Genomic DNA, 143726 nt, shown 5'->3' with positions numbered 1-143726 from the left:
CTTCTAACATAATCTCTTTCAACAATTCCTATGAGTGTCTACAATGACAAAAGACCTTTTGTCATTGTCAAAAGTCTGAAATAGTGTCTCCCCAGATTGACTCCACTGGGTTTGTTATCTGACTGATTCCTTCAGTTTTCTCTAGTTCATAGACTCTTGGGGATCTGAAGGTGTATGAAGCTGTTTTTGCCTGCTATAGCCTACAATCAATTCATTCTACATTGCCTAAGTATTTCTAGAGATAATAGGCTGAGCATGTATGCAACACTATGCCTCAGTGCACTTATGCTGTTAAATGAAATAAGGCAATGATTTAAATTAGCCAGTAACAGCAGACAGACAGATACATCTAGAAATACCATCAATGAACTGAAGATAATGAATGGAAAACAGCTCATAAAAATTGCAGTGATAAAAGTTTGGCTCTTTCTCTTTCCTCCCGACATTAGTCCCTGTGCACTCAATGAGGTATTGCTTGGTCAAGGTGGGTGCCTAGTGGCTTTTAGTACACCAATGTCATTACGTCATTACTGTCTCTGATGACCTTTTTCTGAGACAGAGGTAGCTTTTATAATGTCCCAGCTATCTAGTCTATATGGCCCTGTGATGAAACCTCATTGTCATCACCCCTTGCATCTTGCTAGATCAGGGTCCCGGAAGGGAGGCTGATTTTCTTGCAAAGACCAACTTGATAGCAAAGACCCAATGTCTTCTTCTGCTGCTGTTGCACAAAGAAATCTAAATTTTAATTTTACTTTAACAGACCAGAACATTCCTGCCTCCCAGTCACTTGTGACCTAAACCCATGGATGCTGGACAAGGGCTTAGAGTTTTTTCTATGTAAGACGTGGGTATAAAATGCAGCTCTTCTTTCTGATGGTGACATTTTCTCTGTGTCATTAATTGTTGAGGTTCTGCCCCCAAAAAAGACACAAACATGCTGGTTCATGTTACATTTGTACTTCAAGTTTAATTTTGTAGATTTTTTTCTTCCTGTTAATTACATATGTATGGAAATCCTGATAATCTGTTGGAGAGAGTCTAGGGCTGTTTTCCCCATGAAGTAAGTATCTCACAAATGAAGCATTCAGGAGCACTGCAAAGATCAAGATGTATGCATGCTGTGAAGCCCACAGAAGGTCTGCTGTGTGAAATCATTGCCAGTCATAGAAGAGTCATGCACAAAACTGTGATGCCATCAAAGCAATGAAGAGCCTTACCTGTTCAGAGCCTTGTGGAACATGTCAGAACTGTCATATTTTCGCTCTGAAACCTATGTGAATCTATATCCACCCAGATAACTGCATACCGTTTGATCAATCTGAGAATGCCACTGAGGGGCCAATGGAATCCCTGTGGGTGTTTTGTGCATTTGAAACACTGATGTATTTAACAGGTGACTCTGGCTCTGCCATCATTCCACTAAAGTTAAGTTCATACACCTTAGTCATTCAACTGAATGATTTCCTAATGTATTGTGTGTCAGTATCTGAAAAGTAAAATAATCTATATTTCTGCAGTGCTCGTGCAGTGTGAAGAGGCGTTGTCTCCTTGCGTGTTGGTCTGGTTACTTTGCTAAAAACATGAAGGAAATGCTCACCATTAGCCCCTTGGCTGACTGACTGTTTCAGGGACAGTGAAAGAAAGGACAAATATATTTTACATTTCTCATAATTTCCAACTCTCCAGGCCCCAAATAGTGAGACCTCCTCCGCCTTCTCTTTAGTAGTTAACCTTACATATTATGACTGTCTGTGAACACCTGCTGTGTCAGGAAGAAATGGAATCTCTCCATGCTTCCGGGGAAGATTCCCTGCTGCTGACCTTTCTCTCACTTGCGGGCTCACACATTTCTGTCTCACAGAGGCTGAGTTAAAAAAGCTGTCTCAGTCAGTGCAGAGAACTTTAACCTGCAGCACAGTCTGCACACACTTTATCTAAAATTCTCGGGCGGGACACAAGTCTTTTAGATTTTGTAATATTGTGTATAAATAGACACCTTATGTCCTTGGAGATATTCAAAATTATGCAGTGATTATGGGGATGGAACTGAGGAAATCAGGAAAATTATTTCTGTTTCATATATTTGCAATATATAGCCTAAAAGTCATTTCAAGCAATGTTTTTAACACATGCATGAAGGCAAGTTTCAGGTACTGGAATTTTCCAGTTGTAACATCTTGAAGGTGCTGAAAATACAGTAGGCCTGGCTGTCGGGATCAGAGATCATTGTCTTTGTACCGAGTTTGTATGAGGGTTCCTTAGGGGCCCCATATGATTTACTGTCCAGTTTGTTAACTGATACCAGGAGCACACAACCTTTGGAAGAGAATCTGTCCTTTGAATTCACAACACGTTAGTCACTGACAGCTCTTACCATGACTTCACACTATAGGGCCCAGCCATGACAAGCTCAATAGAGGCCTAAGTCTCAGGAGTTTACCCTGAGACAATACCTGGTTCCAAAGACTACAAACTGAGACTACCCAGGCGCCAACCAGGAACAGCCCATCCAACAGAAATTCCTAACATTCCAACCACTGTAGATAGGATCACCAGCAGGCACACACATCACTTTTCACCAGGACACCCCTAGTCAAATGTCAGCCAATCAGGGGTCCTAAACCTTAGAAGTCCCTCAGCCCACCTTTGTTACTATAAAAACCCAACTCTAACTGAGCTCGGGGCTCTCGGATCACTCCAATACATTGGACACATGGAGAGACAGAATTTACAAACCTGTATAAAATAAAGGCTCTTTGCTTTTACATACAGGTCTTGGACTCCTGGTTGGTTTTAGGGGACTCTGTGATCTAGGCCTAACACCACCATCATTGTAAGACAGGAAATCATCTCTCGGAAAAACCAACAACAGATTTGAATCCTGTTCAGAAATTACATTCCTCTTGACCATAGATGTTCCCCTAAGGGTTAAAATTTCACTTCCTTTGTTTTTCTTTTGCTTTTCAAAATCAAAAACACTTTCTAAAAATGAGATTAGCCTTTCTGAGCAGTCTGACTCTAGCTAGCCATTCTCTTGTTCATTCAGAGTTAATAACAGGTACTTATCAGCTTCCTGAACACATTTAGTGTGTTTGTCCATTGTTATCATTACCTTCCTGTTTCAAGTGGCAATACCTTTGGGAAAAGAGGTTTATGAATGACACGGAAGATCAAGTCATTGAGTGATACTTTAAAAAGAATAGTAAGACAGCCATACTCATCTTTTTAAGAAACCGCAAGTAGGCATGTTGACAGTACTTGCTGGAAGACACTTGGCAAGGAACTAACTTATATTTGTTCCATCAGTGTTTCTAAACTTCCCTTTAGACTAGGGGCCCAGGGTATGATTTCATGAGTCACGACAAGCCATGGATTACGGTGGGTATTTCTCTGGGTTATAGAGAAAAGTATAACCTTTGTGCTTACCAGACAAAACTGCCTGGCAAGGAAGCATTTTTCATGATTCAAGATGTTCATGGGAAGTGAAGTGTGGGAGTTGGAGCTGAAGGTCCCCTGGACCACCTCAGTTGGGTGGTGGTGTTCTTGACTTCACACCATTGGCCATCTCTCGCCAGTGCTTCCCATAGTCTGCTCTTCCATGGCTGACGTGGAAGCTATGCCTGAATCCACTTAGCTCGGAGGAAGAATGTTTATTGCTATCTGTGCCACAGCGTGGTGGAGTTTCTTTGTCCCCCAGTACGTCCTCTTCCACCTTCTTGTTAAGGAAAATGACTTGTCTTCCTCTGGGTCGGAGAGCACTGCTAATTCATACTCCATGCCGGTACCCACAGTACCAGACCACACTGAAGGATGGCATTTCAAGAACCCTTCAACACTGAGATGAAACCTTTATGAATAGTCTGACCGGGAAGACACCTGAGCTTTTCATTCATAATCTGTTTAGTACTGCTCAAGGCTAAGGTACTATTGTCTACAGAAAAAGTCATATATTTAGGTACCAAGCAAGGAGTTTCTTTGCAGCCATTAACATGAAGAATTAAGTAATTAATGTTGTGAAGACTATATTCAATAAGTACCATGCTGAATGTTTTGCTTATTTTGTAGTGTTCCTGTATTTATCTTGCACTCAGTGTTTCTAGGCATGCACACATATGTAGACTTGTCAATACACTCGTGTTATTCCTAATCCAGCTTGTCACAGTCGCTTTGCTGCATGTTTATACTGTGTTCCAAATGACTTTAAAAATAGACTATGTAAGCACAGTTTAACTTCGTCTGCGCACTTGAAGGCCCACTTCATCGGAGAGTAGCTGTCGTGGCTTCGTGTTGAGGGAAACAAGGTTTCCAGTCAGTTCTATCAACTATCACAGTGGATTTTGTTCAGTAGCAAATCATAGGAGTGCTTGGTGACCTTCTCTTGATAAAGCCAGAATGAGAGATTAGGAAAATATTTCTCAGTCTTAATGCACATATCTCAGGAGAGGGCAAAAATGGGCCATTGAGGAAACGCTAACTATAACAGTTCATGCCTGAAAGTTTATTTAAATTATTGTGTGTTCACAAGCACTTACCAGTGTGCTATGGAGAAGTATTGCTGTATAATGTGTGTGTGTGTGTGTGTCTTTGGGGCTGGAAAGATGGCTCCAGGTTTAGAGCACATACTGATCTTCCAAAGAAGTTCAGGTCCCAACGTCCATGTCTTGTAGAGGAGCAACAAAGTGTTAGACAGATAACCATCTTAGACCTTCCAGTTCAGTCCAGGGTCAGCTGTGATGACCTCAGCTGAATGAGAGGCCCCAGACAACTCACTTGTATATCTACCTGCTCAATCAAGTCATCCCAAATTCCTGGCAAAGTTACAAAATGTAATAAATTATTGTTGTAAGTCAGCAAAATGTAGTGTTGTTTGTTAAGCAAATTGAAAGTGGTCATTGTGGGGCCAGAGCCCTAGAATTCCTTAAGCTCAGGCTTAAGATGGTTTGATGGGGAGATGGTTGTGCACACATGAGGTCCTCAGTTGAAATCTCAGGATGCACATATCACTGGGTGCAATAATCCCAGTGCTCTTGTGATATGGGAGAAAATGACAGAAAATCACAGAAGCTCATGGGCGATCTAGCCTGGTGCTGTGATGGTGAACACTGAAGAGAACTTGACTCAAGACTGAAGGCAAGGAGAACATGAGGACCGGACACAGGTTCCCTTTGACCACACTTGTATACCCCATGCATACCTGCACTCACACACCCAAACCTTGCATGTGTAAACACCACACACATGCACATACACACACACACACACATATACACACACATCATACATACGCAGATACACAGGAACACATAACACATCGTATGCGTGTGTGTGTGTATACAAAAGCAAGTATGGTCCCACACGTGGTGAGGAGCTGTGCCGTGCTTCAGGGTGTCTGTGTACTTGATTGAGGACTATATCTGAGTCTTGTGACCTTCTTGGCTGTGCAGATCCTTCCCTGTGGTTCCACTAAAGGATTTCTACCTGAATTACATCTAACCATTACCTATTTTGAGTTCACCAGGCTATGAGTTTCATATAGCCACAACCAGAGAGCTTAGGAAGGAACTCTCTATGAGTTAACTACTCACAATCTGGGTCCCCCTCACCTAATTAATCCTAAACTTCTCCAGGTCTGTTTGGAAGGCACATCTTTTGCCTTCCTTGCAATATGGGGCTTGTTGGATTCTGTTTCCACTAATGGGATGCAAGCAAAAGTTATAAATGGCACATCTCAGGGAAAATCTGGTTTCCTTACAGTAAGGGCTACCCTTTTCCCCTTGTGATTCTCCTGCTCATTCACCTAGAAAACAGATGAGAGACTGAGGATGGAGCACCCAATTTGTGTCCCTAAAATTAATGCAAAAAAGGTCATGCATAGAACCCAGGCTAGTCACAAATTACTTATTTTGTAAGGAAAGACAAACTAATTCAGGTAAATACCGCAGTAGTGTTTCTGTTCAGCCCAAAATAATGCCTTGCTTCCCTATCTATTAAATCATTCCACACAATAAGAAAAATGCTACATGTAACTCAATTTCTGAGAAGCACTTCATTTCACCCATTTTAGGAGGAGCTAGAAGTCTGATAGGGAAGCATCTGTGTTTGTGAATTATGACTCATCTACGTTGTAGACTTTCACTTAACTTGTGTTTCTCTCCATATTTATGCTCACTGGTTAAAATCATCCATCCAAAGTCATGGCACAAGTGTGTTTTTTGCTTGCAGAAAGGACCTTTTATGCACAGTGCTATGAGACTCTGAGTCTTTTTAAAGTGTTACTCACTGAAGCAAATGGCCCAGAGCATCACCTTTCCCCTGGATAAAGTACGATAGTACGATCTGCATGGGAAATGATCTTTCAGGGCCTCATTTTATGTGGGCTTGTGGACAGAAAGGCAAAGGAAGAAGTCGGGGCTGGGAAAGCTAGACCTCAGGGTCAGTGGGAATGAGGAGAAAGATGAGGATATTTAGGGGGGCAGCCTATTGTCAGATGAGGTGTTTTTTTTTTTTCCAGGAGAACCTTGAACAGAGCACACACACACACACCACGTAGGACCAGTGTGTTGTAAATGTTGAATATAGTTGCATGTGGAAGACCCTTCTCTCCTAGCTGCCATGGGCACTGCTGTTTATTCCCATACTGATCATGAGAGTGAGAGCAGCCCATTGACAGACAGGCTTTCTTAGCTGCATCAGAGGATTTGACTAAAAAAATGCATTTCACAGTATGAATTAAACAGGCACGTGTTTCCAGGAGCACTGGGAACCACAGAAGAGACTCTTACATTCTTGCTAGGTGTGACAGCAGTGAGGAAGAAGAGTTTCAGGCACCTGGCATCAAAACTCCCTTGTCCTGGTGTCCTGTCAAAGGAAGAGGACACTGGTTTAAAATTCTGCTTTGCTGCTAATAAATATTGGTACATAACAATGGTTCTGTTTCCATAGTAAACAGCTGGGCTGGCAAGGAGTGTCTCAATCAGGCAAAACATAATATTCTCATGTTCAAACTGACCTACTCTAAGAGGGAAGAAGCAGGTCTAATTCAGAAGGGAAATGGAGATTTGGTTGCAGGGAAATTGGCCAGAAGGCAGGCTGAGGCCATGTTTCCCTTAAGCTCATGCATGTCCCCTTTGATGGCATAATGTCTGCGTTTGCCTCATTTTCCACCTGGAGAGTTCAGGGGTGGCAGGTGCCTGCTTTCCTTCAGGACTGCTTTCTGCATGAGTTAATGCATGTGGGATGGTCAGCGGAGCAGCAAGCTTGTCAGCTGTTAGAGGTTAAGCTGGCCTTGATGAATGGCATTCTCTATGATCCTAGCACTCAGGAGAGAGGCAGAGGGCATAGGAACAATTGTCACATGGTCACAGGCTTGAGACCAGCCTGAGCCACACAATGAGACTATCTAGAAATATGTTGGGGATCAATACAAAGATACAGAGTTAGTTTTTGGAAATCACAAAAAGCATGCTAAGTTAAAAATCTCATTCTCACTGTATGGGATTCCCTTCATGTTGTTCAAAAACTACTTTTTCTGGTAGTTATGTAAGTCTTGACTTTCATCATCAGTTATATTGTTTTTACTTCTCCTATCTTAAACTTAGGGATTTGGGTTCATTTCATGTGTCTTCTTTGTAGCTGATTGGTCACTTGGGAAATTATCAAATTAAAGCCTTGTTTTATGGAGCAGAAGTAACAAATACTGGATTTAGAGTCCTTCAGAAATACTTCCTTCTGGCATGAAGGTGGCTTTGGTGCATTGAAGCGAGGTAGTAGTACATGGATATCAATATACATTGTCTGGATGTATGGAACTTCCAAAGAATAAAAAGATACTATTAATAAAAATGAATGTGACAGGGAAGAGGGTAGTGAGCAATTAACCAAAACTAGGAGTTTATGAAAAGCCTTAAGGAAGGCCAATGAATAGTAAGCTAACTTCAAAATAGGACTTGGAAAAAAGGGAGCTATCAGCTGGGCGGTGGTGGCGCACGCCTTCAATCCCAGCACTCAGGAGGCAGAGGCAGGCGGATCTCTGGGAGTTCGAGGCCAGCCTGGTCTACAAGAGCTAGTTCTGGGACAGGCACCAAAGCTACAGACAAGCCCTGTCTCGAAAAACCAAAAAAAAAGGGGGGGGGGAGCTATCCTGCTTGGGTGGATAGTGTCCTTCCTAGAAGAAATGAGTTGTGAAGTTAAAACCACAGTGTAAAGCATGGGATGCCTCCTTTATCAACTATTGTCGTGGTGGCCTCTCTCCAAAACAGTTTAGGATATTGGCACTGCCCTTGGTTCAAAAGCCAAAGTTGAGGTCACAGGATAAATCCTGCTGCTGTTATTTTGCTAAATGATCATACTGTCAACAACAACTTTCTAATATTTAGAACTTAGTTGTAAAAATACTAATCTATGGGTAGAGGCTTAGACCCTTTAACCTCATTTCCTGTCCTCCCAGCAGTGGGGAGAGGAGAACAGGAGAATGGATTGATTTTGTCTCCCTGATAGGTTTCCATGGAATTTTAAAAAAAGCCAACTGGGGAAGTGTCACTCCTGGACTTGGGATATTTCTGAGCCTCGCCCAAATGTACTAAATAACCTACCCTTTCGTCTTGAGGCTTTGTTTTATGTCAAGCTGGTGAACATAGTTGTTTCCCTGTGTTCTGTGAGCTTTGGAGGAAATTAACTAGGCCTGAAGGGGGGCGGGGGAGGTTTGGGATCTTCTAATTTGTAGGAGCACAGTCAGAAGTTCTGCGTGACCTGGAGCCTCCCTGTGTAGAGCTGGTACCTGAGGAGACAGCAATCTTCTGTGAAGGAACTGTCACAAGTAAGGTCTGAATAGCACTGATATGGGTAAAATGGCAGCTTGTTGGTATCTACAGTGGATTGGACAGCTGGCTGTGGAAGAAAGTCTTGCACATTTTCGTTAGATGCAAAGTGATGAGCGGAGCTCTGCCAGAAGAGTACCTTGCTTCATCCCTCATAACCTGGAAGTCAGTGCCTGGCTCTAACCCACCCCTATCCAATCTGCCCGTAGAGTGACAGATACTTTGGAATCTGAAAATCTCTAAAACATTTATGGAAACAATGGAAAACAATGTTATGCAGATATTAATAAGATTTTTTTTTCTGCTTCAATACATGTCTACTGATCACATATGAAGACTCCATGGACCACAGAATATTTCGGGGCTTGTGCCGTTCTCACATCTTGATGTTCTCTGATCATGTGATCATTTGAAGTCTGTTTAAACAGTGTACCAAGAGGTTAAGGATCCACACAAAGGAACAAAGTGTTGATGAACAAGCTATTTCAAGCAGAACACATATTTGGGTAAACTGGACTGCAATTTCAGAATGTGGCGAAATGATGACTTTGACATTCATAAACGAATAGTCAGTATAAGAGAAATCAAAAGGAACAAACAAGAGTGTTTGCAATTAATGATTAAAATTCATTACTTGAGCAATGATTTCAATACGTTTTTCTCATGCCATTCAAAAGTTCATTTTGAACAACATTAATTTAAATAATAAATTAAAACATAATAATTCAAATAATGCAGAAAATTTTATCTATTTGAAATATGTATTTTGATTTTTCTTTTAAATACAGCCTTGAGCTTGCTATGTAGTTGAGGCTGCCTTTACTTCTGATTTTCCTGCTTCTGTCTCCCAAGTGCTAGCATGACAGGTGTACATATTTTGAAATAACTATTTTCTTACATTTGACAGGCACACTGTTAAATGTTCAGTTGAAATTATTTCACAATTATTGTTAATCGAAAAAGCTTGCGCATTTCTGGGTGACAGTTTATCATTTATTTATTTATTTATTTTGTTTTTCGAGACGGTTTCTCTATAGCTTTGGAGCCTGTCCTGGAACTCCCTTTGTAGACCAGGCTGGTCTCGAACTCACAGAGATCCGCCTGCCTCTGCCTCCCGAGTGCTGGGATTAAAGGCGTGCGCCACCACCGCCCGGCTGACAGTTTATCCTTGAAGCACAATGTAAAGCCATTTACCTATTATTTCAAGCAACTAAAGAGAAGGAATTTCTAAATATAGCTGGGAAGGATTAAAGTACAGATTAATATTTTGAATTTTAATGCCAAAATCAGTTTAAGAACATATGAAAGGCAATCACTTACTTTTCAGAGCCAAGGTTTTATCAATGAGATGGATAGCGAAAATAGAAACACAAAAGGCAGAATTGATTTTCCTCTAGATTAAACAGAAGATTTATATAAAAAATAGTTCAAATTTATAGAAAACAAAGTGAAGTAAAAATTGAAGACTATGAAAATTCCATTGGGCTGGAAAGTATCACAAATAAAAGTATCAATATTTTACGTCTTTTATGTTTTATAATGATAGTATCCAATTTTATAACATAGAGGAGAAAATTATTATAAAATTGTTTAAAGGAATTATTGTTCAATACCATCAAGTACCTCAAATTGTTAGTAGAAAGGGAATTAAGAATTAATTAAATATTTCTAAAATTTTTCCAATAAATTGAATTATTCAGGTTCTAATTACAAAAGTTTAAACAATAATTTACAGAACAAAATTAAACAAAATCTATTAAAATTTACATTAAGTCATTATTATATAGATTTCAACAAGAGGCATGAAGAGTTTGGAATGAAGTAAAAATTCATCTGGGGGTGGTGCGGGAAGTCCTCTGTATATGTGTTGCTTTTATTGGTTAATGAATAAAGCTGCTTTGGCCTGTGGCAGGGCAGGCTAGACCTAGGTGGGAAAACTAAACTGAATGCTGGGAGACAAAAGGCAGAGTCAGGGAGATGCCATCGAGATGCCATGTCTAGCATCATCTAAAACTCCATGATTACCAAATAGGTTACACTTTTCAGGTTGACAAAGTTATTAATTTGTAGATCATTCAATCTTCCAGGAGTTGCAATAATGATGTCTACACCTTTTGAAACATCTTGTATTTGTCGATTTCTGTCCCTAACACCATGTACACAAACACTTTTAAGATCACTATATGAATATTTAGAACATTCAGCTTCTACTCAAAGGGCGAATTCCTGGGTAGGTGTAAGGACTAACATTCCTGGTCCATTTCTTTTCTCTCTAGCTAGTGGTTGAGAGTCTAGACGGAGAAATGCAGACATTAAATAGGACAGTGTCTTCCCTGTTCCTGTTTGTGCTACTCCAATAAGATCTATTTTTTTTTTTTTGTAGAAAGATTGGCCTTGCCTGTGACTGAATTGGTATAGGTTTTTGAAAGCCTGCTCTTTTAATGTTTTCCATAACTTCTGGGTAACTTTGAAAAACATCTTCAAATTTACAATTAGGGTTGGCGATAGGACGTTTCTCTCCATCTTTCAAGTCATCACATGTTATATTAAAATTTTCTTTCCTGCCCACTTTTTTTCTTCCCATTTCAAAGCATCTTCTCGAATTTGATTCCAGTCTATCAATGGCTGATCTTCTGTTACACTGTCGCTTGTGCTGGTAACTGTCCAGCAGAAAGTTGGAATGCAATAATATCAACTATGTGTTCTGGAATGTAATTTTGTTGTTTTTTTTTTTTAACAACATTATCATTCCCTGTTTTTGCTTTTATTTGCATGACTTTATTGCCAAAAATTTTGATTTCTGGCTCAGGATTTCATTTTATTACCTGTATTCTAGTGTTTGTTGTGTTTTGGATTTCTCTAATTTTTGACCCACCATGACCTATCACTGTGCCCACCACGTCATTCTTTACCCAGAAGCAGAGCATTGGCCTGCATCACTGTGGGCTCTTTCCAGCTGCTGCCCGGCCCTCTTGCTGCTCCAGGCCCCCTGTTGCTATGGACCCGGCCTCTCAGGTTTGGCTCCTCTGCTGCCATCAGCATCCTCCATGGGACCCCATGGAGCTGCACTGGGGAGCAACGCCAGAGGAGGAAGCCTTGGCTCCTGGCAACTTGATTTTTAACATGCATTTGGAAATTATTAGGGGGGAAATGGTATGTTCATGTGGGGTGTTCTAGTGTGTGAACGGGTTTTGTAGGTGCTTACCCATGTAAACACAGAGCTCTCTGCTGAAGTATACTCACCATGTGTTACACGATAGTGAAATCCAGAACTTAGGTCAGATTACTGAAATCACAATGGATCACTATTCAAGCAGAGTCACCTGTCTTCTAGAGCTCTGGGCAGAGTGCTGCTTTTGATTTCCTGAGGTGCACGGGTACACTAATGTCCTCTTTTTTTTGTTTTTTTTTTTTGTTTTTTTTATTTCTATTCCATATTCAGGTCATTTAAAAGTTTTGTAGTTTTGAAGGAAATTTTTAATGATAACTATTCTTTTCTAAATCAATACAACAAACGCTGCTTCAAAGTTTGGCAGCGTGCCCAGGTTAAAAGTTATCACTGATCTGTCTTATACAGAAACTGTTATTACAGAGTGGCAACTGAGCAGAAAGATTAAAAACATGAGCATTTGCCCTGCTCTTTGCTGGATATAAAGTACTTCAAAGTTAGCGTTGCTTTATGATTTTGCCAGGTAGTAACCAGATAGGATCTCATTATGAATCCCTGATTAGCCTAGAATTTATTATGTAGACCAAGTTGGCCTCAAAGTAGCACAGATTTATCTACCTGTCTCTGCCTTCCAAGTGCTGGGATTGCAAAATCTGGTTTACATGAAAGGTTTTTTGCACAGCACACAAGATTTTGTTTTGACTAAATGGCCTTTAAGATTATAAGAATTATAAAATACAGTCAGGCAGTGGTGGCACAAGCCTTTAATCCCAGCACTTGGGAAGCAGAAGCAGGTGGATCTCTGTGAGTTTAAAGCCAGCCTGGTCTACAGAGCAAGTTCCAGACAGGCTCCAAAGTTACACAGAGAAACTCTGTCAGAAAGAGAGAGAGAGAGAGAGAGAGAGAGAGAGAGAGAGAGAGAATTATAAAATGCAACTTGGTTTTAGAGCCTATAAGAACTAAAAACAATGATGAAAGTAACATTGTTTTTTGATGGGAAGAAATCAGAATAGAAAAAGCAAACAAAGAACTCTCCTACCTCCTACCCATATCACAATATACCTTTGATTAAGAATAGTCATCATTAATGAATCAACTAAAGTATTATTTTTAATTGGTTGGTCAGCAGTTAGTACTGGATTTATTTTTCTCCTTTAAATGTATTTCATTCATATATGAGTCGTATTTTACTAGAAAATGTAATGTTTAAAGTGTTTATCATGCTACAGAAGAAATACACAAAAGAATACTTTCACAGTAAAGACCTGAGCTTGTGATGCTCACAAGTAAGTTTTGACACACAAATGATATGCAAATCCTTTAATAACAATAAAATAAAGCTCTGGATTTATAATTTAATCTTGGCTATTTAGCAAGCAGATTTTCTATTATGTTTTATTAAACATATTTAATAAACTCAGTTTCCTTCCCTGTGTTTATATTTCCTTTAAAAATACTTATTTAATGTGTTGTAGGACTAGCTGTGTAAATATGAGATCTATCTGGTAGTCCTTCAACATGCTCCATTTGGTATTATTTCAAACACAGGAATGAAAAAGTATGGGTTCCGTAGGGTTTAGCTAACAGTGAGAAGGGATGAAGCAAGCTGGGTGACATAGGAGCAATGACACAGAATGAATCATTTCAAGTGTCCTGGCACCGCTGGCTTGCCAGCTTTATGCCACAGAGTTCTCCTCTGTCACAACACATTCCTGTGCTAGTGACACATGCCAGCATGGAAGGCTGTGCTTCCTTGGGGTGTTCGTGCTGTTGAAGCATTATGGATTCCAAACTGCTCAGACACAGTGGACTTCAGCACTTTACAAAATAACTCTCCTTGAATTAGATCAATTACACGATGGGATTGAACCACTTCTCATCAGACAAAACAACATTATGCTGTGTAGATAAAACATTGTTTAAAAAAGTAGAGAATTTGTCCTGTACATTGGCAGGAAAGGGAGAGAGAGAGAGAGAGAGAGAGAGAGAGAGAGAGAGAGAGAGAGAGAGAGAGAGAGAGCAAGCAGCTCCAGAGAGAGGCCTATTCTGGCAGCAGGAACTAACGTCTGGGCTGCATGCTCCCTGGGCCTTACTGCAGTTTCTTTTTAAAGTCTGAGGCAGAGAATCATTATGAAGCCCTGGACAGCCTAGAATTTATGCTATGGTCTAAGCTCACCTCAGACCCTCAGCAATCCTGCCTCTGCTTACCGAGTCTGGGAATTACAAGCATGCCTCAGTGGCACACAGGCAGCACACTTTCCTTTATATATTCAGCAGTTCCATAAGGATTACCCTATCTATAATTGTAATCAAGTATTTACAAAATACACAGCATACGACTTCATAGGTGAATCGGAAGATTCTCGACATTATTAAAAAGTTTAACTGGGACACATTTAATATGAAAGCATAGTGTTCAGCACAAATAAAAGAAATAAATGTTTTATGCTGTAAGAACATTTTTGTGATCAAATAACCAGATAGAACATTCTACTTTCTCCAACCTTTTACTTGGTGGAAATTAAACAAATATGTTTATTATAATCTGACATCTATATATATATTATTATATCTGACATCTAATTAAATAGACATTCAGCAAGGAATCTACCCTTCATGTTTTTGTCTTCAAATTCCCACCGTGGCTCACACACACTGTAGGTAATTATTTTATTTATTGACTACCATTTATTTATAGTACTTTACTAAATTGGATTATTTTAATGAAACCAATGCAGAATAATAGTCTTAACAATTAGATTACACCTATCCCTTTAATGTTTAATTCACAATGTCTTATGAAAATTAATATGTGAAGAACAACTATCACATTTTGAACACAGTAATCAATATATACATCATTATATCTCACTAGATACTAGAATGAGCTGTTTTGGGTTTGTTTTAATCTTTATGATTAAAACAACTAGTTGGCTTCAGTTTGACTGTCTTGAGAATCAATCCTTGCCTTATTAAAATGCATTGATTATCAAGAATGCACATCACCAAACCATATTAACATCCTTTCTTATGCCATATATGGTCCTATGCAAGCTGAAATTCTGGCTAGAATTAAACATGAGAACCATGCCTTGACTATGCATGTGCACTTGATATGTAATTACAGTGAGGCTTGACTTTTAATTCACTTACACAGGGTTTATTCCTTGTCATTGCATGGTATTACACTAGGAATCATTTAAATTTCCAATGTTGTTTTTAAAAACAATTCATCTAAAGATTCGTTTCAAAGCCAAGCTTGTTGAGCCTCTGACTCCACTCAAGGCAGATAGACTGACTTAACTTTCCTGAGGGATCACCAAGGTTTCCTCTGAAGTCCACCCTCGTGGCAGAGTCGCAGTGTGATTCTTCCTAATAGGCGGAAAGAAGTGCCTGATGATGCTGGTGCTGCTTGCACAGTTTTTACTTTCATCGCCCGGCCATTTCCAGGGAAACAGTGCCAGGGTTCATGGATGGGGACATAGCTTTCCCTTCCTAGTAAACCCCCTCAATTGCCAATAAATTTCAAAATATTTTCTTTCCCACTCAGAAATTAGAAGCCACATTTGTATAATTTTACTTAAGGACGTGAGACTAAATATCTAAGTGTACTGAATAGTATTATAAGGGACCTACTATTTACTTAAAACAGGGCAGTAGCAAAAAGATCAGAGAAGAGCCTGGGCACGACAGAGCATGATCACTTTCTCTGCCTGGGCGGCCGTGAACACTAGCTTTACCAGCATGGAAGAGTCCAGTTCTCAGAGCCTTTCAGCAACTTCCGTTTGAACAGTGAAAGTCGGCATTCAAAGCAGTGAAATTATCCCAAGGGAAGCAGAGAACATTAGTTTAAAAGAGGATGTTGTAGGTGCTGCCCACAGCCACTGCCTTTTCCATGTGTTCCAGCACCTATGGGTGGAAAGCTGCTGGGCACTGCAGATGAAGGGGGTGTTTCATGTTCTTGATAGACAACTTCAAGAGAAATTCCCAAAGAACTGTTCAGCATATGCGTATTGAAGGGCATTGATGTGTGTTGGTCCTTTTTGACAATGGTCCTTCTCGACACACTATAGGAGAAATGCTTAAAGAAAGTCAGCGTTCACTTCTGACTCCCTGGGTTGGTCTTTGAGTAGACCAGAGCAAGACTTTCTAAAAGAAAAATAGTCCCCTAAGTGTTACACATATAGACCTTGAGTTGCATGCTGGGCATGGTAACTTACAACTTTAAATCCACACTCAGGAGGCAGAGACAGGTGGATCTCTGTGAGTTCAAGGCCAGCCTGTTGTGCATAGTGAGTTCTAGGACAGCCAGGGATAAATAGTAAGACCCTGTCTCAAAATCAAACAAACAAAGCTAAGCTTGATCACAGGTAGCTCTTAAAGGATAAGACAAGAATTCACCTCAGATCCAGAAAGCTGCAACTGACAGGAAGAGAAAGAAAAAGCGGCCGCAGGTGTAGCTAGAATGTCAGATTTCTGCATTCGGGGACTGATCTTGAAGAAGACAATATGGTCCACAGATAATCTAGACAAAGCAGTAGTTTATGAACATAGTGACTAGGGTTCACTCAAGTTGTGTAGCCTGCAATGTCTCAGAGAAGCCTAAGCCCTGACTAGGGCCAGCAGTGGGAGGTCACAGCAGGTAGCAAAAGCCACAGTTCTCTTCAAAGAACAAAGTGACCCTATAGAAGAGGCCAGGCAGGGAAACCAGTTCATGTAGGAGAAAGCTGTTGAGCTAGCAAATATTAGAAAGTAGCATGTCAGCAGTCAAAATGCTCTGCAGTGCTGGAGCAGAGAGCCAATGAGTTCACAAGCCACACATAGATGTCTACGGGAGATGACACCTTTGTATTTGCAACCAGGATTGACAATTGTGACGATGTGGAGAAGTGCCAGAAGAATGGCCAGGAGACTCCAATTCCCATTGCCACCATGCACATAGAAAACTTCTCGCCCTCCTTGTTGATCTCTCATTAGCGTGAATAAAGTAGACGGTGAGGCCTTGATAAGAACTGAGTGAGGTAACCAGTGCCCTATTGAACTAAAAGAGATGACTAGACCTTAACTATCAAGTTTACTTCCCAGACTATTTCCATCTGCTTCTTCCTCATCCCCTATGCCATTCTCCTCAGATGGTTTGTGAGACAAGACCCTGAACAGGCATTCAATCTCTTTATTCCTGTTCTATACTGCCGCGCTATGGGATAGGGGCATCTGAAGAGGTAGCTACTCACTGGACATGTTTCTTCTGTATTTAATCTTTTTATTCCTGTTCTATACTACCGTGGCACTGGATGGGGAACCTGAAGAAGTAGCTACTCACTGGACATGTTTCTTCTGTATTTGTCTGCAGCCCAGTGTTCCTACTTCTCATTGGCAGAGTTTGGAGCTATTTTGGCTTTCTTTAAGTTCCTAGACTGGTACTTTGAGGTTGCAGGTATTTGAAATGGTGGGGATATTGGAGAAGGTACAGCTTGTTAAGGAATTCATTTTGGATTCTAGCAGTTAGTAAAACTTAAGTTTCTTAGTTTTTATCTTCTTTCTTGATGAGGAATTTTAGTTTCAACCCAGAAGGCAAACAATGAGGCATCTGGTCTCCTGTCCAGAAGTTTATCTGTTGTCTTCATCTACTTGCGTCACTGTGTCAGTTCCTCTCTGCTATGTCTTGTAAAGCCTTCTGGAAAATTAAAGAGGTCATAATCGCCCATAGCTCTTCATGTTTATGACCCATCATTTCAGAGAATATTGCAACTCCCTTCAAAACATGCTCCCTGCCTCCAGGAAGAGCCCCGCCTGCCATCTTTATTGCAGAAGGGAATTCTCTAGTACACTCACACAGAGGATGCTGTGTTCTTGCTCACACGGAATCACATCTTCTTATGATAATATGGTAGACAAAGGCCACAGATGTTTGGGGCTTAGATTTCATCCTGAGTCTCATCCTCAGTTCCACGCTCTCTGTCAACACCATATATGTGCGCCTTTCCCTTTCCTTTGTGCCTCTGCTGGTAACAAGTTGGAGTCGTCTTTCTTCGTGTCTGCATGCTAACCTCAACCATTTCGCACACAATGTTTTACAGGCTATCTCAGCCCACTTGGACTCAGCTAGTCTAAGAGTTTCCTGGGTGTTTTCCACCCTCTCGTTCACAGTGATACCCAGCTGTCAAATCATCTGTCTTTCCTCTCTATCGATCTGTACCTCAGGGAAGAGGTCACTGCTAGAATCCAGCAGGGTGACTGCCCTACTATCTGGAGTTCCTCGCTGCTTGCAGTTGAGAATAAGATGATGCCCAATGTAACACTTTTCAATGTCACCATCATTGTCACAATCACCACCAACACCATTTTGGTTTTCCTGTACTGACACAGATAGCAGAACTGGTGGTGATGCACTAATATAAAGTCTTTAGAAAGCTGGCAGTTTCAGAGAAAAGTGGTGCTTTGATTAACTTTGGGAGTTGAAGTAGATAATTTGCTTCTAGCCATTTTCTTCTCTCTTTTAAGTAGGATATTAAGATCTTAGAAAACGCAGTTAGTTGATATATAGATGGACTGGTGACTATGTAGCCTCATATTAGAACAGTGAGAGATTCTTTAAGCTCTGAGCATATTTAGCTTTGTGTTAGGATAATGGCTGGCAGTTAGCGCGGAACATCACCTTTCGTGGTTTGCATCATCCTGCCATGAACATTGTTCAATAACCAAGGGGACAATATTTACTTTCAAGTCAGAGAACTTCCGAACTGACCTGGGAAGCAACACCCTTCCTTCTAATCCCTTGCCTCTTCCCTCTGTCTGTTTCAAAGCATCAATTTAGAAAAATAAAAATGAAAATTCCTATTCTTTAGAAGTACTTTAAAAATAGAGGCCTGACAACTCTGATTTTTCCTGGGACTACGAGCACCCCGGAAGAGTTATAATATGCGTAATATTTGTGTCAGAAGGTGATCCAATAGTGATGAACACGGTAAGTACAGGAGGCAACCTGTGGAACTTTTCTGCTCTTACCATGTGAAATTCTGGAGGGGTTCTGCCCCACAGAGGAGGAGTAGAGTGCACCTTTGACAACTATGGGGTACGCTGGTGTTAATTCACATACACTTTCCTTTCTGTCTCCCTTCTAAGTCACAGAGGTCTAGGAGGAAGAAAAACTAACGCTCTCTAATGTTCACTGGCCTCAAATCTCTAACTGCCAGCCCAGCTCAGGAATGCTATGATAGAAGGTCACTGGTTGTTTTCCTACTTTAAAAAGTTTAAATTTGTGTTTATCAAATTAAGTCTATATTTTAAAAAATTCCGTCACACTGAGTGTGTTTTTGCATGGCTCAGCAGCTCTAATTGGGATGTATTTGAGTAAGACTTTGCGAAAACAGAACAGCTGTTTAGTAATAGAAATCGAGTTTGGTGAACAGACACTTCAAAAACCAAATTAGGGCAGGAGGATAGCAAAAGTTACCTTCAGTGACAATATACTTTAAGCTTCTGCTGGTCAAAATAACTAATAATAAAAACTCAAAGAAAAATAGCCATCATAGACAATGATGTGCTAAGCTTCATATGGACCCAGCAAGAGAAAAATCATATTTAAATGGGTCTTATTTTAAATAGTGTTTGAAAAGTTGGCTACAGTTGGGGTTGATGAGTAATTTCAAAAGGCAATTAAAAAGTAAGCTACAATGTATTCCTGAAAACTATTTAAAATGCTGCTTCTTATATATTTTACTTACATCTGTCTAAATATGGGCCATGCTGCCAATGTCACACCCGAGAGTTGAGAGCCTGGCTCCGCTTCCTGGAAGGGCTGCAGAGTGGCCCTCCATGGCTGCCCTCTCCACATTTCTCCGAAAGTGCCCTGTCAGTTGAAAGCTTTCACCCAGCTTAAAAATAATGCACTCCCCATTTTGCCAAGAGTCGTAAGAAGGCAAACAAACCTGTGTTTAACAATAAGGTCAGCGTGACACAAGGCAACCAGAGCCAGTAAATCGAAAATGAGGCTGACATTCTGGGACCCATCCAGCAATCCTGCAAAGGTTTTCCAGACTCCCCAGCTGCGTGGAGCTTGGATGAGCCTGGGTGCAGCCTCCAGCCCTGGCCAGAGCTCGGCTTTGGAATGCTGTCCACACTAAGGAGGAGCGGTCCTGTTTTCCTCCCTTTGCAGCAGCCGGGCTGTTACTGCTGTTTAACTCATCATCAGTGCCTCATAAATGCACAAATTCTCCCAGGGAAGGGAAGGATAAATAATGAAAGGAAACCACTCTTTGCTTTTTATTTTAAAAATTGAGACAAAGTCTAACTGTGTGGCCAGGCTGGTCTAGATTGTGCAAGCCTGCCTCAGCCTACACAGTCCTCGGGTTCCAGGAAGGGATCAACACACAGAGCATTTATCGTTAGTTTTGAAGACCTAACATTGGAGATGGGTGGTCCAGGAACCTGGTAGCCTGCAGGACTTCCCCTCTGAGTGTAACCTGAATCTGATGGCTTAGGTCTTGCTCACCTTGGTTCACATCACGTTGTGGACTGTAATTTATGTTGGACTGTGTATTTCATTCTGTGGGTGGACAATTAGCTGCTCTATGGCCCTCTACTCATTTTTACTTCAAAGGCCAGGGTGTGTGAAATGTTATGCTAAAGAAGTGGAAGGCTGAAGGTAGAGGCAGACATAGTGCTTGGTGCCCAACCTCAAATAAAGACAGCAGCAACATTACAGAGCCCTGGCGATCTTTGGCTAATAAAAATTATGCCATGATCTAGTCTAATGCAGGCAAGCCACTTGAGAGTTTACACGTTTTTCTAGAGTATTTGTCTTTGAATTACCTTAGGAATATAAAAGTGAAGATGTTTTCTACATTTGAGAGGTGGATCATAGGACAGAGAAAGCTATGTCTTCCCTGGAGTCTACCCTCTGTCCAGCTCTCTCTATCCTCTGCGGAGGGGTTGCTGAATGACGGAGAAAAAAAAAAAAAAAAAAGAACCCACAGTATCTTTAACTGTGAAAACATATTTTCAAGTCTTGAGTGCTTCTTATATATTAGGCTATGGAGTTTTGGAGATATTTGAAGGATTCATATTTCATCCTGATATCTGATTGATAAGGGCAAACAAATGATGCAATTTACCTATGTGTTCGTAGCAAGAACTGAAGGTGTAGTAGTTATCAAAGGAGTTAAAGTCATCAGCTCATGCAGGCAGGGAGATCCTTAGCATTATCAAATAACAATGGTGTTCGGGGAGTTGATTTTATCATGAGTTTTAGAGGCCATTGTCAAATGTTATAGATGGAATTCAACCCATGGCAAGAGTATAGAGCATATATAGAGCTGTGTTCAAATTAAGCTGTCTGGATTTTATTTATTTATTTTTTTCGCTTTTTTTTTTTTTTTTTTTTTTTTGGTTTTTCGAGACAGGGTTTCTCCGTAGCTTTTTGGTTCCTGTCCTAGAACTAGCTCTTGTAGACCAGGCTGGCCTCGAACTCCCAGAGATCCACCTGCCTCTGCCTCCCAAGTGCTGGGATTAAAGGCGTGCGCCACCACTGCCTGGCCTTTTGCTTTTTTTTTTTGGCTTTTCGAGCTGTCTGGATTTTAAAGAGTTACTATTAGATGTTAGAAGCAAAGGGTGATATTCTCTTTAGATTTCTTATGAAACAGGCTCTAAACTTAAAAGACTATATTTTTTCAGAAAAAAATACATTTCAAATTAAGTGAAATATTTCACAGTAAACAGTGGGAGAAGGAAAACAATTAGATTTTCCAGACCCCTGATTTTGCTATTTTATAGAAAGCATTTGGTTTGACAAAATTATCACCAAAACTCTGGCATGCTGAAGATGGAATTAGAGCAACTGACATTTCTGAACGTGTGGGTGCATGTATGCAGATACATACCCTGTGCCTATTAATTGCAAAGGAGTTGGGTAAGGTCTAATGATATAGCACTAGCTTACACTCATGTAGCTAGCAAATGACCAAGAAGAGGGCATAGCTCTAGGTTAGCCCTTTATATACATCATTAAGTTCATCACTATAAATGGAAATAAGTTAGAAGCTACAAGCTGATGCACCATGGCTACATAAAAAATATTTTATTTCATACCTGTACAGGAGTAAAAGTTAAGGTTCAGTGTCAAAAAGTACAATGAAAAAGTACGGCCTAACTAAGGTGCCATGTTTTTAAACACTTGAAACAAAATAGTTGCACAAAATAATTGATACTGTCCACAATCATCTTTTGAGACACAAATAGTTTTTCTAACCCTTGTAAAGGAAATCTGTCATTAAGTACAAAATCTGCTTCAGTAACATTCAAGTATTTCATGATATAGAGCCTGTGTTCCTCTGCTGTAATTTCCTCTAGAGCAGTCCACAGAACATGACCCGCAGGATGGAGATAAAGGTTACGATGACTAGATAGGAATGGAGTCGTCATACTGAAGTGGTAGAGAAAAGACTCAGCGATGAGGTAACTTCCACTTGGTCATGTCATGTTCTTCTGGGAATGTTTTTCTTTCTAAGCTTAGCCTTAAATAGTAAATCCTGGTGTTTAGACATCTAAACTATGATGGTGATCAAGATCAAAAATATCAAATATTTTTAGGCAGTTGCAAAACAAGGGCCATAATAAAACCCAGTCCTGAAGACAACAGGGCTTAGCTGAAATAAATTATGAAATTCTCAATAGCTTGAATTGAGGCTGTTGCTGTAGACAATGGGAACTATTAGCCAATCAGTGCTTTAATTCAGCAGAAAAAGGACTTGATAAGGACTGCATCCAGGGTTCCAGGGGCTGTTACTTGAGTAAAAGAACTCATGACATTGGCCTTGGCTACATTCATTCACCAATCTCTCACAGTTCATACACCGGCCACAGAAGAAAATTTTACCTAAGTATTCTATATGGCAGATCTTAAAAATATTTTTATTGTGATTATATTTGTGGAAAATGGTATTGAAGACTTTTCCAATAAAGCAATGCATATGCCAATTTAAAGCAAATGAATTTCTGACAGTAGCCTAGATTATATAATTATTAATTAAAAAATACTATCCTTTTCTAGAATTTATCACATTCAAATTATACATAAATAATGGCTTGCCCATATCAAATGTGAAGAATGAAACTCATGTATCCCGTAAGTATCTGATGGCCTTCTATTTAGCATCACTAGATTTACATTACTCCTGGGATGTCCCTTTCTTGAGTTACACATAATTTTCCTCTAGCTCCAGGTTCTATTTAATCTTAACATATTTTCCTACGCTAATAGTAGGGACTCAAAAATATTTGTTCAATAAAATCAGAAATAAGGGGATAATTTTACATTGATATTTGCAATATAAAACAATGGAAGAGTACTTAACTATTTGTAGAATCTTTTATAGGGAAGGAAATATTATTCCATTCATTCTGTTGTAAAGTTTAGAACAGGAAACAGATTATTGTTCTGAATCCATATAAAATATGTTCCCATGTTGTTGTTAAGAAAAGGCAAGCTATCACGGATAGGGAAAACACAGATTAGAAATAAAGAGAAAGAAAGCTGCAGGTAAAGTGAGTGAGAAAGTCATGGGAAGTTTCTTAATGTGATTGGGGAAGTCACAGCAAGGGAACAAATGTAACAGTCCACTCTCTGCCAAGGAACATACGGTCTTTCCACATCACAACCCATAGACCTATGAACCATCTGAGCGGTGCAGCTGGGTATTGCTGTAACTCAGACAACCACAGGGCACTCAATATGAGCACTCAAATCACTATGCGGCTGACTGAGGAAGACTCTACAGAAGCAATACAGGTCTTGAAGGTTGACACGCGCCTGGTTCAAGAGTGAGAGTGGAGAAATTCTGGCCGACAAAGGAACGTAATAGCGGCATATAGTAAGTTGACAAATTAAAGGGCAACTTTTAAGAATGTAGACCAAGATTCAAAAGAATAAAAAAATAAAAGTGTGTGTGTGTGTGTGCGTGTGTGTGTGTGCTTTCAAAGTTCACTTGGAAATTCTGATGTGTAGACAATGGCTGAGCAGAAGTCCCTGAACAGGCATCAGTGAGGAAATAGCAGAATCAGATCCTTTGGCCTGAAAGGTGAAACGAGACTGTGCATACATGTGTGGGGTTATGAAGAACCAGTCAAGATTAGTGTACCTAAGAGACATAGCAGAAGAAGCCATGCAGACCAGTGAGGAAGAGCAGTCTCTTTACTAATGCTGATGGCTGCAGTACCTGGGTAAAGCTTTGGTTGGCCGCTCTGACCAAGGTGCTGTGCAGCCCGTAAGCCAGTATGATTTCCTCATGCACGAAATGAACAAAGTCAAGAGTCCTGATTGATCTTTATTTTAATCTCTCTTCTAAATGTACTAAGGAACTTATTGTTTATGGATGCGCCATAGCCAGTTATTTTTTCTTAATTTAGAGAATTTATTGTTAATTTAGAGAAATTATTGTATATATACATATATGTATATATTAAATATATATATAATATGACTCTAACTGATAGTAATGATTTAATCAAAGCAAACAGTAACTGACTTTTATTGAACTTACCACTTGTGTGAACTTGGCGTGTATACACGTGTGAGCTTTTTTTAAACTAGCAGATCCACAGTAATTAATTTCAGTAAAGAACTATTGTCTGTCTTTCAAATGAATATTTTAAGTACAAATGACAAAGTGAATTGTGTGTTTTATCATCACTGAACCTGGTTGTATTATTTCAAGCAAGTATCTAGGATTTCCTGAAGCAACTCACTCGGAATTGGGGCATAGGCACTCAAAACTTTTCCACCTGAGATTGGGCTATTTCTAAAGCAACTCTTCAGATTCAGAGGGAGGCACTAAAAACATTCCCACCTGAGATTCACTTCCTACATTTCCCTAAAAAAAGGACATTATTCCCAAGAAAGTAAACATATGTACCCCTTCCCTCAGACCTACTTCCTCACATTTTCTCTCCTTGCCTTCAAGGCCTGTTTGATAAAATGTTAATAAGAAGAGATGGGCAAAGGAAGCATTGGAGGAAAGACGCCCTCTTGTTGGCAAGGACACGGACCTACCAAGGGCAACTGACTCTGCAAGGTCGGCCAACACTGGGGATTCCAGTGAGAGAAGAAAGCTCCTGATTCCTGACATTCATAGGGCCGTATTAGAATCTTCTCCCTCAGCAGTACACAGCTGCTGGCTAAGCATTAACTCTGTCGTAGGTCTGCTTCCAACCACAGTTTGCCTAGTTACACAAACATGAACCAGCTCCAGCTCCCTTTCTGTTTTTCTGTTTCATTTTGTTTTTTTTTTCTTTTTCCTTTTTTTGCATTAAAATTTCTTTGAAAATTTGTTTCAGGTTATGAATTTTCTCACAGAAAGGTTACATCCTCGACTACCATTTTAAAGGTTTGGTTTTGGGAGACCACCAACTACCCAGAAGTGTCACCTATGATTTATCGTTAAGGGTGGGGGTGCTTTCCTTTCTATGGGAGATTTGTTAATTGTTAGGTGTAAAAGTTACAAATTCTCACCTGAAAAGTATGAAATAGTACAGATGAGATATAGTTACATATACAATTAATTTTAGTCCTTTTTTTTAACTAAATAAACTCTCAACGAAAATATGGGTACATAAAACACTTTCAAAATTCTACTTAGGCATTACAGAGGAAAATCAGAATCTCCCAGGTTTGCTCATAAACCGACACAGGATTATATGTATACATGGACGGCTTTCAGAAGGACATAAAGGCACAAGACATGACCATCCTACCAAGACAAAACAGACATATCACAAGACTCAATTTTTGTAAAGCAAACAAGGCAAAGACATCACTTTTTATGAAAGAGGAGAGGCTTCACCATGCCCGCCAGGATCTTGGGCAGCTGTGCAGCAATAACCTCGGACATCATTTCCGGAAATTCCACAGCCAGTGCCCGAGACTGGATGAACGTATTCAGGCAGTACAGGTGGAGCTGCTTCACGAGCTGTTGGTTTAGTAAATGGGTAGATATTGTGAGAAAAACAATAAAGGCAGACACTGTTGAAACCCAAGAACTTATTTTTTTTAACACTGGAGAAACCAGTCCAGTTGTTCATTCTTCCCAACATGCAGAAAACTCTCTGCTCTCTAGGATGACATGGGAAATGGTTTATACTCTGATGGAGCGTGCTAATCATAATTTAGAGATTTGTTTTTGTCTTACGTGTGTGAGTATTTATGTGTCTGCACTACTTGCACGCAGTGCTGTGGTAGCCAGAAGGTGGCATCAGGGCACTGGAACTGGAGTTACAGGGGGTTGTGAGCTGCCGTGTGGGTGCTGAGAACTAAACCCAGGTCTTCTACAAAGAGCAAGTGCTATTAACTGCTGACTCACCTCTCCAGCCCCAAATGTATAATGTTTTAAAGCAATGAAAATTAGCTACATTCCAATATTCTAAAGTGAACATTTTGATTTAATTTTCAACATTTTTTCTTTTTATGCATGCTTGTAGACATACACATAGTATTACAAATACGTAAAGGCATACATTTTCAAAACGCAATAATTTCATAAATCCTCTTTGTTAATCACTTTTGAAACCAACAATTTACGGATTCTATTTCAGCAACCAACAAAAATCATAAAACTCAGGGTCTCTGGTGTGTGACCTAAGGACTGTACCACTGAGTAATTCAGCCAGTTTCTCTTTAATATTTCCTTTTTATTTTCTGACAGGCTCTTGCTAAGTGGTCCAGACTACTGAAAACTCTCCCTGTAGCTCAGTGAATTCTGTGAATTTGTGAGCTTCCTGCACTGGCCTGCTAAGCATCACTAAGTACATACAGGCTGTTATACCAACAGTCTCAACTTCTATTTTAATGAACTATGTTATGTACACAATTTTAAAGTCTCATACTACTGCAAGATGGACCACAAACAAAAGAACAGAAGCAAAGTCCAGAAGTTCCCAATAGACATCTTTCTACTGTTACATTCCAATTTTGGCTAAAGCAGTACCCTACATTTTTACTAGGGAGATTAGAATTATTTCCTGATGCATTGAATTTCATTTCTTTCATTGCCCATTTTTATTTTGCAGGATCTGAATGTCTTGTATCTTATTTCTTTTATTTCTCTCTCCATTTGGCACAAAGTCACAATCAACTTCTCTGTCAGGATTATGAACACCACCTCAACATGATTGTGCATAGTAGCAATCCCCTACCCCCATTTTCACCCTGGAGCTGGTGTTCTAGGTCTAGTGCTGTCTTGCTGGTCACAGTACGAATGGAGCAATAAGCAGAGGCTTCTTATTGTTCCTCTCAGTTATTATGCTGGGGCATGACCATACATACCTCCTGGCTTGAATCTCCTTTGCCTACAGCTTTTGTTCAAAAGGAAGGGATCCTAATGTAGTTCTCAGGAAAGGTTCTATCTGAGATGTCCTCTGAAAGACTCTGTGCATGGCAGGCTTTGATGGTGGTGTTGCAATTGTTTGGTTGTTTGACTGGTGGTTTTCCTTTCACCATGACTCTGAAGACACTGCTCAGGCACTGCCATAGATAGTGTTATTCAGAATGCTGGCAGTGTGCATGTGAGTTATTTCTTTTCTGATTGGTATGCTTAGGATATTCTTCTCACTCTTGGTTTGAGCTATTGTAGTGTACCATGGATGAACTGTGCAGTGCCCATGTTCTTCTTCCTTAAATTTAGATAATTCACATCTTTAGCAAAGAGAAGGGACACAAGGCTGGATGACTGCTACCCGCTGAAGGTCCGTATGGGCTACATAGCAAATCCCTGCCTCAAAACTAAGAAAGAAAAGTAAGAAAAAGAGAACTCATAGCCTTCTATTTGAGAAACTTTTATGTTAATTTCCCTGCCTTTATTTTCCTATATTCTTTGTTCTATAAATTCCTATTGATTTGAATTTGGGAATGAAATCTGATTTATCATGTCTTAGGTTTTAAATTATTTTCTACTGAGAATGTCCTTCGTGTTTCATGACTTTTTGAATTTTAATGTCTTTGATTTTGCACTTAATTGCCCCAAAGTTTCGTTTATTCATTTATTTAATTAATTAATTGATTTTTTCTGATAAATGTTCCTTTTTGAAGGCTTTCATTTTTTTCTTTTGCAAAGTACCATAGTATTTCTTTGAGGTTCTGTGAATTTTTCTCCTATATTCTGTACTGATGCTTTATCCTTCAAGTTTCTTCTTTTTTTAAAGCTTTTTATTCTCTGATTTTTACTGTAAAAATTTAATTCAAGTAGCTCATCAACTTCATAAAGTATTCATAATTCAGACACACAAGCTGATCTGGTGAGTAGGTAGTTTTTCTAGGTCTTTGACTGCCAATTTTATGTGGTTTCTTATACAATAGCAATAAAACTGGTTTCTAATATGATATATATGTCAAGTTTTATTAATCTAGCTCCAGTGTTGAACATTTCTGGGCTGCTTATCACAGTAAAGAATAGGAAGAGTAACCCAGAAGGAATGTAAATAATTGAATTTATGATTTCTTTATGCCTTTGAATGGAATCGTGGAAAGCAGGAAGCTCTTCCCTGATTGCCATCAGCAAACATATTTACAAATAAACTCAGAATGGCAACAGTGTTACTTTCTATACTAATGCTTTGAAGCAAAAACACACTTTATAACTTATTCTGAAAAAACATGATAATTTGTCTTGTCCATTAAATTATCCCAAAATGATATACACACTAGTAAAAAGGATATTTGAGAGGTCAACATTGATTACAACGACATGATATTTATAGTCTTTTAAAGCCCAACTGCGAAAAATTTGGAGAAACCACACTGTGACAGCTAAAATTGGCCATCAACTTGACAAGATCTAGAATCATCCAGAAGACAAGTTTTTGGGCACACCTAAGAGGAATTATCTAGATTATATTAGTTTCCATGAATGCTTTGAGAGGTTGTGTTGACAGCACAATACCCTAGGCTGGGGTCCTAGACTGTCTAAAAAGAAAAACGCTATGTAAGACCCAGAATTTATCATTTAATTATTTAAGAGATTAAAGAAATTCACAAAATTCTCAATAAATCATCTGAAAAACAAATACTTACATCATGCAAGCTGTCAAGAAGTTTTGTAAGTTGATAGAAGCGCTGTGAACTGGGGACCACCCCTTTCTGCCTTAAGCCTATCGCCTTGATCAGTTCCCGGATATAGCTTGACCTCATCTCCTCAAACTGGCTTTGGCTCCTCAATCCCTCCAGAGGAACTGCATAGAAATAACAAAAAGTGGCAGTTATGTTAAAAAGATGACACTAACAAACCAGGTAGTGGAGAGGCACACCTTTAGTTTCAGTACCGGGGAAGCAGAGACACTCCGACCTCCAAGTTCAAGGTCAGCAAGTTCCATAAGAGCCAGGGCTACACAGTGAAGCCCTGTATCAAGAAAAACCAGGTACTAGCAATGTATGAATTTCTGAGCTAGATAACTAGCATATCATTTATATAATTTCTATAATATATAATTATATATATAATTGTATAACACATATACAAACAATTTTTTTTAATATTTATTTATTTGTTATGCATACAATATTCTGTCTGTGTGTATGAGGGCACCAGACCTCATTATAGATGGTTGTGAGCCACCATGTGGTTGCTGGGAATTGAACTCAGGACCTTTGGAAGAGCAGGCAATGCTCTTAACCGCTGAGCCATCTCTCCAGCCCCATATACAAACAATTTTAAACAGAAAAATTTAAATAGGTAAAGAATAGTGAAATTAGTAAAATCAGGACGTAAAAATCTTTTAATAGTGGAATGATATATGAACAACTTGTGTTTTAGACTTGTATCTATGAACTATGCATTTAATGTAGCATTTGTTCAAAAGAGCCCTTGGGGGAAAAAAAAAGAGCCCTTGGCATTATTTTATAGTCTTACTTCAGATATCTGTTTTACTTGACTTATGGCCCCATTCTCGGTTTTATTTTACTTTTTCTCTTAAACAACTGTTTGAATTTCTTTATATAGTTTTGTCTTCATGTAAATCTCAAGTATTTCTTATTAAGATTGATCTTGAAAACTACCTTTTTTGTAACTTTAACATTGCTTCATGACATTTTCTATTGCTTTCCTGCTGATGTGAAGAAAGCTGGTCATATTTCAATATTTACTTTATATTCATTGACTTAACTATTCATTGTAGCATGAGTAGTAAAAACACAGAGACAGATATTGGGGTTAAATCTGAAGGTCAGAAAAGCAAAACAGCCAGTCACTGGCTCTTACCTCTACCTCAGTCTGAAATGACGATCCTGCCTTGAGGAATCTCAGAATGAGACTGTCTGTGAGCTGTCTCCTCCCATCTTATATTACACTCTAGGGCTGGGATTAAGGGTGTGCACCTCTACCGTCTGGTTTCTATGGCAAACTAGTGAGGTTACTAGAATCAAAGGTGTGTGTCAACACTGCCTGTTCTGTAAGGCTGACCAGGGTGGCTGCTTTACTCTCTGATCTTCAGGCAAGCTGAATACAAGTGAAGTATCACTACAATTCATTTTCTATTCATTGACTCAGTCACTTTGTTTTCTTGGTATATTTCCAAAGGTTTTTCCAGTCTCCTCTTTCCTTTATCCATGACTGTTAGCTGGCTCCCTTTTCCTTCCTTCCTGACTGGATCTTATGTAACCCAGACTGGATGCAAACTCATTATGCAGCTTCAAATAACCTTGAATTCTTGATACTCCTTTCTTTTTTTTTTTTTTTTAGTAATTAATTAATTTAATTATTAAAGATTTCTGCCTCTTCCCCGCCACCACCTCCCATTCCCTCCCCCTCCCCCAATCAAGTCTTCCTTCCTCCTCAGCCCAAAGAGCAAGCAGGTTTCTCTGCCCTGTGGGAGGTCTAAGGACCACCCACCTCCATCCAGGTCTATTAAGGTGAGCATCCAAACTACCTGGGCTCCCACAAAGCCATTACATGCAATAGGATCAAGAACCCATTGCCATTGTTCTTCTTGATACTCCTTTCTTTACTTCCCAAGTGAAAGGTTTATAACATGAGCCAACAGCTCTTCTAGCTATCATTTATCATCAATTAATTGCGGTGTTCAATACTTTCCAAACAATAGTAACACATAATAGTGAACGTAGGAATTCATGTTTTATTATTTCTTTAAAGATAATTAACTTCTTCCCATATGTTTGCTAATAATTTAGGTATTTTCCTCTGGTCTGTATTTGTGTGCTGACACTGAGCTGAGCATCATCTATGTTTACTAAGAATTTAGGCATTTTTGTTGGGCAGTGTTGGTGCACGCCTTTAATCCCAGCACTTGGGAGGCAGAGGCAGGTGGATCTCTGTGAGTTCGAGGCCATCCTGGCCTAAAAGAGCTAGTCCCAGACAGGCTCCAAAGTTACAGAAAAACCCTGTCTTTAAAAACAAAACAAACAAACAAAAAATAATTTCGGCATTTTCCTCAGGACTGACTTTGTGTGTTTGTGTGCCCAGACCAACCTCCTTTCCCTACAAATTCTCCATGGATCTTAACCACAATTGCTAGTTCTCATATCTTCAGTCCACTTCCCACCCTCTATCCTCACTGCTCCCAGAGCTCACAGTTTTCTGCCTTCACTGCTTCTTTCATTGCACTTCTGTACATGAACCTTCAGCCTCAGGCGAGCTTTATCTGCAGCCACGTATGATTGTCAAGCGGAAAATACAAAACCTCCTCAATTTATGACACTACCCATTGGTGACTTTTTTATTTGTTTTTTGTTTTTCGAGACAGGGTTTCTCTTTGTCGCTTGTTGCCTGCCCTGGAACTAGCTCTTGTAGACCAGGCTGTCCTCGAACTCCACCTGCCTCTGCCTCCCGAGTGCTGGGATTAAAGGCGTGCGCCACCACTGCCAGTCAACATTTGTAATTTTTACTCTGCATTATTTCTGTAAAGTGAATTCAAATTAAAGAGAACTGCACACAGCTACCAAAGGTCTTTAAAATCCGCCAGTTCTCCCACTCCTCAGTGTTGACTGTTTCCTTCTTCTTTTGGATAAAGATACAAACCAAAGAGAGAACAAATCAATAACTCTTTGGTTTTCAATTTTCAGCTGCTCAGATCCTGAATACATGGGGATTCTCATGAGCAATTTTTACAATATTCAATGAATATTTGATTCTTGTGTTACAACCATACAGATATGTGACATGCATGCCTATGATCACTACAATCTCTTCTTTTCATTTACTCCAGAATGTAGTTATTTCAAAATCATGTACCTCTCTTTAAATTTCCAAACAAATCCCTCTAGCTAATTCACACTGACATGTGAATATGAAACTGTTTTTCCAGGTAAACCCCTTTACTAGAAAATTCTTTAAAGCTTGTGTGCAATCTGTTACCTATTACTGGAGTTTTGCTATAATTTTTGTGGCAAATAGGAAATTAAGTTGATAATAATCAAACTTTCCCTTGCAACTTCCCTATTTCATTTATTTGAATTTGTTTTTATTTACCTGCATGTGTGTGTGAAGGTATATACCTGTGTGTATCTGAAGGCATATACACACTGTGTGTGAGTGCTTGTATACACCAGAAGAGGGCATTGGATTCCCTGTACCTGGAGATACAGGTGGCTGTGAGCCACCTACAGCAATGCTGTGAATGAAGCTACGGTCCTTTGCAAGAGCACTAGCCCTCTTCACTGCCAGGCCGTATGTCTAGACTTGCAATTTTTGTTTTACAAAGGTATTTCCTATTTGAGGTTTGAAAAGTTTGTACTTCTTCATTTGTTTCTAAGCAATTTTAACATTTACATTTAACTGAATTGTCTGGATATCTAGAGATATATATCTATATTTTTGAGCAAAATAAACTAATGTTTTTTCTAAATATGAAGCCATTTCTCTTAACACTGTTGCTATTTATTAACTTATATGTTCACTATAGAGTTTAAATAGCTGTTTGACACTTGAATGCATCCATCCACCTCTTAGCACATGGCATTCTAATTCCCCTCATATCTTTGTAATGCTTACCTATTTATCCCATTATATTTAAAGATGTTTTTCCAAACTCTTTGTGCAGTTCTCCCCACTGGCCTAAATGTTATTCAAATTTTCATTAAGATGCATAGGACATGTTAGTACTTTTGTGGGGATTCCATGAGAGTACTCTCTAGTCTAAGGAACTGCCTCTTCTTTCTCATCCCAACCCCCTTCCTCAGTTGTCTGAGATTTGGGCTGCTAGCAGAAGTCCCTGTGATGCTGAGAAAGATACTCGCTTCAGCTCATCCTGCGGTCTTTCTTGCAAATCAAAGCATCAGTTATCTTTCTGCAGGCTGAACCTGCTGTGTGTGGGAAAGGTACAGAGAGGCTTAGTGCATACCACTTGCTAACAGATTCTGTCCTCATTTGTTCCCTTCTGCCATGGCTGTCCTCAACTTTCAAGTCTTGCACCCAAACTTCCACCCATGCCTTATGTGTTCATTTGTAGTCGGATGCAACTAAGGACTCCAGTTATATAATACAGTATGGCCACTATGTGGGAGAAACCTGAGTTTTTCTTGTACACCACCCTCCCCTGCCCTGGAACTGTCTGAGTAACACACACACACACACACACACACACACACACTGCAGATGCACCAAGTCAGTGATCCTTGTGGCCATTTGCTGTAACAGTCAAACCATCCCCACACCGAGAATAGTTCCAAACAAGTGTCTATGTGCTGCACAGTGAATATTTCTGTGTGTGCGTGGTAGGTTTAATAATGGGAAGCATATCTTGTGTTCATGTCATATTAGTTAGCTTGTTAAACTGAATTAGGTAAATAAGTTTGTAATTATATTTCATGTAAAACAAAGAAATCAGCTAGGCTATTTTAGTCTTGTACGACTGGCCAAGAAAAATGAAAAAAAAAAAACAACAACAAAGGTCAAAACTCTTAAGATCAATGACAACATATTAGAGATTACTCCTTCAGAGTTATGATCTATACTTTATACCTGGTATATATGACTATATTTTTGACAGTTACCCTGTGAGTTCAAAAGTAAGGTAATAAGTGTCTTCACGCTTGTGTACTCACTTGTGTTAAGAAGTAGCAAGACTTTCATGCAGAGGAACTCCTCATGGGTCACTTGGAGCTTGACAAATTCCTGTGGGATCTGCCACATGGTAAGGCACAGCGAGTAGAACGATGACTCTTTCATCCTCTGCCTTGCATCACACATGGCACAGAAAAGAAAACCAACACAAAATTTACAAAAAAGCAACAAAAAGCAAACCAGAGCCTATCAGCCAGGTTGTTCTATAATTTGTCAGTAGACAAGATTTTGGCAATTTTCTTTCCTATTGTTGAATTTACTGATATATTTAATAAGAAAACTTAATATTTGATATTTTAAATGCTTCTAAACATTTACTAAATTTTTAAGGGAAAAAATTTAGACATAAAATGACATTAAATACACATTGATCAAAGTTAATATTGTCTTGATTTTATTATCATGTTTTAAATACCTAAATCGACTAAGTGCACTGTTGCAGGAATTGAGCATTTGGAGTCAGAAAATGCTTCATTTACTGAATAACATGTGTATTTGTATGTGTAAATATAATTTTGTGTTCTTGTTAATGAATTGCTTCAGTTCATGAAAATTTACAGCACTGACATTTTTAGGGGATATATGTGGTGTCACATAAAAACAGACAGAAGAATGGTAGTAAACATTAGATAATCGGAACAGTTAAGGTAAGTTCTGAAGATGGAGACATCTTATCTGAGGCATTCTCTCATGAATGTGCTATTTTGTGATGTCAGCATTGGTCAGTGCAGCTAGAGGAACAGTGGGATGAAGACAGGATACCCACACAGAAGGATTAAAGCTAAGCCTGGCCCCCCAGGTCTGTGGCAGGTTATCCAGTTCTCCCGAACCCCAGTTTCTGAATTCTTAAGGAAGGATGCTGAGTTCTTGCCTATATCAATGGACTATAAGTTAAAGAGGAATGAATAAAGCATGAAGATTGTCAACTGTGAAGACATCAGACAAGTGTCAGTTATCAACATAGATGCTTGCAACTTGACTTTCACTATCAGAACAGTGTACACAACGTCATGGGCAAATTCTTACCACCTGAAGACACATGCAGAAAACTCTTTAGATATAACAAATCAAATTGAAATATTTGTAGAAGATTTTATGCTTATTTTTTAAATGTAAATAAGCAATGTCAGGCAAAAATATTTCTGATAAATGTCATTGTTTCCACAAGTATAAAAGTCTGAAAGCTTAATTTGATATGACAAATATTTAATTTTATATTGAAACGTGCATCTCAGTAAGTTTTTGAAAAAATTAAAAATATTAATTTGAGATAAAAATATATTTCCAGACAGGAAGAAAGTACTCTAGTTAATGGCACAAATAATTTAACTTAAACTTTCAAATAAATAAACATAGATTAAAGCCTTTCTGAAAAGGACTCCAAACTCTCAGGAAATAATGCCATGCATTGGCAAACTCGATTTAATAAAATTAACTTACATCTGTACAGCAAGGGGAAAACTGAGTAAAGAGAAAGCCAAAAGAATAGGAGAAATTCTTTGTAAACCACACATTTGACATCAGATTAATATCTAGAATATGCAAAGATCATAATCTAAAAATCAAGAAATCAAATAACCTAATCAATAACAAGCTAATGAAATGAGCAGATAGTTCCCAAAAGTCAGAGTACAAATGGCCAATCAACATATGAATAATGTTCATCCTTATGAGTCATCAAGGAAAAGTTAATTAAGGCTATGTTGAGATTTCATCTTCCCATTTTACCGCAGTCAGAACGGCAGTTAGAATAACAACCCGTTCTGACTCAGTGTGGGCAGAAGGAAACCCTCTACACTGCTGCTGGGAATCTCAACCAGTCCTTCACTAAGGAGATCAGTATAGAGGCTCCTTAGAAGGTAGAAATAGTTCTACCATTGCCTAACCTAAACACTCCTGAAGGCCTCCAAATCAACACATCATAGAGACCCTCACATCAATTCATCAATAGTTATTGCTGCATGATTCACAGTAACCAGGCTATAGGTGGATAAAGAAACTCTGTGTGTGTGCACAGGTATGTGTATACATGTGTGTTTTGTATATACTTCATATCTATAATGGAGCTTTATTTAGATATGAAGGACAAAACTACATTTTTATATAAATGGATATGTTGTTTTTAGATAAATGGATATAACTAGGTATCATGTAAAGTAAATTAAATTGAACTTTGTAAAACATACATTTTCTCTCATTTGTGGATCTAGATTACACACACACATATGTATATATTGTGTCATGTATGGATATATGGCAAATGACACAAAGGTAGAAGAAAACTGTCCAGAGAAATGAAGAGGACTGGCAGGGGCAGGTAGAGATGGAGGACAGTGTTAAAATGCATATACTTATTGAAAATGTCTTTATGAATCCCTGCACTATGTACAGTGGATATAGATGGATAAACCCTGGTGAGATGGCTCAGTTAATGACAGCCTCTGCTGCCAAGGAAAGCGACCTGAATTCAATCCCCAGGATTTCCACAGGTTGTCTTCTGATCTCCATACTGTGCTGTATGTGTGACCACACACTCACAATACACAAAATAAATAAACAAATAAATACATAAAGTATATATACATATATACATGAATAAAGAAAGGTGACTTTATCAAACAAAGCAATTCTCAGAAACTATTTCAGGAAATTTTTGTTTTTTTAGGACACTAAACACAGGATCTTCTATTGCAATGTAGTTTTACAAATCATATCATGATATAATAACAAAAGCACCAAAAATCACAACTTACTCATTTAGGATTAAATCAGGTGCAAAATATAGCATCTGCCCACTGACATGCTTGTAGGACCTCCAGCCCAGGCCGAACACCATCAGACTCATCCAGGAGTACTGAATCAGGGTTATCTGGTCATCAATATGCAAGTTCCGGAAACCTACAAACATTGTGAGAGAAGGCAATCACAGAAATCACGTGAGCAATGTTAAAAATCTGTAGGAAATTGAAACAAGATACTGACATGTTTCCCTAAAAGTCACGAAAAACTCATAAATGACACAGCCTAGAAAGAGACAAGGGGGGAGCTACTTCATATGTCATGAACATCAGTCACTGACTTCGTGCAGGTGGGGATGGTTAACTGAATTAATCATCTGGATTCATGTGTGGTACTGAGACCAATGTTCATGCTGTACACAATGTTAAAATGATGGAAATCAATGCTAGTATCCACACATGGATGAGAACGTGTGGCATTTTTCAGTGCCTTCTTGAGATGATATCCTGTCCTCATAAACCCAGAGTAGCTATGGTGCCTGCATAATCCCTGTATAGGACCTGTACAAGTTCAAACCTGTAGGCATTCTGCATGGAGAAGGGGCACTCAGAAGCCCCAGCCCTTCCCAAGGACCTATAGACAATTGATGGCTTCTCAAGGAGGGAAAGTCAGTTTTCTTTAAGGATGTGGTCCCTGGTAGGTCAACCAGACTCGCATGAATGGCCCCATACGGTGAGTATATGGGCAGCACAAATTTGACCCAGTCAGTTATTAATGGAAAAGAAAAGAAAAAGAAAGTAAAAGAGGACAGGATGTTGGGGAGAGAGAGGGAGGAGTTAGGGAGAAAAGTGGGGGTGAGTTTGCATCAGTTGCATCAGGGAAACACTTGAAGAAGAAAATGCAAGATACTTGTTTTGCATATGAGAGCAAGAAGGATTTAAACATTTCTTTCAGTAGCTTTCCACAAATCTGAAATAAAAGCAAAGAAGCAATATAGGGTAAAAGTGACAAACTTTGGACATATTTGGGAGACCTCAAGAATATTGGTTGCAGTTGAGTATATGAGCTTGAAGCCTGGGAACACATCAGGGAAAGAATATGAATGTGAATGTCACTGTAACTTACAACAGCTGAATAATGACATTAGATTTAATATTTTAAGATTAAATAAAAATAAATGTTTGATGTGAGCGTCAAACTCTTTCCATGAAGCTCTTTGAAAACCACTTATTTTCCTTAAAACTCCACCGTTACCCATTCACAAATGACCTGACTCAGAAATCAAATCAGAGCAACACTTTATCCACTAGCTATTGAGGGAGAAGGCATTTCTTCCTCTGCTGGACATTCAGGTTCTCTGCACATGCTCCCGGTGGCCCCGTTACCATGGGGATAGATGAGGTAGACATTTAGGTCCTCTGCGCATGCTCCCAATGGCCCCATCACCATGGGGACAGTTGAGGAATGGCACTTGTCTTAGTATTCCTTAGCCATCCCTGGAGATGAAAACTCGAGTGTGTCCTCTAACCAGTGGTATCCCAGCAACCTTCTGCTTTTTTGAGGCACATCCTTCAAGGTCTAAATATTCTCCTTCTCATTACTCCTGTCTGTCTCTGCTTGACTACTGAGTCCCTCCGTTTGGAGTTTGGTAACAGTCAATGCTGCTAACAGGGAAAGCGGATCAACGCCCTGCTGCCCTCTGCATCTTGCTTGGTGTGATTTGTGAAGCACACACTGCTAGGATTTTGAATCTGAACCAGCAACGACAAGGGGTGGTTATTTACTGAGTGTGGTAGAGGGTACTGATGGGCCCAAGGGATGTTTGTGTCTGTGAGCACCAGCTCCTTGTCTCATGGGATGTCTCACTTTGTGCCACATTCCAAACCTGTCCTTCACCTCAGCTGAATGGATCCCTGGCGCCCTCTAGAGGTGTTTCCCCTCATTTCTGGTGTGAGATTCAAGGATTTTCCCTCCCTCCCTTCCTCCCTCTCTCCCTTCCTTCTTTTTCCTTTTCTTTTTTTTATGATTAGAATAGTTTGTTTTCCTTTGTTTTGATGGTGTTGACGTCCACAAATCTAACTTACTTTGACTCCCTCAAGCCAAAAACAACTGTGGCATACTAATTTTAGAATTCCTTATTTTCATAAGACTCAACTATTTCTTCAAGTGTGTATGTATATATCTGTGGTATGTCATTTCAGAAAAGTGTGAATTTTAGCACATAGTGTAAATGGTAACGTGTATTATAGTATACTTTATTAAAATATAAGTACAGTATATATTTAACACATAAAGCACAAGTATTGCTTGTCATTAACTATTCAGCATTCTTTGATAAGATCCAGAATCAATTCATAAGAGATATAATTTTTTTTTTACTTTTTAAAATTTTTAACGTGTAGATTCCCCACAGGAGGCACATTTAGAGCTGTGTATTGGTGGTGTGATTCAAAGACTCTGCAGGAAGGCCTGAACTGCACTGCTGACTCTAGCACTGACTTTACACTACATTGAACAAGTTAGGCCATAGGATAAAGATACCAATTCAACAAGTTGCTAAAGATTCAGGATAACTGTTCATTTTTGTTGAGGAATATGCAAATAATTTTTAACCCATCAATGGATACTGCAGCAGACTTCTCATTTGATTAATGACTATAGAAAAGAAACTAATCAAATTGAGAAGCAATCCCCAATTTAAAATAAATGAACTGTGCATGGTACTGTGCTCTTATGACCTCAGCACTGAGAAGCTGTAGGCAGGAGCATCAAGAGTTCAAGTTTATTCTTGGCTACAGAGTAAGTTCTAGGCCAGCTCTGGCTATGGGAAAACCAGTGTCAAAATAACAATGTGTATTAAAAATAAAAGGAAAGAAAAAAAGAAAAATTGCCCCAAACAAAATAAGAGCAAAATTATAAGCCAGAAAGCATTTCCTGTATGTTATGGAAAACATAAATATAATTAAAATATAAAGGCTGTGAATGCAATAAATTCAGAAGACAAATTAGGCATCACTGGCCTGAAAAGATAGCTCAGTCAGCAAAACACTCATCACACAACCACGAGGACCCAAGTTTTCATTCCCAGCATTCCTATAAAAAAAGCCAGGCTTCCTGTATCTCATAATCCCAGAGCTGTGGGGAAGCAGAGACAACTGAGTCCTTAGAGCTGCTGCCAGCCATTCCAGACAAAAGAGTGAGCCCCAGGTTCAGTAAGAGAACCTGTCTTAAAAATTATGGTAAAGAGGAGACGAGACTCAGTGTCAACCTCTGGCGTCCACACATGCACACTCTACTTGTGTGCATATCTGCGTGAATAGGTGCATACAAGTTATATATACATATATGTATATGTATATATATATGTATATATATGCAATTAAGCATTCTTGGTGAAATAATGTATTTGAAATATTTTCAGAATATGGATTCTGTATATATTATTTATCAGAATGTGTCATATGCATATATGAATTTCATTATATATAAAATTACAGACTACTAGAAAGTGAGGCTGAATGAATAGTAACAGAATGCTTACTACGATCTCTACTGATTCACTCATTATATTCTATAACATTCACATTCACTTCGAACCCTCCTAATGTATTATAAAGTTTCAAAGTATTTGATGCAACTATGCTAGAGATTTCATCTTAAGCCTTTGTTTTATACTAATTTCTTACTGGTTTAAAAATTTTTACGAAGTTAAACATATATGACTCTTTTTCTTTTTTGGAAATACCATTCTGCTTGTGTTTCTAGCACTTTATTCTTGTTCTTACATGCTTTTTGTTTCCCTCTTGCATTCCATGCTCATCAATGTCTTGAAATAAAGGAGAACTTTACTTTCTTGTAGTATAAAAGACAACTTTTATTGAAATATTTCAAAACCGACTCAGTTACTAACATTCACAGCAGAACATACGTTTCCATCTGACAGAATAGAACTCAGAAAATAACCTACTCCCTCCCCCTTTTGGAGGTGTGTCTGTGGAAAAGGTCCAATGTTAAATTGACTTGAACATGGCTGACTCAGAAGTCCAAAGTTTCCCCCCATTAACTGCGATACCATTCCAACATTTTATACTAAAACAAAGCCAGGAACACATAGATCAAATTCCTGTGGCGATAATGATTAGAGAGATTTAGTGCATTTGAGATGATAATCAAACTGGAAAAGGGTACTTGTAGGGAAGTGGTGGATGATGGCTCATTGTGCTTAACAAGTAGAGTGAAAAAGGTCCCTTTCTTTAAGTGTCTTGACCTAATAATCCTTGAAAAAAATGACCGTGAATTGTCCAATTCTCAATACTTTAGGATAAAAAAGGCTAAGTAAAAGATAGCAGATGACATGTGAGACTTGCTGTGACTTCCAAAGTTCTATTAAAAATGTACAAGTTGTACTTCTGTTAAAAACTGTCATGAGTTGAAACAGTGGACTTCAACCAAGGCACAGCATGACACATCTCAGGACCTTGGGGCACAACCTGCAACTGTCGCCATGTTTGTGCATTTCACCAACACATTCAATGACCTGTTGTGATCAAGATGTTACTTGTCTCAGAGGCCAGTCTTGAACCTAAGACCCTTCCCTGTCTCTACCTCTTCCCGAGTGTTGGGATTCAGTCTAGGAAGATACAGGAAAAATTAGAGTGTGAACGCTTAAGGGTGGTAAGAAGCCAACAGAATATGTGAGTGAAGGAATGGGCCTCTGGGTAGAGAAAACCCAGGATGAGCAAGAGAGGAACTGAGCAAAGACTCCCAGCAAATGTACCTTAGATTTTGTGGGATGAAGGGATGTTTAAGAGGAGTGCTGTCACTTCCAGAACTGGGCTACAGGAGGGCCATGGGGTTTAAATACAGAATTTAGACTTTATTCTGAAATGGAAAATGGAAAACATGATTGGTTACAATTATTTTAGAAAGATGATTCCTGGGTTAGAGTATTGTTTGAGAGCTGAAGTGTAGGTAAAGACATAAAAGTTGATGACCAAACTAAGCTGCATCACGAGCCATGGAAGTAGCAGTATAAAGAGTCATGTATTGATGTAGGAGTGTCTTCTATCTATCTGTTGCTTTTATTGGTTAATTAATAAAGAAAACTGCTTGGCCTGATAGGTCAGAACATAGGTGGGTGGAGTAGACAGAACAGAATTCTGGTAGGAAGAAAGCAGAGTCAGTCAGATGCCATAGCTCTCCTCTCCGAGATGGATGTAGGCTAGAATCTTTCCCAGTAAGCCAACACATCGTGGTGCTACACACATTAATAGAAATGGGTTAATCAAGATATGAGAGTTAGCCAAGAATAGCATAGATATAATGGGCCAGGCAGTGTTTAAAAGAATACAGTTTCAGTGTAATTATTTCGGGTAAATACACCACAATGTATTGAATAAGAAGTGTTGATACAGCTGACAACCAGCCAGATAGGGGATGAAGGAAAAGAGAGGCAAAGATGGTTCTGAAGGCCTAGCTGGGGTGTCATTTCAGAATACAGAAAAGTGACATATGAACTGTAAAGACATGTTGAGTTGGGAGGGTCATCTTGGTGGAGATGTGTTATGAGCTTTTGGACTATATGGCTGAAAGGGTTAGGCTGGTGCCATTATTCAATTGTCATTGGAGTGGAGGGGGAAAATCAAGGCTACGAATGTGTTCATTTAAAATGTGCAGCCTGAGAAGCCAGTAGAATAGAGGACAGAACTCCAGACAGGGAAAATATATGGTGTGGGTGGAAGAACAAATATGCAATGACTAAAAGTTTGTGGGAGAAACCAAGTACCTGGAAGGAAAGCCATGAACAACAAAGGATGAGATTCACCAGCAAGTAGTTACTCTACCAATAGCCCCCAGGCATCGAAGTCTGTCATGGGCTGAGAACAGTCATTCAACTTTGAACATTTTTCAAAAGTCAACATTGGTGATGGCAATTTCTTTTTTTTTTTTTTTTTTTTTTTTTTTGGTTTTTCGAGACAGGGTTTCTCTGTGGTTTTGGAGCCTGTCCTGGAACTAGCTCTGTAGACCAGGCTGGTCTCGAACTCACAGAGATCCACCTGCCTCTGCCTCCCAAGTGCTGGGATTAAAGGCGTGCGCCACCACCGCCCGGCTTGGTGATGGCAATTTCAATGAAATAAAGTTAAGGAATAAATTTTGAAAATCTTCATAAAAGCCTTGGTCAGGTCAAACTTAACTTCTGGAAGGCTACTTTTATACCTCTCTCATCACTTTTTGAAGACAATACTTTGAAATATTCGTTTGTTCATGGGAAAAAAGAAAAATCTTTGTCACACTGCCACTGACTCATGTTTGAAAGCTAGAATAAGATGAAAATATTGTTCCTGTCTTCAGGTCCTTATGTCAAGCGGTTCATTGAAACCAAGAAGGGATGTACTCAAATGGGCAACCATTAGAGTGCTGAAGCACAGCCTTGAGTAGATATCTCACCAAGTACAAAGAAAATACAGGAAAATGTTTTCCCTGTACTCTTCAATTGTTTTAATTCTTCTACAATTTACTGATAGAGAAGCTGAATTTGCATTTTGAATAAGTACATACTAATTTAATTTTTGTCTTCTCTACCTTTCAAGATCCTACTCAATCTGCCAGTGATTTATGTGAGCAATTATTCTTCACCACTAGTACCCAAATCAATTTCTTGCCATTGGTTTTTGAGTAATTTCGTGATGAAATCATCAGAAGGTCAGCACTTACAGCAGCAGTAGTCAAGAGTTCATTTACATGGATATATTTTCTCAGTAACTACTAAAATGTTTCATTACTCTCCTGTGGGGTAACTGAAAAAAATCAACTTTTGATGTTAAGAATCCCTATATTTGAAAGATGGAGGATCACTGTCACCTGTTTTCATTACTATCAAATCTTATTCACAATTTTCCTTTCCTGTAACCCCCCAGGCACACAGATTCTTCTAACCAAAGAGTTTTCTCTTTCCACAATTAATTTGTCTCCTTTCTCATTCCTTTAGAACCAGTGTTGAAGGTATTCATCTGTCCCTATTCCATTTATTTCTGTGTCTTATGCTATTGTTAGGTGTCCTACATCTCTTTCTGTGTTGAAAGCTTTTTAATAGAGGAAATGTATATTGTTAAGTTTTAAAATTTTGTAGATAACATCACTTCATGTTTTAACTAGGAATACAATGCTCAGATACATTCCCACATAAAGTCATCCACAAGCAGATGCTAAGCAACAAATGGAGTATATTCTATGAGGTGGCTTATAAATTTATGAATACAGCAATTACGGTGGCATATCAACAACAGTGAGAGATGATACAAAGAGGAGAAGAGGAAACCCTGTCTGGGTAACAAAGAACCCACGACACCTGCAGAGTCACACCCAAAGCTGTCATTGAATCACTCTAAACTAATGCTTTTAATTTGATTTTGACATCTTCTTCGCTGAGCTTTTCTGTCAACAGGTTTTTCAACAGTGGATGTGCATGAACAAATGCAGCTATATTGTCATTGTGAATATGTAAATTCACAACCTGGCTTATGGTTTAGGCTTCTTTAACAAAGGTCCATTTTTCACACAACTAATGATATCATTGCAAATGAGTAACTGAATAAAATAAATTTCTCTTCTGTGCTAACCGGTGCCCACATGGAAGGTGTGCTTTTTCTAATTCATTCACGCCATGAACCTGCCGTCTGGCTTTTCTTCCCAGCAGCACTATTTATTGTTAGAATCTGCACTCAGCATGCATGTGGGTAGGCACTGATTGAGTCACTGAGCAAGAACCTGGTGTGACTAATTGTGTGTGGAGTCAGCTAACGTCAGTTCAGAGTCTCTAATAACAGCGGGCCATGGTGATCATTACTCTTGACTGCTAACTTGCCTGGGTTTAGAACCAGCTAGGAGCCCAAACCCTGGCCTGTCTGTGAGGAGAGAGATGATCCACCACCCATGCCTGGGATTCACACTGGATACAAAGGTGAAGCAACACTGAACATCAGCATTCATCTTTCTCCCTGCTGACTGTGGGCATAACAGGACCAGCTGCCTTCCTCTCTGAGCACAATACCTTCCCGCTCTGATAGACTGTGTCCTCTTATGAGACAAAATAAACCTCCACCCCCTTAAGCTACTAGTTAGCAATTTACAGCAATGAGAAAGGCAACAATAATAACATTGAATTCATGTCCCTTTCAGTTCTTCTCAGAGGAAAACTGGTTACCAGTTCCTCAAGCATCTCTACAGCCATTCTGCAGTATCCCTTTAAATGCACTGTTCGCAAGTGAGGCTTAAAGAGTGCAGTCCACACAAACTTGGCTCACCTCAGTGTTGCCCTTGTGTGTCATTAAGAGAATCAGAGGGACTCATCAAGGTGTGACCATTGTTTGGATTTGCCACATATGAATTATATTCTGCAGCATTTGAAAAGTTGCCACCAAATTCAGTACAGAAATTTCTTCTCATTATTTTTCAGGTTAGTGTGGAGGTAAAAATATCTTGATATATAAACATTTTAACATAAAAACAGCTTTTATCTAAAATTAATAAATGTTCTTTTTAATTGCTTTCTTTCCACTGACAGTAAATCTTCTTAAACAATGAAGTCTCCAAAAATGCAGACAAAAGAAACAGTGGCCCACAGTAATAGCAGCCAGGGGGTCACCATCTTCTATTAATGAAAAAATAGAAAATTAAAACCACAGCTGAACACCCACTTAAAAACAGTTATTTTTATCAATGTCAGTACAACATTTGCTTAGAAAAGATCTATCACTTCGCGGTAAGTCTTAAATATTCAAAACTTTCTTTAATGGAAAAAGTTGCCGTCCAAGGTCTGTCAGCTGCAATAAAGCGGATGAAAATCTGGGCATTTTGACCCATCTACAGAATTACTTCATCTCCATTAGAATACCAAGTTTTATTGACTTTTCTCAATACGGCTCTTTCTGAAAGTCTAACAAACAAGAATCTGTTTTCAGTCTCAGAAAACCTTGGATGTTCAATAACAATTCATCTATTATATTTCAACCCTTTCAGCTAGAATAATAGCCAAGAAATGTAGTCAGGCAAATTGGGAAGGAATTCTAAAAAAAAAAAAACAAAAAAAATTAATTGAATTTCTTCTAGGACAAAAAGGACATAATGTGTTTAATTCTTGACCATATGTCGAAAAATGAACAGTTCAAGGATGTTATTGGTGTGATGAGCATGTGATTTTTGAAAGAATTATTTTGCTTCTAATCATGAGGTTAAGGCCTCACTAATAGTTCTATTTTTTGCTTGAATCTGCTATCTAAGGTTCAACCAGGTGAGAAATTTATCCTTATATTTCTACCAGCCACTTGGCTGCTCAAGAGCTGTGCTGAGGGACAAACTGTGCCAATAAAGAAGGGGAAATCCTTCCATGAAAAGACAAGGTCTCACTACAGCGGGGCCATGCCTCTCCTGTGAGTGTGATGGGAGATAACAGTGACTGAAGTTCATTTCTCTCCAGGTACCTTGCTGACTTCGGGAATTTTGTTTTCTTCACTAGTTCTAAAAACTACAGTTGTTCTGAATACTGTTTTGATTTGTTACATGAGTATGGACATTTGATTTTTATCTTGAACAGATTGATAATTTCAGTTAGGTTTTATTTTTATTTATTTTTTATTGAACTATATATTTTTCTCCTCTCCCCTCCCTTCCTCTCCTGTCCTCTTCTACCCTCTCCCTTGATCCCCATGCTCTTAATTTACTCAGGAGATTTTGTCTTTTTCTACTTCCCATGTAGATTATATCTATGTATGTCTCTCTCTGGGTCCTCTTTGTTGTCTAGGTTCTCTGAGACTGTGAATTGTAGGCTGGTTTTTCTTTGTTTTATGAGAGAAAAAATTAATAAATGGGACCTCCTGAAACTGAGAAGCTTCTGTAAAGCAAAGGGCATGGTCAACAGGACAAAACAGCAGCCTAAAGAATGGAAAAAGATGTTCACCAACCCCACATCAGACAGAGGGCTGATCTCCAAAATATACAAAGAACTCAAGAAACTGGTCATTAAAAGAACAAATAATCCAATAAAAAATGGAAGGCCGGGCGGTGGTGGCGCACGCCTTTTATCCCAGCACTCGGGAGGCAGAGGCAGGCGGATCTCTGTGAGTTCGAGACCAGCCTGGTCTACAAGAGCTAGTTCCAGGACAGGCTCCAAAACCACAGAAAAACCCTGTCTCGGAAAAACCACGCCCCCCCCCAAAAAAAACAATAAAAAATGGAATACAGAGCTAAACAGAGAACTCTTAACAGAGGAATCTAAAATGGCTGAAAGACACTTAAGGAAATGCTCAACATCCTTAGTCGTCAGAGAAATACAAATCAAAACAACTCTGAGATTCCATCTTACACCTGTAAGAATGACCAAGACAAAAAAACACTGATGACAACTTATGCTGGAAAAGTTGTGGGTTAAAAGAAACACTTCTGCATTGCTGGTGGGAGTGCAAGCTGGTACAGCCCCTTTGGATGTCAGTGTGGCAATTTCTCAGAAAATTAGGAAACAACCTCCCTCAAGACCCAGTAATACCACTTTTGGGTATATACCCAAAGGATGCGCACTCATTCCACAAGGACATGTGCTCAACTATGTTCATAGCAGCATTATTTATCATAGCCAGAACCTGGAAACAACCTAAATGCCCCTCCATCAAAGAATGGATTAGGAAAATGTGGTACATTTACACCATGGAGTACTACACAGTGGAAAAAAAATAACGACATTTTGAAATTTGTGGGCAAATGGATGGAGCTATACAACATCATATTGAGTGAGATAACCCAGACCCAGAAAGACAAGGATAATATGAACTCACTCATAAGACATAAAGCAAAAAGAAACCAGTTAGGTTTTAGAATGAACTCAACATTGTAAGGAGATGGCTAACATGTTTTTATCTGAATTACTGTATTTGTTGTTTAATGATACACTTATGCTGTTTCTTAACTGTTTCATGCAGATAATTATCAGCCACCCTCAGCATGTTCTCTACTTCTTTTGTATTTCATAGTTGGTGTGAATCTTATGTGTGAGCGGGTATGTTGGGAATCCCAGGGTGTATGCATGCTAACCTAGTGCTCTGCCAACTGAACCAAACACACATGTGAGACTTAAACAAGAAGTTTGGATGGCTAAACATACGGAACTGTTTACATGATGAATGGCCTACTGTACAGACTATTTCAACATTCAGTTAGTGTCACAAACACAACACCTTTTAATGCATGTTACTGCGTACAAATTACCTGGCAATGACTTAGACCATTTGACTACTGAAAGCAGTTGCCTCTCGCCTAGTTGATTGAGACTGGTCAGCAAAGAGCTGGAGGTGTCAGGTTTTGTGTTGTCGTGTCCGGCATAGACCACGTCAGGCTCGATGCTCATGAGCAGGTTGATCAGTGTGGGGACCAGCTGTATTTCTTGATTTGGAGAAAAGTTGATTCTCTGGCCTAGGGTCTGGCTCTCACTGGGAAGGGCCACTGACTGAGGGAGAGCAACACCATCGAGGGCTCTCATAACTCGGACTTTATTGAACTTCTTAAACTTCCGACCTATGGAGAAGACAAAAGGGAAAGAATTTTGTGAGACACACAGGAATTCATTATACTAGTAGCGTTTCACCTTCTTTAAGCCTTTTATCCATTGTGCTGTAGATTTTATCACCAATTTGAAAGTGGAAGAAAGCCGGGCAGGCATGGCGACACATAACTGTGATCCCAGCTCTTGAGAGGGAAAAGCAGGAGGACCTCAAAGCATTGTTTCTGAACCACACAGGAAGTTCAAAACCAGCCTAGACTATGTAAGACCTTGTCTCAAAGAAAGAGGGGGAAGGGGAAATCTTAGACATCAGATTTGAGTTAAATAACAATTGGACTCTCTGAGTTAGGAGGAGGAGGACAAGGAGAAGGAAGACAAGAATGAGGTGGACAAAGAGAAAGAGGACGAGGAGGAGGGCCAGCAGGAGGAGGAAAAAGAGAAGAGAAGGCAGAAGAAGGAAAGCATTAGGTAACTGGGCATAGTAGTACATGATTACTTCTTGAGTACTTGGGAAGTCAATGAAGGAAAACTATAAAGGCATGGACATCCTGGACTACAGAGTGATTTCAAGGCCAACTTTGGTAAGCAAAATAAAACATCTCAGAATATAAACTTTAAAGGTATTTTGGATGTAACTCAGTGGGAGAACTCTTGTTTGGCATCTATGAAGACCTAGATTTTCTTTCTGCTACCTAATATGCAGGAAGACAGACAAACAGATAGGGACACACACACACACACGAGTACATGTGTGCATGTGCACATGCACATGGGAAAAAGGAAAGAAAGAAAAGAAGAGAAAGAAAGAAAGAAAAAGATGAAGAAGAGAGAGAGGAGGGAAGAAAAGAAGGAAGGAAAATAAAATGGACAAGAAAATAGAATAATATGGGAGTCACCCCGTGATCACATTTTTTTATTGATTTTTTATTGAGCTCTACATTTTTCTCTGCTCCTCTCCCACCGCTCATTCTACATCCATGCCTCTCCCCTCCCCCCTTCAACCCTCCCCCAAGGTCCCCATGCTCCCAATTTATTCAGGAGATCTTGTCTTTTTCTACTTCCCATGTAGATTAGATCTATGTAAGTCTCTCTTAGTGTCCTCATTGTTAAGTTCTCAGGGATTGTGATCACATTTCTTCTCTAAAAATCTTCATCATACAACCCTCTTGTTTTTCTTTTAAAGCATTTTATTATGCTTTAAAAACAATAACACAATGTAGGGCAAAACATCACAGAAAACTCCTTAAACCTTAGTTTCCTCACTGGTACAGCCGCCCCGTTTCCCATGGCAATTCTCAACACTTTACGTTTTACTGTAGTGCGCTTTACCCTCTTTCTCATTTTTCACACACCCCCTTTCTGGTTTCATCAGTATATGATTACACTGTGAAATATTAGTGTCATTTTGAGAACCACAGCAAACATTTTACACACTGACTAGATTACAAAAGAAAAATATCCCCCAATAAAAGCCTCAAATTCCTGCCATGTCCTTTCTATATTGATTCCAGTTATATTGTATATAATCAACATGGTTCAATCTTTTCATGAGTCAAAGAGTGACCAAATGTTGACCTGGGTCACTCAGATGTCCTAATTAATAGATCAAGTTTTTGAATAAATATTAGTATTTGCATTTTAGACACGAGGTTCATGGAAGTCTAGTGATTTGCAAAGTTTATGAGGTTAATATAGACACAATGTTTCAATCAAAAGCTATGTTCACTTATTCTGATTTTCTTCTAGTGAAATGTTTAACAGTGCCACCTGCTAGGTCCTGGTCCAGAGTATAACAGTGTAATGTAGATCCTGATCACCGTATAACATACAACCTACTTTGAAGGGTCTTTTATTTCAAAGGTGAAAGACAGAGAGGATCCTTAAATAGACAGAAAACTCATGCTAAACAGTGGAAATACTACAAATGAAATAGATGTAGCACAGTGCCCAGTGAGTTGAGGGAATATGGCAACTGTAGCTAATACAGTCAGGAGAAGATTTTGACTTGACTGCACTGAGGGCCTTCTAATTGCCTTTATTTTGAAATCTTCAGACTCACCAGACTCTTTAGGAAAAAAATTAAGCAATGTATCTAAAGGAGGACTTTGAATACCAGGAGAATTACTTTTAAGATTTAAAAAAAATTATAGTATATTAAGAGATATTTACCTGAAGAACAAAATTGTTAGACTCTATGATCTACCTACCACTATGACTGTCGGTCTGTTCTAAAAGTGCTTAGAAAAGACATAGTAACCCTTCCCTCATCCTAGTTCTGGTATTATACCATAGTAAAAAACGAACTTTGGGTTGGCCATATCTGTATATGAATCCTGCCATTTTATAAAAGTTTTATTACTAGGGTCAATTATTTTACCTATCTGATACTAAGATATTCATTTTAAAATTAGTGTATGCATTTGACATGGTTAAGGTAAAATTTGTATATTAGATAGCTCATAAGCAATGATGGTCACTTTAATTACTTCTTCTGTTAATCCCTTGTGTGTGTATGCATGCAGGTATGTATGTATGTATACAGGTATGTGTATGGGCCCAAGTGTGTGTGTATATATGTTGTTTGTGTGTGTGTATATGCATGTGTATGTACAGGCATGTACATATGTGTGTATATGTGTTTGTACATGTGTTTTTAGTGTGTGTATAGGCGCATGGAAGTCAGAGGTCAAGAAATAGAAGTGAGAATCTCAAGTGCTAAAGATACAATAAGGAAATAGACTCATCGGTCAAAGAAAACATTAAATCTAACAAAAGCTTAACATAAAATATCCATGTAATATGAGATACCATGAAAAGGCCAAACCTAAGAATAATAGGGATAGAAGAAGGAGAAGACACCCAACTCAAAAGCACAGAAAATATATTCAACAGAATCATAAAAGAAAACTCTCCCAAACTAAAGAAAGATATGCCTATGAAGATACAAGAAGCTTACAGAACACCAAATAGACTGGATCAAAAACAAAAGTCCCCTTGCCACATAACAATCAAAGCACTAAACATACAGAATAAAGAAAGAATATTAAGAGCTGCAAAAGAAAAAGGCTAAGTAACATATAAAGTCAGACCTATCAGAATTGCAATGTAAACAACAAAAGCCAGAAGGTCCTGATTAAGGATTATGCTGACATTAAGAGACCATGGATGTCAGCCCAGACTACTATACATAGCAAAACTTTCAATCACTGTAGACAGACAAAACAAGATATTCCATGACAGAACCATATTTAACCAATACATAGCCACAATCCCAGACCTACACAAAGTATTAGAAGGAAAACTCCAACCCAAGGTAGTTGGCTACATCCACAAAAACACAGACAATAGATGATCTCACACCAACAAATCCCAAAGAAGGAAAAAACATACACAACAACATCACCAACAACATAAACTAAAATAATAGGAAATAGCAATCACTGGTCATTAATATCACTTAATATAAATGGACTCAACTCACCTATAAAAAGAAACAGGGTAACAGATTGGATAAGAAAACAGAATCCACCTTTCTGTTGCATACAAGAAACACATCTCAATTGCAAATACAGACATTGCCTCAGAGTAAAGGAAAAAATTCCAATCAAATAAACCTAAAAAACAAGCTGATGTTGCTATCCTAACATCTATCAAAATAGACTTCAAATGAAAATCAATCAAAAGAGACGAAGAAGGATTATTTCACATTACTCACAGGAAAAATCCATCAAGAGTAAATCTCAATACTGAACATCTATTCCCCAAATACAAGGGTACCCTCATATAAAAGAAACACTACTAAAGCTTAACTCACACATTAAACCCCACACACTAATAGTGGGAGACTTCAACACCCCACTCTCACCACTGGACAGGTTTGCCAGATAGAAAATTAACAGAGAAATAAGGGAACTAACAGATGTTATGAATCAAAAAGAATTAACAGACATCTATAGAACATTACATCCAAACATAAAAGAATATACCTTGTACTTAGCACCTCATGGAGCCCTCTCAAAAACTGATCGCATACTAGGTAATAAAAAAAAAATTCAACAGAAACAAAAAATCGGAATAACTCCATGTATCTTGTTGGATCACCATGGCTTAAAAGTAGAAATCAACGGCAGCACTTATTTCAGAAAGCCCACAAACACATGGAAATTAAACAATGCTCACCTGAATCACCAATGAGTCAAGGAAGAAATTGAAGACTTCCTAAAATTTAATGAAAATGATCACACAACATACCCAAATTTATAGTACACAATGAAAGCAGTGTTAAGAGGAAATTCCTTTCTTTTTTTTTTTTTTGTTTTTTTGTTTTTTTGTTTTTTTGTAGACCAGGCTGGTCTCGAACTCACAGAGATCCCCCTGCCTCAAGAGAAAATTTCATAGCTCTAAATGCTTATATAAAGAAGCTGGAAACTCCACACTTGTGAGTTAACAGCACACCTGAAAATTCTAGAACAAAAAGAAGAAAACTCACTCAGGAAGACTAGACTGTAGGAAATAATCAAATTGAAAGCTGAAATCAACAAAATATAAACAAAGAAAGCAATACTAAGAATCATTGAGATAAAGAGTTGGTTCTTAGAGAAAATCAACAAAACAGACAAATGTTTATCCAAACTAACCCAAAGGCAGAGAGAGAATATCCAAATTAACAAAATTAGAAGTGAAAAGGGGGACATAACAACAGACATGAACGAAATCTAGAGAATCATCAGGTTATATTTCGCAAACCTGTACTTCACAAAATTGGAAACCTGAAAGCAAATGAACAATTTTCTAGATAAATATCAGTTACCAAAATTAAATCAACACCAGATAAGCAAATTAAATAGACCTATAACTGCTAAAGAAATGGAAGCAGTCACCTAAAGTCTCCCAACCAAAAATAATGCCTGGACCAGATGGTTTTATTGCAGAATTCTACAAAATTTTTTAAGAAAAATTAATATCAATACTCTTTAAATTGTTCCACACAATAGAAACAGAAGTAAAATTGTCACATTCTTTTTATGAGGCTAAAATTACCCTGATACCCAAAACATATAAAGACATTCTAAGAAAAAGAAGTACAGACCAATCTCACTAATAAACATTGATGCAAAAATATTCAATAAAATACTAGCAAACTGGATTGAAGAACACATCAGAAAAATAATCCATCATGATCAAGTCGTCTTTATCCCAGAGATGCAGGAATAGTTTAACATATGAAAATCTGTCAGTATAATCCGTCATATAAACAAACAAACAAACAAAAACACATGATCATCTCATTAGATGCTGAAAAAAACCTTCGACAAAATGCAACATCCCTTCATGATAAATGTCTTGGAGCAAGCAGGGATACAATTTGCATACCTAAACATAATAAAGGCTATATACAGTAAGCCAACAACCAACATCAAACTAAATGGAGAGAAACTCAAAGCAATCCCACTGAAATCAGGAACAAGACAAGGTTGTCCACTCTCTTTATATCTATGCAACATAGTTCATGAGGTTCTAGCTAGAGTAATAAGACAACAAAAGGAGATCAAGGGGACAGAAATCAAAAAAGAAGAAGTCAAACTCACTATTTGCTGATGATATGACAGTTTACACATGTGACCCCCCAAAAATCTACCAAGGGACTTTGATAACTCATAAGCACCTTCAGTAATGTAGAAGGATACAGATTAACTTTAAAAAATCAGTAGCCCACCTGTACACAGAGGAAAAATGGATTGAGAAATAAATCTGAGAAACATCATGGTTCACAATAGCCTCAAATAATATAAAATATCTTTTATTAACTCTAACCAAACAAGTGGAAGATCTGTATGACAAGAACTTTAAATCTTTGAAAAAAGAAATTGAAGAAGACACCAGAAAATGGAAAGCTCTTCCATGCTCTTGGGTAGGTGGAATTAACATAGTAAAAGTGACAATCTTACAAAAAGCCATCTATAAATTCAATGCAATGCCCATCAAAATCTGAGTAAAATTCTTCACAGACCTTGAAAGAACAATACTCAACTTCATATGGAAAAGCAAAAAACCCAGATAGTCAAAACAATCCTGTGCAACAAAGAAAATTCTGGAATCATGACATTCCCTGACTTCAAACTCTACTACAGAGCTACAGTACTAAATACAGCCTGGTATTTGCATAAAGACAGACAGGAGGACCAATGGAACTGAATTGAAGACGCAGACACCACTCTACACACCTACAAATATCTGACTTTTGACAAAGAAGCTAAAAATATAAAATGGGAAAAAAAGGATATTCAGTAAATGTTGCTAGCATAACATTAGATATCAACATATAGAAGAATGCCAATAGATCCATATCTATAACCATGTACAAAACTCAAGTCCAAATAGATCAAAGGCCTCAACATAATACCAACTACACTGAACCTCATAGAAGACAAAGTGAGAAGTACACTTGAGTGCATTGGTACAGAAGACTTTCGAAATATAACCCCAGCAGCACAGACACTGAGAGCAACAATTGATAAATGGGACCTTGTGAAACTGAGAAGCTTCTGTAAAGAAAAGGATACAGTCAACAGGACAAAACAACAGCCTACAAAATGGGAAGGATCTTCACCAACCTCACATAAGGCAGAGGGCTGATCTCCAAAATATACAAAGAACTCAAGAAATTGGTCATCAAAAGAATAAATAATCCAATAAAAAATGGGGTACAGAGAACTCTTAATAGACAAATCTCATAGGGTTCTGATAGACACTAGAAGCAGTTCTAGTCAGCAGTAGTAAAGTAGCTCTGAAATGAAAAGAGTGTTAAGCACAAAGGTGAGACTGAAATGCTAAGGGTGGTTTCTGGGTCACATGTGGGGTGGGGGTGTAGCAAGCACACCTAGATAGTGATCTGAAGACAACACAAAGCTGCAGAATTCAGGGCAGTGGATGGGGAGCAAGATCAGGGCTCTGGGCTCCTGAAATGTGAGCTGAAAGCCTAGAAAAAGGGGCTGTCTATGAGGGGAAAACTGGGTGAAGGTCAGAGAAAAAGGACGTAGCCACTATCACAATGATCATGCATGAAGAGGGGTATGACTTCAGTTTTTATTATAATAATTGAACGTCAAAACAGTCCTCTCAGCTTCTGAGCTGAATTCAGATAGGTAGGATTCTCAAGGAAAAGTGTAGTGGTGAAGCATTGGGGAAAATGCCAACGAAATAATAAAACTTTTACTATACAACGCATGGTCCTCAGCCAGGGCATCGTTTCTCTACAGGAAGAGAAGTGTGGTTGACCTCTGTGTGAAGGAGTGGGCCAGAAACTGTTTCCTCACACAACTTAAAAAAACTGAGTGTATGACTCCCTAAAAAAGCAAAATAACAACACGTGTAGCTACAAAAACTTTCTAGCAAGCATTACTTATTCATTTAATTAGTAACATATTTAATTATTCCTCCATGTAAAGATTTCCTTATCTTTGAAAGAGCATTTTTCCATAAATGTAAATGAACTGTATTCCTTTCTGAGTGTGTGTGTGTTTGTGTGTGTGTGTGTGTGTGTGTGAGAGAGAGAGAGAGAGAGAGAGAGAAAGAGAGGTGGGGGGAGAGAGAGTCATGAGTCATTATACAGAAATGCATTCTAAAGGCAAGAAGTCAGACATACGAAACCCTACTGAGAAGTTATATCACCATCCTTAGGGGTGGAACTATCTTCCTACTTAGTGATGCACAGCAATGTACTAAATGTAAAAGTTCACTGTGACCTGTGAAAAGCCAGGGAAGTGATTCATAACATCAAGAATCCCAGGCACTGGAAAGACCAAAGAACTTTAACATCATTCTTAGGATGAGAACAGTCACTGGAGCAGATAGGAACAAACAGTCTATTAACAGAACCTCTGTCTTGACATGTCAAAACCATATTTCTTCTGACATTCCCCATAGGATTTTATTGAATCTTGAACAAGAATTGCCTCTGATATTTCACCTTTATTCCAAAGGTTTGTATATGAAACGAGAAATCTTAGGAAGAAGGGACAAATGTAACTGAAGAAAGAGAGGGAGGGAAAAGGGGAGGAGAGGAAGGAAGAAACGAAAGAAGGCTGGAAGGAAAGAGGAGGGTACCAGGTCCTTCTTCAGCAGTGTGTAAGAAGTAATTACTTCCATAGTATTCTCCTCTTAATGTGGAGGAAGCCAGCTCTGAACTACCCTGATGTCAGTCAGAAGTGGGCACATCATCTTCAACTCACAAGTGCAGCCTCCTCTACTTGGGAAACTTGAGTTGAATTTAAACTGTGATGACAATGAATCTAGTCCTTTGCATGAATGACCTTCTTCCTGGGTGACATGAGCTGGATTATTTGTTCTGCAGATTCCTGTCAATTACTCTCAGAAAGGTTCACTTATATTTGAATCCCATGATCCTGAAGTGTACTGACCACTTCTTTCTGATAATTCTGTATACATCCACTTACGATGTAATTAGGGAGGCTATTGTTGTATTTTTGTTCTTAGTAGTGTTCTTAGGCCACCACTAGATTTCAATGATTTTTTTAAATATACAGTCCTGAAATATACTGAGTTTTTTAATCCCAAAATTTCTTCTCTAAAAATATTTTATGCCTGCTACTGGAAACCTAGATAACTACTCAGTACTAGTAAAATTCTGGTTATTGAAAGAGATTCTACAACCACCAAATTATTATACCAGTGTAATCCCTAACAGCAATCTGTAAACATTTATCTTTATGGCCACGGTTAGGTGTAGTCTTTGCCCATCACCAAGAAAACTTCTCTCTGCAACAGACAAAGAACATTTCAGAAGACCTCAGCCAACCAAAGTGCAGAGTCGTGGAGCCCAGCCTCAGTGGGAACACCTACAAAACACTCCCACACTTAAGGCTCAAGGAGCATTGCAGAAGAAAGAACAGAAAGATTGAGAGTCGGAGGATCAGGGAGTTTGCTGTAAGACTGTGTCTCCTAGTGACGTCAGATGCTACACCCATAAAGTCCCATCAACATGACTGCCCAAATGTGAATTGAACAAAGGTGACAATAACGAACTTGACAATTGAATGTGGAATATCTCACAAGGCCTCAACTATATGCAAAGAACTTTAGACAACTGAAGGAAGCTGGGAGTGGGGAGAGGTGGTCTTTCACTGGGAAGAGCACACTGATTGGTCTGGTATCAAATGGTCATCCCTTAAAACATACAGACAAGTAACACTATTTGGACTCAACAGATTATACTTGGAAAGATATATGTATATACAAATACGTATATGGATGCAATAACAGTTACTGAAAAAAAGGAGACCCATGAATTTGAAGGAAAGTATGGAGGAGACTTTAAGGGAGGACAGGGAAAAGAGAAACATTATAATTAAAACACAAACTCAAAAACAAACAACAAACCAAAAAATGCTGCATTAGGTTAGTCTACATTATGAGATTGAATTATTTTGAAGACAATATATTGTTTTGAAAGATAAACTAAGTTGAAACAATTTCAATCAGTAGTGGTTTGGAATATTGTTGAAAATATCTTTTTTTTAAAAGAGGAAAGATAGTATATAGTTAATTATTTCTGGGGTAAGGACAGAGTAAGCAGTGGAGACTCCTAAGGAAAACATACTTTAAATACCACCTTAAAGGATTAATCCCTGTCTTTAATCTACATAAACTTATTGAGTTTCTGCATTAGATACTACACAACAAAGCTCTTACTCTTTCATCAACATCCCAAAAAGACTATATGTTTGTTTTCGCCACTTTGCATCTTTATATTAAGAAAATGGAGAACCAACCTGCATGCCAGCTAGCTCATAAAGTTCTCATTTATGTTTATTGTCACATTTTAAATATCAATAGCTTCCCTTCATTCTCAAAGACCATTACACATAAAAGTAGTTTAGTGATGGAGGTACACTCTGCAAAGGGATTAACTTCTCTAATATTTCAGAAGGTCTGGGACACAGTGTGGAGTCAGTGACAGGCAAACAGAAGTACTGACAAGGAAGCTTGTCTACCAAGCTCCTAGCTCAGGATGCTTCTCTAATGCTTGAGGCTGCAGCCATAGAACAAGTTTTACCCACAAACAGGAGATATATAAAGAAATCTGAAGCAACTGCAGCAGGTTTTCCCCAAGTTGACCATGCCGCTATCTATGGTCTGGAGCTATTTTCGTATGCAACCATGGCACAGAATCCTTCCTTTCCCCATGCTGAAATGAAGATAAAATATAAGTCAGAGTTCATAAGCTGTGAAGAGGAAGAAGGCAGGCAGAAGCAAATCACACGCAGACACAGATGAAGGTGACCCAGAGCACAGGGGTGATGGAGACAACTGAGGAGAGAGAAAGAATTTCAAGGAGGGAAGATTCAACTGAGTGCGAAAAGGGGGTTTATTCACAGGCAGACCAAGGATAATTTGTTTGAAAAGATCACTTCTATATTGTCTTTTGAATGGAAAGATTCTTGGTGCTCCAAGATGGCTCCTACGCTTCATTTCTTCCCATTCCACTGACTTATGTTCTAGAAATATCCTCGCCAAGATGTGTAGCATTGTCCTTTTTCAGATATACACTATTTCCTTTATACACACCATCCCCCTTTGCTCTTTCAAAGTGTTCACACTCTGGGGCTCTTCTTCAATACTTGGGCCATATCTTTCAGACTTCACTCTTTCCTTATCCTTCTTAGCATAACACAGTGTGGCACAGGGGTTGAGCATGCTGCCTTCCTGTAGAGGTAGGACAACTGGGAGTAGAGAAAGCTACATGAAGCCCAGCATGTAATGGAAACCCATTTGTAGAGGAAGACCACATTTACCTGGCCTCACTGACTAGAGGAGTTCTGAAAGATGCCAGGCACTCCAGCAAGTGGTTCACAGAATGCCCAGGAGGATTTTACTTCCCTTCTCTCCCCACTTTAAGATCTCTTGAAACCAGATCACACGAAGGATGTGGTATACTCCTGGCTTCTCTGCATCGTCCCCTGGTGGACTCTGCCCCATGCTCTCCAGACTCAGACCTGCACATTTTCCATTCCATTTTCTTGGTAGAGATTAGACAGTTCTGAAAGCAGGATCAGCAAGGACAACTCTAAGCAGGGTGTTTAACACACTCCACAAACCATATTGGTCTGATCCATTCATTCTCCGGAGGAGTCAAAACCACTTCTGCTACAGAAGCTGTTTGGGGCAGTACCTTGAATGTATGTTTAAGCTGTTAGGAATGTATTCACTCTGTTTTAGGAAAGCTACCACCATCAAACTCATTGTTTCAGAAAGAGCTAAGTCAGATAAAGATGTAGACTGGAGCAAGGCTCAAGGACAAGCTGTCTTCCTGATATGCATGCATCTATCCACCTGTTCAACGTTGTTCACGGACTCTTTGTCCTCTGGTATGTGTCGCTTACCCCACTGCAGAGTACAAGTCCCAAGAGGACTGAAGTTTGTGAGACAGTGCCTGTTCGAGCCCCAGAGAGTGCCAAGGGGGCTTGCCTGGCATCACACCCCAGTGCCATGTTCATCTTCACCGCCCAAGCACACTGCCCTGTCTCTCTAAAAAGATGAGTTCTGGATATCAAACTCAAAAGTTCTCCCGCTTGCAAGACAAGCATTGTACACAGTGAGAAATCTTATTTTCTACTGCTATCAAAAAAGAGGGAGAAAGGGGAGTGAAGGAAGAAAGACACCACAAGATGGAAGGATCTAAGGTAAAACAGTGATAACATAAAATTGTGAAATTAGAGTGCTTATTATGGACGTGTTAGGGTATGGCTTGAATAATGGAAAACTAACAAGATGTTTGTATAGAGAGGACACGAAAAGATTATACAAGCTTGGATGGCAGGGCAGAGGCTGGAACATTGAGATAGCATGAGACTCTCTAGGTTAGACCCCACAGCATCACACATACTCTGAAGATTCTGCCCAGAATGCCATTTCTAATCTGTGGCCAAAGGCAAGAATATTTCAAAGGCATTTAAGAGAGAATTCCAGGTTAAAGTTCCTGATAGATGGGACCAGTGGATGCCCCTATACCCATTAGTATGTGGGCAGTACAAACTGGTCTCAGTGAATTATTTTAAAGGAGAGAGAGAGAGAGAGAGAGAGAGAGAGAGAGAGAAAGAGAGAGAGAGAGAGAGAGAAAGAGAGAGAGAGAGAGAGAGAGAGAGAGAGAGAGAACACAATGTTGGGTGAGGAGAGGGGTAGATCTAGGAAGTATTGGGGGAGGAGTAGGAGTTAAATAGGAACAAAATCCACTATGAACTTCTCAAAGAATTGATTGATGAAAATGTTATAATTCTGATGAAAGAAGATCATTACATCAGAGATCCTACTATTTTTAAGACAACCATGCCATAGAAAAAGCAGTGATAGAGCCAGGAAGGGAACACAGCATCTCCAAGCCCTTTTTGTAGCAAGATGAGTGACTTGTCCAAAAATGTGGGAGGTCTCAAAGACTTGTGAGGAAAAAGTTGGAAAGGGAATAGGAGGAACTTGAGGCTCAGGGCTTGAGAAGTACTGAGTGAGTGTACTGATGTAGTCATGGGCTCTGAGTACTTCCCCAGCCAGGCATTGTATGGATACACTTGAGACTTGGGCGTTGACCTGGAGAAAATAGTCTCTAATCACAAAACCATAAAATACTAGGAATGCGGCAACTCAGTGAATTATTGCAGCACAGCAAAGTGGCCAGTATGTTGAACGGGTGTTAATTTTGCCCAAGAACACTGGTAAATTTTTTAGGGAGGAAATAACACTTGGGTGAGGTTTGAATTTGAAGAATATTTGTCTAAAAATAACATATCCCATAGGAAGAAATGGGGAACATTGAGGGAACACAAGCAAGCTTGCTTTAGGCAGCTCCAGGAAGAAGGAAACTTTTTTTTTTCAACCTCCTTAGTGATAAGGGAAATGCAAATTAAAACAACTTTGAGATACCATCTTACACCTGTCAGAATGGCTAAAATCAAAAACACCAATGATAGCCTTTGCTGGAGAGGTTGTGGAGAAAGGGGCGCACTCATTCATTGCTGGTGGGAATGCAAACTTGTGCAACCACTTTGGAAATCAGTGTGGCGATTTCTCAGGAAATGTGGGATCAACCTACCCCAAGATCCAGTAATACCACTATTGGGAATATACCCAAGAGATGCCCCATCAAATGACAAAAGTATCTGTTCAACTATGTTCATAGCAGCATTGTTTGTAATAGCCAAAACCTGGAAGCATCCTAGGTGTCCTTCAATGGAGGAATGGATGAAGAAAGTGTGGAATATATACATATTAGAGTACTACTCAGCGGTAAAAAACAATGACTTCTCGAATTTTGTGTGCAGAAGGAAACTTTTTAATCTCAAGGTGTAATGCATGCTTCATTGTGCTCTTGACAGGTTTTAGCTATATACAAAACTGATTCGTGGACATTCTTGTGAAAGCCATGACTATTCCCCTCCCTGTGGAATGACACTGGGTCTATCAGTTACATTCCATGGTAGGCCCTGAGCTCAGGAAAAGTCAGCCAACACAAACTGGATCCCACAGGATTTTATTCTTAAAGAGAGAAAGGGGTAGAAGTTGTGTGGGTAAGAGGTGAGGGTAAGTCTAGGAAGTGTAGTGGAGGGATGGATATGATCAAAGCACATGAAATTTTTAAAGGATAAGCTCATTATTATTTTAAAGACTGACACTAAAATGTTTGTGTGTGCACGTGTGAGAGCAAGAGTATGTGAAAGAGTGTTCATGCATTCGTGTGCGTGTGCTTGTGGGGGCCAGAGAACAGCCATGGGTGTCATCCCTCTGTCTTTTCTTTTAAGAAACTGTCTGATAACAGTTGTGGAACTTGCTAAGTAGGCTGGACTGGCTAGCCACCGAGGCTCAGTGACATCTTGGTCTTTATCTCTCTAGAACTTGGGTCAAAAGTCTGTTACCATATCCAGCCTTTTAAAAAAGGTGGATTCTGGAGATCAAACTCAAGTACTTAAACTTACAAGTGTTTTACTGTCTCTCCAATCCATGACTTTAACACAGTTCTCTCTCTCTCTCTCTCTCTCTCTCTCTCTCTCTCTCTCTCTCTCTCTCTCTCTCTCTCTGTGTGTGTGTGTGTGTGTGTGTGTGTGTGTGTGTGTATGACACGCTGCCCATATGGAGAACAGACTATAACTTTGGGAAGTTGGTTTTCCCCTCCCACCACATGGACATTTGAACTTGAGTCATTTGGCTTAGCTACTCGCCATCTAACAGGCCCAACTCTACTGTATTTACTGCTATATTATTACAAGCCAGAGGCAGTCTAATAACAAAATCACAGACAGGGAGTGACTACTGTATGTCCTTGAAATGGATTCTTAGTCAATGGTGGCAACCTGATTTATTTTGTTATTTCTTAATCTGCATCTTACAAACTTTCAGAATCAAGTTCTGAATTTAAAGAGATCTCTGATTTCCTATTCTACAGTTTAGGAGACTAATACCCACAAAATGTTGGTGAATTATTTAAAATCACTTGCAGATCCTAGACTCCAACCCATACTACCTAAAGACAGGTCCAGACACTGGTTTTTTTTTTTTCCCAACAGAATTTAGCATGCTGTAAGTCTACAGAGTTAGCAGGATTGTATTATTGGTTGTTTCAAACTGGACTATGAATGATCACCATCAATAAACAAGAAAAGAAAACAAGAATAAAGATGAATGAAAAGTTGGGATTCTTCTGACTCAATGTTATAATAGAAATATAAGCTATTATACTATTAAGGACAACATCAACATTACCTCCAAGGACCATGCCAGCCTGACAGCACTTTCTCAGGCGACAAGCTGGGCAGTTTTTTCTGCGGATTTTATCAACAATGCAGTCATTTCTTCCAGCACATAAATAGTTATGCTGCCCTAAAAAATGAAAAAGTACAGGTTATTCACAAGTTCTAATGACTTCACATCAAAGGGTAGACATAGGACATCAAGTTAACGGCCCCCACTTCTTGCTGGCCACCCCTACATCCTGGAAATGAGACATACCTCACCTGTGACTTCAGGTCCTAAACAAGGTGATGGTAAGTGTTACAAATATTTAAACAACTCTTTACACCTAAAGAAGGAAGCTGGGACTATCGAATTGAAATCAATATTTATATCAAGAAAGGCAAAGATCTGGGTAATCCAGCACTTATCAAGTGGGACAGAGCATTTCTGATAGTTGAGCACAATGGCATAAAGTCACAATTTTAAGGGGTTGACATAACTCACATCACCTGTCTTGTGTCACTCCAGTGGACACCCATAGAAGACTGGGATGGATGCACAAATGGTCTGAATGATTTTGTAATATCTGGAAGCTCATTCTAAATTATGATCATCTTTGGAATCAAATGCTGGGCCATCCAAATCATAAAGCAGACACAGTATGACTGAATGTAGCTACAGGTTAATCTCTATGAGTTTGTTTTGCTAAAGAAATATAGCAACCATGCAGTCCCAAGAGTCCCCTTAGAGTGATGCATGCATGGAGTCCGGACACTGCTTCTGTAGCACAATGCTTGCTCAGAACTCCCAGCCATTAAGAATGTAAGGGACTTCATTACAGCTGCCATTCCTTTAGGTACATGTTTAGGTTTAAAAAGAATAAAAGAACTGGCTTTGTACCAACTTTATTGTGGAAATCTATACAGTCTTGAACTTTGAGGTGACAGCCTAGTATTTAACATGTCTGTTGCTTCTACTTTTCTACCAACAATATTTCCCAGCTTATTATTTGTTTTTAAGAGTGCATCATGCTCAGACATATTTGATTTTTCCTTATTTTGATGGCTTCTGTGTACATCATTGCTTCCCATCAGTCCAATATAACATGGCCATTCTGCAAGTCCATAGCAGAGCAGTCTACTAAACTACTCACATACGTGCAACAGGAATTAACTGGATGCATGTCACAATGATACCCCAATAGAAGATACTGTTTAGCTCCCAATTAATGATTACAGTATCTGCCTCTGCTGAAACCTAGGGAAGAAGTGTATAACACAACATGCTGATAGTTCTTTCTCCTGGGGAAATCTATCATCTACTTCTGAATGAGATAAGATGGGAGGAAGTAGAAACATATAATATACCTTTTCTTTGTATGCATTTTGTGTGTATGGGTGGATGTGAGTGTGTGTCTTTGTGTGTGTATGTGTGTGTGTTTGTGTGCGCGTGTGTGTGCTCCCACATATGTGCACAGGGTATGACTATGCGGGTCTGCATGTATGTGTGCAGGTGTGTAGATGTGGAGGCTAGAAGTCAACCTCTAGTGTTATTCCACAGGAGCTGTCCACCTCGTTTTAGAGAAATGATTTCTTACTTGGATCTGGGCTTACCAATTAGGCTATGTGGTAATGATTCATTCAAAAATATGACAAAATAAAATATAATAACATAAAAAAAGCTATCACACCGAAGTTGGATAGGAAAAACCAACAGAAGGAGAAGATCACAAGAGAAGGCACTAGAATCAGAGACACAGAGAATCTTTGCACACATAGCAAGTGGGAGGGAATAAGGGGAGAGACAACTAAAATCAAGGGAATTTGAAGGATAGTACAAACACCTAATACAGAAGAAACTTCCTAAAGTATATACATATATAAAAGTGATCTAAATAAAATTGACAGATAATGGGGGAGACAGAATCCCCACTGGCTACCTCTTGTCATCCAATGAAGCTTCCAGTACTGGGATTGAGTTATATCTAATTAAATTGTTGGCCGAAGGGGCCCATGGGAATCTCCAAACAATCCAGGCTGTTGCCAAGACCATAGGGTTCTTCTTCACAAATTGGCAGCAAGGCCCCATTGCTGAAGACAACACCTGTATTGATGTTCAGTTGGTGCCTACATAGAGCTCCACCCCTATGTCCCAGCTGCTTTGTTACTGGAAGGTATTCTGCATGCTATCAAAAGAATAACATAAACACTAAAACAACCACAAACCCTTTTTGTATGGGGATGTATATGCTAAGGCAATGGTGGCACAAATCTTGTAGGAGTAACCAACCAATAACTGATTGAATAAAGGCACACTTTATCAGATGTAGTCCATACCCAACACTGATTGGGTGGCCAAGGACCTGGAAGTGGATAGCTCAGGAACTTAGGGGAAAACCAAATAATACTGATCTAGAAAAAGAAAAATTAAATGTGGTGATAAAATGGTTCCTAATGACATTCTGCCATCCTCATAGAACAGTGCCTGTTTACCCATCACCACAGGAAAGCCTCCTCCTGCAGCAGATGAAGTAAATGTAGACACCCACAGTCAGGCATTACATGAAGAAGGAGAGACCTTTGGACACTCAGCCCTAAATGGGATGTCTCCATCAATTACCACCCTCAGAGCTCATGGAAGAGGAGGCAGTAAGAGTGTAAGAGTCAGAAGGAAAGAAGGGCCCCAGGGGAATAACAGAGAGTGAAGCAGTGTGCATGGCCTGCACCAGGTCCTCTGCATGCATGCTGTAACCTTCCATTCTTTATTCAAGATGGATTTTCTGACTGGCCTAGAACTTTTGCAAGTAGAAGTGTCTGGCCAATGACTATCTCCCATTCCCTCCTACCTAGCATTGGGACACATTGGCCACTCTGACCAAAGCTTTATGTGTGCCCTGGGGATTGTACTCAGGACTTCCTGATTGCTAGGCAAGGGCTTGGCTGACAGAGTCCAACAATCCCTATACTGCTACCACCTGCAGAAAGACAGATTTTCATCATTCCCAAGGAACTGTGTTTGATGTTCCACAGGTACTGCTGAGTAATTATATTTACATATGGTTTCTAACTGCTCTCCATATTTAACTTCCTGTTATCTAATATTTAAAAATATTTAATTTTAAAGTTCTTATTATGAAAAAATTGCAAGGTTAAAATGTGACAGGGTAACTTCATTGCCTAGTGACTTGTAATATTTTAATCATGCTACATGGTTCCATTTGAACAGAAATGAAACTTCTCCATTATAAACTAGAAAAAGTTTTCAATAAATTAAGAAATATGTATCGTGTCATCTATTTTTTTCAGGAGTTTTATTTTTTAATTGGGAACATAGAGTATGAAGGGAGGGATGGCCACAGAGTATAAGCGCCTGATCATGGGTCAGATCCCCTAAAGCTGGAGTTATAGGCAGTTGTGGGTTACCTGGCAAGGGTGCTGGCATCTGTCCTTTGTAAGCACAGTGCATGGTCTTAACCACTGAGCTGTATCTCCAGCCTTTGTGTTGCCTTTAAGAACATAATTGAACAGTAGCATTTGTGTGAGAGAGAAATGCGCTATGTCATTCTTTGTTGGAAGTAAGAGGAAAATATAAATGTGGCGCATCTCAGGACCTATGACCTGGAATTGGAGGCTGAAGCAGTGTGAACTGTGCACATGGAGATACGCCTTCATCCACAGAGACACAGTAGTCCCAGATGAAACACTACCGAGACACGTAGCTTCACTATAGTCTCAACTACTTTTAAAATGAGTCAAATTCTGTAACCCAGAAGTGAAGAAAGAAAAGAGACAGAGAGACAATCTCAAGTAGCACAAATGGAGCTAAGAACTTGGGTTTAAGACCCATGGGTAAGTGTCCCTGGTACGTCAACCTTACTCCAAGTCTAGGAGCAGAGCATCTGGTCACCACAAAACAAACTCCATGGTTTTCCATGGGATTTTACTTCAGTTTGGGTTTTTTATTTGTTTGTTTTTGGTCTTAGTATATTTTTTTTTGCTTGGTTGTTTTGGTCTTGTGTGTGTGTGTGTGTGTGTGTGTGTTTGAAAATTCAAGAGAAAACAAGAGAGAGAGAGAGGACGGAGGAAGGGAGGGAGAGAGAGGAGAACATAAAGTTAAAAAGGTAAACATAAAGTTGAATGGGTAGGGAGAAGAGAATCTAAGAAAAGTTGGGGGAGGAAAAAGTATGATTAAATATGTATTGTATGAGTAAATTCTTTAAAGGAAAAACAAAAAAACAACTTGGATGATCTGGGCAGGCTTGAAGGAAGTAACAAAAACTGAACTCTGTTTAAAGAGGTTTGCTACTTTAGCCATAAAAAAGGTCTAGAAAATGCACCAGAACAAAGACAATGAATTCACAGACATGTCCAAACTTTGAATGAGGAGGTAAATTGTCTAGGACAAAAACCAAGACAAACAAAATAGAACTTTGGTTACAATGGGAAGTGAAGCTATAGGGAACAGGTAAAAAGTGCACCTCTGAAGATTGTGCTTAATTTCCCCGGCCCTTTCCTTTTTGTTTCTGTGAGGTGAAGGGCTTACTCCTCTATGTGTTCCTGCTTCCATGATTCTGTTCCCAAATTGGGTCAAATTTCCACCTGTTGAGCCCTCCAAGGCTGTGAGCCAAAGCAAGCCATTTCTCCCCTAAGTCATTCAGCAATTATTTGGTCACAAATGTGCAAACCAGAAACAATACAGTGTTTATTTTAATGTTACTAGAAATATAAATATTTACCAATATTTTTTAGTTAAAGGATATTTTGTAGAATTTAAAAGTAATGCAATATTAAGAGAAACCTGAGAAGCTTTAGGATAGCATTGTGAAATCATGGTACACATTCTTGGCCCTCTCATTTTCTCAAAACATATTTTCTAGTCTGCCCAGTGTTGGTTGCAATAGACACCAGGAACCAGAGGATTCAAGACTAATATTTTCATCCAAAATAACCTGTAACCCTTTGAGAAATTGCTGATGAAGTAGTGGACAAGATGACCTCTAGTGGCAGAGAATTTGACTTTATGGAAGGCTGAGAAGAGTGTACCAAAGTCACAATGCACTAGAGGTGGTTTGTTCCTTCAAACACTCGTGCTAATGTTTAATACCATTAAGAGACAGTAATGAGGTGGGAACAGGGAGGGTGTGTGATTCATAAGAGTGAGTTAACCTGTGAGTGTCATTGATGGTTTAGGAGAATAGTGATTTCATGGGTTATCTCAGGAGAGGGTCTGCTGTAACACCTAGTTTCCAGGCCTCAGGTTAGCACCTTTTCTCAACATGTGCCCTTTATCATCTCAGGACTCAGAAACCAAGAAGGAACTGGGAGCATCCCCTCAACTTGGACCAGAACCATGGGCTAGAAATAGATCCCTTTCCTCTGTAACTCATCCAGCCTGTGTATTATGTTGTTAGCAACTGAAAGTGAACTATGGCACTGACACAAATTCAAGGGATTAAAACACACTGAATGTATAAACATCATAATAATGTAAGAAGGAAAGACACAAAACTCACTGGAAAGCTCTAGGAGTTTCTGGGACACACAATCTGGAGGCCATGAAAATTGATAACTAAATTTAAAAAATTGCCCAGCTCAATATTTCAATTATAACTTGTATTTTAAAAATAGAAAGTTTCCTTTTGGAAGAAAGAAATATGAGATGTTTTGTAGGAGATAAAAATCAGAAAAGATAATAAAAGTAGAAAACTATCTGGGTTCAGTCTCAAAGGAAATAACTTCCACTAAAAAGACTACCCAAACACCATCCATCTTTCAGCTGTGTGTCCTTGTGCGATCGCTCCTTCACAGGCTTCAGCCAAACAGCAGACTGAACGTGGATGCAGACAAGACTCCAGCTGTCTTCAAAAGGCCAATATTAAAACTACTTAAAAACTTATTAAACAATGCCATTCTTCTTTTGGTTTATGAGTATATATCAATTTCATTTAAAAATAACAAGTAGGATTTGCTGTGAATGTATCCTGTCAGAGACTCATAAAACTTGAAAAAAATATAGTAATAATCAGAGACACCTATGATGACAATTTTATTTGCTATTCTCATCACTGAATTTTTGGCTCAGAAAATTAATAACTGATAGATTATTCTTCAATGTTATAAAATATATATCATCACAAGACTGGAGGGATGGCTCAGTGGTTAGGAGTGACTTCTGCTCTTTGGGAGTGGCTCACATTGTAAGTTCACTTTCGGGAAGTCAATGCCCTCCTCTGACCCTCACAGGCACTGCACACTTCTGGCCTACATTGTAGTAGTTACACACACACACACACACACACACACACACACACGTATTTGTGAGTTGCCAGAGCACGAGGGTGCCAGAATCTAAACTCCTGTCCTATGATTGAATAGCAGGTGCTTTTATGCACTGAGCTATCTCTCCAACCCCTGTAATATCAGTTTTAGTTTCTAATGTTGTCAATATTTGGCATAATGCTTATATACACACAATCTTTGGGGTCTCAGTAATTTTAAAGTTCCTAGGACACACCAAGTCCCATTGTTCTTTTAAATATTATTTTTACGTTGTTCTTAAACTTATTTCTGCTATCTAAATTCCAATTTCTCCCACCTATTATACCCGTGGCCTTGAATAACTCATTTAATCTCCTATGCTTTCAGTTTTTTTTTATCTAGAAAACAGTAGTTCAATGCACAATGATGCAAATAAAATCTGCAACACCTCAACAAACATGGTCCAGATGTTCATTAGTTAGTAATTCTGACGGTTCAATAAGCAAATATTTATTTACTATCTACTATTTGCCTGTATAATCCTATTTGAAAATATGCCAGAAGTTTGTTTTCTATAACTAATGAATGCTTTTACTGGATTTGGTTTTTATCTTCTTCAGAGACCTATTATTTAATGAGTTAAATATTGACTTTCTGTTCACCAGGCTTGTTATCAAACTACAAAGTGAAAATATCACATTCATTTGCAGTCAAATAAATTTCCAAAGTCAGTTCAATCAGTATCCACCCCATAAAAAAATGATCCATTTAGTCTGTTTTCCATATGCAATGGAGCGATGAAGATGAATGTTATATGTAGCCTCTGTATTGAGGAAAGGAACTAAATGAGAGGGAGACTTTCACAATGACTGACATGTAGCATTAGCAATAAATTATGGCATAATTTCCAGAGGCTTGCTCTTTTCGCACCAGTTTGAAATAACACCTCACTATGAGATCTGCTCTTTCTGGCTCCCAGTAGAGATTTTAATTTCATCACTGAGGTTTGGACCTTACTGTTGTATTTCTCTTATCTAAGTTCATCTTTGAACCTCATTCAGTTCTTTTCTTCTGACATTAATTCTTGTTTCTCAGACGCTGTTCTCATTTATAGCAATCTGAAGGTTTTCCTTCCATTTCTTCCACTTAATGCATTTAAAGTATGCTGTTCTAAGATCTAATGTGCTGATGACTGAAACAAGTTTTAAAATACACAATCTGCTAGTATGGCACAGAAATGAACATGGAATAAAATTGGAGATCACCAACACTTGACATGTTTCAGTTCTTGCATCTGAACTGGTACCCAGAATGTGCTGGGTGAGAAGAAAATGCTAGAAAGAGAAACTAGAGAAGGAAGAGTGAGATCACTGTGGAGAAGCGGAGACACACCCAAGGTTGTTCAAGGAAGCCTGTGAAGACAACAGCAGAACATGAAAATGAGACTATCTGAGGACCTGGAGGCCACTGTCTATCGGCAGAAGCAGAGCGCAGGGGCATGGGATGGGGCTGTGGAGAGGAATGATGTTTCAATAGCATCACTTTGGCATCTAAGATGGGAGCAGAACCTGGAAGCAAGGACAGAGACGAGACCATTTGAAGTGTTGCATCACAATGACTAAGTGTGGTCATGGGGGATTGTAACAAAGTGGTCAGTTGGGTGGTTAGAACAAATGAAGCTTGAGACACTTGATGAGGAGGGTGGAGTCAAGTCTTTTACAGAAATCTACTTGGTAACACATGCCAGCATTTTTCATTTTGTTTATCAGTTAGCCTTCTCTGTGGGAAAAGAGAGGGGAGCAGAGGGGAAGGAAAGGAAGGGAGTCTCCCAGACAACATGGAGAACGAAAGGACTCCTTACAGGGAAAGATCCTTAGTTAAGATATTAATATCTCCTCCTATTTAGGGGATTTTCCTTCTGAATATTCAGTTATCCAACCTGCACCTTCCTTGATGTCAATGAGTTTTCATTACAAATGCTGATGAACACTAGACACTCTCAGATGGATGGCATGTGACATAACAGGAGAGAAGATTCTGGCTCCTGTCTCAGCTCTGCTGCTGCTTCCTCAGTGTTTGCCTGGGAAACTTCCTGGCATGAAGGAAATATTGAATAAATGTCACTATTGTTAAACTTGCTCATGAACTAACTGTTGAGATTCTTAGGCAGATTAGCAATCTAGAATGTCTGTTTACAAGTGTTCAAGCATGTAACCATGGGCACTTGGTCTTTACAGTTTCTCTGCCTAGGGGACTCACGCCCAGGTACTTTTGCTTTTCCAAACCTTCTCTATACAACAAAGATGCCTCCCAATGCGGAGATACTTTCTTTTTCCTAACAAGAATATTATGTTTGTCTGCAAGTCATATTGTGTCTGCGGTCTGTCCAGTATCTGCCATTCTATGGAGAAAGTTGTCAGCATAGAAAAGGCTGGCATCGTAGATATCCTGTCTTTAAGTTGAAATGCCAGTTTCAGGTACTGTGCAAAGGAGATATGACTGTGTGTGCTGAGAGTGTCTTCAGTAGCTCACACTTCTCAACATCCTACTGCTTCTCTTCACCTTTTGCTTAAAATCAACCTCAGTGGCTCCTGTAAGGCCTCGAGCTGCCTGCCACAACAGGTAACTTCTCTGAAGGAGGAAGTCAGTGCACTTCCATGTCACGTGACCTATAACCTCAACTTGAAATCTCTTTTGGATCACACGAGCATCTCACTTCTGATTTTGCAGTCATTCCCTAAGATATTCCTTACAACGCAGGAAGCAAATACTATTGAAAGTATACCTTGTCCGGGCAGATCAGTTTTATTAATTCATCAACTATTTCCATAGATTTCCTTATTGAAACAGGCAACTTACAGTTGGAAAACGTGGGTCCAATGAGCAGGAGCCCAAATGCACCTGGTCCCAGCTGCACACACCATGCCTAAACATCAGTGGAGACTTTCCTTGACTCCTGAACAGTTGGTCTCTGTTTTGCTGCTCAGCAGAGAAGATTGGTAGATTGATTTACCTGGGGTTCCCTGGTTTTTCTCTGCTCAGTTTTACTTTGTTCTTCATTTTCAAGATAGGAGCTAGCTCAACCCATTGATGATGATATTTTCTCTGAGTTAACAATAGCAGAAGATGCACTGGAAAATGACTTTAATGGTTTTTAAGTTCTACTTCAATAAAGAGATACATGGATGTGCAGGGAGGGAAGCCCTAACAGCCCATCTTTTGTTCTGTGAGATGAGGTGAGTGCTCTCATCCAGTGCTCTGTCTTATTTGGGGAACTTGGTTAACATGAGTTCTGAGGCCTGGCCTACTTCCCTCTGAAGTGGGAATGGTAAATTCTGTTGAAACATTGTTGTGGGGGATAGAAGACATAATTTAAAATATTTAGCATGGTTTCTACCATATAAAAACAGTAACGTTAGCCATCTGGGCTTTTTGGCCAATTCACTGACTGTCATTCCACCAAACTGCAGGGCCACTTGTTAATCGGCCACTCCCCTATGCACTTGAATCTCTTCAGCACCAAGAACTCTGTCTTCTTCTACTGGATAGACAGTATCTGACAGACACAGAGGGTGAGGCCTTCTGGAGGGAACAGCTCTGTTGTTCCTTAAAGTCATCGCTACATGGAGAAAAAGAGCTGCCTCACAGTCTACTATAGTGGCTAACCATGCGTTAGTAAATCAAATGAGCTCAGGAGAGTCCCTTCATTTAAAAATTAGTTATAACCATTCTATAGTTTTGTTTATGCTATCTACATAATCCTGTATGTTGTTCCTTGATCATGGAAAATAACAAAAATGGAAAGTCTATGCATGTGTTCCTAAAGACAATATGATTATATTGTATAATGTGCCTCCAAAAAAATGGTTAGTAAGGAAAAAAAGTCAAGAAAAGAGCAAATGTAGCAGCAATTAAGATGAAATGAATTTAAAACTGACCTAATAGTAAAGTTTGCGAGCATGAAATTTTTCTTCTTTAGTCTATAGAAATTAAAATGAAAGAAAGAAAGAAAGGAAGGAAGGAAGGAAGAAAGAAAGAAAGAAAGAAAGAAAGAAAGAAAGAAAGAAAGAAAGAAAGAAAGAAAAGATGGGGTTTATAGGAATCATCATATTATAAAATAACATAGCATAGTTCATTGAAAAGAAAAACTTCCCAAAGAGAAATTAAGTGGAACATGCATCCAATGTTTAATTGTGTGAACTTATGCAGCAACAGTGGATATTGTATTTATTCCCCTTCTGTAAGTTGTTAGGTAGATATTGAACAAGTATGGAATATATGAATTACTTCTTTTAGAAAATGTGGTATTGTTTTGTAGATTTGGATGACTTTAAACACATAGATTTTCTGCTTTAGTCTCCTTAAGGCTGGGATTGCAGAGATACACCACCACCTTCCTATGTGACTTTCAAATGCTTTAAATGATGACAAGTTTTAAAAATCAAGAGAAGTGACCCATATTTCCATTTTTAAAGTTTGTCTTAATTAAGATCAATGGAGACACTATTTTGCTAACAAGAGACAGGTATCTGTCTCAGGAATGGTTTTCAGGTGTTGGTGTGTGTGTTCAACTAGACTATGGGAGAGTTCTCATGCTAAATCTTGACCAAACAGTGTTCTCTTATCTATTCACAAATGTCAAAGATGTCCTCACAAAGTAAGGACCTGCCCAGGATTTGCTCTGGCAGCATTAAACACTTGACTAAGGACTTTAGGATTTCCTGTTACAGAAGTGTGTGTGTTGGCTTAGAATCATTTGTTTAAATAAAGTTTGGAATAGAAGCATAAATCAAATAAACAGCACAATGCAGAACTGCTGTGAGCAGAAAAAGGATTAGCACTGAGTTAAGGAACACAACTCTAAACCCAGTCTCCTGGGGAAGAGCATGTTTACTTCTGAAATGTAATTAGTATTTGTTCAAATGCAAAATAGGCAAAGAACTGGAGTTAAAAGACAGAGACAGACATTAGAATCAGACTTAATGGAAAATGGCAATTCTTTGTGTATTTCTTGAAAAAAAAAACAGATATAATATAGTACTTCAAACTTCACTGAGTTCATAAAGAAGTTATATGTGTTAGACTGGTGCCCAGGCAGGGTCTGTTAGAAGAGTGAGCCCTCGTGTAACATCAAATGATGCAGTGGGATATCCTGCATTCCCTGGACTCCTCCGACAACTCCAGGATATTACATTCCAGAACATTTTCACATTCCTTCCATATAATAATGTGTGTGTGCGTGCATGCGTGTACACATGCACATGTGTACAATGTGTGCACATGTATGTGGGTGTACGAATGTGTGTGTATATGCTGCATATGTGGACGTATGTGCATGCTACTGTGTAAATATGTGTGTACATGTGTGTGTCTGTGCGGAAGTGGAGGTTCATGTGCATTTGCATATATGTGTATGTGTTTGTGTTTATGCATGTGTATGTATGCTTGTGTGCATTCACTCATGCATGCATGGCATGCGTGTGCACATTTGGGAAACTAGATTTGGTTGCTGCATTTGAGTTTCCCCTTCCTACATTTGTGGTGGTTGAAGGCAGGGATTACATATGTATTCATCTCTGTAGTCCCAGCCTAATCCATCTTTAAATGTAGCAAAAGCAGATAACTTTGAAATGACTAAATGAGTGAACGAAATAGTGCTGGCAGTAGGATTTAGTGTGTTAGATGTTTCCCTAAAATAATTTAAATCCTGGAGAATGGAATAGAAATTTACAAAGTACAAGAAATGCTTACTTCAGCAACGCTTGGAGAGAAGGAATTTCATTCTACAAAACATTATAGAGAACTTAAAAGACCAATTTAGAACTATATGCATATGCTCACACATACACCCCTACATTCATGTACACACACATACAGCAACCTAAGCATAAACACATATGCATGTATATGCACATATACATACACTTCAACCCATACACATGTATGAATGCACACAGGAACACACACCAGCATGCATCACCCATTCACATATATGCACACACAAGTACCCACTTATGTAGCCATGTGTACACAAATCCCATGCATATATGAATAAAAGCACACATGCATGCACATATGGAGGCAAGGGTGGCTTGAGTATGAATGGCCCCAATAGGCTCATATGTTTGAATGCCTAGCTATCAGTGAGTGCCACTACTTGAGAGGAATTAGGAGTGTGACCTTGTTGGAGTAGGTGTGGCTTTCTTGGAATAAGTGTGTCACTGGGAGTGGGCTTTGGGGTTTCAAATGCTCAAGCCATACCCATTGCCTCCTCTTCCTGCTGCCTTTGCATTCAAATATGGAAATCTCAGCTATCATGTCTGCCTGTTTACCACCATGCTCCCCATGATGAGGATGATATACTGCAAGCAAGACCAAATTAAATGCTTTCCTCTATAAGAGTTGCCATGGTCATTATGTCTCTTTACAGCAATAGAACAAGACTAAGATACACATGCATACATACACATGCAGAAACACAAGGGCATACACATATATGTATATACACATGAATATCCACTCCCATACAGGCATAAACATGCACACACACATTTATACAGAAACTTGCATATATATAATATACATACATCCACTAACATACATACATATACACATGCAAATGCATATACACACACATCATTATATGAAAAAGTGCGGTACTATTTATGCTTTAAAATACTATACACTGAGTTAGAGACACAGAAGAATCATAGCGATGGGAGAAAATTAACAGTGTTGATCACGAAGACTTAAACTTTCTCAATATTGTTTTAATTTTTTAAAGTACAATGCACTGTCATGTTCCTTGGGCAGTGAGAAGAAATTTAGGACTCAGAAGTTCCAGCAGGAGCATAGCTGCCATGGTTAGTATGGATGACCTCTGTACATTGCTGTCAGTGAGATACAGGTGCCAAAGGGTCATTAAGAATGGTCAAAGATATAACACTCAATGCTATATTTCCATCTTCTCCTTACTTCACTGCGTCATAGCTCTCACCATGTTTATTCATCATCAGAGCTCGACAGAATGACCTCCACTTGGGAAGAAGTTGGCAGTTGGGTTTGGAAATGAAGTCCAGTGAATTACTACACATTTATTTTTAGGGTAATGGGAAAACTGCCAAAGGGTGACCTCTTTCTGAGAGCACATTAAAGCAAATACAACTGGTGAATTATCTTCTCAAGAGCCCAAGTGCTGGTTACATAAATTACAGTGTAGGAGGCTGTTGGATACTTTTGTGGACTGCAGAAGATAAAGTGTTCCGAACTTAAAGGCCGAGGAAATGCAGCTCATGCAGGTGGTGGTGGACACACTTCTACCAGTCCTCTTGGTTAAATTGTACCGAGGAGGAAATTGATGCTAAGTCAGTCGTATTTTAAAAGATCAATTCTTTTCACCAGTTGAAGCATTTTCTTAATAAACACAATACACCTATGTCCTGTTTTCACTGTGGCCTACCCATGACAGTTCTTTGCTAATTCAGCAATTTCTAAATGCCCTTATTTCTGATAAGGGGCCAGTGTTTCAAGGAGTCAACCACTACATATGGAATTAGTTATGGGCGGGTATTGATGCAATGTCGTTTTCTGAATATCACTGCTCAAGCAGTGCTCAGTTATATGTACATTGCTTTATTAATCTCACACCAGTACCTATCAAAGGGCCTTGGCACCTTACAGGTACTCAGTAAGGAACTAATTTACAACAGGTAATTAATTCATGAATAATTAATACCTAAACTAAAATGTTATAATATAACAAGACAATTACAAATACATCCATGCTATGTAGACTTGAGTCTTATAAAGAATACATTTTAATTATGTTATAGTATTTGCTCAATCATATCACACTGAATATCTATACTGGCAATCTTGTCACATAGTCAAACATTCAAATAATGAGAGTGCAGCAATAATTACTTATGATGACCAGTTCATACAGCAAAATATTTGTTTACGGAATGCCTAGTATTTTTCTTGTCATTGTGTACACAGAGAAAGCCAGTAAGAAACGCTTGCTTCTCCCACAAGACCAGTTACTGGAAGGTGTTTTTCTTTTTCGTCTCTTTGCTAGACCTTGTGTGATTCCTGCCCATTTCCTCGTTTCACCCTCCCCACACTGGGGATGCCTTTTCCTCTGGACTCCTCATCAAATGTGAGCGTGGTGCACATCTTTCTACCACACATTTCTACTTGCCCCAGCTTGACATCCTCTTAATATTCTTGTGTAGCATTCTAGATGTTTCCTCACTTGACAAACAATGTCTGAAAGGAAGCCCTGTGGTTGAGGGTTGAGACCTGGATTTGTAACCTGACTTGACCACTTCCTAACTGTCGCACAGGCAGCTTGATTCCCTCCTGAATAAGGAGGGAGGAACACAGGCAGCTTGATTCCCTCCTGAATAAGGAGGGAGGAACAGCTTGCCTCTGTGTGGGGATGAGGTGAGTCCAGCAGAGTCTACAATACTTAGCGAGTGGGAAGGAGGAGGTACTTTGTGATGCCAGAGCCGCCATTCATGTAAGCTCAGTTAACTGCCTTGCTGTACTTCTGGCCCTGCTGGCTTGTACACAGACCTCTGCCTTTAATTAACTCACAGTCCAGCTCTATTGTAATTTCACCAAACCACTGAAGTTCTTCTTGTTATCTCTAATTTCTAGAAACTTCTAGCTTCTATCCCCTCACTTGCATTTGCTCATTGATTCCCAATTCACTCAAACCCCAACTCTCTGTCTTCCCTGAGTGTGTATACTTCACAGCTCTCCTCCGTGCTTAGAAACCTCTTTACCCTTTAGCCGACTGATGGGCGTATATGTTCCCCGAAGTTCCCCTTATTATTCTAGAACCTACAAATCCCAGCTCACAGGCCAGAAAGACAGCTCAGTAAGTAGTTAAAGAGCTTGATGTGCAAGCCTGACAGTGGGAGTTGATCTTCAGAATCTATGCAAAAGTGGAAGCAGAGAACTGATTCCACAAATGGTCCTCTGACACACGCACACACGCATGCACGTACGCACGCATGCACACATGCACACACACGCGCGCACACAGACACACGCATACACACACACACATTTGAAAAAGAAAGTCCTCAAGCCCTCCCCTCTGCTCCCACAGGAAACCTTATAATCTCCTAAGCTTTATGAGTATTTATCTGGGTGCTTAATGAGAATCTTTATTGAAATGTTTTATTTTTGTATATGGTAACCCTTCAGCTATATTACCCTCATTTTGTGTTCAAGACAGAGGGAAATGAAGTCATAGAAGAGAACATTTAGCATGAATCAACATACAGTAAGCACATAATAATTGCTACACACATACCCATGGAGTATTACAACCTTGCTCTAACTTCATGAAGGATTTATAAAAGGATTTCTAAATATCTATTTTTAGTTGTTTCTTGTAAGTATGGCTGAATAAGGTGCTTTATTTCTGCTCTGTTTTAAAACAGTGCCTTACAATCTCTTTGAGAGTAAATTGAGATGCTGCTGCAATGGCAATGAGTTAGATGATCTTCATTCTATGCATGTATTTGGTGGTGTAACTTCTGCAAAGCAAAAGCACATTTAACTCAAAGCATTACAGTTAAGAGCATTAATATACATCCACTGAGAATCAGCCAATAATTAGCCAGATTTGTGTCTTTGAGACTGGCTTATCTGTAAAACAGAAATAGGCTAGAATAATTGGCCTTTGGAGGATCTAAAAGAAGATGCTCAATTATGAATTTATACTAGTCTAGGGATGCTATAGAATACAGGGAACCCTAACATGGAAGGAGTACTCAAGACTCCACTAACAAGTCTGAAGAGTTAAGGTGTTCCTGCTTGCCCCAGACTTGCTGCTGAAGGGTGCCTCAGTGAACTTGGGGACCCTTGAAGCGAAGTGCATTCAATACCACTTCCATTATTTTGAAGAAATACCTTCTAAACATGAACAAAAGACACGTATTTCTATGCAGAGCCCCGCTGGCAGCCCTTAAAGTATTAGGGCTCCAGTTTCTCCACAGCCACTCATAAGTGGACAGGGCCTGTTAAAACTCAGACCCCTGGGAAAGAGGAGACCAGACAGCTGACGTGTGTGGTTATGTCATCTCAGCCTTGGCCCACATGTGACCTCAGCATTTTGTGTCAGCTTCTTAGAAAATACATCTATTTCCTGCATCAAATTGTGACACGATCTTTAGCTGTATTCTTATCTTCAAAGGTAAACATGTTTGACTTGAAGTTTACTGAGATGGAAGAAATTTCAAAATGTTTCTATGGAAGGTAACTAAAATGTTCTTTTAGAATGTGCATGCTTTAGCCAGGCGGTGGTGGAGCACGCTTTTAATCCCAGCACTTGGGAGGCAGAGGCCAGCCTGGTCTATGAGAGCTAGACCAGGACAGGCACCAAAGCTACAGAGAAACCTTGTCTCGAAAAACCAAAGAGAAAAAAAAAGTGCATGTTTTACTTAAAGCAAGATAGTCCTAGGGAAATTGTGTTACTGTGATATTCAGGTTGTCCAGTTATTATAAGCAATTGCTCCTGTCCTCTTGTACACATAAGACTATGTTAAACAAAAAACTAGACTTTTGTTTAGAATTATATATAATATATATCCCTATGTATTTATAGAAAATACAAACAGAATTTGCAATTGTATCAGATGTTCTCCAATGTGTATAAATATGCCATGTATTTATAGCCACATTCTGAACATGTAAAAAAAACTTAATTACATAATTTTTCTTTTGCCATAAAACCCAGTGTTTGATTTATGCAGTAGCTACAAATGTCTGCACTAGAATAAAACTGCATAGTGAGAGGAGGAGAATCACTGAACGGCAGCACGGTCCCCAGTGTCAGAACTAAAATGGACTGTTGAAAGTGTGTCACACATCACCAAGTTATAATAGCCAACCACAGCGACTCTTGGGCACTGTAGGCCACACATACTGTTAAAATAACATCACAGTTTAAGGTATAAAGAGATGTCACCGTTTCTGAGAAACAAGGGATAATTGAAATGTAAAAGTATTCGGTTATCTCCATGACACAGAAATGGAGATGAAAGCTGAGGACCAGTCTGCTTACCTTCCATTGCCCTTTTAAAGAAGACCTTGCAGCTCCCACAGGTGAGCACTCCATAGTGACAGCCAGATGCTTCGTCCCCACAGATTAGACAGATCTTCTGAGGTAAGGAATCAAAGCCATATTGTGGGTTCTGGCTGGTTTCCGAGTCTGGCCTTGAAATGCAAAACAGGCTCCCCTTAGTTTTAGGTTCATTGCTATCTGATAAAGAAAGCTTTCTTAAACTGGCATTGATGACACCAAAGCCTTTTTTAGACAGAAACATATTATTTAGTCATATTTTTGGTTTGTGTTTTAGTTTTTTGATAAAGGTCTCATAAAGCCAGGTTGGCTTTAAACTTCCTACATACCAGACACAGGCCTTGAACTCATGAACTTTCAGTCTCCAGGCTCCAAGTGCTAGGAATAGAGGATTTTCCCCCCATACCCAGTTTATGAGGTGCTGGGGACAGAAATCTGGGCTTAGTGTATGATAGGTAAGCAGGAACCTTTCTAGGAACTGAGCCTCATCCCCAGCTCCCAGGACCACACACACACACACACACACACACACACACACACACACATTTCAAAGTCAGGTGAAGTGAACTTGCTACTTCATAAACTGCCTGTAATGGATTCATTGAACCTGCAGTTTATTAGCCATTCTTTAACAATCATAAAAGATGGGCCAGAACATCCTTTCATGTTCACAAAGCTAGAATCTCCCGTTTAAAAAGAGATCTTTACTCATGTTCTCCCTCCTGCTGCTCATTTGGACCTTGGGAGCTCAGTCCGGTGCTCCAATGTGGGTCTCTGTCTCTATCTCCATCCATCGCTAGATGAAGGTTCTATGGTGATATGCACGATATTCATCAGTATGGCTATAGGATAGGGCCATTTCCGGCTCCCTCTCCTCAGTTGCCCAAAGAACTAGCTGGGGACATCTCCCTGGACACCTGGGAGCCCCTCTAGAGTCAAGTCTCTTGCCAACCCTAAGATGACTCCCTTAATTAGGATATATACTTCCCTGCTCCCATATCCACCCTTCCTTTATCCCAACCATCCCATTCCCCCAAGCTCAGGAAGTCAGGTCCGCGAGGGGTGCACCCACCCACTGAGACAGTGGGGCTGATCTATTGGGAGCTCACCAAGGCCAGCTGGACTGGGACTAAAAAGGCATGGGATGAAACCGGACTCTCTGAACGCAGTGGACAATGAGGAGTGCTGAGAAGCCAAGGACAATGGCACTGTGTTTTTGATCCTACTGCATGAACTGGCTTTGTGGGAGCCTAGCCTGTTTGGATGCTCACCTTCCTAGACCTGGATGGAGGGGGGAGGACCTTGGACTGCCCACAGGGCAGGGAACCCTGACTGCTCTTTGGACTGGAGAGGGAGGGGGAGGGGAGTGAGGGGAGGGGGAGAGGAGTGGGGGTGGGGGATAGGAGTGGGGAAAGGGGGGAGGAGTGGGGATGGGGGAGAGGAGTGGGGGAGGGGGAGAGAAGTAGGGGGAGGAGGAAGGAAAAGGGAGGGGGGGGAGGAGGCGGAAATTTTTTCAATAAAGAGATCTTTATACGGAAGGGATTTTGTGTTTGGAGGATGAAATGTGACATCCTTCCTGATTGCCGGATCACAGCAAACACGGCTGAGTTTTGGGAGTTTAAGTGAACTTAGCAGTGGTTCCGTTTTGAAAACACCAACCTGTAATGACTGATTGCTCTAACACATAAACATAGGTGTTATTTTAAGGTATCGTTAACACACTGACTTTAGTTCGCCTGGTCACAACAGAGAAGACTACAGATCCGAGCGTTTTTCTTTTTTCTTTTTTTTTTTTCTGGCTGAACTGTACTTGAGTATAAACCCACCTTCCAAATTCTTCCCTTCTGCAGTTTACTTCACTCTTGAGATTCCTAGGAAAAACTGGGCCAGATCCCTGAGGTGTTTCTGCTTTCAGTTCTGAAGCCACATGTAGGCCCCACCCCTATCAGAGGACCTGCGCCTTAGTGCCTCAGTCTCTCCGACACACACACAGGGTCAATGTCCTTCTCAGGAAGTATTCAATGAATCTAAGGAAGCACTCAACCCACTAGAAGGCATCACAACACCCCGGTTCTCAGGACAATCTCTGCAGATTTTGGAACAGGGTAGTTCCACTTCTGAAAGTTTTCAGTGTTTGGGGGAGGGTGCAACAAAACTATCTGCACCTCTTTTAAGCCCCGAGAAAACATAAAAAGAAGGGAGGCACAGGCAAGAGGGTGTTGGGTCTGCAAGGCCTAGGCCTCCCGCGGAGACCCTGCTACCTTGAGCTGCTGGAGGGTGGGGCAGAGCGGGCCCGGGGCAGGTGCTCACCTCAAGTAGTTGAGATATGGCGTGTAGACCTGGGGCAGGCTGTCCTTGAGCACGGCGGCCTGGTAGCCCAGCTGCGGGAGCCCGTTGAGACCTAGCGGCGGGTAGATGGCGGGGGCTGCCGAGGCAGCCGGAGTGGCGGGCAAGCTGTCCCTCGGGAGCAGGCAAGAGCCGGTGGTCGGGGGCTTGCAGGGCAGCGGCGGGAACGAGCCCTGCGTGGGCTGCGCGCCCTCAGCTTTGTACAGGATGCACTCCAGCGCGGATCCCGAAGAGGACGCGGGGGACACCGCAGAACTGCCAGGGCCGCTGACCACCGCGGCCTCTCCGGGCCTGGAGGAGGGAGCTCGAGGCGGCGCCGGCGCCAGCGGGAAATCTGGAAAGGGGGCAGCGCTGGCTCCAGCCACCAGGTAGGGGCGCGGTGAGCGCGCAGATGCCTCGGCTCCCTCCTCCTCCTCCTTGATCTTCAGGCTTGGCGGCTGGAAATCGCCATAGAGAGGGAACGCGTCCTCTTTGGGGTCGCCGTCCTGCGGGTAGGTGCAGTCTGGGAAGTCGCCGCAGGGCACCGGCGGTGAAGGCGCGGAGGGCGAGCCTCGAAGAGGGGCAATGGAGCCCTGGGCTGAGGCTCCGCCGTCGTTGTTGTCCCCCTCCAGCAGCTGCCGGGTGCGGGCGGCCAGGAGCGCGTGGTTGAGAGGCAGAATGGGCACGTGGATGAAATCCACCAGTGTGGTGGCCAGTGGGGAGCGCCCGGGCGTCAGGGGAGCGTCTTGCTCCAAGGAGACCCTGGGAGCAGAAAATCGGGAATCTTCCTTGGGAACCAGGGTGACGCCTCCTGGGGCCGCTGTGGGCGCGCTGGCTACAACTCCTCCTCCGCTGTTCGTGCCTTCCAGTGCGAGAGGTTTGCTCTTTAGAAGCGGACCCGCGGAGCCCTCAGTCTCTAGACCACAGTCCTCCTCCTCTTCTTCCTCCTCCACTGCAGATGGCTTCGGAGAAGGCTTCACTCCTGCCCCGGGCCAATGAGCACTCCCTGAGGTCGGGAGCAACAGCTGCCGGGGTGGTGACAGCCCCTTGGGCAGCACTTTCTGCCCCGCTCCGGTCCCGGAGCTGTCGCCAGCCTTGCTCTCTGCCTGGCTCATGAGCGGGGACAACTCCTTGGTAGCAGGGACACTGCGGGGTTCTTCTGGAAGCTCCGATCCAAAGAGACACCAAGATGTGATGTCCTCGCAGGCTGGAGGACTGGTGTGGCTCTGCTCAGTCCCCGAGGGCGCTAGTAGCGTGTCTAAGACACTGTCTAAGAGTCTGCTGTCCTTCTCCCGGGCTCTGGGACTGCTCCCTCCTGCCCCACGAGAGGCGCCGACTCCAGAGAACGCTCCTTTCACTTCGGACAGCGACCGCTCGTTCTGTGCTTTTCCGCCTGGGAACTCCGGACCCTGGCAGGACCGAGGGAAGAACAGCCTCTCGTCCAGGGAAATGGGTATAGGAGAGACTACAGACGCTGTGTCCGACGGTTGGCTCCTCTGAAAGATGCAGGGATCCAAGCGTCCAAGCGAGGGGGACCCGACGTGGGTGGGGGAGGGCGCGGCTGTCGACGCGTGGGGTGCCCGCGGATCCTTTGCCGGCAGCTCAGTCATGACGACCCGAGCTCCCCTTTTCTCCTCCCCTGTCTCCAGGGAGGAGGGAAAAGAGAAGGAGGAGGGGGTGCCGGTGATATAGGGGCAGAGGGAGGGGGAAGTGGGTGTTGAAGCGCAGGGCCCTTGGGATCTCCACCTCCTGGCCGGGAGGGGCGGTGCTGGTCAGCTCCTGTCCTTACCCTCCACCCAGAGGCAGAGGAAGGGTGGCAGTCGCGCTGTCCCAGCGGTGGGGTGAGGGCAGGAAAAGGTAGATAGAGCAAGCTGATCTCTGAACTGTAAGAGTTCTTCAAAAGACTTTTTCTGCGTCTGTCTGGGTGCTCATGCGTCCCGCGCTGAAGTGATTGGTGCTGCGAAAAGGGCTTCTGCTATCTGCGGACTTGTTCCCTTGGTAGAAACCCGGACATCTAGGAAGTCTGCACCACAGTCCAAACTAAAATCCTGGGGCAATCCGTTCTTAGTCATCCTACTGCGGCAACAGCTTCTAAAGCTCCCTGGGTTCTTTCCAGTCTGAGCAGTCTCTGGTTTCAGGCTCCTCAGGGAAACCCCAAGGGAAGCAAGTTCTCTTTGGGCTTGCAGAATCATCACACTCGCAAATACTACAAAGCATAACTGATAGTGACAGTCTAGACTGACTCCATAGCTTTCTAACAAGCCTTGCACTCTAGGAAGGCCCGCCCAAAGCCCCTCCTTAGCCAATCACCGGCTAGATCCAAAACTCTGGAGCTGGCATTCCTGCCACCACTAGTCTGAGTTCCACTTGGAATATCAAATGCTCTGGGAAGAAACCTCCTACGCATATCAGATTTTATACTATCAATTAAGTATACCAGGCACAGAAGGGAGAAAAATATATCCTATCAAAAGCTAAACTGTATGGATTTGAAATTTGTAAATATCCTACATAGAGAATGGCATTTAATGATATTATCTCTTAAAATAAATATATAGAAAATGACCTCAAATATTTAAATTTTTATTACATGTGTATGTTTCTGTAAGAGCATGCCACATTGTGCTCAGAGGCCAGAAGAGAGGGTGGGGGCCATTAGAGGTGGAGTTACAGGTGGTTGTGAGGGCTGACTGGAGCCCTCTGAAAGAACAGCAAGTGTGTGTGTGTGTGTGTGTGTGTGTGTATTACTGGCTGCCTGTCTAACCCGTTCCTAAATGGAGGAGACACATTCAAACTATTCTTGTGACAAGGGGGTCACACTCTTTTTGAGGGCCACCGATGTGACTTAGCAGTTTAGAGTGGAAGGCAGCTGGTAACATCTCTACCTGTGTAAGAAGTTCGAATGCTGAGTGTCATATTTGGCTTGTCCTAATGTATCTCTATATATTCATACGGTTCCCTTCAGTCCTAAGTAAATACCCTGTGTCCCATCTGAAAAGCTCCAGGGGAGGAAGGCTAAGCAGTGATTTCTCCTCTCAATGTTTCTCTACTCTTAGAATAATTCTCATTGACCTATAACAATAAATCGCCGTTAAATTAATGAGAACACTGTGGAGCGACATGAGTAATTGAAATATTTCATACACAGCTATAAATCATATACATACATAATTGTTTCCATGCTTACCCCAAGATTGGTGGGTATCATGACACTGTCTTAAATATGCCTTATTCAAAACTGAGCTAGCCATTTAGAAAAATTCTTTTGAGTGTGTCCAGATCTATTTGGCTAATGCCTTGCAGTTATTCTCACCCAGGTCTAGAAGAAACATTCAAGGCTCCGACGCTCCAGGGCAGGTGGGGCTGCTAGAGGCAGGGACCCTGAATGCCTGAGTCACCAGGGAGGCACTACATATGAGAAGTAAATCTCTGTTGCATTGGACCACTGGGTTTGGGCGTTGACTATCCAAGCAATGAGTTACCGCTGACTAATTTAGATGTGAGAGAATTAGGGAGGTAGAAGAGAATTCAAGGAAGCAGTTATTTTATGTCCTTAAGGCATCAAGTGTTAAAATAGAGTGTGGGAACAGCAGGGAGCATTAGGGACAGAGCACAGAGTGAGTATGGGCAGGAAAGAAATGAGGCTAGCAGTGGCCTCCTAAACACATCCTTCTATAATGCATGTATGTATATATGTATGTATGCATGTATGTATATATGTATGTGTGCATGTATATATGTATGTATGTATATGTGTATGTATAATGTATATGAAGAGCATTGACCACAGACTAATTGAGATGCAGACTTTATGTCTTCAAAAGTGCACTTGTGCTCTTTAAAATCTTTTTTTACTGTCCTTTCTCATTGCTTCCTTGCAATTTTACTACCCACTCCAGTCGCCAGTGATCTGCCTCTGTCATTGTATATTAGGGCTCTAGAGTCCTGCCTGGTTTGGTTCACTAAGTGTTATGCTAAATTCGCTATGCATTGATGTAGGATTCCCCTCTGTATGCTATGAATACAATTGGTTAATAAAGGAACTGCTTTGGGCCTATAGCAGATGGATATAGGAACAGAGCTAAGCAGGGAAAACTAGATGGAATGCTGGGAGAAAGAAGGAAGAGGTAGAGAGAAACCATGTAGCCACAATGGAGACAGACGCTGGGAACCTTACCTTGTAAGCCACAGCCATGCGGTGATGCACAGATTACTAGAAATGAGTTAAATTAATATGTAAGAGATAGGCAATAAAAAGCTAGGGCTAATGAACCAAACAGTGATTTAAATAACGTGGATTCTATGTTATTATTTTGGGGCTGAGCAGTCAGGAAACAAACAAGCAGCCCTCTTTCAACAAATTGACACCCACCTAGTTAACTAAATCCACATAAAACCTGAGAAAGCTTAAAAGGGAATTCTAGCCACAAATGAACAGAGTTAAGCATGGTTTGGTACCAGCATTTTCTTGGGTGGGCTCTGTTTGCTAGAAGCAAGCAGAGGCATGGCCCCTTTAAGAGAGGTTTTTGTTGGGGCTGGAGAGATGGCTCAGTGGTTAAGAGCATTGCCTGCTCTTCCAAAGGTCCTGAGTTCAATTCCCAGCAACCACATGGTGGCTCACAACCATCTGGCCTTCGGGCATACACACAGACCGAATATTGTATTCATAATAAATAAATAAATAAATAAATATTAAAAAAAGAGAGAGGTTTTTGTGATTCAGTAGTAGTAGAAAATAAAAGCTGCCATGTTGAAATGCTTGCTCTCTGGGCCATGCTGCCAGTGTGACCTCTGGCTCTTTCAGGAAACCAAGCATTTGAATGGAGTTTGTGAGCAATGTGCTATGGCATGCTTGGTGGCAACATAGACCAGTGGTGTTCCTAGAGACGGGGCATTGTGCCTGGCTCTCAGAGCTCTGCCATGTCAGACTGGGCAGAGCAAGCAGGCACTGCTGCATTTCCCCTAGCAATGGTGTGGCTTAAGTTTTAAGAAGTGTTTAGCATTTAAAAGGTGCTCCTGGACAGTAAAGAATTACAGATAGACAATAAGAAAATTCAGACATAAAAGACTTCTAAATGAGTCACAGTGTTGGATAAATGTGTGTAGGCTTGGGAGAGAGAAGAAAAAGAATATGAAAAGTTAAGTAAATAGCTTACAAAAATAAAATAAAACAAAGTCTTTAAAGAGACAGAGTACAGCCAGGCGGTGGTGGCGCACGCCTTTAATCCCAGCACTCAAGAGGCAGAGGCAGGCAGTTCTCTGGGAGTTCGAGGCCAGCCTGGCCTACAAGAGCTAGTTCCGGGACAGGCACCAAAGCTATAGAGAAACCCTGTCTCGAAAAAAACCAAATAATAATAATAATAATAATAATAATAATAATAATAATAATAAAATAAATAAATAAATAAAAGAGACAGAGTACAGACAGTCATAGATTAAAGGAGTAAAGATAATAAAATATTAAAAAGTAATAGAATAAAAACAATAAGACACATAAAGATGGAATATACAAAGAGAATCTGGATTATGTAATTATTGTGTTGTCTTTGAATTTTTTGACTATGAAGGAGCTAAGTAATCAACATATATACTTTAAAGGTGTTTTGTCTTCAAAATTTGAGTCTAAGTATGTGTTGCTTCAGAAACGAGGTTCTTCTTTTGTTTCCACAGAGGATGAGAACCTGTGGATTCCTCCCAAACTAATATGGTTTGATGAACCAAGTATCCTCTGGAAGGTCGCTGTGAACACCCCCCAAAAAATTACTTTGCCCAACTGCTGACTGATGAATCTAGCACACAGGATACACCATGAAAGACCTGACTAACAGCACCTCCAAACAGCAGGAAGTAGTCTAGAAAACAACTCCCAAATTCCCAAATATTGTTTATAAATATGTTTGTTTACCTTTAAAGGGGGATATGCTATAGAAATTTGCATTGGTATGGATCTTGGTTTATTGGTACAAATTTAAGGTCAATTTCATTATTCTGTGTATATGTATTTCTGATCTTGATTAAGGTATTGTGTTTGTGCAGCTCATTTAGAAATGTAATATATAATTAAGAAATACAGGTTAATAGAAAATCATCTATAATAGTCAAGTTTGTAGTCATGTTAGTTAGATTTTCTAGATGTAAAGAGATATATTTCAAGTGGATAAATATAGTAACTAAAATTCTTGCTTGATATGTAATTTTACTATGTTAAAGTAAAAAACCTTTTTATTTAAACAGAAAAGGGGAGATGATGTGGGATTCCTCTCTGTGTGTTGTGAATACAATTGGTTAATAAAGGAACTGCTTTGGGCCTATAGCAGATATATTTGGTAATAAAGCTAGGTGGGGAAAACTAAACAGAATGCTGGGAGAAAGAAAGAGGAGTTAGGGAGAAGCCATGTAGCCCTGATGGAGACAGACATTGGGAACTTTACCCTGTAAATCACATTCTCATGGTGACACACAGATTACAAGAAATGGGTTAAATTAATATGTAAGAGTTAGCCAATAAGAAACTAGGGCTAATGATCCAGGAAGTGATTTAAATAACATGGTTTCTGTGTGATTATTTTGGGGCAGAGCAGTCGGGAAACAAACAAGCAGCCCTCCTCCAACAATGCATTAGATATAAGTGTTTCTAAGATTTTACTAATAGGCCTCACTTTTCAAAATATTTGTAGATTCAGAGCAAAATCTAGCAGAGAATAAAGAATAAGTGAGTGTCTGCTTCCTGCACATGATACAGACTGCATCGCACCATTAGAGAATACAGGCTGCTTGCTGTGTGGCTTTTAGCTAGTACCTAGAGCACATACAGTTTTTCTTTCACAAGGACTTACCAAGGACACCGTGTTTCACTATTGTAATGTTCTCCCAGGCTCCTCTAGGCTGCGATGGTTTCTCTTGTTTTCCATCACGTTGGTAGTCCTGAGGACTCTTGTAGGATGGCATTCTCTAAGTAGGCAAGGCTCATGGATTTGGGAAAGAAAGTCAGTGTTGACAAGCACTGTACCTTGGATTAGAAGTTCACTGTGAACAGAACATATAGTAGGATGTTGGCCTAGAGTACCTGTGTAAAGCAGTGTGTCTCAGAGTTCCTCATATACTTATTGTTTCCACACTTTGGAAGGAGGTAACTATGAGCCATTTGTGGAAATGTGTGGACGTGGGAAGTTGTGTTCTCTTTCCATTAAGATGGAGTAACTAACTGGAAGCTTTGTTTCTAATTCTGCATGGGAGCACACCTTATTACTATTTTATCCCATCTTTCTATGTATCACTATGGACACATTTTGTTCCTCAAGTTTTTTCAGCTTTGAGTTTGGGAGATCCTTCAGTTGTCCTTTGTGTCAGTTGGCATATTTCACTATGCTGTGTAGTCAAGATGAGTGTGTGTGGAGTGAAATATGTCAACTAACACAAAGGATGACTGAACTTTGAGCACTTTTCAGCTTTCTGGTATTGCAAGCTTTTTCAGATACGTTTTGCATACTACCTGTACCCTCCTAAAATAAGCCATTTCAATGGAAGTTCGCTCCATTATCTGAAAAAAATGGTATTATAAACAAAGATTTCTATTCCAGTTTATATAATGTGCTCTATATTAGATTTTATTTTTCCTTAGATTATTTTTGTATAATATGTTGGATTTCAACTCTATTATAGCATATATCATAGTTTCCTCTCTGTTGCTGGGTAGAAATCCAATGAATACTATGGTGTCTTTGCATATGCACCTGCTGATAAACAGTTGTATGATTTATAAGTTTTGCTAGACATTTACAATTAAATATGTATACACATCTTTGTATAAATATGCTTTAATTTTCCTTGTATAAATGTTTACAAATGAAATGGCTAAATTTGTTTATCTGTTCTGAGGTCTGTTTATGCTCTCCATGGAATTTATACATAGACTCTGTATTGCCATCGTGATGGTCCTTTGAGGTGTGGCTGTTGGGAGAGCCATGTGCTGCTAATTGCCTTTTGCCCCATGGAGACACAGTGAGAAGTTCTGTTAGTGAACTGGAGAGAAAATTATCACCAGAAATTGGACCTTCTACTTTACTGATGCCCTGATTAGTGCAAGATAAATTTCTGTTGCATCTAAGCTACCCAATGAGTGTGTGACATTTTGTGATAGTAGCCTCAAGGACCAAAGCAATAGGTGTATAAAGAACTGTCAAACCATTTCCCACAGCGGCTGCACCATTTTTTATTCTTCTTAGGGTGTTAGAGTTCTAATTATGCCATAACCTATAAAACAGTTGGTGAATATTGTAATTTCAGAAAATTTAAGATGTGTGTGATGGAATCTCAGTGGGGTTCTGTTTTTTCTTTTTCTGTTTGTTATCCAAATATCTTCTTCCACATATCTCTGGGTCTGATCACATGGTTTATTGTCTTTTTAAAGATTACCTGCTTAAAATGCTGAGAATAAGAGACAGATTTCCAGCATGGAAAGGAGAGGGTCTCATAAGACCCAATTCCTAGCTAGGGGCTGTTAGCAGTTGGCAGTTGCTGAGAAAAGGTTGGTCATTTGGGGTGGGTGTATGGCCATTGATAGGTTACTCATGATCTAGTGGGCGGTCCCACACACATGTACACCTGGGCAGAACCAACTGAACTCACTGCATACAAGACAAAAGAAGAAAGCATGAAGGTTGGCGGGGGGGAGTTTGTTGGAGGTAGCCAGAGAGAAAAAGGGAGTTGAGAGGAAACCTGGGATGTGTATATCCGGATACGATCAAGTATATTGTATAAATGTGTAAACTTGTCAAATGACAAATAATATATTATTAAAAACACTTGCTAATATAATATAGTTCTTTGATGTGCATGAATTCAGCAAATGCTACCTCCAAACATGTTCATCTTTAAGTTCTCGTAATAGTGTCTATTGGGCATTTTCTTGATTTCTAATTGTTGTAGGAGGACCCAGCCCACTCTAGGAAGTACTATACGTAGGCAGGTGAGCCTGGCCTGTGTAAGAAATGTAGCTGAGCACAAGCCCAGCTCAAGTCAACGAGCAGCAGTAATCTGTGGTTTCTGACTCAGTTCCAGCCTTGGTTAGCCTCAATGATGGAGTAACAAGCCCTTTACTCCACAGAGTTGCTTTGGGTTAGTGTTTTATGACGGCAACAGAGAAGCAGACTAGGACAAGCACTATCTTTCAGAGTTGGGTCTTCTTGTAGGAATTTTTATGTGTCTTGTGACTTGAGGTCATTCCATGACTCTGTTGTTTGCTATGAACTCCTAACACACCAGGTTTTCTGCAAGACTTTGCTACCAGTTTTGCTTCCAACATTTGTGCAAACTTTGTATCTTGGAGGTTGTTTCTCTGTCATCTGCATATCTTGAAAATTAATTTTCATTGTTATTTCATCCTTAATTTTCTTCCAAATAATCTTTTGAATTAGTGGCATATTTCATAGCTAATCTGAAACCAATATCTTGATGGGAGTTATAACATCATGTATAGCCTTTTTTTTTTCCTTATTGTACCCAGTCACAATCTCTCTCTCTCTCTCTCTCTCTCTCTCTCTCTCTCTCACACACACACACACACACACACGCACAGATATGGATAGCAAGGAAGAGAGGGAGTGAGGGAAGGAGAAGGGAAGGATGGAGGGAGGGGCAGAAAAGAGAGGGGGGAGGGAGAGAGAACTGAGAAATATACACTGAGAAGGTTGTTATATGCAATCCCGGAAGTGAAACCTCCTAAAAATCCAGGCCTAGTACCATGAGTCTGGCCATTTATCCTTTAAAACCTGTGAGAGACACCAGAATTGTGGGTAAATCATCTGGTCAGGTATTTTGTCAAAATAACCCACACAGTGCTCACTCTTGATTATAATCTGCTAATAATAACGAAATTGACAATGATCCAAGAAGTACATGTCATCCTGAAAGAGAAGTAGAAGGCTTCATTTTGAGTTGATTGGGAGTTTCCAGAATGGAAAATTTAAGCCTCCTCTTCAACTGCACTCTTACATCCTTGTATTGAATTGATTTACAAATATCTGTTTTCTTACAGGAATGAAACAGCTCATCACAGGTAAGCATTTGTAGCTAATTTCCATGGTCAGAAATCCTGTACACCCCATAAATCCTGGTTCCTGATATAATATATGGGACAGGGACTCTGAATTTCTCTTTTAACAGCATGATTGGATTTAGAAGAGGATGGTCACTATCCAACTCCAAAGCCAGCTTTATTTTTTTTTATTTTTTTTATTTTTTTAGTTTTTTGAGACAGGGTTTCTCTGTGGCTTTGGAGCCTATCCTGGAACTAGCTCTGTAGACCAGGCTGGTCTCGAACTCACAGAGATCCACCTACCTCTGCCTCCCGAGTGCTGGGATTAAAGGCGTGCGCCACCATCGCCCGGCGCCAGCTTTAATTTTTAAGTAGAGATGTATACATGTTCAGGCAATGAAATTTTATCCTGCAGGTGATATATCATCATAAGTCAGATTTCTCTTTGCTTGGTGATCCTTTCTGGATAGTTATCTTTTCTACTTTAGGCATCTAGATGTTCAAAGTCTCTCATTTTTTTTGAAGATGAGTATTTTCCTGCAAAGACAAAAAAAGAACCCTGCCAAAACCCTTATGAGGTTTCCTTATGACCTGTATGATTGTCACCTTTGTGGATGAGCTGTCATTTCTCTTTCTCAGGAGCTTAGTCCTTTTCAAACTGAATCTTTGTTAATTTTGATGGTATTCATAGCTTTTCTTCTCCCATGGAAACAAGAGCGAAACCCCTTTCACAATATAGCACATCTCCAGGTTTCCATTCTAAGGTCAACACATCCTTGGACATACTGGCTGATTTAATTCAGAAGTTTTTTCTATTATCCAATGTTTCTCTACTGCCATTGTTTCTTTCTCATTAGTATTAAGAAAATTCACGGTTAATAAAGCATTATGCAATCTACTTCTGGAGTTATTTTCCATTCCTTTCTGTTTGTTTAGCATATCCTTTATACTTTGATTTGATCTATCTATAACTGCCTGAGCTGTAGGATTGTTTGGTATGCCTGTAATATGCTTTATATTATAATAAACAAAAAACTGTTTCATTCTTTTAGAGACATGCTGGATCATTATCTTTTTTTATTTGTGAAAGTATAACAATGATGGCCATAACTTCTAATAAAAGCATGATTAATGAATCAGCCTTTTATGAGCTCAATGCAGTTACCCATTGAAAACCTGAGTAAGTGTCAATGGTATGTAGTACATATTTCAATTTTCCAAATTCTATAAAGTGGAACACATCCATCTGCCAGATTTCATTCACTTGAGTACCCTTTGGGTTACTCCCTGCAAGTAGCAGTGTTTGTTTATAGAAAAAGCAAGTAGGACATCTCTTTATAATCTCCTTACCTTGTTGCCAAGTAATAGGAAACTCTTTTGTTAAACCTTTGCTATTGACATGATGTTTTAATGAAATTCTGAGGCCTTCAGCATATTTCCAATCAATAATCAATCAATTTCTGCATTACCTTGTGCTTGAGGACTTAGCTTGATCCCATTACCTTGTGCTTGATCCCTATGGGATCAGGTGTGTGTTATGTATATGGGACAAAGCCTATTCCTGATTATTTCTTTAACCTGTATGAATAATGAAATCAATTCAGTATCATCTTGGATAAATTCACTGGTTTCAATAAGCAAAACAACTCTTTCTACATATTGTGAATCAGTACCTATATTGAGAAGTTCTTTAAAATTCCATAATACCATAAAAATAGCATATAATTTTGCCTTTTGGACAGAATTACAAGAGCTTTGTTCCACTTTACTTAAATCTTCTAATTTGTAACCTGTCTTTCCTCATTTATTTGCATCAGTATAGGATATACAGGATCCAGTTATTAGTGTGTCGCATATAGTGTGGGGAAGGATCCAAGTAGTTCTCTTTATGAGGTTTATTCTTTCACTGTTGGGATAATTGCTATTAATTTCTCCTCAAAAAATAGCACAAGTTGTTTGCCAGGGTTCACTGTTTCACTCTTTTAGAGACATATGCTGGACCATTACCTTTTTTTATTTGTGAAGGTATAACCATAATGGCCATAACTTCTAATAAAAGCATGGTTAATGAATCAGCATTTTATCTTCCCATAATTTTTAATTTCATCAGTCATAAAAGATACTATAATCTCTGCTGGGTCTGTTCCTGCTATTTGACTAAGTCTCAACTTTCTTTTATAATTCAGAGACTTTTTCCACATAAGTTTTTAATTTTGTACTCAGTTTATGTGATAAAAAGATCCATTCTAAGATAATATCTTTTTCCTGCATTAAAATTTCTGTAGGGGAAATTCTGGAGGGCAATATGACTAGAATGCAGTTAAGATTTGGATTCACCTGATCCATATGTGCCTTCTGTAATATCTCTTCAATCAAAGTAAATTCTTTCTCAGTTTCAGTCGCTCTTTTTCTTTTATAAAGTAAGTACGTATATATGCATGTATGTGTCCCTTGTTGCTGACTGACTTCAGAGCCTGTGCACACTATATAAGTATGGAGGCACTGATTCAGATCCTTAACAAATACTGTATTCTAACTTGATGGCTGATTTTCCAATGGATTAATTGATCTGGCCTCCAGAGGCCTTTATGTATTTCTACTTTAAATTTCCAAAAAACACCAAAATCTTTACAACAGTTTTAACTTTATGCAAAATACATATAAGAGAGGAAATCTGACTTATGTTGATAACTAAATTCAGAACTAATTAAAGATTTTAGTATAAAAAGAAGATATCTTTTCCTTACTGATGTCATATCTCTTTTATTAAGCACAGTCCATGATGATCTGGTTTTTCTTTTATTTCTTCCATTTCCCCAAAAATCCAATTTCTTTTTCAACCAAAGACTCTAGAGATTTTGAGATGAAAATGAGAAATATGTTCAGAGTGAGAAGCCAAATTGTTCATTGCATGACTGACAGAGTAGAAGACTTGCAGCCACAAAATGCAGAACCCACCAAGAAGCAGTTGTCAGAAGCAAGATAGGAGAAGTGGATGGATGTCTGTGGATTCTGGAGCAAGTGTGCCTTTAAGGGGTTTGAGCCTTTTCTTCTGTGACTTACTTCTGCTAATAGAAGTTGGCATCTGTAGAGAGTCATTTGAAATGAGAAATGTGATTACATGTGCATAAGAAAACGGGCACGTTTTCATGGATCAAGCCTGTGAATAGGGCTTACTTTATTTTAATTCTTCCTGTCTGTAAGGCTAACTGCTTTAGCTAAATCAGATTTTTATAATTATGGGTATTGGGAGGCAATAATGACTCATTCCAAAACAGATTCCCATTTTTAAAAGTTAGCAAGTTTTCACAATAAAACTAGTAAATAATACATTCAAAATATCTTTGTAAATAATGAATTTTGCATTGAAGTTGAAAGAGTGCACAGTCAGTCTAAACTGTAACACTGTGGTTATACATCTATACCTTATTTGCCACTGATATGAGCACATTTTTTGCCTTCACTCAGATAATGGGAAGCACATGTACATTTATGTGCATGGAGAATTAGTAGAGGCAGGTTTTGCAAAAAATTCTGCCCAGTGCAGAAAAATCTGGTAATAACTGACTAGGCACCCATTTGAAAGTGGTCGTGACCCAGAGTTAGATGAAATGTAGACAGTACAGTCTACACAGGACTTCAGTACTAACGTCCTCATTGTCACTCTTGGTCCTCATCTCAGAAAAATGTCCCTCTAAAAATGAATTTTGTCAATTTGTTCACTATTGTCTTTGCTTAATGCATTTCAATAGGCACCTTCACTCACCTTTAATCAGTTTCAACAGATTCATTTTACTTAAAGACTCTTCCCCTGACTATTTCAAACTAACTTAAACATGACTCATTCTTGCATTACAGATGTGCTTTACTTGTCTTTTTCCCAATTTGTTCTCGCACTTAAGTTCCTTTATTATACATGTGACCTCCATACCATCAGGAAAAATGTTTTTGCTAGAAAGAAGTCACCAAATTCTAGGGGTTCTCCACTAAACTTGACTCTCACTAGAACTCTATTAATGATGGACAGTATCCCTCACGGGATTTCTATACAGAGTCTCCTTATACCTTGGGACTCACCCCATCCTCCAGAGCCCACATCCTCTGGATGAGAAAAATAAGCACTTTTGTGTAGATTAAGCTTATCTTTTACTCTTACCTTATATCATTCAGGGTTTAGTTTCTTGGCCATACCAAATTTTAGTGCAGGCTGGGACAAGTGGTCTAGTTAAGTCTCCAAGAAAATTAGGTTGTAAGTTTGGTGGACATCTTGTCAATGCCCATTACACATTGCTTTCCTTTTCTTCTTTTAGGAATGGTTTCTTTGAATTTAGCACTGTATTAAATCAACAGATACTTAATGAACATACACTGCATGCTATGCCCACACCTGTGGGCATACTGTGAAGCACGGGTGAGTATTTCTTATCTGAAGTCTATCTAACATCATGTTGCTGTGTTCCCTGTGGCCTTTGCTGCTGAATGTGCACCACAGACAAACTTTCTTCTCCACAAACATCCCAAGGTACCAAGTACCCTTAAACGGCACTCTCTATAAAACACCTCAGAGTCTGATTGTCAGAGAGTCCCACCCCCCACAACTGTGGTCTGTGAAGCCAGATTTCTGGAAAGATGGGTTTGGAGTGAGATCACTTGATATCTGAACAGGAAGTCACCCCATCACTGAAGGGTGTGCGGTAGCGATCAACTACTTAAAATTCCTGCTCATGGGAAGTTGGACTTGCAAATTGTAGAAGGGAAAAAGAAGCCCTTTCTGCATACCAAGCATCTGTAAAAAAGAAAAGAGGAGTTACAAGGGCATTAAAATGCAACAACTCTTGCCAAGTTCCTACAGCGTGCTGGTTCTCTGACAAAATGAGAGAAGACTACAATGACTCCCAGCAGTTGACACCCATCTTGGTAGCAGGAAGAGGTTGTTGTTGCTAGAAGAGGCTTGTCAGAGGTCATTGAGTTAGAAGTAGAACGTAACCTTGTCCTGCATTTGGAAGAAGGTACTTCAAAGACTGATACAGAAGAATATGCCATATATGATGTGAAGACATGAATTATGACCATAGAAAGTTTCAGTTCCCGAAGCTTCCATGAACCTCCAAGCCCACAGAACTGGGGTCGAGGGGAGGTCTGGTGCCCTCTCCTGCCTCTATGTGCCATGATGCATTTACATAAAATGCTGATGTGCAGAGCTGCCCTTTCTCAGAGAGCTATTGCCCGCTCACCACACCCAAAGCCGACTACGGCATGAAGAAGGTTTATAGAGACAACATCACTTGTGCCCAACTGCAGCTAAATCAGCACATTGTACCAAAGTGTCTTTCTTCTTTTTTAAAAATTATTTATTTACTTATTTTTATTTTTTAACATGAGAATTTGATATTTATTATGATGTTTATACATACAGTAATGCCAAAATGATGCTCAGTAAGTTACATAGATTTTTTTGAATACTGTAAAATGCATAAGAGTAGGAATAATATCATGAATTTATTATTGATACTTGAAAATAATCATCTATCTTTTAAACACATTTGAATTGATGATTTCTACATGAACAAAAACGTTCTAAATACAAAAACCACTTTTCCAATAATGCAATGGATGTTATCTAATAGCTTGATTTTATTACACTTATTTGATCTAGATTTATTTGATCAGATGTCATGCAGAAAAATAAGCTGAGTATAAACTTCATAAAAGTAGACAAGATGTTATTTTGTGCTACAAAAATTCAATGTGTGGTGACATTTCACAGCTAAATCATCAGGAAATTTTATTCAACTATTGCATAAAATCACTAATTAATCAGTACCTTATCCCCCATTAGCCCCAATTCTCCCCTCGTTTTTTCATCCTTAAAATGGTAAAATTTTGATAATGTGCTAATTATGTGAATGTAACATAAATAAATATACATCTATATTTAAGAAATGTTTAATGTTTCAAAAATTATATGATGATCACCTATTTAAGTGGTCAGGGAAGTGATTGTTATTATCAGCTCAGAGTAATATATCAACAGAGCTAAATTACTGTATTTTTATTTTTTATGTGCATTGGCACTTTTGTTTGCATGTGTGTCTGTGTGTGGGAGTCAGATCCCCTGAGACCTGAGTTACAGACAGCCGTGACCTGCTTTAACAGTCAGTTGAAACCAGGTCCCATGGAGGAGGAACCAGTGCTCTTAACTGCTGTGCCATCTCTCCAGCTCCCACCAAAGTGTCTTTCTAAGGCATGTAGTAGTCTTTAATACAAAAGCCATGCTATAAGGTTGGTGGAAACACTGATCTTGATGTGTAGATGTTCCCAAAGGATTGTAAGAAGTATGAAAACAAAAAAACAAGGAAAGTTGATGCCTCCAAGGAGCACCATTGCTCAGATCCAAAGTGGAGGAAAGTGGAGGAACTAACTATGCATAAAAATCGAAACAATGTTTCCAAGGAAGCCCAGTGAGCTGTATGAGAAGATGGCCATTTCAAATAAATCATGGAGGTAATTCACAATACAAATAAGAAACTTGGCTGTGAGATAGAGAGCATGGAAAACAGCCAAACAGAAGTCCTGGAATTGATAATAAGATTCAAAAACCAAACCCTGGATCTTAAATTCAGAGCAGAAGTAGGAGAAGTCTTGAACATGAAAGCAATCTGTTATAATAGTCAGCTGCATACACAAAAAAGTAACAATGAAGAAAGCTTCAATCCTAGGTGATGCATTAAACAAATATTGATGCTGGGTAGTCCAGAACGGGGGAATAATATTAGTTAATGAAATATCCCCAAATTTCCCATCCTATGAGGAAGACATGGACCTCCAGATCTACCAAGCTCAGGAGCTCAGGAGATTTGACATAGAATACAAATAGAGCCTGTGTAGGCCAAAAGGTGCTTCAAACTGTCCAAAGTCTAAGACAGAACGAGTTCTAAGCACAGGAAAAATGCTGTCACACTTACAAAAATCCCTGCTGAAGCCAAAGCATAATTTTCTGGAGAAAAAAGGATGGGATGGTCAGAGCCCCGAAAAGCAAGAAGGGGAAAAATTTTGGCAACAAAGGGAGTTGATTTCGGTAAAGCACTCCTTCAGAAATGAAACAGATGTACAGTGTTCTCAAGATGAGCAGATCGAAGAATTCGTTCTTGTTGGACCAGACTCATGATGTTTGAGGGAGCCCTGTATTCAGAAACAAGAAGACATCACCTGGCACTAATGTACACAATGCCCCCAGAAATGGAGATGCAGAAGAAAAAAGGAGGCAAACATTAGCCCATCATGCCACTAAACCACAGAGATAAGCAAGAGAAGAATGAAGAACACATGAGCAGAACACACAGAAATTAACTGATTATAGGATATAAAAAAAATAACCTTGAATGTAAACAGAATGTCCTAATCAAAAGTGTAGATTGACTGAATAGATGACATAAGCCTTTCACTCTCCTCTCTCACCGTAAGCAGAAATCAACTTAAAATGGGCCAAAGGCCTACATATAAGATAGGAAATAATGAAGTTACTGGAAGAAATCATGTGCTCTAAGACCAATGGAAAACAATTTTTAGAAGAGATTCAAAAAGTATATATGCTATGTACAAAATACATGGTACTATATCAGCCCATGAAGTTGCTGTATAATTTAAGAAGAAACCAATTAACAGTGTCAAGAGGCAACTAACAAAATGGGGAAAGATGTGTACCAATTATGACACTTGACAAGGGATTAATATTTTCATGTAGGAATTTCTTTTTTTTTTTTTTTTTGGTTTTTTCGAGAAAGGGTTTCTCTGTGGTTTTGGAGCCTGTCCTGGAACTAGCTCTTGTAGACCAGGCTGGTCTCGAACTCACAGAGATCCGCCTGCCTCTGCCTCCCGAGTGCTGGGATTAAAGGCGTGCGCCACCACCGCCCGGCAATGTAGGAATTTCTTGATGATGATTTTCTGACGTAACCGCAGACACCCAACAACGTCATTCTATGTGCTGTCGGTAGCCACTGCAAAATATTTGTCCATCTCACGTCTTCAATTTTAGTTACATAGATCATCTGAAGAAAGTATCCATATTATACTTTGAAAACTCAGTGGGATCTCTAAAATTGTCCACACCAGGCAAATATTTTCTTGACAAGACATATAATTTATATGATCATATTAACTATTTCAGAAATTATTTTTAAACGATTTTCTTTTCTTCCCATCTGTTACATACACTATAAACTTGGCTGGCGCAGAACCCATCTTTGTTGAGTTTAATAGAACTGTGTCATTTCTGCCTTTTCTGTGTTTTAACAACACAACTCATGTCCATGTGGCTTAATTTGCTCTTGTTCCAAAAGCACTCACTGTAGTTTGTCTACATTGTTTCTGTGTTATTAATAAAATGTGACTTTTTTTAAGTTTGTAAACTTTTGTTTGAGAATTTCAAACGTAAGTACATCATTTCCACCTTCCCTCTCCCCCTGCAACTCTTCCTGTCAAGTTCATGCCTCTTTAATTACTGTTACACACATGCATGCACACACACACACATACACACACTCAAATGCACCTTATTACTTCTATTTAGCAATGCTTGTGTGTGTATTTGTTAAGGATGACTACTTATGATGTTGATATTTATATAAAGAAAAACATTTTCTAACTAGAGAGTTCAAACACCAATCACCACAATTATATTTAAGTTAAAAGTAAACACTTTTCTAAAATGTCATCTGTCAGATCCCTACATCCCCCTCAACCAGCATAATGTGATTAAATGAGAACCTTGGCTTAACTTAATCTCACAAGCGTCAGAGACTTGACATTTGACCATGAAACAATGTTATCATTTCTAGGTCATGTTTTGTGTTTGTTTTTAAATTCCCATTTCCTCTGTTAGTAATCTGGAAAACCTAGTTTCTTGATGCAATAAATAGTTCTGTATTGATCATGCAGTCAGAGCATTCTGATGACTGCACTACACTTTAGCTAATATGGTAACATTTATCCTGACCTTATAGAGTTTTTCACATGCTTACAGAATGTTAAGAACTGAGTTTTATCACTTTTCCTTCTGCCAGTGTGCTGCTTCACAGAGCTCAGATCTGAGACAGTTCATAACAATTTCAGCATCCTGAGCTTTTGCTGTAGAGTCTGTGTGGATAAGAAGTTCTCAAGAGTGGCATCTTCCCCCTAGTCCTATGGGAGCTCTATAGCACTGCCTTACGGAATGCTTTACTTCAGTCCTACCTCAGGCTCTCCCCTTCTCCCTGCTTCACTGCCTGATCGTTATTGCCAGAGCCTGAATCCTAGCATCAGCATCCTCACCTATCTTATCCCTACAGATTCCCTTCTCTGCACAAATGTCATGACAGCATCTTCACACATGGTATTTAGGCCACTCCTTTATCAACTGCATAGAAATGCCTTGTTTAAATACAATCTTTACAATGTGATGTGATGTGTTTGTGTGTTTGTGTGATGGCCTGTACATCAAATTAAGAAGACAAATCTTTGGAGTCACAGAGATTGAACTCATGTAGTCAATCTTGGTAAGAAGTGCCTTTACCTACTGAGTCATCTTGCAGCCCAAGATACATCTCCTTTCATATTGAATAAAATTTTCCAGTCTATATCTTAGAGCACTTAATCTGCCTCAAGTCATCCTGTTTCGTCATTCCTTATGGATCTACTTGACTTCTTGGTTCTCAACCAGTCCATTTGTCCTTTCCTTTCTGAACTTTGTTCTCTTTCCATAGCTTAGTCCTTCTAGGACTTTCCATTTTAATCACTCCCCAGGCTACTCATCAACAACTGCACTTAGCGCTTGTTCGAGCGGAGCTGAATTTATACAGATACCTATGTCTCTCAAAAATTAACAAGGAAGATTCCCTGCAGGGAACTCAGAATTTGAAATGTCCCCAATAGAAACTACCCTCTGAAAAATCAAAGACACCGTTGAAAGACTGACATCTTTAAAGGGCTTTTCTCAATGAATTTGAATCTTCTGTCTGAGTTTCCACCTGTGACTAAGAATTGCATTGTCATAAAAATTATCCTTAAAGGATGCTTTATCTTAAACATTCACTTCAAGAAATTAATTTTATTGCTGCCATTTTATTTCATATTGTTTAGGTGTTACCAGGAGCTGTGATGTGACTATTAGTGTTCCCTGAAATTCGAGCATTGAAACCTCTGTAATAGTAAGTGGTGGGGCGTCGGATGTAATTATACAATGAGTGTAGGAGTCCCCAGTGATGGGGAAAGGAACCTTCTCAAAAAAGCGATGGAGAGTGTCTTGTTTCTTCTGCGCAATGAGGAGATGCCGAGAGTATGACCCAAAGACATCAGATCCATCGGTGTGGAACTCATTCAGAGCAGTTAGTGGGATGGGATGGTTTGAGCGGCAGTGGTAATGTGCTCTGAAATATAGACTGAGGAATTCTGCTTCAGTTTAATATGAAAGGAGGCATTGTTTGGGCCAGTGGTAGGATGGATCAGTGGGTAAGGGCACTTGATGCCTTGCCCGATGATGAGTTTGATCCCCAGGACCAACGTGACACAAGCTCTTGAGTTTCCAACCTCCAGATCAGTAAGAACCATATTTATTTTGATCTGGCTCAGGTTTTGCAATCCTTTGAAAGAGAAAATCTCAAATTCTTATCTTGTCTGGCTGTTGGCTTATTCATTTTGTACCTCTGCTAACAATTGTGCTATGCATTCAGTGATCTACAGCAGATATCTAGACATCCTTAAAGGCATCATTTTTACCTAACTCAGCCTTACTCTTTTCTACTACACTGTGCCTCCCTTGAGGTTAAGGTTAAAATACAAGCTCACCATTGCATACTACTGAGCACAGCACTAAACACATGTATGCTAACCAATACTTAAATTAATTAAAATCCTCAGTTTTGATGGTTGTCTTTGATTGTCAACTTAATGCAACTTACAGTCATCTGGGAAGCAAACTTTGATGAAAGGTGGCCTACATTTGTTTGGCCTATGAATCAGTTCTGTAGGGAAATTATCTTATGAAGTTGGTTGATGTGGGAAGACTCAACCCATTGTGGGCAGCGCCATTCTCTAGACAAGAACTTCTGAACTATTTGCGTAGAGAAACCAACCTGAGTCAAACACACAAGGAAGAAAGCATGAATGCACCTATTCCTCTCTGCTCTTGACTGCGGATGCCATGTGACCAGCTAGCTCCTAATCTGGTATTTCCACAATGATGAACTATAACTTGAAATTGTAAACCAAATAAACTTTTTCCCCCACAAATTGTTTTTACCAGGATACTTTATCACAGCAACATAAACAAAATCAGAACACAGAGTTGGCAACAAGTGACTTTTCCTGCTGTGCCATCTCATCAGCTCATGTGTTTCCTATAAAATAGTAAAATATGTGCATAAGCATTTGACAGATTTCCTTAGTTAGGTCAGGGTTTCTGGGAAGTACCAGGGAAATTTAGTCATTCTGTACTCTTGCCATAGTTTGGGCATGTTGTCAAAGTATGGTCTTGAATAAAGCTATGTAAGAAGAATTTTTGTGAACTTGTAAGAAAATTCCGAAGAAATGAGACAAAAATCTTATAACCTCTGTTCCTCCATAACATGGGTGGTTCTTGGAATGCACTTTTGTGCCCCTCCCAGGTGCCATAGTAGGAGAGTGTTTACTTCAGATTAGCCATCATCTTACCCACTAGTGTTTAGATGGTGTTCCCAAGCATGGTTGTCTTTGTTACCTGTTGCCACATACATCTTAAACTCATGTGACCTTATCCTTGTGACTGTATAGAACTTGAACTTTGCTCACATGTCCTTGCCTAACTCTCCTAATGCCCTCAGAATAGAAATGGCCTGATGCCCTGAATAAAGTTGGCTCTTGCACAAGCCTTTAGTCCACCTCATTTTATGACCTATTCTCCCAGGTTGAAGCGTGTTACCCGAGTTTTCCTGTGCTTGAAGTTCCAAGCTTCAGGATAAAGCGTAGGCCCATGGGCTCACAAATTTCAAAAATTAAAACTTGCAACCTTGCATATTGACTGTATTCTAATAATGTGCTTGATGTATCTACTATCTCCAGAAGCTGGTTACCCCAGCTCCCTTTGCGGTTTCTTTCACTTCCACTGTATTTTCTAAAAAGAATTGGAAACACTTATATCACGGTTGGGTTTATAACACAGTGGTAGAATACTAGCATGTGAGATTGTAGGTTTACTTTGTATAACTACCAATAACAAACTAACCAACCAATTAACCAATTAAGTTCAAACCTCCCTTCCCAAGGTGTTTGACTATTTGATATTTTAGTACAAAAAATGTTGGGAAAATAAACTACTAATGCCTTTGGAAACAGTGATTTGTGTTTATTTGCCTGTTTTATTATATCCTTTCATTTAAATTAGCCATTATTTCCAAGAAACATTTACCATGTACATGAATTTTTAAAAATAAAGACTTAAAACCAGAGTAGGATGCAGGATTTTAAAGCAATGCTTGGAATTGCTCATGGGACCCAACGTTTATGACTACACATGAGTTTGTAAGGACCCAAGGAAGTGGGGTGAGGACAGAGGGAGTAGAATATGTCAGAGGAAACTTTGCATTGCCCAAATCACCACGTGGATGTTTAGAAACACAGGCAGCATCATTTTGGTTTATTTGTTTGCTTCGAAAGGCTTGTTCTTACTCTCAACTCTTCTGGCTTCAGCCTTGGGAAAACAGTATGGTACTAGTTTTGAATAAAGAAGGCTATAAGAATAATGTTGAGCCTACTTGAAATTAGTACATTGAGGACCACGACAATATTACAAATGTAGTCTTTTATGTTTCTACTAAGTGTAAATTTGGGGCAGTGGACATGATCCAAGCAGTTTTGAGCTCACCAAGGTTATGTGGACTCGAAGATCACTGGTGTGGAGGAGGGAGAGTTTTCTGAGGGTACAGAGTGTTGAATGATACAGAATACTTGAAGAATATTCTCCTTAGCAGTCCAAAAGCTGGAGTTTGAGTCAGCACGGAGCATCATCCTGATAATGACAGTGTGTGTAACAATTTTCCACGTAAAGCTGATGCCAAGATAAGCAGCCGCTGCCCATCTGAGACACATCAGAAAAGCCCGGGCTTCCACACAATACAGGAACCGTGCCTCAAGTGCTGTGTGCTTCATGGTTGTTTTGTTCTCTTTTACAAACAAGGTCAGTGTGAGTGTAATTAGATTAACTCATCCAGTATCCTTATCTTGTGGCAGCACAAAACACAGATCTAAGAAGAACAGCTACTCTTATTTACTAAACATCAAACCCCTTTGTGTAAACGGTATTTATGTCTCCCAAATAATAGGCATGACTTAAGAAATTTAACTCTTATCAAATACACAGTAAATGTCAGATAACATAAACGTTCCAGTTTATTATGGCATAATTTCCAAAATTCCCTATATTTCTTATTTTATAATTCATTACAACTTCACATAAATAATGAAGAGCCTATTTTTCCCAAAATACAAATATATGATTACTTATTAAGAAATAATGACTTCTTTTCTTAGTACAAATAATAACCACATTAACCATTATGTGGTGAGTTAAATAATTTAAGATATGAGAACACTAATAAGAATATACTTGTAATTAGAATTGAAGGCTGAATACTTTTATTTATTTATTTATTTTGGTTTTTTGAGACAGGGTTTCTCTGTGGCTTTGGAGCCTGTCCTGGAACTAGCTCTGTAGACCAGGCTGGTCTAGAACTCACAGAGATCCGCCTGCCTCTGCCTCCCGAGTGCTGGTATTAAAGGCGTGCGCCACCATCGCCCGGCGGCTGAATACTTTTAAAAGGAAAATTTGGAAGCTTTCCTATGCCACTTTTATTTTTTTTGAAAATGTGACTTAAGTGTAGAGTTGAAGAAATATTGATTTTAGTAAATGAGTCAGTATGTGATGGGTAAATATTATTGAACATATTGCCAACACGTATGTTGCAGAAAGTTATTCTCAGTAGTAGGAGCAAAGACTTAGTGTGTTAACACTTAGCAAAGCTTGTATATATAATAAAAATCTGCTTTGATACAGAGTTTTCAGAATGTCTTGGTGTCCATCTGGAGCTTGAGATGTCTCCTAATCTAACCTTGAGTTAACTGTCTCTGTGCATAGGCAGGAGCCTCGTTTGGGTCATGAGTATGAATCAATAGCTTTAAGACACGCCAGCACATTTGGCCTTGCCATAACGGCTAACCTTAGATCTTGATTATTGCATTCTTTGTTGAACGTGCTAATTTTGTTTGGAGATAACATAACTGTCTTAGTCTTTAGAAACACAAATGAATAACGAATTACAGCAAAACAAACATCTGAATCATCTTTTATATTTTAATGACCTTAAGGGTGGATTAAGTTGAGATAACATAAACAAATTACACTGAAATTAGGAAAAAATTTATGGCGCAGATTTAACCACATTCTGTTACACTCTGTTCCTGAGGAGTTTTATTGTTCTGTTTTCCAGGAGGAAACTAGGAATTGCATCACGGATACCGAGACTTGAGAGGCTGAGGAATCTCAAATCACAGTTATGATACCGAGACTTAAGAGGCTGAGGAATCTCAAATCACAGTTATGATCCAGCTCCACAACACTGATCAGATACACAAAAAAGGACTCCGAGCAAGAACTATGTCTTATGTTAGTGGGACTTAACATGAACCGTACATACGAAAATGAAAACGTCTCTCAAAGAGCCAAAGCCATCCCTGTGTGAGTATAAAATAAAGGAATTAACTTGAAAAGACTGAGGAAACTAGCAGTTCTCCCAGACTGTGATACAGTTCAGCTCCTTCTCCTGTTGGAGTCAGTTCTGAGTGTCTGGGCAGGACTGGAAAACCAGGACGACTTTGCGGGGAGGCAGGTAGGAATACAGGAGGTCAGAACAGCCACCAGGAAGCAGACAGACTGAGTTCACCACTGTCCCTGCCCTCAGAACAGTCCCTTCTGAGATCTAGGCAGTTGGAAGGTTCATTTCAGAAAACCTGTGCTTCAGACCTCACATTAAGCAGGATGACATAGATCATGTGCCACCCCGAAAGGCCCTAGTTATTTGTACACACATATATATCATCACACTACATATTGACTCGTTTGAACAGGCAAATTAGATTCGTTATGGAAAAATGTCAACCACAGTTGAATACACTTTGAAAGGAACTAAAAGAAAAATAGAAGAGGAAACTAGACCAGGGCTTAATTATTGCATTTAAATAAATGTTCTTATTTTTAAATTTTTTAATAGAAATGTTTAAGTGAGTTATTCTTTTTTAAATTGATTTTATTGAGCTCTACATTTTTCTCTGCTCCCCTCCCTGAATCTCCCGTTCCCCCTTTAACCCTCTCTCATGGTCTCCATGTTCTCCAATTTACTCAGGAGATCTTGTCTTTTTCTACTTCCCATATATATTAGATTCATGTATGTCTCTCTTAGAGTCCTCATTGTTGTCTAGGTTCTCTGTGATTGTAAATTGTAGTCTGGTTTTATTTGCTTTGTGAAATTTGCAGGCAAATGGATGGATCTAGAAAACATCATATTGAGTGAGGTAACCCAGACCCAGAAAGACAAATATCATATGTACTCACTCATTAGTGGCTCTTAGACATAAAGTGAGTTATTCTTAAAAAAACAACAAAAACAACAAAATACCAAAAACTCACTTCAGACATGTAGATTACAGCCCTGCTTCCCTCTGCCTGGTTTACGTGGGACTGGGCATGAGAGCAAGGTTTGCACATCTGAAAGAAGCTCTCCATCGACCGACCCATATCCCCAGATCCACAAAACTATGTCCTTTTCCTTCAGTACTTGTTTCCCTTATACTGTGCATTTTAAATAACAAAAATTTGATCTTTTTCCTTTTCAAACTTAGGCATTATGAAGTTGAAAGCCCATTTAAGTGTAACATGACTAATAGAAGCTAACAGCTGCAATCCAAAGACCCTAATCTGCTAACTGAAGCTGCACGCAGGTACATTGGATAGGGATTCAAGTCATTGCCTGGGCTGGCAGCTTTGTAGATAACCATACTGGAAGATTTCTCCCACTTCTAGCAATCCATTTTACTGGATGGGTCCCAAACTACATTTTGATTTTCATGTTCTGCTAAGGTATCAGAAAGAAGCATTATGGATAAATTATGAGAAAAATAATACAGGATACCCAAACACCCACCCTGAGAGATAGAAGAGATAAAGTACATTGTGGAGAGAAGGGAAAGAGAAGCAGAGTGGTCCCTGCACTGTGGAGAGAAGTGGGACTGGAGATATGATGCTATGAGAAACAGGCCCCTATGATGAGTGTGCTGCCACCTGAAGACATGCTGACATCTGGGGGTGTGCTGCTGCCCAGGGCCATATTCATCTGAGTGGTTTATACTGCCACCTGAAGACATGATGACGTCTGGGGGAGTGCTGCTGCCCAGGGCCATATTCATCTGAGTGGTCTGTGCTGACACCTGAACCCATGTTGATGTTTGAGGACCATGTTGCTCCTTGGGGCCATGCTGACCTGAGCAGCCTGTACTGCCCCCTGAGGCCATCATGACACCCAATCCTCTGCTGCTACCTAGGGTCAAGTCTGAGTTCGTGGCCCTACTATGACTGGGATCTGTGTTGAGTACCTTCACTGTAACCATGTTGCCAATGAGGGCCATTTGGATGTCTGTGGTCTAGGCTACCATCTGAGGCCAGGAGGATGCCCAAGAGAGAGTTGGCCCTGACCCTTGATGGCAGCCACAGATAAGAGAGCTAGATCTTCCCTTTACCTCGACAGTATAGGAACATTGTTCCGGAATGTGTGAGAGGGGGTGAAATGCCGCCGCCCCTTGCTGACTTCAGCACTTGGAAGAGAGGGACCGTACATCACCTGGGCAGCCAACACAATAGATCTTGGCCTGTGGGAAAGCTGGCCATAGCCCTTGCCTGCTTGCTGAGATTGGGTGATGGAGAGATGGCCTTTCCCTTCACCTCAGCAGGTACCATCCAGGCTCAGGTAGAGGGTTTTGAGTTGGTTTACCCCAACATCTACTCTATCCAAGAACTGCTGGAGCACGTGAAGGGACCAGACCTGCAGAAGCAAAGCTGCAGGGTCTCCAGGACACAAGACAGCAGGACTCTGAGAGGAGTGCTGGGGAGGGTTCAGTACTGATAGCACAGCAGAAGGCAGAGGCCTCGAACCAGTTCAGTGACTCATGGAAATGAACACCCACAAGTAAAGCTATGTGATAACACACTGCAGCTTCTACTGCAAGAGCTTTTTAGTTGTTGTTTTGTTTTGTTTTTAGTTTGTTTGCTTTCTTTTGGGGGGAGATTGCAAGGACTGAGAAGAGATATGAAGGGATGGGGAGATGAATGGGATTGGGGTGCATTTTGAGAAATTCACAAAATAATCAATAAAAAGTTTTTTTAAAAGAAAAATATAATATATAGCATATGTAATTATAAGGACTATATATTTATTATATATGTTTAACAAGCAAAGAAAACATAGATCTGTCAGTTTTGTCACTTCTAAACATTCTTGTTAGTATTGAAAAGTAGACTTCTTTTAGCATCTACTTAAAACTGTAAGCACAGGGACATTTGGGCAACGTTGAAACATCAACAAAAAAATTACTGTGCAATCTCCCTTCAATTTACTCCCCTTAAAAATACAGCACTAAGAGGAAAAACCTGCTATCTGACTTGAACCCTGATGGCTGGGATTAGGTAGAGCATTGAACAGCAAGCAAAGTACTGCTCTACAATAGAATTGACTTTGTCCCCAACCGCACACATTTACAGCAAAGGATTATGGGTTCCTGGGTAATCTGGCCTCTTAGAACACAGAGAAGGGCCCTATGCTGACACACACTTCATGCCAGACTTTTATCTCAGCAGGAGCTTATAGAGTTGTGTATGTATTTGCTCATTTAAAATGTGTTATCAAGTAAAAACTTAAATTCATTCTAAGAATCAAGTTTAAAAGGAACTCAAGACACACTCTAACACTGCAGAGCTAAAGATATCACTTTCCTTATCATCAGAATGTGAATTCAAAGTAGCCTGTAGCCATTCATTATAGAAGAATTGTTTTCTTCATTTTTAAAAATTTTATTATCTCATGTATAGGGGATTTTGGCTTGCATGAACACCTGTAAGTCAGAGGAGGAGTAGGATACCCTTGAACTAGAGCTACAAATGATTGTGAACTGCCTATATGGGTGCTGAGAGAAGAAACAGGGTTCTCTGGAAGAGCAGCCAGTGTTCTTGAACACCGAACCATCTCTGCAGTCCTCAAAGAAGTGTTTAAATAGATGTTTCTCAAAGTACTATCAAGTTAATTGTTTATCTTACAGAATGGCCTGTATGTGTGTGTGGAGAGAGGAAGAGAAGGAAAAGAAGTAGATGACAATCTATTTCTTTAGATAGACTAACAAGAAGACCAAAAGAACCATGTTAATACAGGTATATGCATATACATGTGTGCCCACAATGTATATGCTATAGAAAGCAGTTCGTACACATCCTGTAACGTGCATATTAATACAGCTTTATGAGAAAAACTCAAATACAATAAAAACAAATAGTTCATAAAGATGAAAAATTCACAGAATCTGGATTATGTATATTATTGTGTTTTCTTTGATTTATGAAGATGTATTAAAGTAAGACGTAAGAGTTAGCCACTAAGAAGCTAGAGCTAATGGGCCAAGCAATGATTTAATTAACTCAGTTTCTGTGTGGTTATTTTTGGGAGTCTGGGTGGCAGGGAACAAAACAAATGGCCTCCTCCTTGCAACAGTAGCTCTATTTTCATTCAGATTTCCAGGAGACAATCTGTCACTGTGAAGAAACTGAGGCATTCTTTCAGAGTTCCAGGAGACAGTCCATCACTGTGAAGAAGCTGCATCTTTCATTTAGAGTTCCAGGAGATAGCCCATCACTGTGGAGAAGCCGAGACAGCGGGAACTGTGAAGACAGTGATATAATCACATTACCCCCTTAGAAAAGAAGAGCAAGATGCATGGGTGGCAGTGCAGAGCTCAGTGTCCCCAAACTCAAAGGACCTGGGTTTCTCTGCATCAGCACAGTCAGGACAAACCTACATCAGTTAACACGATCTAGAGACTCCCACAGAGACTCTCTCCCAGGTTGATTTAAAAAAAAAAATGTCTGTATGTCTGAGTATAGCCACCAATGTTTAGGTGTCCCAGAGACTAGAGGAGGGTGATTTTTTTTCTTAGATTTTGGGTTACATGGGGCTGCGATTTACTTATGCCTTCTAGAACAGAATGTACTGTGAACTACTAAGGCATCTCTCCAGACCCAAGTGATTCTAAATTGTGCCAAGTTGACAATTAAAGCTACTAATAAAACCAGGTGGTGGTACACACCTTTAATCCCAGCACTCAAGGAGACAGAGGCAAGTGGATCTCTGTGAGTTTGAGGCCAGTCTGGTCTAGGAAAGCCAGAGACACACAGAGAAACCCTGTCTTGAAAAACCAAACAAAAACCTACTAATAAATTCTATTTTATCATTCACTATTTTCTTATTTGCAACTGCACAGACACGACCAAAGGGTCTCAGGCTGTCCCAGCCCTCAGCAGTTTGAGTCTTTGTGGCTTCAACCACCAGGAACATGAATGAATATAAATTTCCAGGTGTTTCTGTCTTCCAGCTTTTGAGCTTTTGAGTGGAGTAGAAATCATCTGACCAGGGCATTAGTTCTATTAATCACATAAATTGGTTTTTTATCATTTTCCTATTTCTAATATAGCAATGTATTTGTCCTTCTTGGGAGATGGGTTTTGAGTGATTACTAACATGAAGAGATCACCTTGGCATTTCCTGTTTAACATTTCTGGATTATTACAAGTAGTACTCAATGTTGTAACCTTTTATCTCTATGGCTAGAGCATAACAAACCAAGGAAACCACGGGTACAATGTGACTCTTTTAGAAGATGTCAGTTGTAGGTGGAGGCTTGTCTTTTGCTTACTGGTTGCCCAGACCTGAAATAATCACACAGAAACTGTATTGCACAACACTGCTTGGCCTATTAACTCATGCTTCATATTGGCTAGCTCTTATATATTAACCCATTTCTATTCATCTCTGTATCGCCACATTGTTGTGGCTTACCATTAAGGTTCCATCTGGTATCCAACATCTGTCTTCTACTGCGGCTACATGGCCTCTCTCTGACTCTGCCTAGTTTATCCCAGCATTCAGTTTAGTTTTCCCACCTAGCTCTCTTATGCCCTGCCATAGGCCAAAGCAGCTTTTTTATTAACCAATGATAAGAAAACATATCACAGCATACACAGGGAAGTCCCACATCAGTCAATAAATGTGCTTCCAGTCTTCTACAGTTCATGCTACCCCAGGTCATTAGCTGTACCATCAGAGTAGGCTCTTTCAATCATGGCTACTGAGAGAATTTCCTCAGTTTGCTCTTTTAACTTGGAGCTTAGTAAATAACCACAGTGATATACAGCCGTGAGTATCACATTTAGTGCAATAGTTACATAATTAGAAATTTTATTCCAGAAAGACGCAGTGCTGAATGAAATGCAACAATTACTTAACAGTGAGTCTGACCTTACCTTCCTTAAAGTGTACACCATAGCTCCAACTAAAATTAGGCTGAGCTGAAACTGTGCTCTGTCTCTCAGGAGGAAAATACAAATGGTTTTGAAAGAGTATCTGTTTTGGTAATTTAACTAGTACACTGAGACATTCTGAAAAAGGTATTAAATGCACTAAAAGCAATACAAAAAGCAATATAAAGTAAACAAAAGATAATACCATCACATAAAAAAGAATGATATCATTCCAATCAAAGACTGGTTTGTTACCCTGATAACAATCTTCCACTGCTGTGCCAATGGGCATATTTTGCCTGAAAGCTCTGTTCACACTTTGCTAATTACTGAGAATGCAAAGATTAGAATCTGGAAAGCTGTATGACCATGAGCTTTGTGTTTCTGTCTCAATATGTTGAAGAATTGACCATTATAAGACACAGGCTAAGGAAACCTCTGGAGTGTGAGCTCAGAGGCTCTTCCTCTACCCCAAACAACTGAAGTAAAGCCTGTCCCATCCAGTTCAAATAAACTAAATCTAAAATAAAGCATTTGTCTGTAATTTTCCATAATTTTCTTTTATATTGTTGAGCTTAAGTGCAACACAGACCCAATAGGAGCTGAAGAAAGTGTTAGAAAAATCAGCAGAAAGATCATGGAAAAAAGGTAACAGCTGATAAATAATTAAATATGAATCCACACAAAGGGAATCTAGGAAAACACCAAGAAGCTGTGGAATAACCCCTTTATACACTGTGACGATGTGTCACTGTGATTGGCTTAATAAACAGGTTGACTGGTCAATAGCTGAACAGAATAGAGTTAGGTGGGAAAGCCAAACTGAGAATGCTGGGAAGAAGAAGCGTGGGGTATGGAGTTGCCAGTCAGATGCTGAGGGAGCAAGAAGTGAATGTGCCATGTTAATAAAGGTACTACCTTGTGGCAGAGCATAAATAAGGAACATTTATGTTATAAGAGCATAACATGGGATAGCTGGAAATGTAAGTTAGTAATAAGCCCGAGTTATTTGCCAAGCATTTATAATTAATATAAGCCTTAGTGTGTTTATTGGAGAGTTGCTGTGGGACAAGAAAAATCTGCCTACAAGCAGCATCAGTGAGAAGAGAAAATTCTACACTTTCCATTTAGACATGAAACAACATAAAAGCAGAGAAGCTTTTGCAAGCAGTGGGAGGCTGGGTGGGTCATCCCCAAAGATGACATTATAAGCCAGGTAGTAAAAGATCAATGCAGGAAAGACAGATGATCATAGACAAGGTTATATAATTGAAGAATGTCAGGCTATGATGGCAAGAGTTCAAGTTAACACTGCCACTGTGGAATAAAAAGTGAACATTGTCTGATTTATAGAGTAAGGGGTAAAACCAAAACAGCCATGTTACCTGAGAGGAGGCTGGTTTGAAGTATTTTGAAGTAGTATCGAATGCACATTTACTTGGAGACAGTTTTAAATGAGAGGATTCTAATTTAGTGGGTAGCATGTTTACTTTGAAAACTTGGGATAGCTGCACATTCTTTGAGGTTTGTCCATGGGAGGTTGTTGATGCTCCAGTGAATGGCCCTCACTCATGCACATATGAACAGCACTAATTAAATTAGTAAATTATTTTATTTTAAAAAAACTATAAAGTTGAGAGGGAATGTATTAGGGTGGATCTAGGAAAAGTTGGGGAAGAAATGGGGGTGAATATGGTCATATTTCTTTGTACCCATATATTCTTTGAAATCCTCAAGGAATAAATTGAAGATTGAAAAAGTAGAACAAACCTCAATCAAATGTAGTTCATATGTCAATATAGATGGCAGTCACAGTGTTTCTCTCCCTTTCCTCTATGTCTCTCTCATTTCCTTCTTTCTCATTCTCTGTCTTTCTCTGTATATATCTGTCTGTCTCTGTCTCTCCTGCATACACACACACACACACACACACACACACAGAGAGAGAGAGAGAGAGAAACACATGATAGACAAAATTATTGTAATAATTATTTAGACTTCCCAAGAAAAGCAGAGGAGCTCTCAGACCTTCTACAGATGGCTTAAGAGTACCAAAAAAAAAAAAAAAAAAAAAGGAAAAAAAAGAAAGAAAGAAAGAAAGAAAGAAAGAAAGAAAGAAAGAAAGAAAGAAAGAAAGAAAAGAAACTTACTTGGGGTTTTATGATGAGACTAGCCTGGAGTTTCTCTATGTGGTTATAAATCCCCCTTCTACGGGTATTGAAGCAGAAAGCATGTTCCTTGTAGTGGGTCACACTCTGGGTGACTCCGAGGTGAAAGGCCAACACGAGGAACTGGAAGGCTTCACTTCTTCTGAAGTTTTCCTCTTTGGTGTGCCGAGGGCTGTATTCTCATGGGTCTTCATGTAGTCTCTCTCCCTGTATTGTCTGTGTCCCCGGATCTTCATCAGGTAGACACTAGTCATGTCATGTCATGCATAAGTCTTCAGTTGATCTCATTTACGTCTTTAAAGACTTTCTCTGAAAATTTAGTTGCGTTCTGGGTACCAGTAACAGGATTTCATTGTATGAATGCTGGGGTACAAAACCTGACTTTACAAATGTGTTCACTATCTTAAAGATGAAGATAATGTTAATGAAAGATTGTTGAAATAGACTCAAACATCACCCAAGTTTAAATATCAGAATATAGGCTTGAAAGATGGCTGTGGAGAGAAGTGTTTTCCTGAGTTTGAAGACCTGACTAGGTAAAAGTTGGACAAATAATGTGAGCATTTGTAATCCCTGAGCTATGCTGAGGGGAAGGGAGAGTGACCCTGGGACTCCTTGGAAGCTCACGAGCCAGGCCACCACAACAGGAAAAAGCATATCCTGTCTCAAAGAAGGTGGAAGTCCAGAACTGACAGCAGACGTTGTCCTGTCACCTGAACATGTACACAAATTCACATAAATGCATGTCCATGAGCATGTGCTCGAACACACACATCACACACAGCAACAGATAAACACATAGAATACCAAAACACTTCTAAGTTGCCAACTGAATGGAGCCAAAAGCTCAAACATTTTGGGCATAAGTACATTAGCAGATGGCTAATATACCATTGAAAGTCTATAAGGCAATGTTAATTTTTCCAACTTTATAAACAAGCCAGAAGTAATGAGGGTCATCACTCCTTTTTTAATTAGCTCTAACAGATTCTAGTTAAGTTCTTCAGTTCATAACTAAGAAAGGATGTCCCATAGGTCCTATTTAATATTCACACTTTAGATGCTAACATTTTAGTTTTAATTTGCTTTGTGTAGAATTAAAAGGTCTACAATCACAATGGATTGTTGTAATGCAGTGGACTTCCTATGAGAAATTTTGGCACAGTAACTATCCCAACAACTCAGGTTGGAGTATCCCCTAGATTGTGTTTTATTACTCCCTAAAAGGACAGTGTGCATTTAATGTCTGCATTCAATGAAATCTCCAGACAGAACTGCAATGTAAACTGTGTTGTGGATAGAGACCATAGGGTTTTATCAGTTTATGCATTTTATCGAATATTAAAGTTTTGGGCCTTATTTGGAAGAGGCTCAAGAACTGATAAGCATCTGGCCATTTTCTTGGAGTTAAAACTGGGTTTTTAACTGGTTCCAAATGTAGACCTGTTTTTAGGGCTGTGGCTTTTGTTTGAGTTTGTGTTGTTGACTAGTTTTATTGTATCACGTGTTTTCTTTCCTTTCCTTTTTCTCTTTCTTTCTATTCTCCCCTCCCTCCCTTTCTCCTCCCTCCATTTCTTTCTTCTTCCAAATGTTTGCTGGATTACTTTGGTGCCCTGAAGCTGTCTCCACCCTGCCCTTGTGATTCTCTTCTTCAAAGGATCATCAAATGGGAACCATCCAGAGCCCTAGCCTTTCTCATGGTAGTGAATGTGCGAACCTTTGGCTATTGCAGGTGTTCTCCAGGTATTTCCCACACATTCTAGAGGGTCTGGACTGGCTTCTGTGGCCAAGGCATAGACTCAGGATCACTGGTGCCATTTTATAAAATCATAATGAGTCATCTACATTTAGGAGTGTGGTTTCTGCATGCCACATAGTAACTGCTCTTCCACACCAGTGGCTACCCAATGGGGCATTGTATCTCACAGGGCATCAGTGTTTCTCCTGAGTGCTTCCAAGAGTGGAGTTAACACTGATGGACACACTCAATTAGCAAATAAGAGTATTCTTAGATCTTAGCACCAGGCATGGTTTATGCTGGACTCAAGATACATAACTTAATCCTTAACACAAATAGGTATGGAATAAAACATAAAACTCAGGGTCAATTTAGTGAGGTCTATAATACTATACTGTACTATACTATACTATACTATACTATACTATACTATACTATAAATCACAGTTTTAACTTTTGACTTAGGTCTTTTAATTTACACAAAGTCTCAGTAGAACTAAAAAAATGCATCACTGGACAATATGATTCAAAGCTAAAGCAGGCCAGCAGAGAACAAATTCTGCTAATAGAGCAAAGCTGAAAACAGAAACATCCTGATGACAGAACTGTGGGATAGACATTGTATTCACTGTCCCAGTGGCTGGACCCTTCCTTCCTTGCCCTGGTAATAGCTCCAAGTCAACTCTCTGGCCTATGGGATATACACTCTAGTCTCTTTAGTGTGACTCTAAGCATTTTAGACCATAATTAGTATGTGAAATTATCTGACTTGGCATGAAAACCATATTTTTGATGTGGTCCATCACTGGATGGGCAGAGTCCATCCTACAGTCCTTTCTAGCTATAACAGTACCCATCAGGCATCCTTTCCCCAAGGTGCTCTACACACAATAGAAATATAGGGCATTGTGTCACACAGAAACTCAGAGAGCCATAAGAAAGTGACATACATGAGGAAGGTTGTAAAGAATTTGAAATTTGAAAGTGAAATAAGACTGTGCTTCTACATGGCAAAGGACACCATCAACAAGACCAAACAGCAGCCTATAGAGTAGGAAAAGATTGCTACCAACTCCACATCCAATAGAGGACTAATATCCAAAATACATAAAGAACTCAGGAAGTTAGACATTAAGAACCACATAATCCAATGTAAAAATGGGGTACAGATCTAAACAGAGAATTCTCAGCAGACGAATTGCAAACAAGTGAAAGACACTTAAAGAAACGTTCAACACCTTAGCCATCAGGGAAATGGAAATCAAAATAGCTCTGAGATTCTATCTTAACCCAGTGAGAAGTGACAACATGGAAAGGATCTGGAGCAAGGGGAGCATACCTCCACTTCTGGAGGGAGTGAGTGCAAATGTGTACAGCCACCATGAAAATTGATATGGTAGTTTTTTAGAAAAGTGGGAATAGATCTACCTCAAGACCCAGCATATCACTCTTGGGCATCTACCCAAAGTACACTCCATCCTACATCAAGGACATTTGCTCAACTTTATTCATAGTGGCTTTATTCATAATAGCAGAAGCCAAAACATTCTAGATGCCCATCAACCAAAGAATAGATGAAGAAAATGTGGCACATTTACACAATGGAGTATCACTCAGCTGTTTAAAAAATGACATTATGAAATTTTCAGGCAAATGAATGCAGCTACCAAAAGAATTATCCTGAGTGAGGTAATTCAGACAAATAGAAAGACAAATACTACATATATTAAAGTGCACATTATCTGTTAAGAAAGTGGTAATCAAGTTATAATCCACAGATACAAAGATATTAGGTAAAGAGAAGATCTAGGGGCTACGCATGGATCTCCCTGGAAAGAGGAAATAGAATGAATTTTGTGGGTAAACTGGTATCAGGTGGGGATGGGAGCAGGAAGGGTCAGATGAGGGTATGGATGCAGAGAGTGCAGGGAGAGACAGCTGGAACTGTGGGTATTTGGGGGATGGTGTGGAAACTCAGTGCAGTGGAAACTTCCTGGAACCTGTGAGGGGGATCCTGTGAAGACTCCTAGTAATGGAAGATATGGAATCTAATCCGGCCATGTTTTATAGCCAGTCCAGGCTTCCAGTGGTGGAACTGGGTTACATTCAGTAGAGTTGTTGGCCGAGGAGGTTTAGGTTTAGATCTCTAAACAACCCAGGTTGATGCCAGGACAGGCAGTCACTTTCTAAAAACTGACAGTTGACCCATTGTCTATAACAACTTCCACACAGCTCATTGAACACAGAGAGGTGGAACTGGTGTGGGCATGCAACCTTCACCTCTATGTTCCAGTCCCATTGGCACAAGAAGCTATTCTACAGTATACGGGAAGAGAAACCTGGCACCAACCCAGCCATGAAATCCTAGACTGTTGAAGGAGCTGTGGGTTGTGTTCCTATCACCTGGCTCCCGGCCGCCTGGCTAGCTTATGCCCCAAAATAACTACATGGAAACTGCATTCTTTTAAACACTGCTTGGCCCATTAGTTCTAGCCTCTTAATGGCTAATTCTCACATCTTGATTACCCATTTCTCTTAATGTGTGTAGCACCCCAAGGTATGCTTACTGGGAAGATTCTAGCCTACATCCATCCTGGGTCAGAGCTTCATCAAGTCTGCCCAGGAGAGCAGTGCTCTGGCATCTTACCTCACTTCCTCTGCCTCCCAGCATTCTGTTCTGTTTACTCCACCCACCTATGTTCTAACTTATGAGGCCAAGAAGTTTCTTTATTAATTAACCAATGACCTTCTTCCATCATTTTCCCTTTTTCTGTTTGAACAAAAAGGAAAGGCTTTCACTTTAACATAGCAAAATTACATATAACAAAACAGTTATCAAGTAAGAATTACAGTTACAATATTTACATCTATTTTATCTTTTATCATAACAAAGGAAAACAACTATAACTATCTATTCTTCAACTCCATCAAAGACTCAAGAAGGATATAATATTACCTAAGTAAATGAGAAGTAAGCAACTTACAAAACTCCAGAAATCACAGAGACATCTCGCTGCCTGGACAGTCACCCAAAGTTCCTCTGTACCATTGGGGCATCCATCTTCGGCCTACAGGTCCATAGTATCCAGAGACATTTCCATGAAACAGGAAATTTCAAAGGCAGTTCAGTCACTATCTGCTGTGTCCTGCAGAATGTCTCGCAGACTCCTTCATGAATCAGGAACCGCGAAAGATCATCTCACCTTTAGGCAAGTTCAGTAGTCCTCTCTCTCTGCAGGTTCTCTGTGTCCAGTTTATACAATAGTCCAGGCAAGAGCAGTTTCTTGCCCAAATGACTATCAAACTCCATAAGGTGCCTCTTTGATACCCATCTTCTTTCTTCTTGAAGTAGATTGGTGCTGCCAGGAGCAGACGTGTCTCATTGCATGGAAAACCCTAAGTTATTAAAACATTTAAAATGCCATATTCTCTAGCCTTTGAAAGATATGATGAATGCCTATCTGAAATATATCCATGCACATCTAGAAAATCTAACTAACATGACTACAAACTTGACTATTATAGATGATTATCTATTAACAACCTATATACATTGCATTTTTACATGAACTACACAATCACAATACCTTAATCAAGATCAGAAATACATATACATATAACAAAATTGACCTTAAATTTATATCAATAAAGTCAAATCCATACCGATGCAAATTATTCATATCTATATCATATCCTCCTTTAAATGTAAAAGAACACTTATAAACAATATTTGGGAACATGGGCGCAGTTTTTTTCTCTCCAAACTGCTTCCTGCTGAATGGGGGCACTGTTTTTCAGATCTTTTATGGGATAACCTGTCTGCTAGGTTCATCTCAGTCGGCAGTTGAGCAAAGTCATTTTTTGAGGGTGTTCACAGCAACCTTTCTGGAGGGCGTGGTCTACCATACCATATTGGGATAGAAGTAATCCACAGGGTCTCATTGTCTGTGAAAACAAAAGAAGAAACTCCTTTCTAAAGCATCATGTCCTTAGATCCAAATTTTAAAGTCAAGGTATTTTCAAAATATCTATGTTGGATTAGTTCAGCAGCATTTATAAACAAATATCTTTTAGCATCTGTTGCTCTTTCCTCAGCATTCAAACAATTCAAAGACAGCATAATAGCATACAGTATCAAAATTCTCTGTGTATTTTCCATCTTTGTGCGGCTTTATTTTAACCTCTATTTCATTTATTTTTACTTTTATTTTATATTCTCTGTATATCTTTGTCCTGGAATAACTCTGTAGACCAGACTATCCTTGAACTCTCAGAGATCCTTCTGTCTCTGCCTCCCAGGCATTGGGATTAAAGGCGTGTGCTACCACACCTTGAAGTCACAGAGGTTAATCTCCCTCTGCCCCCCAAGTGTTGGGATTAAAGGTGTGTACTACCACACTCAACTACTCTCTTTCTTCCTTTTTTTTTTGTTTTTTACTTTAAGAACTTTAACTTTTAGCCTGAATATATGTTTAACACACTGTAAACCATTTAGAAATTTTCTTTGTCTTTGGATCTCTCTTTACTGTATCTCTCTCTTTTTCTGACCACATGAGTCTTTAATTTACCAAGCAATATCAGTAGGACTAAAGCTGTGACTTTGATGATCCAGCCCATTCTTTAGCTTTCAGCCTCATGGTAGAGGTACCAGCTGTAGCCATGTTTATTGCCACAAGTCTATGGCATTTCAAGGTCCCTGCCAGCAAGTAAGCTGCAGCATTCTGCTCATAGACCACACTCAGTCGGACCAGACCGTCTGCCTGAAAGAGTCAGAGTTTGCCCTGGCAGGACAGCCCAGAAAGCCAGCATTTTAAAACAGCACAACTTTTTTCCTGCTACTGCTGAAAACAAACAAGCATTCAGTCAGCTTTTATCAACACCATTTAAGTGTTTCATGGCAGGACCTCTTAAGAGAACTGCAGGGTTTTGCAGCTAAAGCTGAGTCAGGAAGCCTCTCTTAGATGAGAGCACTTGCTTGCCTCTAGCAAGCAGAGCAAACCCAAGAAACTGCTGCTACCAAGAAAACATGCTTTACTCTATTCCTTCCCAAGCCTTCTCAGGCTTTCTGTGGACTAAGTTATCCACACATTGGGCGCCATTCTGTTGAAGGAGCTGCGGGCTGTGTTCCTGTCACCCAGCTCCTGGCTGCCTGGCTAGCTTATGCCCCAAAATAACTACATGGAAACTGTATTCTTTTAAACACTGCTTGGCCCATTAATTCTAGCCTCTTAATGGCTAATTCTCACATCTTGATTACCCATTTCTCTTAATGTGTGTAGCACCCCAAAGTATGCTTACTGGGAAGATTCTAGCCTACATCCATCCTGGGTTGGAGCTTCATTGAGTCTGCCCTGGAGAGTAGTGGCCTGGCATCTTATCTAACTTCCTCTGCCTCCCAGCATTCTGTTCTGTTTACTCCACCCACCTATGTTCTAACTTATGAGGCCAAGCAGTTTCTGTATTAATTAACCAACGAACTTCCTCCATCACTAGACCTACAAGATGTCCTGCCTGCAAGTTGTGGCTGGGACAACAGTGGTGCAGAATTTGTGGGAGTGGACATATCATGAGAGGAAACCCACACCCTATGCTGCTTGGATGGCCAGGAACCAGAGACTGGATAGTCCAAGGACTTAGGGTAGAAATAAACATGACTGGCAAAAAATTTAAATGATTCCTAATGATTCCGCTATACTCATAGATTGGTGCCTTGTCCAGTCAGTCATCAGAGAAGCTTCCTTCAGTAGCAGATGGGAGTGAGCCCAGAGATCCACACCAGACATTATGCTGAGAAAGAGTCTAAATTAGAGAGCTCTCCATCTAGTTTTTATGGGTTCACCTTCTTATTTAGCTTCTCTAGGATTGCGACTTATAGGCTCAATGTCCTATATTTATGGCTAAAATCCAATTATGAGTGAGTACATCCCATGTTCATCTTTTTGGGTCTGGGTTACCTCACTCAGGATAGTGTTTTCTATTTCCATCCATTTGTATGCAAAATTCAAAAAGTCATTGTTTTTTTACCACTGAGTAGTACTCTAATGTGTATATATTCCACACTTTCTTCATCCATTCTTCCATGGAAGAGCATCTAGGTTGTTTCCAGGTTCTGGCTATTACAAATAATGCTGCTATGAACATAGTTGAACAAATACTTTTGTAGTATGATAGGGCATCTCTTGGGTATATTCCCAAGAGTGGTATTGCTGGGTCCTGGGGTAGGTTGATCTCAAATTTCCTGAGAAACCACCACACTGGTTTCCATAGTGGTTGCAAAAGATTGGGGAACCCCATGGGAGAGGGGACAGAAAGATTGTAGGAGACAACGGAGAGGGAGGACACTAGGAAAATATAGTTCACCAAATCAATTATGCAGGTCTCACATGGTCTCACAGAGACTGAAACAACAAGCACAGGGCCTGCATGGGGCTGCACCAGTTCCTCTGTGTGTATGTTAAACTGTTGTGTACTCCTAACAGTGGAAATGGATGCATCTCTGACTCTTTAGCCTGCTCTTGGGACTCTTCCTCTTATTGGGTTCTCTTGTCCGGCCTTGATATGAGGGCTTCCGCCTTGTCTTATTGTATCTTGTTTTTTCCTGTTTGCCTGTCATCTCTTGGACAGCGGCTCTTTTCTGAAGAGAAAATGGACTGTGAGTGGATCTCAAGGAGAGAGTAGGTGTGGGGGAGTTGGGAGGAGTGGAGGGTGGAGAAACTGTGGTCAGGGTGTATTGTATGAGATACGAATCTATGTACTATTATTGACATGTGGATTTAAGCATTGAACTGCCTTACTACAACTGGACTCTGCTTCTCTGCATTTCAACAGCTGTGGTTATTTTGTCTCTGCCTACTGAAAGAAAAACTCTTTATGCGAGTGAGAATGCTGCTTATAAGGGAAAACATTTAGAATATAGGTATAAATTATATTGATTTGGGAAGGAGGCAGTAGTATATTTTCTGTTAGAGTCCGTGACCTCAGCAGCCATGAAGAGCTTACAGTATGAGGCATGAATCGCATCCTATTTCAGGAACCCTAAGCTCAATTATATTTCTGTTGCTCATCCCAGGATATCAGTGTCAGCACTACACCTTTCAGGCTGTTGGTCGAGGTTTATAGGCCACAGTGAGTAGGACTGAGGAGCGCTTTTCTACCTCAGAAGCCTGCAGCACATCTTTGGAAACAATATCTAGTCTTCAGATTGGAGGCTTCTAGCTCTGTCCAGCTCTATTCCTCCACATTCCATGTCCACAGTGTGTGGCATCTATCCCTAACATGACAAAAAGCTTGTTGCGTGCTTTTTAAGAAATTGTGGGTGTGGACATAACTCTTTTTTTCTGCCATGTAAACTGAAAGAAATATGAAGCTAATTGTATCCGTTTTTTATTTTAATTTTCTGCAATATCTCATGCATCTCAGGCCAGCATAAAATGTGCTGTGAATCCAAAGATGGTCTTGAATGTCAGACCTCCCTCCTCCTCCGCCTAAGTGCTGGGAGCACAGGTGTTCGCACCATGCCTGGGTTATTTATTACACTGCTGGGGATGAAGCCCAGTGTAAGTAATCCACCAATGCTGTCACATCCTGGCCCCAGCCGCGTCCTTTCTCAGTCTGACATCAAGAGTTTCAGTCACTAGGGAGTTTGATGACCTGGAACAAGCAGTTCAACTGGTCAAAGACTCAGAGAACTGAAATTGAAGAGAAATCAGGAAAGAGTCCTTCATCCTGGGGTGTGTGGTAAATGCACCATTTTTAACTATTAGTTAAGATTCCTGTGATTTTGGCTCATGATATCCAAATAAGCATTCTCCCAACCTTCCTAATAGATTTTACAAGCTTCATTTTCCCTGTTACTTACTTCTGTGAAGTTGTGGTAGAGAATCAGTGATTTCAAACTTGTCTGGTGATTTTTTAAAAATATAAATTGCCTAAGATATTTCTGTCCTTCTATGCCCCAGGTCATGCTGTTCTGTTGAGTTAGTATGGGTACTAAAGCAGAGATACAAAGCGTTTACTTTCCTCTTTTCAGACCCAGATTTTAGCAGAAACTTTTCAGTATTTAGTCACAATATACAGCCTATGTTTCAAGCTTCAGACTAATGCTAAAGATTATTTACCTAAAGAACCTGGAAATTTGGGTAAAATGTGTGAAATGCATAAAAAGAATAAAAGAATATAGTAAATTAATAAGCCTAAATAATATACCTTATTGTTTTTAAGATTTGATTTCTCTCTCTCTCTCTCTCTCTCTCTCTCTCTCTCTCTCTCTCTCTCTGGTGTGTGTGTGTGTAACTTTTACAAACTATAGTTTTCAATCTGTCTGACAGGTATCCTATATTTAGGATACTTCTCAATTTGTATTCTAACATATTCAAATTCTCAGTAGCATCCATGCACAACTAGTAGCCCACATGAACAATACGAGTCTACCCAAGTTCATGAGCGACAGGAGTGCCTCTTCTCTGCAGCAGTGGCATGCACATACAATAGTTTTATTTTTCCCATTTTGAAGTTCTTTGACTTTGTACATGTATACAATAAATTTTAGTCATTTTCTCCTCCAGTTCCCCTTCCTCATTCCCTTCCTCTCCACTAAGCTCTTTTGTCTTCTCAAGTCCTGTTATTTTGTTGCATTCTTTTGTCTATATTTTTATTTTACTGTTTTGTTCAAATTCCACTGAGTCTTTTCTACCCTGGGCGCTTATTCCCAAAACTTTCTCATTGTCTTTCCCACTAATCATGGGGCCTTGCACTACCTGAAGAAAGTAAGGCCAGACTAAACCTCTCTGCTGCATATTCTGTGATGGTCATGCCGTGTTTGTTATAAACTCATTAGCTGCAAGCCCTCTCGTTCTAGCTTCTGCATCAACTCAGAGTGTGTTCAGACTGTATTTTATTAGTAGTAGGCAGTTCGCTTTGATCAGTTTGCCCTACCCTCTTGTGTGACATTAGTCAGTTAGAAATGGCCTTCTCCTGCGTATTCCACATAGTTCTCCTTGACAGTAGAGACATCTACTTCCCACTCGATCATCATTCTATATTCTACCTAAGTGGTTTCTTTTTTTGATGGGAAAGTTACTAACATTGGATTTGGAGCAGAAAAACAATTGCCTGTCATTTTGGAAGACTATAGATGTTTGTAGCACCACAGGGTGCTTCCAGGCAGCATGCAACATCTTCCCTGGGACAATTTTTGCTATGTTTTATGTGGTATAGCATAGATCAATGTTTTCAAGATTTCTCCATTACTGTGATTACTAAAGATGTTATGGACAGAAGTGCCGATTTGGGCTTACAATTTCAGAAGGAGAGTCCCTCTTGGAAGGAAGGCAGGACAATAGTCAGAGAAGGCAAGAAAACCATCAGGAAAGGCAGGACAACAGTCAGGGAAGGAGGAGGACAGCCAGGGAAGGGAGGAGGACAGTCAGGGAAGGGAGGAGGATAACCAGGGAAGGGAGGAGGACAGTCAGGAAAGGCAGGACAACAGTCAGGGAAGACAGGAGGACAGTCAGGGAAGGAGGAGGACAGTCAGGGAAGGGAGGAGGACAGTCAGGGAAGGGAGGAGGACAGCCAGGGAAGGGAGGAGGATAACCAGGGAAGGGAGGAGGACAGTCAGGGAAGGGAGGAGGACAGTCAGAGAAGACAGGAGGATAGCCAGGGAAGGGAGGAGGACAGTCAGGGAAGGGAGGAGAACAGTCAGGGAAGGAGGAGAACAGTCAGGGAAGGGAGGAGGACAGTCAGGGAAGGAGGAGGACAGTCAGGGAAGGGAGGAGGACAGTCAGGGAAGGGAGGAGGACAGTCAGAGAAGACAGGAGGATAACCAGGGAAGGGAGGAGGACAGTCAGGGAAGGGAGGAGGACAGTCAGGGAAGGAGGAGGACAGTCAGGGAAGGGAGGAGAACAGTCAGAGAAGACAGGAGGATAACCAGGGAAGGGAGGAGGACAGTCAGGGAAGGGAGGAGGACAGTCAGGGAAGGGAGGAGGACAGTCAGGGAAGGGAGGAGGACAGTCAGGAAAGGGAGGAGGACAGCCAGGGAAGGGAGGAGGACAGTCAGGGAAGGGAGGAGGACAGCCAGGGAAGGGAGGAGGACAGTCAGGGAAGGGAGGAGGACAGTCAGGGAAGGGAGGAGGACAGTCAGAGAAGACAGGAGGATAACCAGGGAAGGGAGGAGGACAGTCAGGGAAGGGAGGAGGACAGTCAGGGAAGGGAGGAGGACAGTTAGGGAAGGGAGGACAACAGTCAGGGAAGACAGGAGGATAGCCAGGGAAGGGAGGAGGACAGTCAGGGAAGGGAGGAGGACAGTCAGGGAAGGGAGGAGGACAGTCAGGGAAGGGAGGAGGACAGTCAGGAAAGGGAGGAACTTGTCTGATCACACTGCATTTACTCTAATGAAGCAGAGAAAGAACAGGAAGTCAGGCAAAGATGTAAAACCTCAAAGCCCATCCCACGTGACACTCTTCTTCAGCAAGACCCCACCTCCTGAAGGCTGTGTAATCTTCCCAAACAGCATCTCCTACTTGAAACCATGAGTTAAAAGATTGTGTAATCTTCCCAAACAGAGCCCCCTACTTGAGACCAAGTCTTAAAACTCCCGAGCCTTGGGGCATATTACAAATTATAATCACAGCAGCCAAATTTTCAGATTTACTGTTTAAAATTAACCGTTACATGGCATAAACTATTTTATGTTTTAATTTTAGACAGATTTTACAGAGAGAAATTTCGCTAGATTTTTTAAAGTTTTCCAGTGAAGAAAAGGGATTAAAGTGGCCAAGGAAAGAGAGGGACCTGTGTAAGAGTCTTGGCGTATGGAGACGGCACACACCTTCAAAGCTTAGAAAACAAAACAAACGCCGGTTGTGGTGGCGCACGCCAGTAGGATTTGCTGAAGGAGGCAGAGGCAGGAGGATCACGAGTTCGAGGCCAGCCTGGGCTACACATTTTAGGCCGGGCGATGGTGGTGCACGCCTTTAATCCCAGCACTCAGGAGGCAGAGGCAGGCGGATCTCTGTGAGTTCGAGACCAGCCTGGTCTACAGAGCTAGTTCCAGGACAGGCTCCAAAGCCACAGAGAAACCCTGTCTCGAAAAACCAAAAAAAAAAAGTAGATGCAATATTTTATTTGAGTCTTTTGCACACAGGAGGGGACTAATTAATATAACATTACCTTGACAAGCTAACCACAATGCCTACTTTGGAAACAGCAAATGTATTTATCTTCATTTCAGAATACTCATTCTTTTTATTTTAATTACCTAACAGTTCTAGATCCCAAATGTTGACTTTAAAACACTTTATACTTCTTAGTGCGTCTCCTCCCATATATTGTGAAGTAGCTCTTTTGTATATTTCCCACTCTCATACAGTCTCTACAGCTTCAATTCCCTGGGTTAGTACCCAGGTCTCAGTGGTTCACTGAGAAACTGTTGGGCATTTATTATCAAGATCTCTACTTTGGTCAGATGTTTTTTTTTTTTTTTTTTTTTGGGTTATGAGAAAAATTAGCACAACTGCAGGTTCTAAACAATCTGAAAAAAATGTTTCTGGATATATCAGAAATATCTGCTTTCTTAGTCTCCGGATATCAAGAAAGAATTCAATCTTTTGTAAATCTCAAACTTACCCTGCATTTGAAAATAAAGTTAAAAATAAAACCACAAGAGCAGCTTTGAAAAAAAAAATAACTTCAGCTACAATAGAGAGAGGATAAGAATCAGCGAAAATGTGGACGATGGATGAAGTTTGGTTTTTGTTTTAGTGTAAGAGCAGTCATGGGTCATAGAATAAGAAGAATACTCTTTGTTTCTTGGGCATTGTGTTGCCCAAGCCACTGTAATTATATGGATTAAATAAATAAATTGCTTTCTTTCATTCTTGCCTTCTTCCTGTAGACCCTACTTACTCCCTTCCAGTTTTATTTTAATCATCAAGGCACGTGTTTAATAAGCAATTAAATTTTTTCTAACAATGGATTCATCCCGTACCAGCAAAACCACAATCAAATCTGATAGTATTCCAGTGGTCATGTTATTGATATACCATAAAGTTTCTGTTTCTTTATGCCTGTGAGAAATTTAGATACTTTGAAAATGTAACCAATAGCAGATCTCTGGTGCGAGAATTCCTCTTACATCTAGAGTGCCATTGATAATTTATGACAGACCTCTTTGACTTTCACCTATGATATCATCCAAAAATTTTTGTCAGGGTGCATAAAAAAGAAAGTAGTGTGATAACATACAAATGAAAATATCAAAATGAATATCATTAATTTGTAGTCTTACTCAAAAAGAGCTTTTAAGAAGGATTATTGTCAAATATATTTACAATGAGTACTCTTATTCATCAAGAAATCCAAAATATTTTCACTATCTTTACTGATTTAACATAATATTATTATTCCCTTTACCCTGTATTAAGTGGTTTAATGGCAGAAAATAGAAACAAAGTCTGTGCTTTAAGAGCAGTGTGCCAGTCCCTGGTTTGGGAGGAGTTTGGTAGTAATATGTGCCTTGCTGCATTTGGTTGCTCTATAGAGTCAATCAGTACTGTGAGCTATGATAACGTGAGTAGCTGTAATGGAGTAGAAAACATGCCAAATGACTCGGTAGCAGTTCTACATGCAGGAAGTCTCTTCACACAGGCCTGGGAGCCTCTATCACCTTTGTTGGTTGGACACACACAAGTCTCCCAGTAAGGGCATGACAGCATCTAGAAACGTTAGCACTCTGTGTATACGATTATCCTTCACATTATAGGATGCTCAGGCGCCCCCATCACGTTCTGTATGTTCAGTCCCTCAAATTGCAGTGTCCATGAAAGGCGAAAGCTGTCTCGCTTCACTTAAGAGTGGTAGGCACAATAGAAAGATGCATTGTTTCAATAGTTGTCTTCTTGTAAGATGCTTTTGAACCAGCCACTACATACAGCCTGAGATACTTTTTTTTAAATCAGGAATATTGGTAAGCATAAATTCTGACATGAGGTACATAATAATTAAAGTTTATATTTAGGTAAAATGCATAAAAGTTTAGACTTTTCTGAGTTTTGCCTGTTTATTTACTTTGTTTATTTACTTCTTTATTTTTCAGCTAATACAATTGCATAGTATTCTTTTTTCTTTTTTGCTGTTTCTTGATGTTATTTATTTAGCTTTACATTGATATATTTTTTAGCAATAGTTGTGTTGACCAAGTTTCTATCAATTTAGTCATTTCTGTAAGTTAACTGCAGCCGGAACATCAAACATCCTGTGTGGCTCCTGGGGTCAGTTCTGCCTTCCCCCATCTCCCTATCTATGTCACCTAAAAAGTCACATTGTTATACTGCACGGTCCCAAATGTGACATAAGTAGATTTTGAACTCTGTACCTTGTCATTTGCCTGAGACCTTCCCAAACCTTCATTTAATAGCCTAAAAAAGCAAGTAGATAAATCAACTTGGGAGATTCTTGGGGCTTAAGGATTATTGGGCTTCCATTTCCTTGGCTGGGAAAAATTCCTTAGACTTTGCCATTCCAGCCTGCAGAAACCACTGAAGTAAAATTCACTGAAAGGAACCCCCCCCCCGCCCCCGTCCTGACGGGTCAGGACAGCACCTGAGAAGAGGTCCTATGTATATTAAGGGAGACATTTAGCTGGCGGCAGCTGGGCTTCTGAAGAACTGAAGTATTCAAAACACATTTTATACTGACCATGGCAAAAAAAAAGAGTGAACTACTGAAGGTAGGGATAAGGAAGATGCACATAGTTGAGGTCTGAGTAACTATGAGAGAGAAGAATGTTTTATAAGGTTAATTCTAAAGGAAAATATGTTACACCTCGGCAGAATGTCTAGAGGAAAGTAAAATTTAATGATGAACTAGAGCACATTGATTCTATCCTCATTTATCTACCCTCACTTATTCATGTTGCTTTAAATAGATTTTGTTGCTATGGTGAGGAGTTGAAAGACCATACATTGTTTCACAGCCACTCCTTCCGGCAGTGCTCCCTGTGGACTTGGAGGGTACAGTAACACAATTGCTGACATTTATGGAGTTCAGCGTGGGGCTCTTCCTGTTAGTGGTACTGTAGCCCACCTGGCTGCCCTCCAGGAAGCGACCTGGAGTCCTGCTCCACCATAGCCTTGCTAGAAGGGCTACTCAGGACTCCACCGCACTCCTTCAGAAAGCAAACGTCCATGGACCACTGACCAAGAAAGGTGTAATAAGAGTTTCTCAAAGTTCTGCAGAGAACGCTTCTGTCTCATGCTTCACAACAGAACAGCTGAATGTGCTTCCTTTACCTTATTTGTTCTTTTAAAAAGTTCCTTTAATCATGAGAAACTCAGATGTTCTTGTTTCTCCTTGCATCTCATAGCTCCTCTGTTATGGCAAACAACACAGCTGTGGCCTTAAATTTGTATACAGCACTTCACAAAACAAAAAGTCTTGGAGTTATTGGGGGCTTTGCCTCTTCATAAAGTAATTCAATAGCCATCTACCTGCTTGTAATCTAGCCGTCTCTTGAGGTGCAGACTGTATTTCAAATTCAACTCTTTCAGCAGTTTTTCTAAATATTAATCACTACATTGAATATGTTCATCTATTCCACCATAAAGAAAGAACAAGGAGTTTAGAATTAAAATCATGAGTTTTAATTCTGTGACAAGGCTATGCATTTACTCAAGACTTGTCTGAGTCTTGGCTTCTTCATTTAAACATTGCAGGGGGGGGAAGATATGCAGCCTTAAACACCAAGAGTACTTTGTATAATTCACCTCATTGGAGCTGCACAGAGGGTGTATTGTTCTCAGATTCTAAAATCAGAAGATCAGGGCAGTATAGGGACAAGCTCCAAAAAGCATGGCTGTTGGGAGTGGGACTGGATCCCAGATACTCTGATTTTAATCGGTGCCCTTTGTCCTCTGTTGTTTCGCTTTGTTCATAGATAAATGATCATAGAAAGCAAAACCTGTCTTAGATTTTGTTTGGGGTTTTGTTTTTTAAATGTCAGAAATGGTCTCTAGTACTAGGAGAGTGGGTTTCAAAAGTCATGAGCTTGGACTTAACAGTGATCTGGAAGCACAATGTCAAGCAGTAAGAAGAGGAATATAAACAGTATGTCCATTGGGCTAAACATCTTTTCCTGTCATTCATTTCATAGCGGTATGAATGAGAAAAGCAAGTTCCACCCTTTCATTACCAAGGCTGTTATTTATTTATTATTTTATTGTTTACTTGATCAGCACTCACTCGGTCCAAGTGACCAAATCTACTGTGTAAATTTTATGGCATTGGGTATTTAATGCTCTTACTCTGCACAAGTTCAATGATGATTCTTTCCCTTGGCTTCTAAAGGGGGACCCATTAGACAGCTTGCTGAAGAGTAGTCAAACACCTGATACAGTCACAGAGATGAGAAAAGGAAAGAGGGGGATGGTGGGCTCTTTAATATAGATTCCCAGAAACAAGAGCAGGATCTAAAACAACCGCCTAGAGGAGGTGGGACCTGTGCCCCCGGGAACCAATGGCCTTCTCTGCCACCTGCCACCACTTCCAGTGCTACTAACTCACAGGTTGTAGAAGAACCTCTGAGGATGATTGAGAAGGAGTCTGAAAAAAAGAGGCTGGGTAGCAACAATTGATCTTTCCCAGGTATCATCAATCCCTGAGCCCATCCAAGGATGCACTAATACCCTGAAACAACTTGAAAATGGTGTTTTCTTGTTTTATCTGAGGAAGGATTTACAGTTTTCATCAATTTCTCTGAGAAGGAAGTGGAAGTGGGTCAGTCTTGGGGGTGCCCAGTAACCTACAATTACTGATCGAAAGCCCCATCTGTCATTTGCAGATGCCATCCAATACTGGTCTCATTTAATACATGCCCTCCTTTAGACTGGCCTAGCAACAGTTCATGAAAATGTGTCTCACTTGGTCTGACATTTCTACAGTGACCTTGCAACCTATGCTTTGGTTGGCTTGACTTCCTTGGCTTTACCTTGAAAAGTCCCCGCACCGGAGAGCACCCCGGCTCAGAAGGTATTATATCCAGTTTCCTGCAGGATGTCTTTCCTTGGAGTGCACAGGAGTGTTTCTGATGTAGCACGTCTAGAAGAAACTCATTATCCTCTGTGTGTAACCTCATGTCCCTACTTCCCTGTCAACACTTAGCAGTATACAATACCCTGGGTTCTTCTGATCCACTGGATATACATGGTGTTTAATTAGCGTTTTCTAATTAATGATTATTTACTGGCATATCACTCTTATAATTGTAATGTAAATTCCCTGAAGTCAAGGTCATGGACTTCTTGCTTGTATTATTTCCAAACTTTCTGAACAAGTATGTAGAACACGTTCAGAATTAATAACCTTCTGTTAGACAGTTGAATAGGTGAATTAACTCATCATAGTCCCTTAGATTACTGAAAGAAAAATAATAGCTTATTAAGTAGAAATGTACGTATATATTTAAATAGGAATCTACTTCACATATTAATACACAAATATGCACATTCCTATTTATATGACTTTATATTTATTTCTATCTATGAAATTTGGGTTTAATGAAGATTAAGTCAAAAGACATGGCCTCCCCTTAGAAACTTATGGAGGTTAGTTTTGACACCCCTTCGACTATATCTAAGCAAATTCAATTTTCAACTCAGTGTGTGGCATAATGGAAAGAAGATGAGTTTGGAGTCAGCTGTATCTGTTTTTGCAGTGTGGCTCTGTCATGTACTAAGTGCATGACTCAAGATAAATATTTTAAGCTGTGGGAAAAACAATACTTGTGTCATGGAGTTAATTTTAATTGAATTTAAAAAGTATAGTATACTGCAAGCTACTCATTGCTGCTCCCGGCATGTAGCATGGTAAATAAAAATTATTATTACTTTTCCTGGAAATATTTGATAAAACTCCTAGGTGCACCTAAAATTGGGTTTCCAATTTTGTTCTACATAAATCACCTTGAGAGAGAAGGATACTATATACTCCATGGTTCTGCTAAGTTACTCACTGATTACTGTCATGTCAAGTGACCATTCATTGAGGGTGAACTATCATGTTGAGGTGCTAGCATATGAATCACAAGTTTATGTTAGAAAAATAAAGAATCTTTTTATTATGAAGCTTGATGACATTTTCTCATTTAAAAAAAACAGAAAGAAAAGGAAAGGTTGAAACAATTTGATGAGCATTATTAAGATTATCTGCCAGGCCTCCTTAGCCTTATTCCCCCAGGGAAAGGTTAGTGTGTTATCTGCCCATTTTGCATGCAGCCCACAACACAGGGCAATCAGATGCGATAAGGAGTCAAGTCAAAGCAGGAACTCAGTTTATTACCGTGAGTGTCAGCTGATGGAGGTGGGTCATATGTCTATTGGTTAATAAAGAAACTGCCTTGGCCCTTCTGATAAGACAGAAAATTAGGTAGGCGGAGTAGACAGAACAGAATTCTGGGAGAAATAAGCAGATTCAAGCAGATGCCATGCCACTTCTCTCCAAGATGGATGCAGGTTAAGATCTTACCGGTAAGCTACCATCTCGTGGTGCTACACAGATGATTAGAAATGGGTTAATCTAGGTGTGAGAGCTAGCCAGTAAGAGGCTAGAGGTAATGGGCCAAGCAGTGTTTAAAAGAATACAATTTGTGTGTTGCTATTTCCCGGTATAAAGCTAGCCATGCAGGAGCTGGGTGGCGGGAAGTGGCCGGCAGCTCCACACTACAGTCAGTTTATATAGGTCAAGTGACATCCCGTGATGTAACATGGAAGCCTGCTTGTTGTGGTTTTTGTCCCGCCGGGTACCCCACAACTGTTTAGCCCCAAAGAAATCACACATAGGTCTCCATAAATTTTTTTTTTTTTTTTGATTTTTCGAGACAGGGTTTCTCCATAGCTTTTGGTTCCTGTCCTGGAACTAGCTCTTGTAGACCAGGCTGGCCTCAAACTCACAGAGATCCGCCTGCCTCTGCCTCTCGAGTGCTGGGATTAAAGGTGTGCGCCACCATCGCCCGGCAGGTCTCTATAAATTATAAACTGATTGGCCCATTAGCTCTAGCCTCTCACTGGCTAACTCTCACATCTTGATTAACCCATTTTTTCTGATCTATGTTAGCCATGTGGCTCAGTACCTTTTTTTCAGTGGGGCAGATCATATCCTGCTGCTTCGGTGGTCTGGGCAGGAGTGGGAGGAATCAACTTCCTCCTTCCCAGAATTCTCCTGTTCTCCTTACATCATTTCTACTTCCTGCCTGGTTTTCCCACCTATACTTTCTGCCTGGCCAATCAGTGTTTATTTAAAATATGATTGACAGATTACAGACAATTCTCCCGCACCACTGTGATGTGGGGAAACCTCCAGCCAATGAGAAACAGCCGAGCCCTCCCTCTGACTGGAGGGGCATCTACCCAGATTTTGCTGCCTCATCCCCCCTCAGTAACTCTAAGACTATCCTTCAAACTCGAGCCAGCCTTTTCTTGGGTCCACAGGCCTCAAGGTATAGGCTGTGAGATAATTTTGGCCCAACAATTATCCCTGTGACTTACTTATGCCCAATTTTATATATTTTATTGATTGACCATTTGACATTCCATGTTCATGTTCATCACTGCTAAAATATTTTATAAGAAATCATTTCATACTTGGTGGCTAAAAATAACAAATAATTTATTCTCACACTTACATTTGTGTTAACTAAACTTTGTCTGGATAAGACAAGTTTTATGTGGGCCTGACTCCAAGCCACGGACTATGCCCGGGCCTCCTTTATCTGTCTTATTCTCCTTAAACTCTGGTCTATGCTGACATTATGACATCAGTAGAAATACATGATAGTTCGGGCACAAACAAGCACATTGACACTTGGGGAATTGTCTTAGACAAGACCAGTGGCACAGCTAATAGTATTTCAGTCCACAATTCCAGTTACTTCCTATCAAAGCAGAAAAGACAAGATCCAGCTAGTCATAGCAGCATGCTTGCTTATGCTCATCGTTCTTTCTACCCATGCAGCTTAAAATATTCTGACAACAAAAAGGTCCCACCCAAAGTGACCTGTGTCAGCCTACACTGATTCACACTAGTAATCAAGACATGCCCACAAACATTCCCACAGATAGTCCCTTAGACAAGTCCACAAACATTCCCACAGACATCTTTGCAAGCATTTCCGGAGACATCCCCACAGATATTTCCACAGACATCCCCACAAACAACCCCACAACCATCCCCACAGACATTTCCACAGCCATCCCCACAGACATTTCCACAGATATTCTCATAGGCATTCTCAAAGACATTCCAACAGACATTTTCACAGATATTTCCGCAGACATTTCCACAGGCATTTCCACAGACATCCTCGCAGACATCTCCACAGACATTCCCACCAAGATCCCCACAGGCATTTCCACAGACATCCCCACAGATATTCCCACAGACACCTCCACAGACATTTCCAAAGACATCCCCACAGATATTCCTACAGACATCCCCACAGATATTCCAACAGACATCTCCACAGACATTTCCACAGACATCTCCTCAGACATTCCCACAGACATCCCTACAGACATCCCCACAGACATCCTCACAGACATTTCCACAGACACCCCCACAGATATTTCCACAGACATCTCCTCAGACATTCCCACCAAGATCCCCACAGACATCCCCACAGACATCCTCACAGACATTTCCACAGACATCCCCACAGATATTCCCACAGACATCTCCACAGACATTTCCACAGACATCTCCTCAGATATTTCCACCCAGATCCCCACAGACATCCCCACAGATATTCCCACAGACATCTCCACAGACATCTCCTCAGACATTCCCACCAAGATCCCCACAGACATCCCCACAGACATCCTCACAGACATTTCCATAGACATCTCCACAGACATCCCCACAGACATTTCCACTGACATCCCACAGACATCCCCACAGACATTTCCACTGGTCAACCTGATCTGGGTAAACCCTCCTTGAGATGCTCTTCTTTGGTGATTCCAGTTTATGCTAACACTTAAAATGAACCATCACCTGATGAAACTGCAGGCATTTCATAACTATGAGGTGGCAAGGATTACTGACCAGCATTTGTTGTGTAGAAACAGAAAGGAGGAGAGAAATACCAGCCATCCAGAACAATTTTTGGCAGCCCATTGGTTGTCAGTAACCAGGGAAAGGATCAAGAGTCACTGCATTGTATTGTGTAGGGACATAAAAATGGCAGTGCCATCAAGAAATATAGAAAAAAAAATAGAGGAGCAGATGGAAACGGGTTCACTAATTCTGCTCTTGGCGAATCACATTTGAGAATAAAACTATCTTAAATGTCTGATGGTCATAAGGAAGGAGACAGAAAACTGTTGGTTTGAATGCATTCTCACTTTCTTCTATAAGACAGCTGAAGCTAAGCCATGTACCAATACCTTTCCCGGGCCTCTTTGGATTATTTACAAGATTAATGTCTCAATGATGTGTAAACAGAGATGTGAATGTCTCTTTCAGATTATTCTGTGCTCCATGATCCATGGACTGAAGCCATAATAACCACAGTCGCCTTCCAAGTCATTTGTTGGAGAAGAAAATGTATCTGTTGTCAATCTGCCTAAAAGTCTCTCTTTAGAATGGCTGATGAGAAAGAAATGAACTGCCAGAGAACTATGTCGTCTTGGTTATTAATCATATTAGCCCAGCCGAGATTCTGTAACAGGGCACTTCATACTGTCAGTTTATGAACCATACTAACACACTTCTCATTTTCTGGATCTGGAGACTGGAAGTACAAAGTCAAGCCACAGTCAGGTTTGTTATCTAGGGAGGGTCTGTCTCCATTTCTTTGATGGCACTTTGTCACCAGGAGTGTTCTCAGAGGAGGACAGTGTGGCTCCCTCACGGAGCAGAAGGGGCAGAGAGCATGAGGGTATGCACTTTCTCGTGCCTTTCATAAGCACACTGATTCTTTCCTGAGAGCCTAGGCCTCTAGACTTCATCACTTTCAGAAAGACCACTCCTCTTCATGGAATTAGGGCGGGGATTAAGCTTCATCTGAATTTGGCAGGAGGAACCATTGTTCAAACCATTGCAGGAACAGCTTAAACCACACTTGCTGTATTAGAGCAACTGTTACAGACTCTGCAATCAATCAAACAAACAAAAGTCTCAATTGCTGGAGGAAGGTTCTGTGGTTAAAGCAGTTACTGTATATGCAACAGGACCAGAGTTCTAGTTCCCAGAAGCCATGGGAAGCTGGTGAGTGTGGGGATTTGCATATAATTCCAGCCTCAGAAGTTAAAGAAAGGAGATTTCCTGGACTGAGCTGGCTAGAGAGTCCAGCCACACTAACCTGCTCGATTTTGTATGGGAGACACTGCCTCAGAGAACAAGGTAGAAGAAGAACAAGGAAAAAGAACCCCAGTCGGCCGGCCTCATGTGCACTCCTCTCTCTCTCTCTCTCTCTCTCTCTCTCTCTCTCTCTCTCTCTCTCTCTCTCACACACACACACACACACACACACACATGAATAAAACTAAAAAGAAAGACCAATGTGGCACTGGATACAGATTTCTGTGTGGAAAAGCTGCAGATGTCTTGCTGACATCTGTATCACCCAGATGTCAGTGATTTACAAGATGGTGTGCTTTCCAGACCTGAAGATTCAAGGGAAATGTTTGAGAAAAATCACACCTCCTGTGTGTGCTGTCCTTCATTGCTGTTAGCAAAGTTGAGCAAGAAATGACATGGAACCTGGTCAAAAACTTTTGCAAGTCAGAGATTAAAGAAAGTACAAAAATGTCGAGCTATGTCTATAGCCACCGCTCTGGCTTGGAAAGGTTTCTATACTTCAGGTAGCAGGAGATGAATCTCTTGGTTCTCAGGCACCTTTCACAAAGACTTCTGAATCTATTAAAGGGCCTCACCATGGTGCAAACAGATGGAATGAAATGTGTACTTGCATGGCTTGGGAGATAACTCAGTTGGCAAAATATTTGTTATGCAAGAATCAAGATATGGATTTGAGCCCCAGAATCCATATAATAAAACTGAGTGTGGGGGCATGCCCTTGTGATCCCAATGATGGAAAGACAGAAGCTCACTGGACAGCCAGCCTAGCTGGATTGTCATTTCAGCTGGATTGGAGCAGCAACCAAGACTGTCCCCTGGCCTCCATAGACACACACACTCATGTGTACATACACACTTCTACACACATGAACATATGCATCCACATAAACCTGTCTTTTGTAAGCCCCCCGATGACCTCCTAGAGAACTGTTCACACTCCTACTCCTGGCCATCAGACCTTAATTTAGTGTTAAGAATAAATTCTGACATTTGCTAGATGGAATTTAGCTTGACCAGGAACTTCGAGGAATTAGCGAGGCTTTGGAGAGAAAAGAAAGCAGACCCGAGACTGGCTTTTGAGGGCATTTGATCCAGGAATCTACAATACTAGACAGAAAAAGCATGGATGTAGTGACTTGAAACCACTGTCCAAAGACACAAGATGAAAATCCTTGGCAAGGTTGGTAGAAGAAGAGGCAAACTCATCTATGAAAAGGTGCTGAGAAACTAATTATTCATATTAAGTAAAATTTAACTGTCTGAGTTGCTCTGGCAGATAGCATGGAATGAAGACTTGAGTCTATATTGAATGACTGGGAGACTCACAGGAGGTCAGGGTCCCATGCGTGGGCCCAAAGGAAGGACATTCACCAAGGTCATGAGGGTTGGGCTGATGGAGAGAAATGTGCCTCACTAGTACATTGCGTGGCAGACTTTTCCCACTGGCTAGGAGTGGTGAAAGGAGAAGTGGTCATAAACTGAGTCCATTCATAGCCATAGGGAAGAGAGAACGAAATAAAACACAGTTCGCTGTATTATTCGAGTCCAGGCAGCTCAGTCACAGTGCCAAGCGGTGGTTGTTATAGGGACTGAGAGGACACCGAAAGACTGATGTGCATCTACTGACAAAATATAACAGCCACAGCAAAAAAGAATACATAAACTCTGTATCAGAAGAGGAGGACTGAGGGGCAGGATTTTGAGAGTTACCGCAGTTCCTGAATGTCAACCAACCTTCAGGTCTGGCACCAGTGAGTTTTCAAAGAAATAGCTTGGTAACACTGTAGCATTTCTGGTCTTAAAGAGACCTACAACCACAGTTGACTCTCAATAGGTCTGGAGATTGAAAGATGCCATTTTTTAGATCTTGTTTTTTAATGGAAGCTTGGAACTGGTGATGATGGAACCATTTCTACATACCGTAGAAATCAGCAAACACTGGGATAGAGGGTTTCTCTCACAGTGCATGCCACTACATCACTATCCCTATGCCCATCCATCCAGACACACTGGGGAGATGGGAATATCCAGAATTTTAAGGACCACTGGGTGCAGATACTGAGCTGATGCTGTTGTCTGGAGAACCAAAGTAAAGTGAGTTTTTCTCTTAGAACAGAAGCTTGTAAGAGACGGGTGTTAAATGGAATCCTTCCCGGATATGGTTTGTAATCTGTTTGTGAGTATCTGATAGTTCTCAAGCTAATAGTAAGAATTAAAATACTTGGGAAACTCAGCACCACAATAGCAGGTTCTTGGCTTGTGCGGTAAGTGATAGTCCAGTGAAAGTCAGAAAATGGCTCCTTCTAACCCTCCTAACTAACCCAAGAAATCAAAACAGTCACATGGGAACAGATTCTCACCCACAGTGCCTTCTTACCATGGCAGCATTCTGGGTTAGGGCTGCCAGTAAGACCTCGCGGCAGGTAACACAGCTTCCCTTAGGTGCTGGATAGCTGCTGAGCAGACTAGGTGTATCCTGGAAATGGTGGTGTGTTCAACAAAGCCACAGTGCAAAGCATAGCTCTTTCATGGAGACCTTATTGCAAGAGCTGAGACATGGTGAAGTGTATGGCTTTTCTTTTTCTTCTTGAAAGAAAGACATCAGAAACAGCTGGTGTTCTCATTAACCTTCACTTTAGGGCTTAACTCTCCCTCTGTCTACCTTAACATGGTTATGAACTTCTACAAAACTTTACATTCACTTACTAAAGTGATCATGTGTCAAGAATTGGTCATGCTCAGAAATGTCTGTGGAACTGAGTTCTGTGAATGACCTGGCCCTAGCCAATCAGTCCTTCATAGGAATGAAATTGTATCCAGCATTGAGGCTGTGTAGACTCCAAAGTCAGAGTTAAGCTTCCTGACAAGTAGCCAAGAGCCACAGGGCACCCATGACAGCTGCAGCTCTGCCCCGCCCCCCATGCTGTGTCTGTAGTCATATGGAGAGCCCAGCAGAGCCGGAAGCAGAAGCTGTAGCTTGGATTAGGAATGGGTCAGTGTGACATAAGGATATGAGCTAAAAATTAATGATGGGTGCTTTTAAATCAACCACAGGGTGGACGAGAAAGGCTGGAAAGTGAGAGAGTTCCTGAAGTACAGATCTAGGAACATCCATTTTGTGCTAAGACCCTTTGCCTTCCAGACACTGGACTTTGGCAGCATGTGGATGGGCCTGGCACTGAAGCAGACCAGAGGACAGATAGCTTTCCTAGATCGTTGAGGCCCCTACTGCTCTGGTGCTACTGTAAGAGATATAAGATTTAAATTGAGTTTCTTGTCAAATGTATAGGATAGGACCCCCTGTCACGTTTAATTTGATGAAAAGAAAAAGAGAGACCTTTCTTAAACCATTGAGAAGCCAGGATTATATACTATTGTATTATTAGTACCTAAATGAGTCTCCAGGACTCTTCTCATTACCTTCAGTTTCTAGACTGCGAGGTGTTCTCAATTTTACTCAAATAGCTCCATGGATTATATTTTTCCTGTATTATTCATAACCCTTCACAAAATAAGTTGTTAGATTTTTAGTAATAGAAAGGTCAAACTAAATTATGTTCTTCTTCATAGTTTAACATTATATCCAAGATATGTGTGTGTGTGTGTGTGTGTGTGTGTGTGTGTGTGCGTGCACGCGCATGTATTTTGGGACTGATCTCCCTTTCAACTGAGCAAAGTAGAATAATTATCTCAAATCTGCAACCCCGTGAGAGTTGAACAAAATGATGGAGAAAAGCTGGGATGAAGAACAGCCTTCCTCCTGGGACTCCTCTCCAGCAGCACACCTCGTCCTGAGTCAGTCTGCGCTGGCTGAGTACAGATGTGCTTTTGGTTCTGTGCTGGAAGCACCTGCCACTGTGTCCTCTGGGAACACAGTAATACTGTCCCTGAGATATTACCAAGTAAGACCTGTGTAAAATCCAATCCATTTTTTCAGCTGTGGAAGCAGCAGACAGTAATGGAATAAGCAACAGCTGGATGGAGATACATTTAGGCAGGTCACCCAGTGGTGGGCTCTGTGCTTGCCACCAGCACTCTCCACTCCAAGATCATTATTTGTAGAATGGTAACAGTGAAAATTAGCTGGAATGATTGAATATCTGGAAAAGTAACTGAGCCACATCAATAAAAAAAATTGCTCAGTATAGTGTCAATATAAAAAATTGCTCAGTATAGTGTCTGGATTATAGACAATCCACAAATATTACTAAAAATGGGATATGTCCAAGAAAATGACGATAATAAATAACATTTTGAAAAGTGGCTAAATACTATGGTGAGCACTTTGCAATCATATCAAGCTGTTAAACACCATCACCACACAACTTTGTAGGACGAATTTGAGATAGAGAGAAGGTAGGGGGCTTCCTATAGTCACAGCAAGTAAGGCTTCCCACAAACCTAGACGTCTGTTCTAATCCAGAATCTCTTGTGAGATTGTCATATTTTGTCCTTTAAGAAAATATCAGAGCAAAAAAAAAAAGGCTTGGATGGGGTAAGATATGTAGTAAACCTATACAGTGATTATTGTTCCTTTTCTAGACATTTTTATTAGGTCCTTAAGAATTTCATACACTATACCTTGATCATATTCACCCTCCTTTCAACTCCTCCCTGGTCCTACACATCCAACTTCATGTCTGTTTGTTTTTTTCTTAAATCAATACCAACATGTGCTGCTCATATACTCTTGTGTGTATGGTCATTCGCTGGAGTGTGGTCAACACGCCAGGGACCACACCCTTAAGAAAAACTTATTCTCCCCCCTTCTGGAAGGTAACGTTTGCCAATAGCTCTCATCTGGGGGTGGGACTTCATGTCCACCCTACCACTCTGGTGGGATGTTAAAAATTATTATTTTTATTGATATTAAATCAAATATACATTATATGGAAACTTTTTGAAGCTCAACAGAAATAAGAAAGTACATCTGGATTTGGAGTCATGAGATATGGACAGATTATAGTTTCAGCTCACATAGTGAATCACACAACGTTCTGGGTTCACACAGAGATGGGCACAGTTGCTGCCTTTCTTTTCTGAGGGGAATAACAGAGTAAAAAGATATGA

General features: G+C 40.0%; 1 protein-coding gene across 1 annotated transcript; it reads right to left on the bottom strand.

Annotated features, from left to right (window-relative positions):
- Positions 1–22080: 22080 nt before the first annotated feature.
- On the bottom strand, positions 22081–84362 carry Pgr (progesterone receptor). Its single transcript, XM_057767897.1, has 8 exons — positions 82738–84362; positions 80410–80561; positions 63103–63219; positions 48045–48350; positions 36803–36947; positions 34031–34161; positions 29048–29205; positions 22081–25952 (listed from the first exon to the last, which is right to left on the bottom strand). Exons 1-8 carry the CDS (start codon positions 84360–84362, stop codon positions 25797–25799), a joined length of 2790 nt encoding a protein of 929 aa, XP_057623880.1. The 3' UTR covers positions 22081–25796.
- Between the last annotated feature and the right edge of the window lie 59364 nt (positions 84363–143726).

Source organism: Chionomys nivalis, chromosome 4 (assembly GCF_950005125.1).
Source record: "Chionomys nivalis chromosome 4, mChiNiv1.1, whole genome shotgun sequence".
Taxonomy (NCBI): domain Eukaryota; kingdom Metazoa; phylum Chordata; class Mammalia; order Rodentia; family Cricetidae; genus Chionomys; species Chionomys nivalis.
The sequence above is the reverse complement of the archived record's forward strand: the minus strand, read 5'-3'. Positions and strand labels throughout refer to the sequence as shown.

Coding starts and splice junctions, on each gene's coding strand:
- Pgr (XM_057767897.1), bottom strand. CDS start 84,362: ATGACTGAGCTGCCGGCAAAGGATCCGCGGGCACCCCACGCGTCGACA. Junction 80,562..82,737: donor CCATATCTCAACTACTTGAG/GTGAGCACCTGC, acceptor TTGCATTTCAAG/GCCAGACTCGGAAACCAGCC. Junction 29,206..34,030: donor CTTGCTACTTCTTAACACAA/GTGAGTACACAA, acceptor ATTTCTATGCAG/TTCCTCTGGAGGGATTGAGG.